The sequence below is a fragment of the Psittacula echo genome (genome assembly GCF_963264785.1).
Source record: "Psittacula echo genome assembly, chromosome: 2".
Taxonomy (NCBI): domain Eukaryota; kingdom Metazoa; phylum Chordata; class Aves; order Psittaciformes; family Psittacidae; genus Psittacula; species Psittacula echo.
Genome location: NC_137737.1, coordinates 6978717 through 7122895, shown reverse-complemented (window position 1 = coordinate 7122895; position 144179 = coordinate 6978717). Strand labels below are relative to the sequence as shown.

Sequence of the window (144179 nt, the reverse complement as noted above, 5' to 3'; positions counted from 1 at the left end):
AGGGTTCTCTGTATGGAAAAGCAGCTGATCAGTCATTCTACAGTTAGCTGTGCCAGCTAACGCTGTACAGTAAAACACATAAGCAAAAACAGTGAGACTTTTTGTAGCACTTCTGATCATTTTTGCTTTCCAGAACCACAGGGGTGTGACCTTGGTTCTGTTCCTGTTCAGAACATAAAACACCTCTGTCATACAGAGAAGATGGCACAGAGACTAGAAGAGAAACTTCTCTGTTAGTGCATAGAATGGTGGGCACTGGTCTCCAAAAGCTGGGGTTCTGTCCAGTTTCAGAGCACTCATTTTTCTAGTTTTCCTGGTGATTCTCACTTAATTTTGCTGTATCTTCCATGAAGAAGTGCAGAACATCCTGTTACTGTGCTTTAATTGAGCAAAGGGGGACATGAAATCCTCCTTTATTACCAAGACACAGTAGAAGAAGGAAACTCTGAAACAGATGCAGCGTTAATCTGGTTTGGAAAATAGGGGTAGTTAATATGGGAAATGGTATTACCTTAAGTGGTACCATCTTAAAGTTAACCAAAAACCAACCAAACAAAAACCCCAAAGGACACCCCCACAAAATACCAAAGCACTGGTTTCCCATCACTTTATACCAAAACAGTTGGATTTTTCTATCTGCTTTTTCCAAGTTCCTCAGGATTTTTCCTACAGCCCTATAGAACACAAACACGCTTGTTTTTCAGAGTTAGCAAAAGGTTCATCTAAATCCTACCAAGAGTTTCAAAGAATCACTAGCAATCATGGTATTAACATGATGGGATCAATCAAAATCACAGTCAAAAGAGCAGGGTCATGAAAAACCTGAGTTCTGTAACTTCAACTCTGTGAACTAATGGAAATCAGAAAGATTTTAGGTAACAATGGGTGCAATGATAAGAAAGGATTACTATTTGTATTTACACCAAGATATTAAGACAGAACAGGTTTCCACCTGAAACATCATGTGGATGACAGTATCAGTTGTCTTACTGGTAACAGAATTGTCCTTCTTGAACATCTGGAAGTTCCCAATTACAGTTTTACTGCTCTCATTATTTTTACTCACATGCAAGCATCTGTAATTAGACAGGAAAACTGAAGTTCTGCTGTGGAAGCCATGCAAAGCCAGTTTGGTACTCAAGTTGCATGTAAAGCCTATTATAAAAACACTGTTCTGAGGGACTATAGCAAAAAGGGACACAGTATTAAAATCTCTTTACTTGCAGCTGGAAAACCCGCACTTTTGAAGACTTAGCAATTTATGGCTTTATAAAATGGTTTGCTTGAAATAAGTCATGCCTCCTGCTGACCTCTTTTCATGGCTTTAATAAGGCATCTCAGCAAGGTAAGAATTATCCCCATTAGCCTGCTTCAGAAGAAATTGTTCAATTTCAGATAATACATCAACCTGAGCACAAAACCCAATGGGAAGCAGCCATGTAGGTACCTGGAATCTGACTGCCACATCCAATATATGTATCTATAATAGTGTAGTACATGTAAGTACTTGTAATTATTACATAGAAGTTATGATTTTGTCCCAAAATTAAGTGGAAGCTGAGACAGTGGATGAATAAATCACCCAGGGGATAAAAGCTGCACCAAGAAACAAAAGGGCACAAAGGCCTTGAGAGGCTACTTTAGAGCCATGGTGCCTGCTGCAATTTGAGACTCCTTCTGAAAAGTACAGTTGAACTTCGAAAAGTAACTAAAAAGGCAGTGGGATTTCATGTTTTTGACTGGAATGGTGACTTTATCCTGCATATGCACAGCTTGTAACTGAAGAACTGTTCTTCCCAGTGCCAAGACTTGTAAATCCAGCCTGAAGTCAAGAGCCAAAGTTGTGTTCATTTATTCTCATGCATCACTAAGTAGAGAGAGTTTTCTTTTGCAGATTGTGTCCCATGAAAGCAAGACTGCATTTCAGTTGCTATCACTGGATTTACACATGTGTAAGTAGCCACAGCAATTGTAGTGAGGAAAACAGTCTAGTGGAGGACAGGAATCATATCATAGACCATAAAAAGCCCCACAGACCATGAGAGACTGCGCCATGAAGTCTACTATAAGCAGTGATACAAACAGCTAGTGTGATCTGCATTTACCACTGGTTGGGGTTTGAACAGATATCAGAACTTCACAGAGGAGCTCTTGCATTGGGCTGTTACTTAGCAGTGGCCACTTTAATGTCCAGTTCAGATTAAGAGGAGATGGAAACCTCATTTGTAAAAAACAAGCAATAGTTTGTGCATTTTTCATAAAGGCACTAGTAAGCTAAACATGTTTCCCCTTTATTTAAAGTGGCACCAGAGTTTTCCAATTCCATAGAGAAGTTTGCAGCTCGGTTACATACATGCCATAGTATGTGTTGTCTGCCATTTACAAAAGGGCCACAGAGAGGTACACAGACATTTACCAAGTTCCTCTTTAAATGTACTGGTTACATCACAACACAGGAGCTGGCTCCCAAGTAGCCTTAATGATTAAACTCAGAGTCCTATTCTGTGCTCTTGTGGGGACTGAGCATATATATTTGATGGACTAGTGAAAGACTGTGGATACATTCTCTAAATTACGGCCAGGCAGCCTGAAGGTGGCATTTGCTGGGCTGACATCAAATGATTCCATTCAGAGCAGTGACAGACAAGCGAGGCAGTCTGAGGCTCCCCATGTAATCAGCATTATTCACGCTCTAGCTGATTACTGATATTAAACAGATTTGCTAACTACAATGTCCGCCTAGAGAAAATGTTAAGAGCTGAACTGGGAGCTTAGTCCCATGGGTGTAGATTGGAGGAATCCTCACACTTGGGAAGTTAGATACTGCATTTCAGAGTGCCAGCATTGGAGCTCAGCAAGTCTAAAGCACAACTGATGTCACAGAAGTTTGCTACCTAGTTTATTTAGTTTAAATCCCAACAGGCACCTAAAAACCTTTATGAATGTGGCCACCTAGAGCAAAGGGTCCTTGTTTTCCTCTGATGTCTTTATACTGAACAGTCTCTTGCTCCCTCAGGAAGCGTAGTAAAACAAATGTGAATACCATAGCATACCATCTAAGAAAGAACAGTTTGCCTCAGTTTGCACTCTGTCCCTGAAAAGAGCTTGCCTGGCGTTATTTACAAGGCACAAATACAGAGATTAGCAGTTGTATGCATCTGTACTGCTTGCATTTTTTATTTCAAACTCTGATTTGGATATCTGCTTAAAAATAAAAGTGGCTTCTCTGACAAAGAAGAGACTGGGCAAAATACATAAAAGAAGTCAGGGAAAACAAAGCTTGCATTTCTAATCAGAGAAAAGCATGGCATAGAATTAAAAAGAACTATTCTTTGTAAATTTGATCCTCCTAAATTCAATATAATGTGCATTTTTATGACTGTGCTTACTATTTCAGATTCCTGTTGCAGCAAAATACAAAATGAAGTGCTGAGGATGAGAAACTTGCTCCGCAAAGGAATGTTAAACATACTAGTGCTGCCAGAGGGTTTAGGGCTCCCTGAGAGAGCTCACACATTCTGGCTTCTTAGAAAAGCAAATGAGGATGTATTAGAGTATGCGGAAAAAATCTAACATCCCTAGAAAACTACAGAAAACTTTCAGTGGGGCTAAATTTAAGACCCTTTCCTGAAGGTATTCAGTGTGGCAAAGCTGCACTACTCCTAAAATTATGTGTATTGCATAACAGACTATAAAGATGTGATTTTTACGTTCGTTATGGAGCTACATGAGTGACACTATTAAACTCTAAACACCTATGAAGACTTTTTAAAGTGCTAAAGAGGAAATGGGAATCCAGATTTCTCTGTATGAATGGCATTTAAAGAAGAGAGAAAATGCACAAAATAAATTGATACTACTTTCAGGGGCACTTCAGAAAGAAAGTCCACTGTCTTTTCTGTTTCCTGGCAGACAGTGAAAGGATCAAGGTTTTTCTTTATTTCCTGCTCTAATTTTAAGTGATTTGGATTTATGATGGGAGAGAAACTTGACCTCCCACTCTCTCCAGCAAGTTTTGAGGTAAGAGACCTTCAGTGCCTGAGTGTTCAGAGCCCACACACACAGGCTGCTGTCTCATGAGTCCATTACTCATCCACATGGTGGAGGGCTGGATATGCAGGTTGTGACTGCATGGGGCTGGACTCCAGCAGGCTACTGGTGGGTGAAAGCCTAATTGGCACATCTCTCAGCCTCCACCCTTTATGCTTTGATGTCATCAAGTACATGAAACAATTAAGTTCATGGTCAGGCATTCTGAATTCAGACTGCAAAAAACAATCATTCAAGATAAGTAGGCTTCCTGCTTTCTCCAAAGGATGCATTCATTGTAGATTTGGATTAGATATTAGGAAAAAAATTCTTCCCTGTGAGGGTGCTGAAGCACTGGCACAGGGTGCCCATGGAAGCTGTGGCTGCCCCGTCCCTGGCAGTGTTCAAGGCCAGGTTGGACTGGGCTTGGAGCAACCTGCTCTAGTGGAAGGTGTCCCTGCACGTGGCAGGAGGCTGGAACTGGATGAGCTTTAAGGTCTCTTCCAACACAAACCAGTCTGGGATTCTATGACTCTGCGTACCCATGAACCAGAAAAAGCTGTATCTCATGGGGTATTTCTGCACACCAGCTGAAACTCTAGCAGAAAAGACAGCCCCAATAAACTATGAATGAAGAACTGCTCTGTAGAAATACTTAACACAAGAGGTGGAACGCCATGAGTTTCTGCTACAGTCTAGAAACATCTGAGGAGGCAAATGTATCTGGAGGCGATACTAGATCACATTAGTCACTATGAACCACAGATATGATACAGAAATGTATTTTTGTGTGTCAAGCAAGATATTTCCATAGGAAAGGCCAGCACTGTGCAAAGCCCCGCTGAGAACGCACCTGTACCACTAGGGATGTTTCTCATTACTCAGGCTCAAGAAAGGTAGATTTCATCTAGGATGAAGGCAATGACTGAGCAGTAGATTAGGGGCATGAAGGGCCTATAGAAGAACAGAACTAGAAGGAGCAAGACAAAAGCTGAGAGGGCTGCCATCACTTTCAAGAAAGATATCATTGGTGAAGGACAAAGAAGGAAAAGAGCTCCTGAAATGCAAGGAAAAATATGGTCAAGAACACACAACAATTCGGTACTTCTTTCCAAGAAGAAGGCTTCACTGTAAGCAGTGTAGTAACAAATGTCACCCTATGTTTCTGCAAAGTTAATGCAGAGGGAACCAAACCCCCTTATTTCACCTTTGGCATCCTCCTAACCAAATGAATGTATATGGAATAAAGGCCCTTATTTACATAGTCTGAATGTACATATGAATTTTAGTACAAACACATAAAAATAATAGTATCTTCCTTATTCTTTCAGTATTTAAAATAGCAAATCCTAAAGGTAAAAGAGACTTACCAGTGTTTTCTATAAGATCTAAACATCTTGTCGCAAAGTGAGCTAGGCAAATAACTTCAGAGAGGTTCAAGTCACGTGAGCTGTAAAAGATTGACTCTAGGGCTGAAGTATCCCCTATAAACACAGCCAATGGGTGTGTTTAACAGAGGAGCTGTGCAGCTTGGTTTCAGTGGGAAAAGGCAATGTGATGGTGGCGTGGTTTAAACCCAGCCAGCAACTAAGTGAGTGGAGGAGAATCAAAAGGATGTAAAACCTGTGAGTTAAGAACAGTTATCAGTTATTATCCTTGCACGGATACCAAGTGCACCACTAAACCATGTCCCTAAGCACCACATCTACATGTCTTTTAAACACCTCCAGGGATGGTGACTCAGTCCCCTCCCTGGCAACTTGTTCCAGTGGTTGACAGCCCTTTCATGACCGCTAAGTTTAGGCCCCACATACAGCTGCATGAAAAGTCTATCCATATAAGCAGTCATTTCTAGCACCAGCAACAACTGTGTACATAGCTAACATGCATAGTCCTACATTAAGTTTAGCTGGTGCAAAAATACCCAAACCAGGAAAGATTCTCTGCAACAAACACACACTATCAGTTTTCTAACACCTTCAAGTATTAATTCTGAGGTCTTTTGCTTGTTTATTTATATAAAAGGCATTTTGCATGTACTGTACTCTATTACTTGTAATGCAGTCATGTCAGAGAGTCTTCTTGGAGACCAGTAATGAGACAGACATGTTAGAGAGTACTTTACACATCTGGCAGAGCTCAGCAGATCTGGCTGTTGCACATGAGTCCAGGACTCCCAGGGTTTAAGCTTGCAGTGAGATGGAAAATTTCATGTGTAGGTGAAAGCACTTTTGAGTTTGAAATGCTGAAAGATGCTAGTCCCAACATCTACTTGGAAATTCCTTCACTGAGGCTATCAAACTGCCTCATTTCCCCATCATCACCAGGGTACGCTGGCTGCCTGCACCCCACAAGGTTGGTTCTTTAGGACTAGCATCCACACAGCTTTTCTCACTTCCTGTTCAACGAGTGATCTGCATGGTATTTAAAGGTGTGTTTTATGTATTTATTGAAAGGAGAGCTTCCAGGCAGGAAATGCTGTGAAGAGCTGAAGTAAGGAGAGGGTACCTAATCTGCACTGTCCATCTTTATTGAAGAGATGGAGACAGAGGGATTTCAAGTGACACCTCTGCCATTTTATAAATCAAGATGTATTAATAGACATAGGAAGCCAAACAAATATAAACCAAGTAACTCCCTCAGGTGTATTGGAAAGAACTAAGGAGTGTGGAAGGACATATACACTTTGCACAGTATTATATAACTCCCTATACTTGTCATATCGATAGCACTGATGATATTTATATTCTTTTCTCATAGAATGGTTTGGGTCAGAAGCAACATTAAACATCATCCAGTTTCTTATATATCAACAACTACTCTTTGGTTCCATTTTTATTCTGCTCCCACTAAGGGAGCTGGAACTCTTGGCTTTCAGCATTGCACCTATCCAAATCTTGTTTCCTTTCTAACAGCTGTTTTTCAAAGCTCCTTAGAGGTGAAAACACTGAAATTGTTGGCCTTGGTGGGGGATCAGTGGGACTGGCACCCACCTTCCATGGCCTTCCTCCAGCTTCATCTTTGCAATAGCACACTCATGCCAGGTCTCAGCCTGCAGGACATGACAGGGAGAGAGCTGAGGAATATTTAGGAGAGCCAGAGCTTTAGCGTATCAGAGGATGTGTCTTTCAAATCCAAACAGGAGGAGGTTTTCAGGCAAAAGTAATTTAGTTAAAGGACTAACATGCCAAAGTCTTAATCTCCCTTTCATCCTATATTCTAGTCTGCATAGGCCCTGAGTTTATTTTAAGATCATGCCATCATTAGTTAATTGCACAGATTATGTTTGTCCCTTCAGGTGAGTGAAGATGACTCAAAATTTAGAATGCAAAAGGAAATAAAGATTATATGACTTGTAGTCATATACAACATATATCATTAAATTCATGCTACACGGCATTTTACTTCACCTAACTTTCTGATACGGATGACATCAGACTGTCTACACATATTTAGTCACATGCTACTGATGGTTTGAAAGTATATATTAAGGATCAAATCTGATCTAGCCCTTTAAAGAGACAGGCTACATAAATGTACACATACTTTAAAGCAGATCTTCCACCATTCGTTAGCCAAAGGGGAAACAAGTCGGTGTGATGAAGCTGCATCTTTCTTAGCAGGCAGCTGTGGCTCCAGGGAGTCAGAGCCCCAGACTGCCTAAAGGACTTGGCGATTAAACCAGACACCGCCACAAAGCTGAGATTTCAGAGCGCCACTGGCTCCACCTTTTGGACAAAGTATGAGTGTGTCGGTCTACCTCTAAATGTAGCATCAATCAGTTAACATACTTATTAGTATACTAATAATTAGTATACCAACTGATAATATTAAGATAATAATCAGCACACGGTAGTACAGTAGTATTTATATAGTATAACTAAATCCAGTGCATAGAAACTAATACAGAAAGAGGTGCTATACTTTTTCTTCCCCTCCTGGAAAGTGGTCAAATTTTGTATTAGATCTTTTCTGTTAAAGTACTGGGATTGGCTACACACAATGGATTGCCAGGCTCTCTGCATGAAAACACTTCAGAATATGCATAGCTGTACTGCTATGATGTTTGATTTCATGATGAAAATTCTTCCCTGTGAGGGTGCTGAGGCGCTGGCACAGGGTGCCCAGAGAAGCTGTGGCTGCCCCATCCCTGGCAGTGTTCAAGGCCAGGCTGGACAAGGTTTGGAGCAACCTGCTCTAGTGGAAGGTGTCCCTGCCCATGGCACAGGGTTGGAACTGGATGAGCTTTAAGGTCCCTTCCCACCCAAACCATTCAGTGGTTCCATGATTCTATGATGGTAAAATTAATGCAGGCTTTGGGCACTAAAATATATTCATTGATTTAAAAGCCTTGATATCAGATTGTGTATTTCTAACACTACTTTTTCCATTGCCTGTTAAAAGTACTGGGCTAAATTTTAATAAAAAAACCAACTGTAAGAAGTTCTCTGGTTCTATAGTTTAACCTTAATTATAGGTGAACAGAACAGCAGGCATTGTTCTTAGCTCTTTCCCACGCCTCCTGTCTCTGAAGGCAAGCCCAACAGCTATTCATTTAGGATGGCATGTGCACTGAGGCTTGCCCTCCCTGCTGCAGAGGAGACATAGTGTTCTGGGTGCTGTTGATGCTGCCAGGCTGGAGCTCAAGCACAACACGAGTTCAGTGGTTTTACTGTTCTGAGCTAGTGCTTTAGCTGTGGACAGGACACCTCTTTATCCTCTTTGCTCCTCTGTGCATCATCCATTAACCTGGGCTGTCAATAAGCACAATCCCAGCACACTGCTCTTACTGGTGGAAGAAGCTATATGCTTCTAAGGAGCACATCCCCTGCTAGGGCTCTTCAAAGGCCCCACAGGCTCTAGTGTGCAGTGCCATGGACCACCAACAGCACTGTCCCTGGACACTTGAAGGAGCAGGATAGCAAATGCTTAAACATCCCAAATTGTCCTACATGTTTACTGGTGTGCACCACAGCCAGGAGCTGCGTGAGGAGCCTGAGAAGGGCACAGGATATAGAAGGAGCCTAATTGCAAGCACACAAACTCCAGCCCTTCAGTATCAAAGTGTTGCTTTGATGGATTTCCAGCCATCTTCTGGAAGCCAGGAGTCTCAGGAACACAAGACAAGACATTTAGGACTGGGCAAAGTCACAGTAAGGCAATAGGTTCAAGGGTAAGCACAGCCTGTTGAGCAAGACTCTGTCTTGCTGAGCAGTGACCTGGTCAGTGCATTGGAAATGAGAGGGATTTGAAGTATCCCATTTCAGACTCCTCTCATACATAAACAAACTGGTCTGTGCTATGCAACTGCTGATGGATTGCAGGGAACTTGGGAGACAGGAGCATTGGCTGGCTAGAGAAAAACCATCAATCTCTTAAGATGAACCTTAGATTTCTGGAAAGGCTGCCCGCAGAGGTCCTCACTAGGGGTGAGGAGATGGCCTCAATGATTCTAGGGCCCCTGTCCACACATCTCTGCCTGGGCTCACTCATAAATAAATGGATAAATAAATGAAGCAGCTGCTAGAAAAGATACAGCTGCCATTTAAATAGATGGAGGATGCTTCTGACAGACTGAAAACTTCCACATAATGCCCCATCATTTAAACAGATTTCTGTAAAGCAAACAGTGGATTATAACCATGATATTTCATCTATAATCATTATATTATGATGAATGATTGTATTTAAACTATCTGCATTCTTGCCAGGAAAGAGTTTGGCAAGTTGAATTTTGCACTAATGTTTTAACTTCCAAAATTATAGAGTTAAAATAAGGAGTTATATGCAACTCTCTCCTGTGGTTCAGTATGAATACTGTAAACATATTTCATCTATGAAAAAGCATGTTGTAAAAATGTTGCTACTGAGCCAGAATTTATTTTGCTTTTAAACACAAAATATCTATCTTAGAACTGTACCTGTACTTGCAGTGATTTAAGAAGATATTTTATTGGTTGCATTCCTGGAGCCAAACACTCAAAGGTTGTTCTGTATCCACGTGTGATAAAAGCTTTCCTTGTTTTCACTGGCAAAGACAAACGGGCCCAGGTTGGCTTGGCCCAGACCTAGCACCCCAGTGCTGCCTGAGAGGATTCATTTGTAAATGAGACATGGTCCTTAACACAGTTTTCTCCTTATAAAGCAAAAAAGAAGAGGAAGCAAGGGAATTACTGTTACACACGGTTCATCTACCTGTATGAATTATGTTCCTGTAAGAGGCAGAGTGTAGTGGAAAGGTACTTTTCTTGCTCTCTCTTAGCAATGTAACAGTTTTATGGCCTGCTGCTGTTCTGTAGCAGATCCATCTACCGCATAGTCCTAATACGACTTTATTTCATTGCTAGCATCTTTCCGTGAGATAAAACCCCTCCTTTAGAATCCCCTGTTCTTTTGCTCTGTGACTACATGTAAAGGCAGCACTTTCAAATAAAGCGGGAAGGGTTGGGATACTCAATAATTAAAAATACCTGCATAAGGAAATGCATGGTTGAAATTAGCTGAGTTCTCCTTCCATTCCCTTCCCTACTTCTCTCATCTTGGTTCCTGTGAACCCTACTTGCTCTATGAAATAATGGTTGCATTTCCCCAGCATCATGCTTCACATAGAGAGAATACTTAATTGAGTGCTCATAAGATAGCCATGGAAAAGAGAAAGATAAGCATGCATTTCCCATCATGACTGGAATGCATGTCTGCAGTGCAGTCTGTCGTAAGGAGAGTCTTGGGAACAGCTTTACATGTCCTGTTTTAGAGACTTGCCCCACAGTCAGCCTGCTACAGACTACTTGTTTGCGCTTTCTAACCCTTGTTCTCCTTCCCTGTTTCCCTGCTAGCCCCATAACTTGGCTATCAGATCACTGGTCTTTTCTCACAGCCACCTGAATATCCAGGAGTTCTCTCTATGGGCAGATCGGACAGAAGCAGAACATGAAGTGATTGTCTTCCTTAATGTGAAGCAAGACCTTTTTGTTCACAAACATAGATTAGAAAGTAAAGAGAGGTTTTTAAGCGGAAGACAGGCATGTTGTCACACAGCACCATTAAGTTTCAAAGCTGTTTCAAGAGTGGTCAGTGTTGTGAGACAGGGCACACTATTGCTGCAGCAGGCACAGACAACTGAGTATCTATTAGCATTGCACACAGCAGCAGCAAGCACATCTTGGGCAGTAAGGTAGTGTTATTTCAAAGGCAGATTTGGCTAGATACATTGCCATGTATGGTTACTCCCCAGCTGCAAATTTTGTAATGTAGATCAGGCTTTGAGATGGTGGGAAGAATACATTAACACAGAGAAATACCCCACAAGTCTCATCACCAGATAATTCCAACATCCAGGTTCAAAAACCTCCCTTTCACTTCAGTCCCCATGATGGAGAAGTAAAGGTCATTTTGACATGTGTCAAAAGGAAGTGTTACATGAAAGGAAATGCAATGTGCAGAGGGCATAACAGACATTTCTGCATTAAATTACCATGACAGTGTGATCTGAAAGTAATCAAACAACCTGAGAAGCCAAGGAAAACTGTGGAGAGAAAACAGGAGACGAAAGTAGAAAAATATTCATCTCTAAAAAGAAATGCATGTATGCAGTATGATTCTTTATCAGTGAGCTATTTAGAAAACAGTCACAGTTACACAGACGTGTTTGTGGTACACCGACACCAGCACTGGTTTGCTCCATGCAACACTCAAAAGCAGTTCAGCTCCGAAACTTGCATTGCCACACCATTTATCTTAATATACTGCTTTCCTGCAGTACATCAGCTGTGGGGCAGTGTTCCACCCAGTTAAACTTCCAAGCCACTTGAAACATTTCTTACCAGTAGAATGGAAAATATCATGGTGTAGTCTAATACCACACCATGGTAACCTATTATTGGTTGTATTAACGTGGCTGTTTGGGACGTCCCCCAGAAAGCGGAGCTCCTTTGTTTGCTGACTCTCAGAGGAGTGCAGTGCAGCTGTGCCCTGCGAGTTCTCTCTTCCCTTTCCCTAGTTCAAGTGCTCTGTCATATTGCAAAATAATATTGATGCAAAAAAACCACTGTGAAATACACATCTGCTTGGTTTTATGCTTGTAAATCTCATTGATGCGATACTGCATCTTCCCAGTGCACTGTATTAGCTGATAGCTGTTTATAATATAGAACAGGGCAACTACAGCATAAAAATAATAAATAATCCTTACAGAGAACAGGTAAAGGGTTAGCAGGCAGAATCATAGTATCATAAAATGGTTTGGGTTGGAAAGGATCTTAAGATCAGTCAGTTCCAATCCCCTGCTGTGGGCAGGGACACCTTACACTAGATCATGTCGCCTAAGGCTCTGTCCATCGTGGCCTTGAACACTGCCAGGGAAGGAGCATTTACCACTTCTCTGGGCAATCTGTGCCAGCGCCTCACCACCCTCACAGGGAAGAACTTCTTCCTTATATCTAACCTGAACTTCCTGGTTTAGTTTAAACCCATCACTCCTTGTCCTATCACTACAGTAAAAAAATCATTACTCTTGGCAGTGCTATAAACCAGACTGGTTTGCAGGAATAGCGCACTCACAGAATGAGATGGAGATTGCTGTGAGCAACTTTTGTTATTTTTTGAACAGGTTGATTCAACTAAAGAGGAAAAAAAAACCAAACCAAACCTTTTTTTTTAGCAGCAAAACAAAGCAGCTGTTGTAGCTGAGTCCAAGACTGGTTTTGCTCCCTTTTTCTTGGGGCAAGCTGAAGTACAGTGTCCTCACCTGGAAGCGAATACCCAGCAGTACATGAAATGTCAGCTTCATTACACCTCAGATACAACCCATAAGGCAGGTCTTTCATAGAACAAGATGTTATTCTCAGCTGCATTATTAGCTGGAGGGAAACTGCAGCAGTTCCACATGTATTTCAGGAGGTCCAAGTGAACTGGATTCTTGCATCATTTTGACAATACAAATAAAAATGTACATGCTAATATACATTCCCATTGCATTTATACTAGTTTTATCTGCATGATAATAGCTGCTTAAATAACTCTTTTCATGTAGCTCATGAAAAGAGGAAAACTAAAGTTTCAGAGTTTGGGCTTCAGAATCTCAACTTCTTTCCCTTTGGGTCATCTGCCTTCCACATCCCTTAAAACTTCTGAAACCACTAAACTAGCCGGACCCTGTGTTGAAGCTGATGTAACCACCAGGCTCCCAGGGCTCCTTCAGTCCATCAAATGTGACAAGCTCAGCAAAGCATAGGGATCTTGAGATTAAAAGTGTCCCTCCTTATTTGCTGTGAAACGCAGCAGAAGCTGGGCCAATTCACTATCATTCTGCACTCAGGTAGTCATTTTGTATGCAAGCCTATTGAATTTCACCATACTTCCAGCAGAGACTAACCTACACAGCTTGTGCAAGTGGCTCATGGCAACACTGAGGGAAGGAGCTGGGCCTGTCAGCAAGCACTTTAGTAATTAACAGACCCCAGGAGTGGAGCTTTTCTTTGCTCCTGCTGCTGATTGCTGTGAGCAGCCCTGACAGCTTCTCGAGTTACGCTGGCTCCAGCCAATTCTCTGCCCTGCAGTGGAGCTGGAGTCGAGGGGGAGACAGATCTTGTCTGCTGTACCCCCAGTCCATCTCCATGGGAAGCAAACATTTCAGGGGGGAAAAAACCCAACATTAAGAAGCAAACACCAGTGAAGACAGCTGAACATTCAGGCACTTTTAAATGCTCAGAACTTGGAGGCTCTAAGAGGCTAATCACAACCTTTGTTATTTTTTGCAGTGCAAATGCAAGAAGACACACATTTAAGGGTATCATTATAATCCTCACCCTCCTTGAGAGAGAGCTGACATTTATAGTATTAAAATTGAGTACTTAGACAATATTCAGATTTCTCAATAACATAAGCTTTCTGGCATGACCCATGATACTGCTTAGATTAATGCTGGAGAGGTGACTAATTTTGCTATTCCATAGGAGTAAGTATGTGACCTGAAATTTAAATTTGAGCCTTTTTTTTCGCAGATTTCTGTCTTTAGTCTTCTCTACAGAAAGATAAATGGAAAATAGAAAATAGTTTCTATCTCTTTTCCCCAGAGTGATCTGCCAAACTACAAAATGTATCAATATGCATATACCTGAGATCATCCAATCCTAAATTCCACATACTGTAAATTACGTGGTTAACTGTCATCCAATGTACTTTAGACAAGGCATCATCTGTTAGTGGAAAGGTTCAAGCAAACTAACAACACCTATTAGCTCAAGGCCCAGCACTTCCAAATATTATGCCTTACAAGTCCTATGCAATAATCAAAGATAAGGAAGGCAAAGGGAGGTGGTTCAATGATTTACCATTTCCAACACTCAGGCATGGATTCCACTGTGGTATTTGTAGGAGATAAATGCACACAGTGATGCTGATAAAAAAAAGAGACTAGTGAATTTACATTCTGAATCTGTCAGTAAAAATCAGTCCCTATGTTACACTTTACGATGCTGTGACATTCCAAAGGAGTAGGTGGAATAAGCTTCACGTGTATACTTCATTGTTTCAAGGCAGTTTAAGAGACCAGCCTTGCTCCAACAACAGCTTGGCATTCCATACTCTTTTTTTCTCATGATTCCTTAGCACACAAACGCAAATCTTAAAAAAAAAGACCTGTTTTAATCACCGCTCTTGTCTCCCTTTTAACTGAGGCTTTGCAATGCTTTTGGAATTAAAGTTCTGCAGGATCAGCATTTCCCTTATTTATATTGGAGTTTCTCAATGGAATTGCTTAAATGTAAATGAAGAAAGGCTTTGACCTTGTGAATGAAATGCAATAGCTGTATCTTGGTGCCATACAAGAAGCTCCAACAAATTCTGCCACAACTGCTATGGCTCTGAGAGGTAAAAACACACACAACGTTTTTGCTGCTAACTGCAGATATGCCATGAGGCTGGCAGTGTAAGAAAACAAGATTACTCTGTAGAGCTGTTTCAAAGCAGAGCGTTCTTTAAACCTGTGGGTCCAGAATCACACCTGGTTTTACTTACTGTCCTGAAGTTAATTCAGCCATGCCAGTAACATTAACTGCAAGGAAGCTGCAACGCAGAAAAGCGCAAGATACAGTACAAGGAAACAAAGCTACTGTATATTACAAAATATTTGATCCTAAAGAGAGGGAAAGTTTCTGGGTAGGAATTAACTTGTTCTTTGCACTTGCCTTTAGAGCCTCCTCAGAGCTCTGGAGAACCCTGCCATCTCACTGCTGCACCAGTCACCAGAGTATCTGCCCTGCTCTGTCTGGCTCTTCTCCTGCCACTGCTGAGCCAGGACAGAGGATGATGACAACATCCAGACCTTTCCCTGGCACTCCCCCACCATGTCACCCCTGTTTTGGAAGTTGAATAGTGATGATGGACTGTGTACTCAGGGTACCTTTTCACAAAGAAAACATCCTGCTTTGTCCCTTCCACTCGACTCTGCAATTTGCAGTGGTTTGGGGTTGGGTTTTTAGAACAAACACTCAGTGAAAAGGGAAGGATGTTATTCCAGGGATAATCCACTGACAACCCAGCAGTGCTTGTATTAACCCCTGAAGCTTTTCAGGGAAAACTGTTCTCTTACATACTCTGTATGCCTATTTCATTTTACCTCCATGGGTATTCCATAAAAACACTTGCTCTGGTTCAGTTTAGCTGCCTCACTCCTTGATGCTGCCCTCCAGGCCTGCCACATCCCATAGCTCTGTCACTGTGCAGTGGTGATGACATTATGTCAAACAAGGCTTTGCAGCACAGTAACAGGAATCCTTGTACCTTAGTGAGCATCCCTGAAGACCCCCTGCTTTGGTTTCCTATCCAAACCACTCTGCTGATGTCAGATCTATCTGCTCCTAGGTAGGAAAGGCAACATGGAAAAGAAAAGAGTGCAAAGAGCTCTGCTGAAGCAAATCTCTTATCAAGGGGGAATGAAAGCAATATTCATACTTAAATTAGCTAGAATTCAAAGGAAAAACAATCATGAACAGCTTCAGCTTTTACACTTTGAAGCATGGAGTGATCACCAGGTAACAGCAAAAGCCTTTTTCCTCCAGCAGCCTGTTGTTCTGAGCAGATGTACAGTGAAAGGAAAGGAAGTGATTTACTGAGCAACTGCAAAATATGTCAGCTCTGAGCAAGGTGGGGAAGATCCTCAGGTCTGCTCTGTCCACTTTATAAGAGCAACTCCATCAGTCTTATAACCAGGTGCAGTGCTTCTTAAAGACTTGAAAACACCTCACCAATAGCTTGAGACTTCTACCTTACTTCCTCCCCCTGGCAATCAAAACATCAAATAGGTATTTATTTTGAAGATTTCTTTTTCTCCCCAATCTCCCTTTCCCATCTCTTCTCCCCATCTCTTTCTTGCTCACACATTCTTTGACCTCAACATTTTTTCCCTCACATGGGAAAACAATAATGATATACTGAATATTATATTTAATTTTGGCATGTGAGAGTCACAGTTACCTTTACTTCACAAATTAATGAGCACTTTGTTTTCCTGACAATCAGAGCAGCAGAAAGAGGCAGCTATTCCAAGGACATTGACCCTAGGAATATTCAGGCTGAGTTGACTAGATGCTTTCTATCTGCCTGGGAAATTATGGCACGGAGTGAAGTTCAACATCTGTGGCAAAGACATTCTTATCACCTGAAGACTGAGATGCCACATGCTTTTGGGAAACGACGTAAGAAACCATCCACGACCAACTGTAGTACTTTAATTTTAAATATAAACATTTATATGAACTGCTTTAATCTAACCTGGAGACCCACAGAGGCCTGATTACTTCTCCTATTTGCCAGCTCCAGTCAATTCCCACCCTGGAAGGAGAGGTTGTGTTTCTATGAAGCACTACTTGTGCTTCCAGGAAAATCCATAGGTTCAAACGCTGCCTACAACTTCAGAGCAACATGAATTGCTGAGGACAGATACTCCTGGGAAAGCCTTAGTGTGCACTGAACTCAGCGATGAATCCAGCAGAGCAGTTTAAGCTCCAACCAGGGTAGGAAAGGAAGCCCAGGATCAAGTGGTTTGGAAGCTGGGGAGTAGTACAGCTTCTCTACTGTTATCTCTGAATAAAGACAAGAATGTAAAATGAAACAGAGTTTCATTATTTCCTGCCAGCATATGGGTCTTGTGCTAGCTTTTCCTTGCTTTCTCTCTCTGGTATCATTTTCCATCATTTCTTGTCCTGAAAAACTATATAATCTGCTTCACCCCAGAGGATAAGGAATACTGAAACCAATGCATCTCTAAAACCAGTATTATCAAATTTCCTTTCATGGTACTTTACCAGCTTTAGTATCTCCTTTCTGCACTCCAGGGAACTTGAAAATGCTCTTATACACAGCCTTTCACCTTTTGATTGTTCGCTCATGTTCTGCCCAAGATTTAAGTTGCAAAATATGCCTATTTTAGTTGTGTCACTTCAGATAACATCATGTACACGGCGCAGACAGAAGCTGTTACCAACTAGAATTGTTGCTGCCAAACAGAATTGCTGCATTACTGTGTGGTGGGTCTTTCTACCTGCTCCAGCATTAGAGAGGTAACAGAGACAGGAAACATTCCACTCGACCTCCCCATCAGCTAGCTGGATCACTGTGTGCAGAAGATATTGGCCCAAATCTTTTCCTGACTAGTCGAGTCTTAGGCTCTGAAGCACAGGTTGCTTTGTGAGTTTTTCTCACCAAGCTCAACTGTTTTTCATCTTTTCCACGCTCATGGAACTGGGAGGGATCAGAAGGTCTCCCAGAAGAGGGCTCATTCCCTTTGCTAGTTCATCTCATCATTGTTGTCTACACACCAGGCCTGAGGGAAAAACTTGCTTTTAGTTCCCTGACAAGAGCTCCAAGCTCCACAGTGCACATGCCACTGTGATCATGGTCCTGCCACGGTACGTACCATTAGGCACTTGCTCAAGAGCAAGCATGCACAGATGCTATTTGGGATGTTACAATAAAGAACGATAAGGCATATAGTTTGGAAATATTATTCAGGAATCATTATTCCTGCAATAAAGAGCCAGTTTTCACTTGCTCTCCTCAATTACACTCTCTTTCCACCAGGGACACTGGGTGAAAAACAATATGTGAGCACAAATGAAACAATAAAGTCTTATAAAAAAAACATCACCCATACTGTTTGCCAAATGTCCCCTCTGCCAGTTTAAAGCCATTCCCCCTTGTCCTATCCCTACATGTTCTTGCAAAAACTCCAACTTTCTAGTAGCCCCTTTAGGCACTGGAAGCTGCTCTAAGGTCTCCCTAGAGCCTTCTCCTGGCTGAGCAACCCCAACTCACTCAGCCTTCACAGAGGAGTTAAAAGAGAAAAAGACAGCAAGTAGATGTAAAAGCAAAGAACCATCTCTGACTCCTACTGATTTCTGAACTCTGGCATCTTCCCCCTCTCCCCCCCCATCCTCAAGTCTCCAACTTTGCATTCTTTTGCTGAAGTGAACAGATTTGGGTCAAAGAAGAATATAAGATCCTGCTATCACAATCAGTGCCTCAAAGTAACACAGTTCTTCAGACCTTGCTGGTTGAGGTAAGGGATTAAAAGGAGAAGCAAAGAGCCACACCTCAGCCCCTCCAGGGCAGCTCAGCAGTCAGTGGAAAGGTAGTTTCCCCACTCTAGACTAGTGGTCAATCAGGACTCAGAATGGTCAACCCTCACTCAAGATTCTTGGCTACTTTGCAAAATGGTGTCATGCATGCTCTGCTTTGTCACAAAACCACTTCTCTGCACACAATACTGTAATGACCAACCCCCGGGCTTCACAAAACAGGCAGCAACTTTCACAGGCTATATGGAAGCCAGATGCCTGTTTATACTCTCCTCCCACAAGGGAAAACCCCAGCCAAAATGGTTACCAAACAAGCACTGAAGAGAAAGTAATACTTAACTTTTACCACTCTCTTGTAAATATCTCATTGTAAGGCATTATCTCTAGAGAAAATGTAGTCCAGCCATGCCTTCAAACTGGACTTGAAATAGTCAAAGCTGTAGTTATTTGATGCTTCCACAGGCAAATACTTCATGAGAAGACTAGGTTTTGGTGCAGTTGTGATTTAAACTGCATAAATACATATGCTTTGTGACACATGCTTTCCATGTAAGCCCTTCGGGCATTCCAAGCAGTGTACCAGCACCCTAGAACATCTGTTATATGCATATAGACCACTAGAAACGCGTAATAGCCAGTGGGACTTACTAGACTGGGAAGCACCTCAGCAACATCTCGGATCCAAGCTCCCGGCAGGCAGCACACAGCACACTTCAGGCCAACAGAGAGGTGCCTCTGTACCTTTCAAAGCAAAGCTTCCTACTGCTATCACCCACCACCTCTTCTTGGAAGCACTGCTCACTATCACCGGTCGCCATTTTCTTTACTGGTGGGGCAATTGGCTGCTCTGTTGTGGCAGGTGTTGCCTCGTTAGCTCCCTGCAGAAGGGGTTCTGGGTGGGGATGTCAGGCTTTGGAGGAAGCCCCTGGCTTTTGTCTTCTCCTCCTTTTGTTGTTTTGGGGGGTTTTATTGAGTGTTGAGAGGGACTAACGCCCTCTCTCCTTTCCGTGTGTTCCAGGGTAACATTTGTGTCCTCTGCACCGTGGCCTGCAGGTCCCCCACAGCCTGGGCTTGGAGCGAGCAACCCTACTCCTTCTCAGCCTCCCTGACGTCCCTCAGGCCTTTGACGGCCTCCCGCACCTCATCCCTCAGCAGCAGATCTTCCCCCAGGGTTCACCACGCACAACCGGTCCTCAGCTGGTCCCTCTCTCCTCACGGCAGACCCCGGAGCACTTCGCACCCGCTGAAGCCGCCCCACAGCCCCCCCCACCTCAGCCTGGGCGGCGGCCTCGCCCTGAGGTAAACCCTCCCCTTCCCGCCCAAACCGCCCCGCTCCCCTGCCGCTGTGCTACCCGCTCAGGGGCGGGGCCGTCCTTCCTGGCACCGCCCACCATAATGGAGCTGCCGCGGGTTCCCGGGCGAGGCAGGCCGGGGTCTAGGGCTTCTTCCATGGTTCTTGCCCTCCTGGGCGTGAAGTTACGGCAGTGCCCAGCTGACAGCGCCCTTTGGATTTGCTCCCCAGATGTGGTGAGCAGACAGCATGGAGGATTGCTGCTGAGAGCTTGAGATCCTGCTGTTAGCCTCAGTGCTGCATGCTGCTGAAAGACCAAAAGAGCAGGAACAGCTGGCACAGGGTGCCCAGAGAAGCTGTGGCTGCCCCATCCCTGGCAGTGTTCAAGGCCAGGTTGGACGGGGCTTGGAGCAACCTGGTCTGGTGTGAGGTGTCCCTGCCCGTGGCAGGGGGTTGGAACTGGATGATCTTAAGGTCCTTTCCAACCCAAACCATTCTATGGTTCTATAATACAACACAAGAATTACAGTTGTATCAGGCCTTTTCCCCTTTTCAAAATACTTCGATGCCTCTCTATATATAATTTATACACATAACGGGGCCCGTGCTACGTTTTCACACCTTGAGTAGCTGCAATCTTGTTTTCCTGCAGCACATGAAAAGAGCGGTGACTACAAAACCCAATCTGCCCCCCCCTTACTGCCCACTCTTGGATTGGCTTCAGTGGGGTCCCAAAGACCAAATGCCACTTGCGACTGAAGCACACGTCATCTTGCGTAGCTTCATCCAGAAGGAATCCACTTGATGTGCTCCAAGGGCACTCCACAATGTGAACTGAAGTAGTGTAAAAGCAGCCTACCAGGAGGTTCACATCAAGAGCAGCTTCCTGATCCAAACAAGCTGACTTGATTTTTCTGTGTAATTAATTACAGATGTTCAGAGCATCACAGCACTCCCTTGGCGTTTTATTAGGTCAGGAGTCATAACTGCAGCAGTAACACTTCTGGAAAGGGCTTTGTTTTAAGATAAAAAATTATTTCCCAGCATTAGTAGCAAGAAATTTAATAAGGCTCCTTCCTAAATATACTGTGTTTTCAGAGGAATTTATTTTATAAACACTATGAGAGTAGTTTTCTGTAACACCAAAATACATATGATGCATAGATTTACTTTTTGTTTGTCTACTTAGTAAAACAAATAATCTATCATCTAATCCCATTTGGTTACGATGGAGCAGTGTATTGCTGACTGATGCTCTACAGCACAAACACTGCATTTTGTGACACTGATTTGTGTGCACATGTGCTAAGATTCAAAGCCTGTATTACTGCAGGCTGTAGGCAAAATGCTGTAGGCTGGGTGCAAAGCCCCTGGTGGGGTGCTGGAAAACACAGAGGCCAAAAAGTCAAGTCTAAACTAGGTAATGGGCTCCCTCATTACCTCTTAAGATCAAAATGCAAGTTTTACTTCAGACTTAGCAGAGGATATCATTACCACCAGCCTCAGTTATTGGTACCATTCAAGATTGGCCAAAGGTCACATATTGAAAGCATCAGAATCAGCTTCTGCAGCACCTTCAATTTTTATTGGAATTCACCCAAGCAGTCCTAGGGAAGGTTTAACGTTGTTGGGATATGAGATCATTATAGCCCAAGCTGGAGTGACAAGAGACCATAACAGTGATGTTTCTGAAAAGGTGGGTTGGGAAGGGGAGATTTATAATCCAAGTAAGACAGTCATAAAGGAGCTTGTTCTTGTTCTTCTTAATAAGAAGCACAGAATTTCCTGTACTAAACCAAATTAGTAAAGAGATTTCCATATGGGAGACGGTGCTGTGCTTTGTCCACATTGTTCTAACAACAGTCAAATCAAGTATTTAAGGTCAGAAACTTGTTTGAAGACTATCCGCAAAGCAAATGACGCTTTCTATGTGCAACAGGACATAGTGTTCCTCAAGGCACAGCGTGTTGCAATAGTACTGCCTTTTGGAGCATTTTAGCTACTGTCATGTATAGACAAGTTGCTATTTTTCTTATGAGACAGAATAAAAACAGGTGATGCTGCCAAAAGAAATTTAAGACACTTCTTCCTAATGTGCCACAAAAACATTTCTGCATATCTGGATAGCATTCCTCCTGTGTACCCTCATAGTTCTAGTTCTCAGCTCTTCTTTGCGTGTAAATAGCTTTGAAAGAGGGCTTCTGACATTCAGATCTATTACTACTCACTTCAGGAATACAGCACAGCAAAACTTACCATCCCTGACAGTAGTAAACATCCTGTGGATTGTCCCTACGGAAAGAGGCATATGCCTTTTACTAGTTAGTCAGTCTGGATGGAGGTTAAGCTACAAGAAAGCTGGGATAGTGTGCCTCTACCATCACTTGTTCTGCAGGAGGAAATACTGGCTGCCTTCTCTCATGATTTCTATCACAAGGACTAAATCAAACACCAAGGAGCAGGCTGTATAAAGGAGTTAAGTGTTGTGGTCTAAGTGACACCACAGCTGTAGGTGGGTGCAGATGGGCACTGGCATACACCTGAAAGGAATCCCTCCTTAACAAGCTTTGTCATACAAAGAGCAAAGCTGTTAGCAATTGCAGTGTCTCTCAAAGTGTGGAGGGTATCATATAGCTCATGTCTTTTGCCCTAATGTTTACTACATCTGTGAGGGGGGTATATTATTACACTGTTGAAATTGGGTATTCCTGAAAGACTCCTTAATAAAAGGGAAAAAAAAAAAGCTGTTTAACCAACTGGCAAAAGTAAACCTGGTGCTTACTCCCTTTCAGACCCTGAAAGCTGGCTGAAAGAGGGATGGGATTTCTGTTTCATAAATGTATTAATAGAATAATTCTCTATTTTTGCATGTCCATGGACTGGATGTGGCCGTCTCTGACTTTGGCCCCAAATTTAACAGAATCCATGCATTTGTGGAGTTTATTACCCAGCACGGAGATTTTGTTCTCTGTCTTCAGGGGTTGTTAGGTTGTTTGACAGTCCCTTTCTGGAAGAGCCAATAATCTTTTAATCACTTTGTGTACTTCAGCCCCAAACATCAACTCCAGCGCACACCCAGCTTTGGAAGATGCAGTCACCATTGGCATGTAGAGGTCTCACTCTGCTGGCAAGAGCTGGTGTGCAGCAACAGCTTTGCCCTTTGTGTCAACAAAGTCTTGGGGTACCTTCGTCAACAGCATTTGTACTTCAGACAAAAAGCAGCTGGTAAAGATCATCATGGTGACAAGTAACATAAGGTGCTCCCCTTATTTCTTTGTTATTTAAAAGAGTTCTGTGGCCTTCCTTAATTCAGGGCACCCATTAATAAAGTGATTTAACACAGTTGGGAAGTTGCAAGTGAAACAACAGACAAATGAGGAATATTTTCTCAGAATCTGTCTGTGAGCACATCTCAGGAAGGGCTGAGGAGCTGATCCATGCGGTAAAGTCAGGGAGACACACACCAATTACAGCAGGCTTTGTATCAGCCCCTTAATGCATATCAATATTGAAACAGTTACTCAAGAATGGATTTAAAGTACACAAATAAGTGCTACACAGAACAATTTTAACAACATTCACACACATATATGGAAGGAAGTAACATGTGCTTTGTGTTACTTCAAGCCTGAGATGCTGCAAGCAAAAGCAGTCTGTCTTCAATACAAAAGAAACCCAAACCCAAAAACCCACCCCAAGCTTTTTCTCTGCACACAGTCTGAGCAAATGGTGTCCGTCAGCTTCTCAGTAACAGAAACCAGATGCAGAATGGCCATCCAATCCTCTGAGTTTGCCCCCAATTTAGGCTGCCGAAATTACATTAGAAGAAATGTGTGGAATTGTTCAGAAATGATGTAATTGCCATCCAAACACAGATTGTAACTCTCTGTTACTGTTCTACCTGCTAATGCAATCATTCTTGGGTGGCTGTGGGGATGCATCAGACACAATAAAACACAGTAGAAATAGCCGTTTGCCTGAAATACTTCAGCAGCTGTTACAAACTTAGTATCTTGAACTAAAGGGTTCGATCATGTAAATAACAGAAACTGACTTTCTAGGCCTTTCTAGGGCTTTATGTCTTTGAAGAGAAGCTGACCCACTCTGGCAACAGCATGTAGCAGAAAGAGGATTTGCTTTTGGTAGGAATGGCAACCAAAAATGGTTACAAATACTTGAAGCCTACCGGACAACATTAAGGTTTTCCCTTAAAATATATATAATAAACTTTTATTAAAAACAAGGTTTAAACTTTTAATCTTGATAGACTGGACTTTTTGGAGACCTGCCCTTTGAAAAAATGTTTGATTGTCTCCACCAACTCCATTAGAATGAAATGCTGCCTCGTGATCAGGAAGGTATAGTCAGTTCTCATTAAACATGTGAGACCTACAACAGCTTAAACAGAGCGTCAGAAGCCAGTGAAGACAGGAAAATACCATTGTCCCAGTGAAAGGCAGAGCAGAGCAGAGCTCTTTTATTAACAGGTTGTGATTCCCCCTGGGCAAGGACCTGTGGCCTTAGGAAGAATCATCATTTGTGTAAGAGACAAATGAAGTCACAGAGGATGCCAAAATCAGCCCCAAAATGGTTTGTTAGTGGTGCGTAGGCAACTGCTGTGTGAAAGACTAAGCAAAAAGGAAAAAACCATTAATCACTACAGTTATACAGCTCACAAGCTACTATCATTTGGAGTCTTTTGAGCCATCCATCCCTTTGATCTCTTGGAAGCAGAGGACATGCATGACACAAAGACCTTTGGCTTGTTTTCTGCACAAGGAAGGTGCTGACTGTGGTTTTAAGGCACTTATACGCTGCTGTATCTGCCTGGGAAGACCTTAGTGTAACTAAGGACCACTAGCTGTTGATTCTGCAACAATACCCTGAAACCTGAGATGAAAGAAGTGCACCTATAAAATCTTTTAATCGGCCAGTCCCATTTTTTCAGGGATAAGTAATGACCCTAATCTCATCTTTCTTTCATTTCCCCTACACAGGGGAACAGGATAGAATGCTTATCAGTTCATGCTTCTAATACATTTGCGTGCAATTAGGTTTTATATATAAACTGAATTTTACTACATCCTAAAATATTCAGTATTAATCATCTTTTTGTTGATGCCAGCAGAGTGGGTTTGTTAAAATGTGGAAACATTGAGGTAACCATATAGTTTTTGAAGCAGGTGGTCATTCTGATGCGGAACACAATGTACATTTTAAGGAAAGGAGAATAAACTTACAAGAACTTGGATTCAGTCTTGGTTGTTTCCATTGGGCTGCACATCACTGCTTCTCTGTGGTAACTGTGTTTATAAAATCCCAGCCAGCTCCCACTAACCTCCCCCCATCCACCTCCACCACTCATTTAGCATTTATACATAGCATGCATTTCTGTAATGAAAATAAATGAATTAAGATAGATTGAATTTCCCTCTAGAAACAGGATCTACTTAAAAAGTAAACAAAAGATTATCATCAATTTAACTTTTGTAGTATAAATGCTCTGATGCAGTTAGCCAGACATTAAAAAGACTCAGTCCTACCATCCATTCTAAAGCTCCTTAATCACTATACCATATAATAAAGTCATTTTCTCAGGTTTGGGATATATTACCTATTTCCCATAGGCTTTAATAGAACCAGACCTACATGGACATGAACTAAATCCTCTCTCCCTTCTGTGGCTTTAGTGAATCTAGATACTTTCTGCTTATTGTATGTTATTCATATTTTATAAACATTGAGGTTTAATGCCTTCTAGCTTTCATTGCTCTAAATGCTTAAGACTGACTCTTTCCCAGAGATCTGCATAGGTTGAACACATAGTGTGGGCTGGCATGAAAATCACTTATGAGTCTCTAGAGCCCGTGTTTAACTGCAGGTCTGACTGGCCAACTGTTAACAGCCTCACAGGGCCTGGAAAAGCTGCAAATGTGGACAAAGTCTACAAAGGAATCTCACCGACTGCTTTGTTTTCTGGCTTTTCTGCAGCAAAAGTTGAACTCCTTTTATCACTGTAGTTCAACTTCGTATTACTTGATTCACGAAGTAAAGGGTCACAGATGCTGCTTTAAGCAATCTGAGCAGGTAATTTCATAGTGTGGCAAGAGAAGGGATATAGATCTGACTTAATGGGAGGTGATGAAGATTAAAATGGGCTTCAAAGGGGGAGCAAATGGAACGACCAGTGATCTCAACTACTGGGCAAAAATGAAAGGCAGGCAGCAGGAAGTTGCAGCGACAGGGACATCCAGCTGCCTTCACCAGCTGCAGAGGATCCTGAAATACATGCACATTTGCAGTTTTGATCCCACATTTCCCCACAGTTGTCTGTTCAATCTCTACTAAGGTACTCAAGGCAACAAAGCACCTTGTGATCTTAACTGCTGAAGACACTTACCTTCAAAAGCTTCTGCCTGAGAGAAAATATGCTTAACTGTCAAATTGCCAACAAGGAGCATTAAAGAAAAGCACTGGAGGCTGAAGGAGCCTTTTTTATACTTTTTCAGGAATATTGTTTTTCCAGTTTGAGATTCTGAATTTCTTTTTCACTCTGGAAAAGAAGAAGTTGCTGTGAATACCTCCCCCCCATAATACCCACTAAATAACCTGACACTGCTTCTCCCATAGAATTTCTGAGTGCTGCCCTTATTCAGTAATGAGGCTGAGCTTGTTTCCCTGCTTCTCAGAAGTACTGCAGAGCACAATGTTTGTCTGTTTATTACACATCTTGGAGAAGCTTACACTTCTGAACTGCTGGTTGCACGAGTAATAATGCTTTATTATTGCTGTGGCAAGAATCCACTGTAAATGTCTACTAACTGAGACATTTATTTAAGGAGGATCAGAGTGCACCCCTCATGCTGGGGGGGAGTTAGAATGTAAGAGGTATTTGGCTATATTAATCTCGTTACAAGGTCTATCAAGTCTTGATTTTGTCTCCTTCATTTTGAAGAACATTCATGACATGGCAGGCAAACATACCAGGTAAATGTAATGTGGCATCCGGTCTTCTGTCAAGGCAGGCAGGAGTGAGGGTTTTAGGCTTTGACATGTTGACCAGACATAAAGAAAATGAGAAACTCTCTTGTTGTCCTGATTAACTGCCCATTCCTCATTTCAATTTATCAATGCAGAGAGAAGACAGAAGCAGAGAGACAGTTCTGCTGCAGCTCTCCTATTCTTCATTCCTCTCAGATGAGGAAATCTTCCATGCTTGGTCCCTCACCTGCAGAAATACAGTAATTGCCATGTACCTCAAAAGACCTTTGCCCTATTCCTCTAGACTTCGATAAGCTTCTTCCCCAGCAATGTTATTGCCTCCCGACCTACAACCTGGAAACTTACACCCCAATACCATCAGGTCACTGAGAACCCCTTTTGTCAATACAGTAATGAAGGCCTCAGTACTGCCTGCTCTGCAGACATCCCTGGTTTGCCATATGCCAGGTTCAGGGGCTGTGAGATGAAGCAGGGTTCTTCAGCATCTCAAGATAAGCTTGGAAGATCTGGCAAGATAAAGAACCAAACAGAGTCAAGGTCTCATCTCAAGTTGTGTTCTCTCCAAGTAGTTTATCCCAAGGGAAAGATGATCTATAGAGCTGTCCTGGCACCATGTCCTGTGCTTAGTCTTCTAGTCATCAGTAGCTCATTTTCATTATGTTTATTTTTTCCATGAAGTCATTGTCTGTATCTAAATAAAGTGGGTTTAGATTATATAAGGAAATTCCAATGTCTTCACTTCTCTCACACAAAGCTCAACATAACAATCCCATGGGTCAATCCCTGTAAACCTTAACAGAAGATACTGAAACATAATACCACACGAGATAATTCCTACTAATAAACCATGTCTCTGTCTATGGGATTACCTCTTAAGGCTCCAGTTTCTAAGTGTAACTGACTGTATTTAAGAACTTTCTGCTGCAGCAGCAGATAGTTAAGGAAATTTCTCTGTTTCGTTACTTTAAAACTTAAAATATCTGTATTTCAGTTTTACACACACAAGTATTTTTGAACTAATTGTTCAGTACAGAGAAGGCTGAAAATCCAGATTTAGGCAGGACAATACAAAAGGTCTGTAATACCAACAAGCACAGGCTCATCATCAACCAAACCAAGATCTGCAGGGTGCAGACAGTGCCACTTTACTTAAGAACACAAACCGAGAAGTGTTCCTTAGCTCTCATTCAGGTCAGCGGACTTCCTAAGGATATGCTTGAAGTGGGATAGAAAAGAGAACACGTTGAAATCCTCTGGAAAGGCAACACCCTACAGACCCAAATGGTCCCCGTATATATTGTACAGATGTTTTGAGTTTGAGTACATAGCAGATCCCTAAGGAGGGGTTACCTCCCTCTAGTTCAAGCCTACAGTGGTGGTGATCACATGGAGCACCCTGTCTGCATGTGATGAGATTTTCAAGCCACCCATGCAAGCAGCCAAATAGAAGCTCATTTGTCAATTAGTCTAGTTGTGACAAAGTGGTTTTGTGTAAAAGAAAAATCCCAAATCATAGTGTCTCTGTAAATACATTCACCCCCTGCAACTCACAGGCTAACACAGAATGAAGGAAATAAGGTTTTGTGGTCCTATCATTAAAATATTGGCAACTGTAGCCACACGTACCAGGTCCTCCTTCCCCTCTACTCTGCCCTGGTGAGACCGCATCTGGAATATTGTGTCCAGTTCTGGGCCCCTCAGTTCAAGAAGGACAGGGACCTGCTGGAGAGAGTCCAGCGCAGGGCAACAAAGATGATTAAGGGAGTGGAGCATCTCCCTTATGAGGAAAGGCTGAGGAAGCTGGGTCTCTATAGTTTGGAGGAGACTGCGGGGGGACCTTATTAGTGTATATAAATATATAAAGGGGGAGTGTCACGAGGATGGAGCCAGGCTCTTCTCAATGGCAAACAATGATAAAACAAGGGGTAATGGGTATAAACTGGAACACAAGAGGTTCCACTTAAACTTGAGAAGAAACTTCTTCTCAGTGAGGGTGACAGAACACTGGAACAGGCTGCCCAGGGAGGTTGTGGAGTCTCCTTCTCTGGAGACATTCAAAACCCGCCTGGACACATTCCTGTGTGACCTTATCTAGGTGTTCCTGCTCTGGCAGGGGGATTGGACTAGATGATCTTTTGAGGTCCCTTCCAATCTCTAACATACTGTGATACTGTGATACTTGAGGGAGTTACTCACTCATTCCCCTTCTAAGGGGCCTAGTCAAATAGCTACCATTAGCATCATACAAGCCAAGCCAAATCAAAACAAACCCTCATGCCAGTGGCATGTCAGTGTTTGTATCTTCACCAGGAATGCCAATGCCTTCTGGAAATACAAATGTCATGACTCGAGTTTGTGATTTATGTTCAGCTTCCAAAAGAAATGTAACAACTGAGATCTATGCAGAGGGTTCCTGTGCCACCTCCCTGCTCCAAATCACTGAAAGCTTCACAAAGCCGTACCTTTCAGCTGGCATCATCTGGTGGAGCTGCTGATTTCAAATACACTAAACTGATTTATGCCAGCTGTGAGGTGGCCACTATAAATTAACAGATACCTATGAGCTGATCAGAAGTCTAATACCTGTGTACAGATAATGTCATACTATTTCACAATATTAGAGGTAATTCCTTGAGCTGCTAGTTTGCTTCTAAGTTCTTCGAGGAGTGATTAATTCACCCAAGTGACCGTGGTAAATAAAGTTTTCTAGCAGATAGCGACATTGACAGTTCCTTTGAGTAAAACAAAGGCTAAAGCTGTTCCCAGTTTTTGCTGCAAATTACACAAGTGCCAGCACGAGTGGACATCACTTAAAAGGCTTGAAGATCTGAGTGTGATTTACCTTTTGCTTGTATTACATAACACATAAATGTCTCTTTTCACTTTTGGAAAAGACTTCCGACATTTGACTGAGTACATTTAGGACCCCACAGTTCCCACCGCTGGAGGTCTGATTCTTGAATACCAGACTACATTACTTTGAGCTCCAGCTTGGCATCTTCCATAGGCAGACGACATGATAGTAACCCATACAAGCTCAGAGAATATGGCCTTCAAATCTGGTAAGTGGAAGAAAAATCAACTAATTTGTCAACACCGTGGTACAAAGAGTGGGAAAGTCCAGCATTTCTTTACTACAAGAAATCGTCCTTCAGATTGTCACCAACAGTACATCACAAAGTGATATTAAGTAACTATGAACTGACTAGGACTTGAACACGTGCCCTCTCACCTAAGGAAAGGATAGCAAAACTTTTATAGCACCAGCCCATACACAGAATAAAGATGTCCCTGAGTAAGTACCTATGAAGTGATTTAGCCTCTATCAGAGAAGCCAAATGCCCAGGAAATCCTTCATGCATTTATTTGCCACATATTGCACCCAACTTTTAGTACAGATTCTTGAATTACAGACGAAGCACAGAGAGGCTTAAGTCCAGATTCCGTAAACTATTTAGTCACCTCATCTCAGTTCAGTTGCATCTCCCAGGGTCTGCCTAAATGATTTCACTGGGTTATTCATGATGCTTGCTCTAGAAACAATATTTCTGTCATAGCTGACAAAATCTAAACAATTCCAGTCTCACATTTAGTCACTGGCCACCTGCCCATCTGGGAAATGGCATTTATGGAAGACTATAACAAAAATCACAACCCTCTCACAAACGTTATCTGAGGGCCACTGCTTGTTCCTAGCTTCGCCTTGCTCCGGAAAGCAGAGGAAAGCATTTCCTACAGCTCTACAGCACCCTCTATCGTTTTCTTTTTCTAATCAAAATTTGCATTGCTGTGGCATTAACAAAAAAGAATATATGCAGTCTTTTTCTAAAGCAGCATAAAAATAAGGATCAGTAAGCAAAAGGTTATAGGTAAGTTTCTATATCAGTTCACTGATCACACAAAAACGCTTCCTTGAAGGAAGAGAGATTTTAGCTACTCACTTCAGCAAAGAGCTGAGTGTAACAACGCAGAGGCTTTGTCTAATAAGACCCAAGCAGCGGCTGCAGAATTTAACCTTATAAATGTAAACTGGACACCATAGCACACAACATTATACTAGGGCAAGTATAAACAATGTGAAATAGGTCTAAAGGTTTAAGTGTTCTTAGATGATGAATTTGTAAGATGTGTTTTGGGTAGTTACAGAAAGTGCCAAATGGATTTAGTTTGTCAGACAGTTATTCAGCCACTGCATGGCTACACATTATTATCACTTGTTGTAGACTTCAACTGGTGGTGGTGAACCAAAAAGCCTAACACACAAAACACACACTCAAAGCAAGATTTAACTTTGAGTTGGACAGAGTCCATTTGCATGTGAAGAAATACAACTGATCTGAAGATCTTCCAGGAATTCTTTGTATCCCTGAAGCTACTTAAGAACAATTTCCATGGCTGCCTCTTGAAATGCTTGTTTCAACTGAACTCACGAACTTGCCATCATTCTCTGAATTAAGTCTTATTGCCTTCTAAGTGATGAATATAACCCAGTACTGAAGTGGCACGTGTAAATTTGCATAGGTCAAATGTAGAAGACACAGAGAGTCAAAAATCAAATCCAAGAGTCATGAAGGGCCTGAGCTCTTTAAAAACCACTGCGGCTCAATATAAAGATATTAAAATTGTTCAGAGCCAGGCAGAGTTCAACGTGGAAGTGAATTTAGAAGCAAGTACATCTGAAAAACCAGGAGCAAGTTAAAAGCCATGTAACACATATCTAACTTCCTCCTGGGTTTTCTCAACAGGGCAGAAGACTTGCTAGGGACTTGCTTGTGTAAGGCTTATGCCAGAACGAGACAGATGGGATTGGATGTGAGGGATGGAGAGCATCTTCTGGGCCCTGGGATAGACGGTGGGTCAGGGCCAACATCTTGTCTAAATCCCCTATCTTATAGTTAGAATTTACCCTTTGACATTTCAAGTTTCTCTTCTCATCACCCAGACCTGACAGAATCTTGAATGTTCCAAATCAGAGGAAATTTGATTAAATAGAAGTACCACTAAATGTCAGACCACAGCAGATACCGCAGCATCAGAACTTAAAAATCAATTATGCCAGGAGTGAGATAACATGTGAAATGTCAGAGCAAATAACCTGCTGTGTTAACTCCGTGGTGCCAGGCTGAAATAACTGGTAAAGAAAGTTATTATTTTTCATTACTAACTTAGCAGCTGGTGGCTGGTTCAGGGAATTCTACGCTCTCACCCCCTTCCAAGCTCCTCTAAGACATACTTTAAAAACAGTATGAAAGGAATATATGATAGCAGAGGCTGGTAGTATGTAAAAATGGGCAGTTAACAATTACATGTAAAGATTCCTTGAAAACCAAAGCCCTGCGGTAGGAAATCAGTACGGTGTCTGATACAAAATGGGTGGGGATATCTTAGGCAATATGTAATGAGTAGTGAAGGATTTTCACTAGCTTTCAAAAGGTCAACAGATAGATCAGTATTTCCAAGCTCCGGTAAAAACCTGGTTTTGTGCTCTGTAAGTAACTTTGTTCGCACTGCAGCCAGAACAACTGTTTTGATGAATGTTTCTGGAAAATACTGTGATATAAATATAGATCAATGGCAATCACACTACCCTGAAATCAATCCAAAGAATTAAAGTCAACCCAGCAAATCTACTGCAAAAAAAGAAGCAAAACTATCATGTTCAGCAATATAAGCTGAATATAACTTCAGCATTTCTTCTATTTGCTTCCTGTTTGGAATGTTAACTGCCTGTGTGATGCTTTACAGTGTCCAAGCGCCTTTTTATTTTACGTACAAACCAGCACTTCCATGGAAAATGGATGGAGAGGACAGGAGAGCTAGAATGCTATAAAAGAACTGAGTGATCAGAAGGACCAGAATTACATGCATGGATGACATTTGAACAGAACAACAGAAAAATGCAGCACTGTTCCCTTAGGAAGCGGAACCAAAATACACCAGTGCAATGTAGGAACTTGTCAGTTTAAAAGCAAAAGCTCTCAGCTGCATAGGTATTCGTCTAACAGGTGCTGGATTAAAGTTAAGGCACAAACTTCCAGTAAACATATAAAAAGTACACACACAACCTTGTGTGCTACGTACTCATGTTCAGGAGCAACTACTCCAAGTACGTATCAGCAAGAGGCCAGAAACATTACCTTCAGCAACAGATTAAATAGTCTTGTACTGTATCCTGCTCAGCAAAATTAAGGTAGCACAGGCACACAAGTGGCTTCAATAAATAACAATCCAAGAACAGGGCTGGTCCCCAGCCCACCTACAACATAGTTTAAAGGAGTAGGGGATACCACAGCCCGAGCTGAAACAGGATCTGTGCGCCCACAGACAGAGGGTGGATAGGGGTCCCTGGTGAGGCTGCTTAGGGCCTCCAAGACCCAATACTGCTCTCAGGGCTCTGACAACTGGATTCACAGATGACAGCAGGTTTAGAACTGAGTATTATTTTCCTTCTGATCAGCATGTACACATCAACAGTACTGCAGGGCTGAGCTGTATCCTTGTGCTTTAGTTAGGTGGGAAGGGTAAGAAAGCCCTGAGGCTGGAGAGATTTCACCTCTGTTGGTGTGCCTAGTGTCCTCCCTTCCAGAACATGAAATGGATCTTTCACTGCCTACTCCTGACCTGTACCAGCATTACTGCCTCTTGTGGTGCTTGGGATTTTTGGGTGGGTTTTTTGGTTTTGGGTTTGTTTTTTTTTAACAAAAGATAAATATTCTCACAATTATAACTTCTGTATTATAAGCAGCTACCAATCTGTCACTCTCCTGCTCCACAGAAATATGACAGTTTAACTTGGAGCTGTATTGTCCAATACTGGATACACCCAGCAGCAGCTCCAGAGGCCAAGTCTACCTTTCTACTTCTGAAAGAAAACACCCCCCTACATTACCTTCCCTGCATCTCAAAGCATCCCAGAAACACATACAACTTTCAGCTTTGCTGCCCATAATGCTCCGATATGCCAGTTCCCCAACACTGTATCTTTCATAGCAAGTAACTCTTCACAAAAACAGCCTTCTGGATGAGGAGATGTTTTGAGTAATTTCATAAATAAGGAAATAACGTCCACCTAATGGCTGTATCTAACAGCATATCACATGAGTACTCCAGCAACTCATGAAAGTCTTCAGACTTGAAGGAAAAGGCCTCAGGTTGGAAAATTACCGAGATTCCAAAGTATTCAGGTAAGTGCTGGAATGAAATACTGAAGCGAAACATCCTCATGAAGCAAGATGAAGTGGACAATTCTTTTACTTACAATATCTGTAAAGAGAAAAAAACCACCACAAATCCAGTTGAAAGCAGGAAAAGTCGTTTATATCTTCTACAGAATGCCATCATCAGAATACAATGCTTCTACCACTTCTGACAGAAGGATGACAAGACATATCATCCTGTAATATTTAAGTCCTCAAGGGTCTACGAAGCATTACTAAAGAGTCTATGAAAGCTGATACCAAAAAGGAAATATGTAATGTATAGGCCTATAATGCTATACCCATGACTTACATCTTCCTCAGGAAGTTCTTAGTATCTGCATTAAACCATAACTCACAGATGTTCTCAGGAAAAGCATGCAAAGTTATCAAAATCAAATACAAAACCCTGCTAGAAACTGGGGGATTTAAGAAATATTAGAAGTCCTCAGGTATAGTAAAACCAGTCAAGTTTCAAACAGACAAAACAGAAGATCTGCTGTTCTGCTGAGACAAATATGGCAAACATCTGTCCTTTACTGCAGTTAGCAAGCAGAGCTGCTGAACTTACTGCACAATGCTTTTGTGGGGTTGACCTGCTGTCCAGCAAGGAGCTGCTGCAGCTTCCTGATGTCTATGCGTGCCTCAGCCATGCTTTCTGGATCTCTGTCTTGAGAACTCTCACATCCATCCTCTAATGCTAAAAGCATAAGAACACAACACTTGGTCAAAACATCAGGAATTGCAAAACATATAGGAACACACCTGATAATCACTGAACAGCTGGTACCCAAAGGGGTTGTTGTCAGAAACAGCAGTACAAGGAAGAGAAAGCCCAGTTTTCCTACAAAGCTGTTAAGGATACTGGAATACCCTCACTAACATGAACTAGCCAATGGCCACTTTTTAAGGTTTCATTTGAAAAAAACTCAATGTATTTGATGCTATTTTGTAAGGACTACCAGAAGGTAAGTACCATTATCAGCATCACACTGAGATAAGACAGCCACAATAGGCAACAAACCCAGAAACTTACCCCAGGAAGGATTTCCCAAGTCTTTAAAATGCGTTGTTACACAAACTAAGTCAGTTTCTATTTTCAAGTTCATTTCTCCACTCAAGTTTGCTTCAATCATCTGCAATACAATCAATCTCAGTTTTAGGCAAGCCTCTTTCACACTGAAGAATTACAGAAGAATAAAGTGCAGCTTTGTTCAAGTACAAGCTGCCAGACACACTTCAGTGCGTTCACAGCTCAACTCTACTTTCTGAAGATGGTTTGAACATTTGAAAGTTCAGCTACAAAAAGCATTTCTCATCATTCCTGTGGCATGTATCCTAGATCAACCTCCCTGAAATTATGAAAATAAATAAATGCCATTGCTCTCCAGTACTTCTAGAACAAGCACTGGCTTTGGGAAGCTGATGTGTTGAGGAAAGGCTTTAGAAATAGGAGACTGAAGCTAGAGAAATGCAAGGTTTCCTGCATTTGCACCAGCACTCCACAAAGCCAGGGTGGACTGGAAAGCCACCATGTCAGAGTCTGAAGTACAGGCTGACAACCAGGAGCTCTCCATAGGATTTCCTTTAAATCCTACCTCAAGTATACCTTAAGTTAATTCCAGACACAAGACTCACTTAATGGGCATTTCTTTAGTGAAATCACCTCAGTCTCCAGGTGGCTTCCTCAACAACCACAATTTCCTACTAGCTATAAAGAGTGCCTTGTAGCAACACAATTCTTTCAAGGATTCAGTATAAAGAGGGAAAGCTTCCAGGAAGCCCAGGACAAGCTCTTCAGTGTTAATCCTAAAATAAATCCCATCATTCTCTTCAACCCTTACACAGTCTTCTGTGTAAGTGCAATGTCTTATCCCAAAATAAGATATAACATGGGGGACCAGTTTGGGCAACAGGGAAACATGCTATGTCCAAGATAAAATAAGGTTTGTAGGACACGCGTCTGAAGTGCTTTAACTTACAACATAATTGCTGAGATTCCTCATTCTCTCCACAACACTCTTCATTGTTTTCAGCACTGGTAGGTAAATACTGACCTAGAAAGACATAAGAACTGCATTGGCATAAGCATTTCATGTGTGACTGGGATGTGATGCATTTATTTCTCCCTTCAATTCTATCTTATTTTGGGTTCTGTCATCTACTGAGTGCAGGAAGCACAATATTTAACTGAAATCAGCAAAGGTCTCAGGAAGAGAGGAACTCTTTCCCATTATACCAACAGGCCATTGCTCTGGCAATCGCTTCAGACATACAATCCCACCTGTGTTCAAAATAAATGACAGACAGGTTTTTGCAGATCAGATTCTCACAAGAACCCACATCTGTGTTACTGAGCAGTGAAGCAGTTACTATAGCCAAAAGGGGAAGAACACAATCCCCATAGTATTGCAATCATTTCTGGAACTGCATCAGTGGAAAGCTGAAATAACAGAACAAAACACATCAAGTTTCTACTAAGTCTTACATCTTCAGAATTTAAATGCTCTCAACTATAGAAGTAACAGACATCCATAATCTCAAATAGGAGCACATCTGCACGAAGTCCTTTCCTTGAAAGTCTGCTAAAAGTCAAAAAGGATATAAAAAGATGTATAAAAATCAGGAGGAAACACATACAGATCTAACTCTGCCAGGCAGGCCATGAATTTCAGAAAGAACAGATTATTTAGGCCACCTGGTACCTGAACAGCCGAAACAGTCAAAATCCGTGTGCTTTGGAAGTGCTCCTACCTAAAGCCATACAAGTCCTCTGCTCCTCCCTTCCTTCACCCTGAGTATCACAGCAATGACTGGTAATGACCTGCTCTGTTTCTACAAGTTTCTGGAGGCTCTTTTGTCAAGATGGAACCCATGTCCCATCACTCTCCAAACCTCTAGCTTCCAGCTTTCCCTCTTTCCTTTCACTTTCTCTCCAAACCTCACTGGTAATACACACCACAGCAACAGCATTCCACTTGCAACCTCCCCTTTCCATACAGAATACAAACCAAGAGGCTTACATCAAAGTCTGGCACACTGGGCTCTTTGAAGTCATTCCATAATCTTCTGGGAATAACCCCCACAGGAATGTCATGTGTCACAATCCTACTGCTGCTCGATAAGGATGGCTTGAGAGAAGAGAGAGGATGCTCTTGCAGTTAAAAACAAGACTGGAATTCTAAATTCAAACTTCTCAGAGCCACTCTGGGAAATACCATAACTGAGTGCACCAGACACTCAGTTCCAGTTTTCCATAGGTTCTTATCAGCCTGCTATTAAGGACAACCAAAAGCAAAACAGCCAAAAACTACACTGAAACCTCCTTCACCTAATGGCTTCAGTGAGAAAGCAATAATCCACACATTTAGAGAATGAAGGAATGGAGAAAAGTGGACATTAGAAAAAGGTGTTTCAAGCACATATCTTTCATTCTTCCACCACCTCTTCCTTGCCTTTTGGACAACACAAAACTGGCTCCGTGTGCTACCACTCATGAGGGCAGGAAAGGCTAATGGAAAATGACATTTTTCTTCCTTTATTTTTCTAGAATTACACCAAAGCTTCTATTTGATCTTAGGAAAAGCACTTAATTTCTAAAAGCTTTTTCTCAGTAATGAAGATAAAAGCATGGTTGCACTTACCAGCTCCACAGCAACTCTGAGACAGGGACAGTGTTTGTTAGTCAACTTCATCTTCACTGCCTTAGCATTGTGGGCAGTTTTTAATGCTCTCGACAGGTTCTCAGGCACCAGCTCTAAATAGATCTCATTGTGCTCTGCAGCCACTCCTTCCATCTGAAATTCATCGAAGAAATTCCCCTACAGGTTTTTAAGTTAGGAAATAAAACACAGCAAATGGAAGTATGACAGAGGGGTAAGTTTTACCTATCAGAACTCAAGCTTAGTATGGCATGTGTACAACAGGAAGCTTTCCTGCGCCTGGCATCACCTGCAAGTCAAGACAGGCTGCACAGGCACAAAGGCCCGTTGCTTCAGGCTAAATGTACTGGTTTCAGATCCTCCCTTAACAACTACCAGCAATCAAAACCAGGGGTGTAAGAGGTGAGTTACTCTTTCCTGTTGCCAGCTTTGGTCTTTGTGGGCCAGCCCACACCAAAGCTTTACATTAAGTGACAACCAAACGGTATGTCCAGCCAGAAACACGAGGTCTGTGTAACCAAAACGCAGTCCTGCAAGACAGAATGCCTTCAGTAAACAAGGCCATACAGGACTGAGGCCTGGCACATCTCAGGTGAAGGCTACACATACAATAAATCACCCTGTACAACAGACCCAACTGCCCGCCTTGGTCTTCAGTGCCGTGTGGCTACTGAGTGTCCCGAGCTCACCTGGTTCAGCTCACACCACATACCCACACCTCCATTCGCTACTTTATCAGAGAGGATGAAATACAGCTTGCTGACAGTCAGGCGCAGGGTGCAGGTCTTGGCTAACTTGGCGATTGTGTTAATTACACCTGGCGGAGGAAGGGGAATGTTACAGAGGGAACCGCGCCACACACTCATCCCAGGGAGCGTTCGGTCTCCGCAAACGCAGCTCGAGCTGCCGCGGAAGCTCCCAAAACACTTCAAGGCGAAGAGAAGCTGTGGCTGCCCCATCCCTGGCAGTGTTCAAGGCCAGGTTGGAGCAACCTGCTCTAATGTGAAGTGTCCCTGCCTATGGCAGGGGTTGGAACTGGATGAGCTTTAATGTCCCTTCCAACCCAAACCAGCCTGGGACTCCATGAAAAGCGCCTCACGCTGCCCCCGCCTCCAAACCCGGTAAAGGTCTCTGGGCCTCAGGGCGCGGGCCGGGCTACCCCGCTTACCGCCCTTCCCCTTCCTTGGTATAGAAGGTCCCAGCCGCCCGCCCTCCCGTCCCCCTGCCCGGCCACACTCACGGCTGAAGTGGTTGAGGCAGGCGAGGTCCACGATCTTAGCACGGAAGCGCATGGCGGCCCCCAGCCCTCCGCCGCAGCACCGCCCGTCGCCGGCGCACGGCCGAGGGCGGAGTCTGTCAGGAAAAGGGCGGGCAAGGCCAGGCCCAACTCTGCAGCTGCGCGGGGTAATGGGTGCAGTATGAAGCGCTGGATGAGCAGCAATCGTGTGAGACGGGAGGGAGAAGAGAGCTCTGGAACAGGCATTTGCTCTTTCCCATCCCCAGCCGAGCCACCCAGAGATATCCAAACACCTGAAGTGCGTTGAGAAAGGACCTGTCCTGCAGGCAGGCTGTCTTTGCCCTGCACTGTTTCAGTGCCTGGTGTGCAGGGCTCTATGCAGAGAGAAGGGATCACCTACAAACCAAAGGAAAACCTTGCTTTACCTGTCCTGTCCCTGCGCTGGGTAACTTTCCTACAAGAGACTTGGTCCTTTGCCTCTGTGGTGCTCTTAAAGACGGCAAGGAACTAAAAACCTTTGTCCTCTTGGGTTCCTCAGCGCTGCCTGGTGTGCTTTTGTCACACTGCAAGCTCCCCAGCTAAACTGCCTTTCCTTTGACGTTTAAACCACTCTAGGGATGCTGCTCCCAGTGCCCTGATGCTGCGTTTTGACACAGTCATTACGAAGGAAATTAAAGGACAAAAGAAACAACCGTGTGTCTACATACCACCACACAGAGGGATGCGCTGGAGAGGTTATTCTCTAGCTGTGCTGCTCCCAGGCCCTTGGCACATTCCAGACATCAGCTGAAGACTGGCACAGAGAAACCACTCCGGTGTCATGGGTGTCATTCCAGTGAAATGAGCTCACAGGTAACTTCCTCCTGCCCCTAAAACAGTATTTATATAATCCAGAAACAGGAGTTCGTTGTGTGTAATTTAAAAAGGCCAACAAGAACACAGCGGTGTTTGCTTCTTTTATTACGAAAGGTACAAAACCACAGGGTGTAGTGAAGCTATCATTAGAAACGTGAACTTTTGTTGAGCCAACTTTCTATTTACATACACAAAATTCCCCAAGTGGAACAATATCAAATGTGAGACACATTATCAGAATACCATATATACAGGTTCAGAGATTTAGTATCTCTGTTACTCTATACATGATTGTTACACAAAAAGTCAATTCCTATCTTTCTTACACAGGTATCTTAAATTAAGCTTATGAGGCTACTCAAGCAAAACAAAGCAGAATCTGGGCAAAGTTCTGCTATCTGAACAGTTACTTTATAAATATAGTACAAAATTACAGAGCCAGGTTTTCAGCCAGGCTCAATCTTCTGTTGAGTCAAATATCCCGTGCTCCAAACTGATGGCAGTAAAATAACAAGCTATTAGTAATCTTTATTGACATCAAACCAGATATATCTCAAGAGCTAGAGACACCCTGGTTTTCAGATTACTGATCAGTTATTAGGAAAAGCAAGTGTTTTTACCTATTTTTTTTTTTTACACATCTTCCTACAAACACAAAACCCGAATAAAATACTTGAGTTTGCTTTGTGTGATCAGACATTCTGTTAAAACAATCAAAATAAAAAAGGACCGCAGCACATACTGTTTTTAACTGGGACTAACTACTTAGTAAAATAAGGCACTTCTTCCTTTAGCTCAGTCCGTGTCCCTAGATTTTAGTTTAGCTCCATTTTACACAGAGACGTGATTTCAGCTATGCCGCTTGTGACACCAAAAGGGATGTTGTTAAGAACTGTTGCTTTCCAAGCGTGGATGGCCTCAACAATACCTTCTGGGTTGCTTGAAGCCAAGTCACACAGTGAATATATGGCTGCCAACTGCACACCCCAGGGAACACCTGCAACAAGTTAACACAAATCAAGTTTATAGAAACTTTGATATGCAATTAATGTTCCTGGGAAACATGAATCTATAGATGGGTTCAAGAACTGGAATTAAAACACATCAACAATTGGGATGCCTAAATCCAGAAAGTAGCAAGATGACAACCTGCACACAAATTCCTTAACATCTCATTTCATACTAGCAATTTCCGGTTTTCTGAACTCAGCAGGCTTTCAGTATTCAAAGGGCATAAAAGATGCTCACATCTAGTGATTTTACTCTAGTTAAGGGTGATCAACTTTTATGAAAAGTCAGATTTACACAGTGTGAAACAGACATTTACCACTTGGAAGAACTTGAGATTGCAAGGAAGAAAGGCTGTAAAAGTGGTTCAAAACAACTCCCTAACATCAACCAGTGCTTCACTGCAAAATGTACTTAACTTCTGGAATAATTTAGCAATATAGATCTTTGCTGCCCTAATTGCCTTGCTTTGTCTCAGGAATTCTGACTCTCTTGTAATCCTCTCTCCATACAACAATCTTGCTAATAGCAAGCTTCTGCATGAGCGGCTCAGGTAGCAAATTTGGTATCACTGCTCAAGTTAAGATTACTCTTCAAGTTCTCTGAGGCAGTTTATATGCTGTTACATGAAGCAGTGTAATTCCAAGGTGGCTGAAACTATGTCAAATTTGTTCATGGTCTTAAACAGAAGGTAACGTGTTTCATTATGAGCATACATGTTTCATTAACTTCAAAAGAGAAAGGGACCCAAACTGAGAGCTGTTCGCACTAACATACAACTGCACAAGCAAGCTGCTTTGGCATACACGTCTCAATCTGTGCATGTCCTTGTTTACACTGGCAAAGCTTCACACTGCAGATGTTACACTGAGGTTCTGCTAAATAAACATTACCTTCCTCTTTTGCCTGCTGTACAAACAGTCCAATTACAGAACTAATATTCTTCACTGCAGCAAGATATCCTTCCTTCAAACCTATCTGGCCCAATCGACCTGAAAGAAAATGAAAGGTTACTATGCACCTGACATTCAGTCAACCTCCTAATTTTTAGATTGATGGATTGTTGAAATATCAACAGAAAATGCAAATTTCAATGACAAAAATTATTCACTCATTACCATGCTGTCTTGGGAACAACAGCTGTCCTATTCCTTACTAAAGACCCCAAGGCATTTTCCATCAGATTGAACTCCTACAGGTTTACAATTTGTAAGTGTAAAACTCAATGAATGCAGTTTCTCTTTGACAAACAATATTATATAGCCTACATATGGAAAACATCTATTGCAACCCAAAGTTTACCTGAATGCCATCTAGATCCCAGATAAATGAATCTAACTTAAAATTGCAAGAAGACATATTATGTTGCAAACAAAACCTTATTTTATACACTTTGCTATAACACATATGTAGTTACAGATGATTTCATTTTAAATATATAGAACATATTGGTATTTGTTATTTCGTAATGAAAGTAACCTCAGAGAAACTTCAGAACTTGCTTTCCCCAGGCTGACAAACAGAAAATATCTGCATAGGATTGTAAACTGTTTTTAAAGTGAAAATTGTTGAAAAATGTGAAAAGAAAATTAAAATCAAGATTTAAAAAAAAAAAAAAAAAAAAAGTCCAAATACTTCAAATTCACTTTTGAGGCAGGCTGACACTTGCAAAAGACATACTTACACAAAGCAGATGTTCAACCAAGAATTTAGATTACTTACCAATTAGCCTGAGGATCAGTGCTGTAACACTGTCAGAAATGGATTGAGCAGTTTCAGGCCCCTTTCTCTTCTTTATCCATTTATCCATAGAAGGCCAAAGCACTTTGCTGTGAAAGGTAAGTGAATTCGGTAATCTGACACTGCATGAAGGGTCAGCACAATATTCATACAATAACGAAGGCAAATGGTTCTTCTGTTTACCATCTATTTCCAAAGTTCCAGTTGCATTTTTAATTCACATTCTTGGGGAATTCAGAATATTTTAAGTATCCACAAATATGACTAATTTAAAGGTTTTAAACCCAAAGATCAAAGCTAACTTTCTGAAGGAATCATTCCTGTTCTGAATTGCATTCCTGTTCACCTTGTATTCAATTCCCTGCAACACCTGCATCACTACCTCAAGTCAAGAACTTACTCTATTGACTTCATATATGTGTATGAAATTGTGTTACTTTCAAATGTCATGCTAAGATGTTATGCAAGCTTTTTGTATGACTGAAAATTCACAGTTCGCATGTTACAGGTAGGATCTGATGCTTGCTTTTAAACCTGAAAGGACCTGAGAGAAGGCTCTTCTGATCTTCAAAATGATGCTAATAGACCTAGTTACCTATTACCAGCCCAGCTCCACACGATCAACTCTGTATGGCTTTAGTTAAACTGCAATACTTTTCACTGAAGCTGATTTGTATTCATTTTAAAAGTCTCTCACTAAAAATAACTTCTTTACTATTTGAAAGCATGGAACATGTATAAAAAACTTGATGATTGTGAGCTATTTACATTTACTTTATACTCAGTGATTATATTATGCCATAATTAGACAAATGCCATATCTCTGGAGGTTCTGCTAGGTTGTGGAACCTTTACATGGAAAACAAGGGGCTGTCAGATCAGTGTAGGTATCAAATATCAGTGTAGGCATCAAATATCAGTGTAGGCATAAAAATGAAGTCTTTCAAACCAAGTTAAGTATGGTGGCAGTCCATGCACTGCATTACAGGGTTCAAAGAACATTCAAGACACTGAATCTAAGTATTATAATGATTTTAGATTTAAAATGAGACTGAAATCAGGATAGTATGCTAATGGCTATGGTTACATTTCACTTGCAGCACTGAAGGAGTGCTACACATGCAAAGTTCCACCCTCATTTTCTTAGTGATGGAGGGAGGAGGAAGAGAATTCAACCATTAAGTTCAGAGGAAGACAGTAACTCATTTTATTTCATTGACAAAAAATCCATCTCAGAATCTTTCCCAATTGCCCACATGTAGCTATTTCAGAAACAATTCTTTATTAGAATGGTTCAAACAGGGTTAACTTCTTGTACCAATACCATAAAATCCTGTAATTTCCTCATTGATCACTTGTTCTATCTTAAAACAGGGAACGCAAACACAGTAGTCTAGGTTTCATCACATTAAACCACCCTCATTTTCAAGTACCTATGCAATATTATGTGAAAAGCTAAGTCAATGTCTCAAACTTGGGGGGAAAAAGGGCCCACCACCAAACCAACCACAAAAAACCTACACAGGAAAACATCTGAAAGAACTGCTTGCCACAATACCTTATAACATTGTCATGTGTCCAATCCCACTTCAGGTGAGAGCAAAGTAGATCAACAGCAAATATGTACTGCCAAGCATCTTCACTCAGATCTTCTCCATACTGCTCACTTGGTTGAAATTCTACTTTTGGACATGACTGCATTTCTAAAAGCAGGTTTGAGACCATAATCCCAGCATCTAAAGAGGAACTCTGGAATTTTAGAAGGTGATTATCTTAATGCATGAAAAGTCACCAACCCAGAACCAAACCCTTTATACAGATTTGATTCTAACTGTCCACAGCATCTTTATACCATAAATTCAACTTTGGGTTTGACTTAACACAAACAAAACCAGTGCATAAACCAAAATCTTCAAGTCGTTGGTATTTTTCTTGATGCTCTTTCTAAAAGGAGAGTTTGAGGTGGGAAAAAAACCCCAAACCCTACACACCCACTCTCTTCACTCCTCCTTCAATTTTGGGATTTTTTATTTCTCTCCGTGAAGTTTTAAGGTCAGAAGAGCATTTTCCAATGGAAGAAGACGAGAGTAATCCTGCTCACTTTGTATGTTTTGGGGTTTTAAAATGACTTGCTGATGCTGGGATTTGTTACTGTTTATTTTTCATTAAGAGCTAATTTCCAAGCACCAACATTCAGTAGGTAAGGTAGCAATAACTCCCAAAACGTGCCATGTGAATCAATTCTGCTAATTCAGTAGGTAACACAAGCAAGGAAATTTAAAAACAAGCCTCTTCTGAGTATCTGAATTAGTAAGGAAGAAGTCTAAGTTTAATCACATAAACATGCTCAGTACAAAAGCTCATAGCATTGGCAAGTTCTGCAGTGCTGCAAGTCACTAAAATGGCATACTTAGACCAAGAAATAAATACGGATTCTAATTGAGCTTTACTTTCCTAAATAGAATAACCTTTTTGTGAAATTATATGTATAACAGATTGCTGATCACAATCCACTTGAAATTTGTCCCTGTATTTCCACCTAAGTAAAAAAATACTACAGATAGCATGATGTCATCTGCTATCATCAATATAGGGATTCCTGAGGTATTTCTCCCCAGATATAGCTGCTTTCATATTTCATAGAGATCCATAAAGGTAGGGAGTGTAAATGCACTGAACTAGGTTCTTCAGGAACATCTACTGAGACATACTTGTGTGTATCTTTATTAGCATGAGATCGAAAGCTGTAACCTAACAGAATGGAGAATGCACATCCTTTGCTAAACAGGGACTGCAGTATAGCGTAACTCTGAATAGCAGAGCTTAATGCTACACCACAGCTGTAACTTAATCAAAAAGGAAACATACAAATTCATGCCCCACTGTAAACCTGCACAAATCAGGAAGTTTATAGGGGCTGTAATTCCACTGGTACCAGATTAAATCCAGGGCTGGTTTTAGATCTAAAAACCCTCCCAAAATCATCATGCTTTTTCCAGTGGGTACAACACCTAAAGGCTGTGCTGACAGCAGTAAGCCTAGCTGCCGTCCCCAGGGCAGTTGTGGAGCAGCATGTTAGGATAGGGAATAGATGAGCTATCAGTCAAGATTATTTTGTTCACTTGATACTTACAGAACTACAGCACTTCCACAAAGCAAGCCTGGCATTAATAGGGGGTTTTCAAAACTACTGGGGCCCTGGCCTTCAAGCAAACAAGCCTGTTACACAAACTCTTCCTCCAGAAGCAAAGCACCTCTGGCTGGAGCACCTCTGCATAATAGAAATTTGCCTCTACTGTTATCAAATGTGTTATGATTTTTCCTCTTTGCAACCCCCCTTCCAGGATGGTAATATGTGCCTGCTGAAAACTGACAAATTACAGTATTTGGCAAAAGGCTCAAAGACTTGAAGCCAAATCTCAGGAGTCCTTTGGTCCTTGACATTGCTCATCCTTCTTTCACCATCACTGCAGTTTTGTACTGATCATGCCAACTGCTTATGAAATTCATTGGTTGATTTTGTCTGGTGATAAATGGGTATTTAGTCTTTTCTCTACAGAAGGATCATAAGTAAAAAGAGACAGACTCATTGTGAAATTAACTGTGATAAATTATTACCTATTACACAGAGAACAAGGAAAGACAGACAAGCCAAATACATAGAAAAAAACCCTCCAACAAAACAAAGAAAACCACCTCAAGGAATATCAAAGCCACAGTTCAAAGGGACAGAATTCCATAGACCAAGAACACTCTGGTCAAAGTTTAAAAACAATCTTTTAATGTTTGATAGAGAAATTAGTATTTAATATGGAAAACAAGTATTGTGTTCTAGTAGGGTGTAGACAACCACAGGAAAAAGGCCTGAAGCAACATTAGCTGTACAGTTGTACAGACTCCATGGCAGATTCACAGGGCATCCTTATACCTTTCATCAGAAGTAAGCTGCTTCAATTGATTAAAGTACAACCAATGCAAACAGATACTGACAATGAAAGCAGATGTTACCTGTTCCCAGCTGAGATAAGCACTCAAGCAGGCCAGCACCTCCTCGCTTGCCCTCTGCCTGACAACTAATTGCATAGCTTTGCTAATTGCACTTTGGAAGATGAATATGTCAGACCATACATTTATGATAAATAAAATCAATTTTTCTGAGTCTGGAAAGTCTAAGGGGAAATAAAAAGAGAGAACAAAGTAAGTTGTTAACATTTAAAAACAAAAACCTATTATACTCAGGCATTAAAAGGTATTGCATCCTTTAGCAAGTTAACTAGGAAAAGAGGCACAGAAGTCATGTAACAATTGCAGCCAGGGAAGGGGAGTCATACGGGTACACCTCAGTCTGAGATTAAATAAGGAAAGAATACCCAAGAAAAAAAAAAAACCCTTAAGCCACCCTCCCCTTGTAATTTCACTCTTCTTTAAGGGAAAAAAACCTGAAAGGAGAACAAATCAAAAACGGATGGACAAGGAGCCAAGAGAAGAGGTGATGCAAGTCTTAATGAGGTAGTACTGACTGTTTATAGTCAACTTGGCAACTGTGTAGCTGGCACATAGCTGACACTTGTGTTGCTGTAGTTCTGATGGGAATTAATATGTGAAACTACATGAAAGAGAAAACCCAAAAATGAATGCATTGTAATCAAACCAAACAAAACAACCCTTGAGATGTGTTCACAGCTGTTCACACAAAATACAGATGAAACTGGATGAGCTTTAAGGCCCCTTCCAACCCAACCCATTCTATGATAACAACAATAAAACCATAGCACCACAACTACAGGAATTTATTCAATTCAAAGTATACAACAGAAAATCATTCAACAGAAATCTGCATGTAGCTACTGAAGTTTGGACGTTACCCAGAAAAACAAAAGACCATACAAAGACACACAGCATATGGAAGATACAAGAGCACTGAGCCATGTTATACCTTCTTTAAGCAGGCTATAGCAGAAAAGGCGAGCTCTTTCTAGGTCTCCCAGCTGTCGACAAATTCCTGTATAGACTCGACACAGAGCCTGATTGAAAGTGTAATTTGTGGCATTCTTCTGAGCCTTGAGTTTATTGAGAATAACATGCAGCAAGGACTCTGCTAACTGCTGTAAGGCACAAAAAAGATTGTTTGACTATTATATACTTGAGAATATTTGATACCATTACAGTGGTATGACAAGTAAAAAGAATTACTACCTTACTTGCAAGAATATTGTTTGCTTACATATAGAATGCAGACAAGTACATCAGATGCAACCAGTAGAAGAAAAAAGAGTGAAGAGCAACTTCCCAGAATAAACATGCCTTAAACAGATGCAGAATGGGACTACTACTCTTTAAATTGTTTAGTTATGTGACTAAAAGCCATCTTCCTTAAACAAAAACTGAGGAGAAGAATAATGACAGGTAGAGGAACCCCAACAACCTAATGAAGCACCGTGACTTGGCTATTCCCAGAGAACAAACAGCCCATTGTCCAGATGTGAGACTTGGTATTTAATCAACAGCAGAGTCTCTCCCCAGATCCCTTACACACTGCAGAAGGTGAAGAGGGGGTGTTACTGTCGTGGAGCTCAGTGCGAGATGTAAGCAAGGAGACTACTGAGATTGTGCAAACCTTACTATAGGACTTTTAGTGGGGCAGCTAGAACTGGGGAGTAGAATGAGAGGCTCAGGGGCCAGGTGCTGGAGAGGCCACAGGTTTGCAATGGGTACCTGCAGACACCAGGCAGTCTGAGTGTTGGCTTCCTGAAGAACCAGAAGGTCCAAGCCAGCTACCTCAAAAACCAGGGGTCTGAGGGTCAGATGCAGGCAAGATCGTATGTCTGGACCAGCTACTGAAGGGATGAGTGTGTACTTCTGGGTGTGTAAGTCTGTCAGAGCATGAGATAAGAGGGGAGAACAGAAGTCACCTACCGGGTATACTGAGTGTCTAAGTGTTAGCTGCTGGAGGGATCCATACTGTCTGTCTGTGTATATATATGTATGTATGTATGTATGTATTTTCCACTAACAGGTTTTCAACACTGATCAACCAGAGAAGGGAACAAGATTAGGCACATATTGTGTCCATGTGTGCCCATTAGGAATATGTACTCGGCCTTGCTACAGGCTGGACCTGGAAACATTAAGCTGCTGCAGGCTTGCTTCTATGAAGTTACCAGATTTGCCAACTCGTAACAAAGATGACCTGAGAACTCGGTAACAGCTTCTGTGGAGAACTTAATTACGTTCAAGAATTGGAACAAGTCAGAATGCTGCCAAACATCATTTGGTGAATTCCTCTGGCACAGACTACAAATTATCTATGAGAAAGATGGCATTTAAAGTGAACTCAAAATGTGTTCTCAAGATAAAAAGGACATGGAACTGTTGGAACAAGTTCAGAGGAGGCCACGAGGATGATCAGGGGACTGGAGCACCTCCCGTATGAAGATAGGCTGAGAAAGTTGGGGCTGTTCAGCCTGGAGAAGAGAAGGCTGCGTGGAGACCTCATAGCAGCCTTCCAGTGTCTGAAGGGGGCTACAAGGATGCTGGGGATGGACTACTCATCAGGAACCGTAGTGACAGGACAAGGGGTAACGGGTTCAAACTTCAACAGGAGAAGTTTAGATTGGATATAAGGAAGAAATTCTTTACTGTTAGGGTGGTGAGGCACTGGAATGGGTTGCCCAGGGAGGTTGTGAGTGCTCCATCCTTGGCGGTGTTCAAGGCCAGGTTGGATGAGGCCTTGGGTGGCATGATTTAGTGTGAGGTGTCCCTGCCCATGGCAGGGGGGTTGGAACTGGATGATCTTAAGGTCCCTTCCAACCCTAACTGTTCTATGATTCTGTGATTTTAATTTTTTCTAACACTGATGCTAAGCAAGTTCTGAGACACAAACCAATGAAAGGTTTCTCCACTGAAATTCATTTGAGCAACGTGATGTAGAATAATAAAGATGGAATGAAAGCATGTCACTATTGTATATACAATGCAGTATATAGGTAATTGAAGCTCACACTTCTACAGGAACTCCTTCTACTTAATGCTATCCACTACAAAAAATGCTGCAAAAAAAAAAAAAGTGGTTCATGCATGCATCAGAAGAGCAAATGTATTTACAAATGCAGTTTTGCACCTTGGACATCTCTGAACAGTAATTTCTTGTGAAGTTTTATATGTTTGTAGGTTTTACAAGTTTAGATGTCTGGTAACCTTTCAAGACTACGCTTTGGCCCTGCAGATTGCCTGAAAATTGAGAATTCAAGTACTACATGCTTATAACCTTTTCATCTGCACAGAAGTCATTATTAAAACACACGAACCATGCTACTTACCTTGTTTTTTACACCAAATTCATAGACTATTTCTTTCTCTTCATCTCTCATTACTGGAATCTTTGAGATATTGCCAACATGCACGTGACCTTTAATGACTGGTAACAAATCAAAACAGGACTCGGCAATTCTCTTTAATGCCAAAGAAACCTTCTGACAGTCAGTATCAACAGCTTTTTTTAGTGGAAGTGATGCTTCTGACCTGGAACCGTGCACTGGGTCACTGGTTTCAGAGCTTTTCACATGGAAAGCCTCCTGTGTTTCAGAGGTTGTATCTTTAGTGTTTCCCATAGCAGCAATATCATCGGGCTCCAGCTTTGGTGGTTCACTGTCCAGCCTCAGTCTCTTTGCACTTCTTGGCATAGATACCGGCAATAAGGTCCGTTTTCCAAGATGATTTGATGAGCTTGAGAACAGTTGCTGATTTTGCCCATCTTTCTCTTGGTCTTTGCTACTATCAAACTTCAAACTGCCCCCAGTTTTAACAAAAGCAGTTGATGTAGATGCAATTGCTTTGAACCCACCAATTTGAGCCACAGGTCCCGGCAAACTTTGGCTGTCTGAAAAAGCACATCGGTTAAGGTGTATATTGCCTTTGAGGATGTTTAGTGTTCTTGCCCTTGCAGACAGCTCTGGGTACATGGTGTCCAGTATTTTCACTGAGTTCTCCTGAGGGGGAGCTGGAGCAGCACCATCAGCTGCCAACAGAGGAAACCTTCCCGGGACGGGAAGCGCGTGCTTTGGAATGGAAGTACAGAATTTCAGGGGTGAGGAGCGAATCCTTCGGCCTAATGCCATTTCTGAGGGTGAGGGAGGAGAAAACAAAAGAGCAGATTTTACTGGTGGCGTATCTGTTAATGGAGACATGAGAGGAGGAATGGGAGTTTCACGTAATGGCGATATCAGGTCATCAAGGGGGGAAAGCAAAGAAGATCGACCAGTAGAAGACATTGCTGGGGACACGGTACATGTGGCTTTTGGAGGAGTATCCATCAAAGGCAGGAGCAAGGGGGGCAGAGGAGGACCTATCTCTTGCCTAATTTTATTTATAGTCTCAGGTGAGCATTTTTTTGGCACAGAAGTATCAGCGTTTGCAAGAACTGCCTGAGTGACTTCGAGAGTCTTTGTTTTCCTTTTACCTTGAGACAGCCTCTTTGACACCTTGGCACACGTGGCTTGGGCAGCTGCCTTGGTTGAAGCAGTCAAGACTTCAGATGGTTCTTGCTCTTTACACTTCAACTTGTTGCTCTTTTTGAGAGCATCACCCACACAAGATTCTGACTTTAGCACACACGGCTTCTCAAATACTGGGTTTTGTGGCTCAGAAGGCTGCCTAACTTTGTGACAATTGCACTCTACATCACACAGGGCTGGATCTGGAAGAGACCTGACAAACGTATTCCTTCTACTGCTACCATCTAGGGTAACATCAGTGTTGTTTTCTCCTCTGCTGCAAGAACTGGAAGTCTGACTATGATTATATTCTTTAGACACCGAGACCCCCATATCAACACTGTGTGATAGATTTTGCTCCACCTCCACCTTCGACTGACATTTTTCAGCATCATTTCCTTCTAAGAAATTGCCAAGTGCTAACATTCTTGTATTTAATTCACTGGTTTTTACCATCTCTGAGAATCTGCTTAATGTCTGGGATACCGGTAATTCATTTTGTGAAGCATTTGACACCACAGGGCTTTCTTTTGATGTCTTAGTTTTTAACAGACCTCCCTCACTGTCACTGATGCATTCAGCTCTGTTAGAATCTACCACACATTCATTGGCACCCTCAGCACTGTCAGAGGTTACCAATACAGACTCTTTTGTCCAGAAGGCTAAGTCTTTAGGATTACCCTTCCCAGCCACAATCGACAACTCATTTGAGGTATCTGGAGAACTGTTTGTTTCACAGTGTGTATCCATATCCACCACAGTGTCTGCTTTTAGCTCACGAACTGTCACAGGGCTTCCCCGGTGCATTGCTGAATGACGTTCAGATACTTGGCAATCAGTGTCAACAGTCTCATCACTGGTTTCCAGAGCACCCCCTGCAATCATTCTGGAAGCTCTGGGTTCCTCTCTGAACATGGGAACACATTCAGAACATTTCACATCTCTGCGTTTCTGTACAGAACAGTCTTTCTCTTCAGATTCATTGCTTTGTTCTGGCCCATCAAAATTGGGTTTAGACATTTTTATGGCATTTTCCCCAGATGCCTCAAAACTATTCAGTTCTTCGCTTTCCCCTCCCACTGTTACTGAACCAGCTCTAGAAGGATCTGTTGTAACCTCCTGTGTAGAAGTCCTGCATCCTGATTCTTGACAATCAAACTTCTGAGGAGGAAAAGTATTCTTATTAGAAGAGTCTGCATGCAGGAGCTGTGATTTAACAGGGGCAGGAGGTTCTTTATCTACTGTCTGTTCTTTCTCATCTGGTATTTTCATTTCGTTTTGCTGTACATATACCCTCTCAAGGCAGTCCAGTTCTTTGCAAGTGATGTCTTTTTCAGCAGATAGGATCTCTGCACCCTCTTCCAAGCTTTCCGAAGAACACTTACATGCACTGTCCGTAACGCAATTTTTCTCTCCTCTGTTTTCCCATGTAAGGGAAGAAGCAGCAGCCTTTTCGGTGACATTAGTTTCAACAAAACTCTCAACTTGCTGAAGATTGAAATTGAGATCAGGAGGCATTGTGGATCCCAAGTCAGTTCCCACTTGCTCAGGAGAATCTGTTTCTTCAGCATTGATACAGCCCATCTCCAAGCCCCCTTCAGTAGACAAAGCCAAGCCATTATTAAAATCCATTTCTGAAGCAGGCTGGCAGATGATCTCTGAAACATCATTTGTCTTCACAACATTCCCTTCCCAGTTAAATGAACTCAAAGACACCAACTCCTTGCTTTGTTTGTTTAATTCCCCTTTGATGTCATCACATTTAACATTTTCAGTTCCCAAGAACCGATTCAGAGGTTTTGCAAACTGTGCTTCAGAAGGAAGATTACTTTCTGCCAAGACAGATTCGGCGGTGTCCACTCTTTCTAATGGCTCACTCCTTCCCTCTCTGAAATCTTCTGGACTAACTTTGACTTCAGTCTCTCGAGATTCAAACACTCCAGAGTTCTGAGTTTTGGACAACCCATGTTCTAATGCACTACACAGGTTTTCCGGTTGGTTTATTTCACTTTGTATTTCTGTAAAATCTAACACAGAGGATCCACACTTGGCTACACTGCTTTCAGCACCAGTGACACATGCTGTGCTTGACAGTGCAAGTGTACTTCCCAACTCTGACCTCCCTTCTGATAAATTCCTACCATCATCTTCCTGGTGTGGTTTGCCTTTTAAATATCCCCCCTCCTTCATATCCACTGATTTCCCATTTTCTGCTCTATGGAGTAGCTCTGACGATTCAGCTGTTTCTGGAACACTTTCTCTGTCAGATTCCACGGCTAGTGCAGTAGTCTCGGGCCTGGTTCTATTCCCGTCTTCAGTTTTGAGCTGCTCATCATCTTTTGGAAAGGCTGACAAAACAGTCCCCTCCATACCTATATGTTTGTCCGTGTCATCCACAGACAATACATTTCCAATTCCTTCAACAGCAGATACAGGTAAGTAACATCCTGAGACTTTAAGAGTCTCTGGATCACATTCTCTGTCTGCTTCACCTTTTACTGTTTGCACACACTGTTTCTCCAGCATCTCTTCACTGTTGTGTTTTATTTCAGAGCACTGAGAGTGTACAGAGATCTCATCAGCTCCAGTGTCTGCCTCAGTCTCTATAATTATTCCCTCCCCATCACGCTGTATCATCAGGTCTTTAGGACACTCTGCTGCACAGAAGGATTTTGAACTACTGGAATCAGACAACACATTTTCAGAGAGCTCTGTCTCACTATTTGCCTCTGCACAGGGTCCTTTCATCTGTATCGCAGCTGTTACTTCTACTCCATTTTTCACTTCTGTATTTTCCCCTACATCACTTGCCATATTAGTTACTTTGATTACATTTTTTGATTCATTTTCAACCACTTCATTGTGTATCAACACATCAGATTTCTCCTCAGAATCTTCTCTTTGAAGCACAATGCACTGCTCAGATGGCACATGAGGAATGTTTCGGGGAACACATACTGCCCTGGGAGCTCCTTTCTCTCCTGATAATCCATCTCTTTCTGCTTTCATTAATTCACCATGCTCTTCATGTGCACCCTCGTCATCAACAGCTCTGATTAAGGTTACATTCTCCTCTGTTTGCTCTACCCCACTATGTTTTTCCATCTCGTTCTGAGGCTTGAAACTCTGTAACATAAAACCAGCTGAAGAACCTTGCTCTTCACTGTGCATGTCCTCACTATCTCCTTTCTGTTCTTTGATGGCTTCCAGTTCACGTGCTGTCACTTCAGTTAGTTCTCTCTTTTCAGTTTCCATGTTCTCAGATTTCTCTTCCAAACAATCATCGTTAGTTTTCATGTTTGTAATTAAAGTAGCAGCTTCAGCTTGCTTTGTTTCAGCATCCCCCTCCTCCCTGCTTGACATCTTTGGACTGGTATGAACATTGCTTTCATTCCAACTCAGGTTTTGTGGGACTTCAGCATCAGGATCATGCTCACATAATTTGCTCTGACTGTTACGCTCCTCATTGAAGCTGAACGCATTACAACTGTGAGGATGAACTCCATCTTCTTGTAGAATATCCTCCACTGCAGAAGCACTGCAATCAACTTCGTCATCACTGGAACCTGTGTCTTCTCCAAACAATGCATCCTTTAATGAAAAAAACAAAGTTAATATTCCAAAAGCCTGGTACTAGCTGTAAGATCTACTTCTCTAAACAAATACACTGGTGGCCCTGCCATGCAGTGGTTTTGAGAGATTAAAGCTGATCAAAAGAACTACATCCTTCTCCATCACTGTTCTTCATGTCAAATGGAAAGTACCATTCCAAAAAGTCAGAGACTTCCTTATCTACCTACTTGCATTCTAAGATTACTGGAAAACAACATTTGAGCAGGTTCCCCTTGACTTTCCAGCTATGGAATTTTGCCATGGAAACCACACTTATACCCAACAGGAGTTGGGACTGTAAGTCTGCAAGATTGGAAATGACAGCAGTTGAGACAAGTGTGACTTTGGTTTACATGTACTTCTGAAAAGTATGGTTTACCCCCTTCCATATGCAGTATGCTAGAAGGTAAGAACTATCCATATGGATCTAAACACACAGAGGCTCTTTCAGTGCATGAGTAACTAATACTGATACTCAAAAAATAAAAAAGCCCAGGAATATCAAATCATTTTTGCAATAATTACACAACCAAGTTAGTTCCAAGTAAGACACATCCTGAAACTCACCTCTGTTGGTGGTGGTGAAAGCTGTACTGGAGAAAGCAGAGCAGGGAGAGGCCTGACCCAATCCAATATATCCATCAAATTTCCACCTGGGCCCTTTTGCTCCTGATCAGAGAAGTCTGAACTGCTGTGTGCCCCATCTGTCTGTATCATCATATCTTCAGTTTTAATCTCACCACTGTGCAAACATTCTTCAGTAGTCCTGTTCTCAATGCAGTCACCTCCAAAAGGCTCAGTACTCGCTTGAAGGTGCGTGGCTGTTACAGGAGTTTGCTTTCCAGGACTTTCCAGTGAAGAACACCAAGACAGCATTTTCCCATCACATTTCCTGATCTTTTGGTGGATTTGCACAGTTTCTAAGACACAAGAAGATTGTTAAGAATTTCCTTTTCCCTCCCGTTTTTCTCTATAGAGATAATACATGATAGTAATGAGTGCATTAGCATCTTTTCAAGTGATGTTCCCATAGATCAGTAATAAGAAGCACCTAATGTCACTTTCAGAAATACTTTCCCTACAGAGTTCAGATGCTGTTATCCACAACCAGTTCTTTCTTCATGAGAAAGCTGTATGTTATGTGCAAAGAGCTCCCTCCTAAAGCAGCTTCTGACTTGGATCATTAAGACAATTCTTCCCAATTTTTCTTATCAGGAAGAACCATACTGGGCAGGACTGAAGGGCCATACCGCTCAATGGTTTATTTCAGTTTTAGCCCAGTAACTGATGTTCAGGAAAAGCAGGACAAGCATTCAGTGACATTCCCTCCTTAGGCTGCTTAAAGTAACCTGCTTAAAGTAACTTACTTAAAGCTTAAAGTAACCTGCAGCTTCTAGCCAGCTTGCAGGCCAGTTACAATTATACCCTGCCACAAACACAGTTAGGGAGTTCTTAGCTACATTCCTAGTTTTATGATGCAATATGCATAGGCTTTTGAAGTGTTTGTTCTTTAAATTTCAATACTGAGTCTAATCATATAAGATTTTGTCTTTAATGATGGGACTTAAAGCTGTACTCTTAAAAACCCCACAACACACCTATGCACAAAGGAGTTTGAATCACTAAGACAAAGCAAGATAATGTCAACTATACCAGTTTAACAGCTATTCTAGCAGCAAGATTCCACTGGAGCACAGTCTGAAACTAGATTCACCGGGATCTATACTAGTAGACTTAAAAGGGTGGTGAGACAGGATAACAGTTCACCCTCAAAGCTCTTACTAAGGCAGGATACTTATCCCAGACAGTATCTCTACGGCCTGAATTACAGAAAACCAAAGTAGTAGAGAAAATAAAAGAAAAATGAAAGCATCATAAGCATATAAGAAGGAAAATTACACCATTATGTGAAGTTAAAGCAGTTCACATTTGCTGTGAATGTGCATATGGATAACTACTCACCTTATTGTTTTATTATTACACTGTTACAAAATGAAAGCTATCACCAAAGGATACATTATGTTTCTCTGTATCACAAATATGAAAATGAATGTGTTGTCTTATAGTATTATTCAGGCAGGTATGAATTAAGAAAATGGCTGTAACAGCTTCTTACATTTTCCAATCCAACTATGTTACCGCGTGTTTCAGACTGGAAAGAGTACTTGCAGCCCATAATTCACCTTATATACTGCAGACTTGATAGTGATAGATTAATTAAGGAATAAACATGAAAGGTGAGTTTTATCTGCTTAGAAACAGTCAAAGCAGGTGACAGCAAAAGAATTTGATTTCTCAATTGCAACAGCAAATCACAACAGAACATTCCACTTTACTTGGCTGTTCAAAGTCATATTTGCAATTATTTCCCAATATTCTAATCACACTTGATCAGGCAAACACCAAGTATTTAAGCCTTTCAAAAAGCGTTACGCAGACAGCACCCAACCTGATGATATCCCAGGAAGACTACATTAAGGCACTTGCATATTAATAAATTCACATTTACTGGAACCCACCTTCTGTACCAGTCAGCCTCCTTTTTTCAGGCCATACCTTATCTTGAATAGAAGCTGAAAAGAATGCATCAATTTTTGGTCAGAAAATGAGACAACTTCAAGAAAGTCTCAAGACTTTGCATGTCATCTCACCCAAGACAGGGCCGTTTTCCTGCGTCTTTCTTTTTCCTGTTGCACTGTCAATGCACCTCCAGAGTTCTTCTAAAAGGAGCTTTATTTTTTCTGTTGAAATACATATGTTTATAAATTGAGGACACCGAGCTCAGAATTTGTGCTTATTTTCACACAGACATGCCTACAACAAAATGCCCACAACAAAAATGAAGACGAAGGACATAGGGGCATTTTGGCTTCAGAGAAAGAGAAATGCTAGATGCCACTGACGGAATGGGTCCTGTACTGGCCATAGCCACACAGCAGACTGAAGGAACAGTTGCAGAATGCTTTAGCTTTTCCTTCCTATAGTGAGGGTGGCAAAAAAGTTGTAGCAGTCCCCAGAGTAAAATGTAAAAGCAGATTTGAATATAGCATTAGTGAAATTAAACAGCTTTCTAAAACAACCCAGGTGACATGAACATAAATGTGGAAGGAGATCTTTCAGGAAGAAAGTATTTATATCACATTCTTTATGCCCGCTCAGTAACTCATCTTAGTCTTACCATGGAGTAACAACACATTAAATGTATCTGAATTAATTGTTAGGCCACAACATCATCTGGAGACCTAACATTACTGGGTGATGCCAAACCACCTTGTACCAGAACCAGAAGGGCAGGTGGAGAAGGAGAAACAGATCAAAAACTCAACAAAATACTCAAGCACCTCACCTACTTATGTCAAAACTATCATCAGATCCAGCAATCAGGAACTAAGACTATCAGGTTTGTGCCAATTCCGTAAGTCAAAAGCCATAGCAAACTTCCACTACTTCATAAAGAGATGTATTAAAATAACCTCAGCACATCAGAGGTTGCCAAATTCTGCATGACAGCTATGAACACTAACAATTCCTCATTACTCATACAGCCTTGCTGCTATTTCAAGCTCATATTAGAGCTCAGACCTTAATTTTAGCATTTTGTCATCATTAAAAATTAAAGGACGAGATTGGGTACCAGCTCAGTACAATCCAAAAGGCAGTAAGAATATGCCAAGACACGCAAGAACTGACAAGATGTACCTTTTTCAGAGAAGTCTAATTTTGGCAACAATTTTATATGCAAATACTGCAACGCAAGAAATAGAATAGGGAAGTTCTTTTACCTAAAAATTGCCTTCAGCATCTTTAAACAATTATTTTAAATACTAAAATACTAAAACCAAGTATTTTAGAAGACTGCAAAAAAAATGCAACAAACATATTTGTTTGAAGTTTGCCCTCTGTACTTTAGAGTGAGTTTAGAAGGAGCTTGCTCCATTACAGTTAGATCCAGATAATCTGTAGCAAACATTTTAGATCAATAGGACAAGAAACAATTATACATCCTGGATTGCCATTTGATTTACAGAGCCTCACACAGAAATTTTAGTGTCTTTTGCTTTGCATATTTCCTTTATGATTTCAATAACCTCCAAAGACAATGGAATTGCTTGTATTTTTCCTCAGTGTTTGCATTCTGGTTTATAATTACACATCAATTGACTTCACAGATACATGAAGTAGACTAGCCATTTTAATGAATCAAGTATTTTCCTTACTGCAGAACTGCAAATAGTCACCTATTACATCAATCCTCCATCAGTGTAAAATGCTTGTATCAACCACATCTGCTCTCTACATCTATGCTCACTCTCAACAACTGCCTGACAGGAGGATGGAGTGAGGTGGGGTCGGTCTCTGCTCCCAAGGAACAAGGGACAGGACAAGAGGAAACGGCCTCAAGCTGCACCAGGGCAGGTTTAGATGGAGCTGAGGAACAATTCCTTCCCCAGAGGGTGCTCAGGCATTGGAACAGGCTGCCCAGGGCAGGGCTGCAGTCACCGTCCCTGCAAGTGTTCACACACCGTGGAGACGAGGCCTCAGTGCCATGGGTTAGTGGTGGCCTTGGCAGTGCTGGGGAACGGTTGGACTGGATGAGCTTACAGGGCTTTTCCAAACTGGTTGATTCTGTGATTCTACAGCCTGTCAGTATCCTCTGTTCCCAAAAACGCAACTCCAGAAGAGCTGCAATAAATTCATGAGAGTTGGTTCACAACAGAGAACAGTCTTGCAAAACATCTTACCTTTGTCTATATCTTTTGTAAGACCTTCACTTGAACTCTGGGTTTCTGCATGCTTCACTGGTAAAAAGAGGAGAGGGAGGAAAAAGGAAATGTTCAAATGGAACAATACAACACACAGATCTGAAGGCAGTCAAAGGTTAACACTTACCTTTTCTGCACTTCTCTTTAAGTACACCATCAAGTTTTCCCTGTTGAAATTAAAAAAATCACTTTTCAGGCCACACATAGTTTTTAGAGCATTGACTCTTAATTAGCATGAAAGCTAAATCAACATTTTAAAACTTCAGCTGGAAAATGCCGATCTCTTCAGGTGAACTGCTATGGTGAGTTACTCAATATCCCTAACAAATGTACTATTTCAATATCTCTGTTACTAGTTGCTTCCTTCTTTCCCCCAGCAACACTAAAAGAAGCTTCATCCAAAAGACCAGCAGAGTCTTACTTGTGCCTTCTTTAGCTCGTTTTCAAGCCTTTTCTTCTCAGTTTTCAGTTGTCTGAAGTCCTGTGTATGCTTTGTTGCAGCCTCTTCAGGAAAGAGGAACAAAATTTAAGTTAGAAACTACAATAAAAGAGAGAACAATTTAAGTAGTATTGGTCACCAGTTTGCAAATCAGATTATCAGGGAAAAAAACAGTGTGAAACACACAGCTATTGAAGTTATATTTTGGCTCATTAAGACAAGAACTGATGCATACAACTACGTCATCTTCCACTGCACAATTAGTGCTCCGAACCATTGAAATACATTCATTACTTTTCTCACTGACTTGCAAGAATGAAGAGTGGGTCATACTGTAATGATACTGTACAATAATATAAACCAAGTGAAAAAAGGGAGTAAAATTAAGAATGAGGCACAATGGGGTTTTTGTGGTTTATTCCCTTATTTAAAAGAGGGCTCTGGTTCAAAGATGAAAACACCATAGCCAACTGCATTAGAAAGATGTAGATAGCACTCAAGATCAATAAACAGAGAGGAGTACCTTATCGCAATGTCTAATGACAAGCACCTGGTAAGACTGCAGATGAGCGGGAATAAAGAGGACAGGGCAGGTGAGGACTGAATGTGAGGTTCCTAGGGAAATCCTCAAGTAAGAAAGATACTTGAGATTGCTCCTGAGAGATCAGAATCACAGAATCAGCCAGGTTGGAGAAGACCTTTAAGATCATCAAGTCCAACCTTTAAACTCAGTCATCAGCTTGGTGATTTATACATGGACAGCAGAGAAAAGAGATAGAAGCTGCCTGCTGATCAGATCAGGTCACAGAACAGAGCATATCAAAAGAAAGAGCGTTAAAAAGGCAGCTCAGGTGGTAGGCTGACAAAAACCAATCATGGGAAAATTTCAGACTGACTGACAAAAGATCCCAGGTTAAAATAGAGGGTCTAGGATATTTAACAAACATGGGAAAGAACAGAACAGATAAGCTAGTCACTCAAATTGGACCTAATGCAATCTATCTCACAGTGTTTTGTTCTAGCTCTGCCAGAATTTGAGGTTTTAGAGGCAAAAGGGTATAAAAACCTTGCTGTCACATAACGGAATTCCAAAAGGCTCATCAAAACAAACACCCAATACCTGTACTTTACAGTGGAACTTGGGGGCTTTCTAATACTAAGATACAAGTCACTCAGCTCCTTGTACTTTAAATTGTGGTAAGCACAGCTGTAAACATGCCACGAATGAACATATTTGCCTTGCCAGCTAACAGTACAGCAAGTTAAGTAGCAGAATGCTTTATGCATATCTACTCTCTGCTAACAAAACAAGAAAACACCAGTGCCACGAGGCAAGTGCTTTATCTCTACTTAAAACCAAACCAATCAACCAAGAGCTAATTTCTAGACTATTTAAAAATCAGAAAACACATATTAGGATCACCACATACTTAAATATGATTATAAACATGACTAGAAGAACCTTGCCAAGGTTATTACAATGCTGGAGCACATGCCCTACGAAAACAGGTTTGTTGAACTCTGTGTAGTTAGCTTGAGAGGAAAAAAAAAATCAAACACCTTCAAAGGGATCTCAGAACAGTTTTCCACCTACAGGGAGGCATCAAGAAGATTGAATGAGACTGTTCAGTGGTGAATGGTAGGAGGATGAGAGGCATCAGTAATAAGTTGAAACAAGAGTTTCCAACTGGCTGTAAGGAAAAGCTTTTTTGCCATGAAGACAGTCATGAAGTGAATCAGGTTGCCTGGACAGGCTGGGCAGACTCCATCCTTTGAGGTTTTCATGATCAGAAGTTTCCGTCCAACTTCATTTACACCATGTACCATACTCAACAGAAAACATTTTGCAGGAGGGCTGATATCATTCAGAGACTAAGCACCACACACAGTACTAAACTGCCTTGCTGCTTGGGGCCTCAGTTAGAAAGTTGCAATTATGTCTTTGGGAAAAAAGGAATCAAGAAATGGAGTAGGACAACACCACAATAACAGTGTAGAGAGTTACCTTCAAGTTTCTTCACTTTTGTTTCCAGTTTCTTTCTCCTGTAAAAAAGAAAGCATTAATACATCATTTCCGTATAGACTTACACTGCATGAAAACCCATGAAAACAAATGATTCTACCTATTTCAGAGAAAACACGCTTCCTACACCCAGGACCTGTGAGACCAATGTGTCCCTGCAGTTGAAATCTTAAATCAGTGGCATGTTGCTGACTTTCTCACACAGCTGTGTCTGTTACAGAGGTAAAGTTTGGTCTTAAGAGTGTCAGTCCACTAATCCAGGTACATAAATACACCTTCAGCTACAACTGGGACTTACAAACACCACTCAAGCAAACTGGCTTCTATGATGTAATGCTTAGTTTTAGAGCTTAGTTTTACTCCTTAAAACGATTAAGCCTTGCTTACAATCAGTAAGACCTAAGCAATGAGGTATCATGGATAACCTTCCTGATTACTTGCATCCCACAGCTTCTTGTTCCGAATATCCAGCTGTTTACTAAAGCCAAACCAAACCAAAAATATGATGCATCCTGAACAGTTTTGAGTTCAGCATTTCCAACCCTACCTTATACATAAAACATACACACAACTGGGAAATAACTGAAAGAAAAAAGTAAACACTTCTATTATTTCCTTCCGCTAAATCCCAATATTCCAGAAACACAAAGTGCCAGAAACTTTTGCGGTAAGTACAGAACTCTGTCCTGATAAACACAAAGCTATCAGTGCTCACTGACCACTCATGAAGAATGTTCTCTCCATAAGCATAGAAATTTTAGCAGAATGTAAAGTATTACTAGGTAAGGTACAAGACCAAGCTCTGCAAGAGGTAAGAGGGGGAACGAAAGGTTGTGAAAATAAGCAGCATCACTTACACAGCATCACTGTTCACTATTTCTTCTTTAATTTTAACATATTCCAGTTGACTCTCACGATAAATCTTGAGAGAACTCTATGGAGAAAGAAAATGCAGTTAAAATATGCCATTACTGGGTTCAGAAAAATAGATGGCAGAACTTTACCTATTCTAATGAAAATAGTGCACAGCCAAAAAGGTATATTCATAGAGAAAACAAGCAAAAAGCGAAGTCAGGTTATTCTTCTTTAAAAGCATTATTTATAACAAATAAATCTGCATCTATCTTTTGAATATGTACTTGCAAGACCTATCTGGATAGGAGCTCACAGCTGAAGTCAAGAGCACAACTATTATACACAATACACATAACCCTGCTTTTTCTGAAAAAGAGCCATAAGGACATCAGCCACTAATGCTTTTTGAGGGAACAGCATTCAAAAACCAGTTCTAACACTGAAGAAAAACTAGGCACAGTGATAAAACAGAGGTTAATATCCTACCTTGTACCAGCATGAAAAAACAAGAAAGAAGGTGGGGTATTTTTTGCAGAAATAATAATTAATGTCTAGAAAATACATATATTGAGGTGATTTGAACAGTCAAAATCTTTTGTTCTGCAGACTATGTCTTAGATAAGAGATGAGAAAGAAATTAGGAATACACTCAAGTAACTAATAATGTAAAAGTCGTATGTTCAAAATTGTAACAGAAGCAAAATCCTATTCTGCAAACCCTCTTTGCACCTTTTTAGCAGTGCAAGTTATAGAGCTCAGTAATCTAAGATCAGAACACCATATGAATGTGAATGTATCTCCTTCCTTCCTAAATAAGGAAATAAAATGCAAATCATCTGATGAAAAATCATAGGAACTACAGAGCTTCTTGCTTATCTGAAACCTGATGCCATGTCATTCCTTTCACCTAAAGCCAGAGCTGCTTGACATAATGAGCTGGAAATGACAACTGGGCTCATCAAAGCCTGTTTCAGTAAGATAAGCATTAAACATATACATTTCTTTCAACACAGAAAGCGCAAGTCACCTTTTTCTCTTCTAACTCAGCTTTCAAGGAACCCAGCTCTTCCTGGCACTTCTCCAGAGGCAGAATTTTCTGTAGCATCTGCTCCACTTGGCAACGAAGAGCAGAGATCTCTCTGAAATGGAAAATGGAATTAAAACTAAAGTTACCAAAACCCATGGGTGCCTTCAAACTCAATGTTCTGACTCTTCAGGCAAGTGTGAGTATTTTGCCTTCCCCAAAGGCTTTTAAGAGTCCGAGTGTTTTCATTTTTCTATTGAATACTTTACATTTAAAGGAAATCCAAGATCCTATTTAAAAACATTAAACTAAGCCTAAATCTTGATGCAAGCAGATGGCATGTGCCACACTGGAGTACTGCCCAGCTACCTACACTGAAGGGCCAGAACAAGAGCCCCTATATAGGTAGCACTGTGAAATCAGAGCAGAGTCCAACTGTTGGATTTGGAGGCAAGACACAGTCCTTAAAGATTACAGGCTGCCTCTCCCTCTATAACCAAGTAAAGAGCACACAGCCACAACTCTAAGACAAAATGCTTCATACAAATATGGCCACCACAAATACACTTACATTTAACTACCACCAAAGATGAGCTCTGCATCTCCCCTTTGTGACTTTAGACTCTAACGTAACATAGGGCCAAGAAAGAATTTCACACAGGTACTGTAGGAGGACAGATTTCTCTCCCCATCAAGAGTATCTTTGCTAACTACAGCCTAAGAAGCATGGTAAAAGAAAGAACTGAATTAAAAGCTCAGCCTACACCTTGCTGTTACACGGTATCAGACTCCTAAAACTGTCTAAGATACAGAGAACATACCATCTTTAGTAAACAGTTTAAATAAAACTTACCGTTCAGCAAACTGGAGCTGTAAGCTCTTGTTAAGGCAGACAATAAAAACAGTTTATCAAACGTCCCTAAATATATTTCAATCCAATTGCCTCTTGCAAGGAAGCATCCAATAAAGACTTCCACCAAAAAAACACAGGACATGCAGAACACAGCAACACAGATTTACAATAGTTAATATTAAGTCTTATATTAGACAGAGGCAGATCTTAATTGGATAGATTTAATCCCAAAGCCCCACTTTCTTTACAAAGCCTATTCAGTCTGTTCTCTACTAAAAGCATCATCCCTTAAATTAAATCTTAAATAAAACGCCTCAAGCCCTCTTATAAGAAAAGTTGATATACTAATTCTGTAAGAACACAAGAAGTAAAGGATATCAGTGCATTTCTGTTGATACTCTGTCAGCAAATGACTGCAAGGAAAAAGAAGCAGATATTAGTAATTTTCTCACTTGATTTTGACAATCATATCTTAGAATACCTTACACCTTCTGTATTTATCTATAAAGCAAAAGGAAAGATTCACTTGCATTTTTTATAGTAGTCAATATAACTTTTCTGTTTCATTAAGCTATTCAAACCTCAAATCAGGCTGCTTTAAAATAGAAAGCAAAACCAGAAACCAACCAACTGGCAATTACATGAATTTGTAGCCATTAACTACCTGCAGCTTTAAAAAAAGCCCAAGAACCAAAAAAGCATTATCTAGGTAAAAAACATAAAATACATACAATCAAAAAATATACATAGACTCACAAGGTAATATCCTAGTTCTCAAACTTATAGGATGTTTTCCTAGGAAATAACACATAAATGTAAGAAAAATCGTTCAAAATACCCTAAAAAGCTTTAGTCTTTACACTGCTCTCTTAGCAGCCATAAGAGGGTAGCGCTTGCTCTAATACAAGGCGTACAGTGGACCACAGGGCCGCACCAAGGAGAGTTATTCTCTCCTTCCCTCAAATGCTATGGGTTTAGAGAGAAGAAAGAGAAATACTGTGGCAGCTACCCGAGTACAGAGAGGGCTGCATGACTTTCTCTTGCAGCAGTTGAGAGTAATCAAGTCAGGCAAAAAAGAAAGGGGCCGAGCTGCAAGTAGTTAAAGGAGAGGTAATTCCCACAGGAAATGTATATGTACAACAGCAGAGAGAAGAGGGACACAAAGCTTGGAGGCAGCAAAATGAATCTATGGACACAGAACGAAGGTGCTTTGAAGAAAAGGGTCCCAGCTGAGACAGTGAGGGCTCTCTTAAATACTTTTTGGAAACCAGAATGCAGGACTGGGATTTAGATGCGCTAAAGCCAGCCTGACACCTGTCTGGGGAAGAGAACATGAAGAATAAAATGTTACAATTAGGAGCTATAACAAGGATATTAGACCATAGTATGGAGGTATACGTAACAGATCTCAGTGTATTATTCCATACAGTCATGGTTATTCGGAAGAAGTGGAAGGAACCACAAAAGAGAAAGCAAACTATGAGAAGCATTTTAGAACCTTACTGTTCTGACTGATGCTTAGCTTCACTTTTCATATTCTCATATTTAATCCCAACAGCATTTCACACTTTAATGCTCAGACTAAATTCCATTGAAACGTGTTCGACTTTTAGTTCTTATACTATATCCCTCACAACAGATGAAACGAAATACAACTCTTGAAAGAGATGTTTCTGCCATTATACATAATTATTATACATAATATTGTTATATTATACATAATATTGTTATATTATACATAATATTATACATAATCATATATAGGCTGTTATAGCTTATAAATAGCCCTGTTATACCACCATTACTCACATTTTAGGGCACAAATTAAAAAATACTTACAGTCTAGATTTAGGACCTATTTGCAAAGAAGTTACTTTCATTTTGAGAAGGGCTTAGTTTTGTGCATTAACAAATATCTACATTCCACAAGACATATTTATTGCATTGCTTTAAGAAGTTAAGAGCAATAAAAAGAAAAACTTGTGCAATTGTACTTACTCTCCATCAATCATTTTTTGCTTCAGTGCAATTAATGCGGCTACATATTCATTTATATTCTGCAAGGAAGAGTTTCAAGTTGGTAAAGAAGTTTCACCCCAAACCCCAGAACTATTTACATTGTAAATAATCTCCAAAGTCATTGCTAACGTCCTACACAACACAATTATGCGCCTTTTCTTCAGTTCTCTTAGTGAAGAAGTTAACTCACAATAAATACATTCAAATAGATACAGAGAAGGCAGGCTCTGCAAGAAAGCATGCAGACTTAGATGAGGCTTTGCTATAAACACACTTCAGACTTTGTGATAATTACATACTAAGTCCCCATGACTTTTTCTCACAAAATCAAATTAAGCTTTGCCAGAACATTACCAATAAACAGCACCCAGCTCAGCTGAATCTGCACATGTCCCAGATTCTCAGTCTATACTCATTCTGTGTCTGAAGACCTCCTTCACCCTCTGAACTCTGCTCAAAGGGCTATACTATAAAATTGCATGCTTGCTTGAGAGCACTGAAGAAAGGAAGTGAATGATCATAGATTACAGAATGGTTTGTGTTGGAAAGGACCTTAAAGCTCATTCAGTTCCAAATCCCTGCCATAGGCAGGGACACCTCACACTAGAGCAGGTTGCTCCAAGCTCCTGTGTCCAACCTGGCCTTGAACACTGCCAGGGATGGGGCAGCCACAGCTTCTCTGGGCACCCTGTGCCAGCGCCTCAGCACCCTCACAGGGAAGAGCTTCTGCCCAAGAGCTCATCTCAGTCTCCCCTCTGGCAGGTTAAAGCCATTCCCCTTGCCCTGTCCCTACAGGCCCTTGTCCAAAGCCCCTCTCCAGGTTTCCTGTATCCCCTTTAGGCACTGGAGCTGCTCTAAGGTCTCCCCTTCAGGAGCCTTCTCTTCTCCAGGCTGACCCAGCCCAGCTCTCTCAGCCTGGCTCCAGAGCAGAGCTGCTCCAGCCCTCACAGCATCTCCATGGCCTCCTCTGGACTCACTCCAGCAGCTCCACATCCCTCTTGTGCTGTTGCCCCAGAGCTGGATCAGGGCTGCAGGGGGGGTCTCCCCAGAGCACAGCAGAGGGGGAGAATCCCCTCCCTCGACCATTGCTGCTCACGCTCCTTTAGACGATAACACCCTCCCCAAGCACCGAAGCGAAATAAAGAGAATACGCCGCGAGCCTCACCCGCAGACCCCTCTAAGGCACGCCGCAGACACCAACCCCTTCCCTGCATCTCGCCCAGCCAAAGCTCGCCCCTGCTGCTCCTCTCACAGAGCCCAGTCACTGCGGCAGCCGGCGCTCCCCACCCGCCCGCGGCCCTCAGCAGCACCCCCACCCCCCAGGGCCGGCGGCCCGCCGGTACCTGCTGCAGCAGGCCGCAGTTAGCGCAGGCCACAGCCGCTGCCGTCCCACCCGCCGCCGGCGGGGTCTCTCCAGGCATCATCGTGACCGGCCCCGCCGACAGCGGCCCGGGGCGCGGCCGAGCAGCGTCACACGTCGCGCCACCGCCTCAGCAAGGACCCAGCTCGCCTGCGCCTTCCGGGGGGGGGTGCCGTCATCGCTGCCTGAGTAGCGGCGTCCGAAGGACAGAGGGAAGTGCCGGGCGTTGGAAACGCCCCGTCTTGGCTCACTGAAAAGAGAAAGGAACGGCTGCTCCCGCATCCATAGCGCCGCTCTACGGGTGCTTTGTTACCGGTTTATTTGTTTTATGCACAGGCAGTTCTGCAGGCGCTGCTGCGACCCTGGCGCCGACAAGGGCAGCCCTGCTCGCTTGCCGTGATTGACTGGGCGGGGCCGCTGCTGGGGCGGGGCGGCTGGGGGCGGGGCCTGAGCGCTCTGCTGCAGCGCTCCTACCCTTGATGGCCCGATCGGGGCGGAGCTGAGCCGAGGTAACAGAACCTGCTCTTAAACTGGGAGCGCTGCAGCCCCGCTGGGCCAGGCGGCAGCTTGTGCGAGCGCGGTGTTCGTAGAGACATAGGGTTTGGTTGGGAGGAACCTCAAAGCTCATCCAGTTCCAACCCCGCCATGGGCAGGGACATCTTCCACTAGAGCAGGTTGCACCAAGCCTTGTCCAGCCTGGCCTTGAACACTGCCAGGGATGGGGCAGCCACAGCTTCTCTGGGCACCCTGTGCCAGCGCCTCAGCACCCTCACAGGGAAGAACTTCTGCCGAAGAGCTCATCTCAGTCTCCCCTCTGGCAGGTTAAAGCCATTCCCTTGCCCTGTCCCTACAGGCCCTTGTCCAAAGCCCCTCTCCAGGTTTCCTGTATCCCCTTTAGGCACTGGAGCTGCTCTAAGGTCTCCCCTTCAGGAGCCTTCTCTTCTCCAGGCAGACCCAGCCCAGCTCTCTCAGCCTGGCTCCAGAGCAGAGCTGCTCCGGCCCTCGCAGCAGCTCCATGGCCTCCTCTGGACTCACTCCAGCAGCTCCACATCCCTCTTGTGCTGTTGCCCCAGAGCTGGATCAGGGCTGCAGGGGGGGTCCCAGAGCGCAGAAGAGGGGGAGAATGAATCTCTCTCTTTGGAGTGAGTAATTTCCCATGTGAAGTACACTCCCTAGCAAATGGAGCTCAGTGCAACTCGGTTTAGATTTGAGAGGTTGGGCTGGTGGTTAGGTCAGCTAACAAGGCACTTTATGGTGAGATAGTTAATGACAAGGTTCTGCAGAAAGAAACCATGTTCTATCAGTCATAAATGAATAGATGTTTTCATAAGAGTTCAGTGTTTCATGCTTAAGTGAGAATGTTATCCTCAGAATTCTTTTAACATCGAAGATGCCCAAACTTTCTAGTTGTCCATGCTCCCTTGTATAAAAGCTCGCAAGTATTTCAATGCTTCAGACTCTGAATACATGCAGAACTTGGCAAGTAAACTTATGAAAGGTCTGTATTGCCATTTTAATATTTTATGTCACGTTCCCATTCCTTGACAAGAAGAAAATATTTCTAAATTCTTTCAGCACACCCTAAAAAAGTAGATACTAAATGCATTTCCTTTAAAAAAAAAAAAAAGAGATCTTAATAATTAAGAGTATGAAATCATAATGTAAAATATATGGGGCTTTTTAATTGCACTTAACTCAATTAGGCCAACAAGAAGAGAGATGGTAGGGCTTAGAGTTCCAAAGTTCTGCTTCATTATGTCTCAAGTGGTGAGCACATCAGAGTTCAGAGAGGATGCATGACAATGGGAGGGCACCGGGATCTAAAAGAGGAAGGTTATAAATCTGGAAGTTCAAAAGCCCTGTGAGTTCCACAGTAGACGTATACAGGGCGAAGATGTATGTGCCAGGAGGTCTGAGTCACAGAGACTTTGGTCTTTGGCCTTTCTTGATAGCTGTGAATGCCCTCTTTGCTGAACGGGGACATTTAACAAGAATTCAATGATGCCTGCAGGGTTATTGTGTTTATTGAGCAGAACTGAAATAGCCAGCAGCACATAATCATGGTTTCTTTACTGTTGCTCATAGACACAGCATAAACTGCCCTTCCTGTTTCTCATGAATGAGGAACAGAAAGAATCAAACGCTGATGTTCCCAAAGAAGTTCTGTGCAAACAACACTCAAGTGGTCATTCATAGCACAAAATTGTCACCTTCTCATCACTGGTAACTGAAGGCCATATTAAGGAGAGGTGCAAATAGAGAGGCTCTGCAGAGGAAATGAAGATGCCAAACCATCTTCACAGCTTGTCAATGTGATAGCCCTATAGTCTCTGGCAGTCTCAGCTTTATAACAGTAAAGTTTATTGACTATAGTAAGTGTGAAAGAAACTCATATTAATCCAAGACCACAGTTGGTCTCTTCCAACCCAAACCATTCTATGATTCTAAAAAAATGCTTAAATGCTGCAAAAAAAAACCAGTGGACAAGTACTAACATTTGCATAATAAAACCAAGATGTGAACTAGCAGGAGGAAACAGTCAGAAATACCTCCTGCTAGCCGGGAATAGGAGTCAGAGGTTAGAACATCACACTATGAACAAATTGCAAACAAAAATGCATGTTGGATTTCAAGCAGCTCTGACTCAAAGCTGCTTGACTGATAGAAGGCAGTTGCTTACAGAGGGAGGCACTCCTGAAGGACAAAGGAGTCCAGGAAGGTTGGTCATTCTTCAAGAAGAAAATCTTAAAGGCACAGGAGAAAGCCATCTCTATGTGCTGAAAGATGAACTGGGAGGGGGAAAGAGTGGCCTGGCTGAACAGAGAGCTTTTGGTGGTACTCAGGGATTAATAAGAGAGTCTATGACCTTTGGAAGAAGGGGCAAACAACTCAAGAGGACTACAAAGACGTCGTGATGGTATGCAGGGAGAAAAGTAGAAGGGCCAAAGCCAAACTAGAACTTAATCTGGCTACTGTGGTAAAAGACAATCAAAAAAGTATAAATACATTAACAACAAACGGAGAGCTAAGGAGAATCTCCATCCTTTATTGGACGTGCGGCAGGAAACATAGTGACAAAGGATGAGGGAAAGGCTGAGGTACTCAATGCCTTCTTTGCCTCAGTCTTTAGTAGTAAGACCAGTTGTTTTCCAGGTACCCACATCCCTGAGCTAGAAGACAGGGATGGGGAGCAGAATGAAGCCCCCATAATCCAAGAGGAAATGGTCAGCAACCTACTACACCACTTAGACACATATGTCTATGGGGCCACATGGGATCACCCCAAGGGTACTGAGGGAGCTGGTGGAAGTGTTCACCAAGCCACTTTCAATCATTTATCAAGTACTGGCTAACCAGGAAGGTCTCAGTTGACCTGAGGTTATCAAATGTGATGCCCATCTACAAGAAGGGCTCAAAGGAGCCAATGAAGGGTATGGAACAGATCATCTTGAGTGCCATCACATGGCATATACAGGGTATCTAAAGAGATCAGGTCCAGTCAGCATGGGTTTATGAAAGGCAGGTCCTGCTTGACTAACCTGATCTCCTATGACCAGATGATCTGCTTATTGGATAGGGGAAAGGCTGTGGACGTTGTTTACCTGGAGTTCGGTAAAACCTTTGACACCATTTCCCACAGCATACTCCTGGAGGAACTGGCTGCTCACAACTGTTTTCCAGGTCATTGGTGAAGATGTTGAACAGTGTCAGCCTCAGTGTTGAATCTGAGGAAGAGCTACTTAATTATGCTGCCAGCTAATCATAGTTATAGGAGTCCTTTGCCTTTTGGCTATCTGGTATATCCAAATGTCTTCCTATTTTTCTCCTCTGTCTTTCTCTCCCTCACTTCCTATCCAGATCCATATGCACACACACACATTCTGCAGAATTAGGAGTTTCTGCTACAAAAATTGACAGTAAAGGAATCTGAGGCAGAATACACAATTTTTGGCTCTTCTGAATAGCTCCATTTTCACTCATTTTTTCAGGTTTTTCCTCTAGTGTAAGACAGATCCAGACACAGCAGCATTGCAGACTCATCTGCTGGGTTATCACTGCATAGGACTCAGAGGCCTGAGAAGAGATATATAGGAGGTTTTTCAGCTGAGTGTACTACAGGACACAAAAAGCTTCTGTTCCCTAGAGTCTCATGGACATTGTGTAGGCATCTGAGTGAGCCAACTCCAAGTTCAGGGTGAAAATGATGTGCCGTATACTTATCTCCCTCCTCTGGCTTTCTCCTTCTTCACCCTGTTTTCTGAGTGCTCTGTGCATATTTCTTCAGTACTGTAATACTTCTATTTTAGATTTTTTTTGCCCCCCTGATTTCTCAGATGTTGGAAAACAGCTTTGTTGCCATAGGCTGCTCATCAATTCAGAGGTACAGTTTCTTCTGATTATCAAAATAACTCTGAGAGGGGCTCTGGTTCTTTGTTCTGTTACCATGGCATCAAAGATTTTTTCTGTATCATGCCTAAAGTATCATTCTTAGTGCCTCTTCTCAGGATTGGGAGGTGGTTAAATTATTTGGCATGGTCCTCCTGTACTTTAACTGCATGCACTGAATTCTTTTACTTGTTTGCATCTGATATTTGAGTGAGAAATGGTAGAGGAAGGAGAACATTCTGTTTTCAAGGATCTATTTGAAATGCATCATGTTTAAAGTTTAAGATCTTTCTTAAAAAAAAACTCTAAAACTTATTGTGGTAAACTGGATGACACAACATTGGCAGACTCCTCTTGTATTGTGTTCCTTGAAGTTACATAAAATAGGAAAGGCTGACCAGAAATCATAGGGATGTGACTACACGGTGCAGTAGTAGTCACATCCCTGTGTGACTACTGCATGTCACTGCAGATCCACTGCACGTTAGCTGTACACATGACAGATGCACCTGGAGCAAGTGCCTTGTGTTCTGGTTGGAAGTGTAGTTAACTGAGAAGGATATGCATGGTAAGTCCAATACGTTGGATTTTGCATGAATGGCATTGGAGATGCTTTGTGTTTATACTAGGCATCTCAGCAGCACATAATACTACTTACTCATTGAGATTTTCCAGGTAGAACTATGGATGCTCAAAAATTCTGCAAGATACAATTCATTAGATTGGGTATTAGGAACAATTCCTCCCCCAAAGGGTGAAGTCATGCAGGCATTGGAACAGGCTGCCCAGGGCAGGGCTGCAGTCACCGTCCCTGCAAGTGTTCACACACCGTGGAGACGAGGCCTCAGTGCCATGGGTTAGTGGTGGCCTTGGCAGTGCTGGGGAACGGTTGGACTTGATGAGCTTGAAGGTCTTTTCCAGCCTGGCTGATTCTGTGATTCTATGTTTATACAGCTAGTTTCTTCTCCCAAACTAGGGTGTCAGCTCCATGCAAATCAGAAGCTAGTTGCCAGGAGTCCTGTAGCATAAAGGCCTTTGGTCCTAATCAGCAGCATGTCTTTCTAGTATGCCACGCACATCTCACTCTTCTCTTGTCTCTATGGATGCCATTCTAAAATGACACTGTACCTGCAGACTGGTGATCAGTGCTTAGTTCCTGGTGACACAACATGCTGTCTGTGGGTGATTCACAGCAGTTTCTGTTCATGCCAGACAGCTTTCACCACCTTCTGAGGCCTGTGAGAAAACCTGCCCCTTTCTTCACCTAGGACAGCAGAGCTGGAGGCTTCAAACCAAGATGCAAGCCCTGTGGAGCCCTGTGGGGCTCATCCAATATCTTAGCAGTGTGTGAAAGGGAGCAGTTGCTGTAGGCCACCTTTTTGTCTGGGTAAAAGCGCTACGTCAGGAGTTCAGAACTTGTCCTCCATAAGCTGTTCATCAGGAAAAGTAGTGTTGGGACCTGCTTCCAAAAGAAGGGTTGGTTCTGGTGTCCCAGGTCTGTGCTGCACGCCTCAGAAATTACAGGTAGGTACAGAAACATAACATATGAAAAGTGATCTCTGAGTCTACCTTGTGGGGTCTGTCTTATGTAAGCACATCCCTCTGGAAAGAAAAGAAGTCACTGGAGCCTTCCTATGGCTGACTCTTACAAGTCTATGGGAAGACTATTAGGTGTTGGCTCACAATAGACATGAACCATGTCTGGTCTGTGGTGGCCATGTAGCTAGGGCTGCAAAGGCCTTCTGGCATATTTAGTCAATAAATACATAAATAAGCAGCTCTGATTTCTCTCTTTCCATCTGCATCCGTATGCTGGCAAGTTCTCCAAGTTTCCCCTGGCTCCCTTCCCTAGCTGCATTCTCCACAGACACATTCAGCCTCTTCATTTCTGCCTCTCCAATGCATGTGCAGGCAACCACAGTTTATATCCACAGCAGCAGTCTCACAGGATGCGTCCACTCACGCTTTCTGCCAAGGCTGCTGATATCTTTCCTCTGCCAAGTCATGCAGAGCACATCTGGCTTTGATGCTGAGTGGCTGGGTGCTCCCGAGAGTCGGGCTTTCACTAGCTGGGGCTGCAGGAGGCAGTGCTGCTCTGCACTGTTTGAACAAGAAGGGGAACAGAGATCTTCAAAGGGAGCTGTTTGTGTGTGGCTTGAGCTGTTCCATCTGCTGGAAGAGTTGGCTGCTGAGAACTGAGAAATCCTGCTACCGCAGAGCTGACAGCACACAGTGCCACGGCACATCTGCATTATGTCCCAGCTGCTCCTGAGGTAATGCCTGCTCTTCATTTCGCCCCTTCCCTTCTAAAGAGCCTTTCCAGGAAATGGGTGAAGAGCCACTCAATATCCTAAGACTCTTCTGCTTGCAGCTGTCAGCCTGACATTGCTGGTGTTGCTCTAAATAACACTGTTCCAGAGCAGACTGACACTGCCATTTCCAGATCAGGTTCCAGAACACATCCTTGTGGGACTCTACTTGTGACCTGCTTTTACTGTGAAAATGGACTATTGACTCCTACTTTCATATTTCCCATATTTCAACCAGCTATTTACCTCTCCATTATTTATTTCTTGGCAGTGTGGCTTTTAAGAGCTTTTGATGAGTGACCTCTCTAAATACCTTCCAGAAATCCATGGTCAGGATTCCAGGATCTATCTCCCTTAGCCACAAGCCTGTTGACTCATAAACGTTTCGCTAGGAGTGTGAGGCAGTTCTTCCCTTTACAAAAGCCATTTTGACTCATCTGTATGACAGCACCTTCATGCATATACTCAGTAATTCTAACATATCTTCAGTTTCTATTGAGTTGCCTGCTATAGACATCAGGCTTATACTATTCTAGATTTCTTACGGCATCCTTATAAACAAATGACATTACAGCTGACACATCCCTGTCTCCTGCTACCATTGCAGTTTTATAACAGAGGATAGTTTGTAGTTCTCCCTTAAGTCTTTTAGAGTTGCTGTTATACACCATCTGCTCCTTGTGATTTGTTAGTATTAATTCTGCCTGTAAATTCCATAACCTCTGTGTTCCATAGTGACTCTTCTAAGACACAATCCCTGGTGAGTCCCCCCATAAAGAAGAACTGGCTTGGGAATCTCATCCAGTTCTGCTGTAATGAACACAGATGTAAAGAAATCATTTAGATTTTCTGTCCTTCTCTCTGTATTTCTTTTAATCTCCCTGGTGCTGCAGACTGCCTGGCAGGCTTCCAGAGCCTGAAGTGTTCAAAAAGGGATTTATTATTAGATTTTATGCCTTATACAAGTTGTTCTTCAAACCCTTTTGGCCTGTCTCATGGTGTGGTTGACTTTTCATCTGTCACAAGTTTGGATTCTATTTTTGATATTAGGACCAAATTTAGGTTTTGGAAGGAGGCTTCTGAAAAGTTGTCCCCAGCAACAGGCTCTCTTGTCCCTCCTGCTGAACCATGACAGGTTCATTTTTCCCTGTATATGCATTTGCCCTGAGCCTCCAGTATGGTATCCTTAAAGTCTCCATGTAACCCACAAAGACATAATTATTGTAGCTGCCCCTCCATTTTTAATAAGTTTCTTCATTTTTAGGTGGTTTCCTTGGGTTTTTTCTTTCTTAAATCAAAGCACAAATTGGTGGTTTGTTGGGTTTTTTTGCTTGTCTATAAGGGCTATATGTAGAGAAGGAAAGGACAAAAGAGACAGAACATCACTGTGTGATGCAATGGAAAATGCACACAGCATCTTAGAACTCATCCTTTGCCTTCTGAAGGGGTAGATGGCACTGTATTAAACTGCTGCTTCTGGCTGCAGGGATCGTAACCCCAGTGACATTTGGAAACACCCAGGAGCAGCTTCTTTAAATATCAGGAACTCCAAGAAATCCTGTGCACAAAAGGGTATTTATTGTGTGAGACTCATGCTGAACATCTGGACTTGCAGTTGATTGGCTGTAGTCCATTTTGTCTTCCTCACCAGGACCTCATCATGGCAACCTTGCTCTCTTCATGTCAAGGCATCTTCCGAGCAGTCACTGACCTTACTATGACCATTTAAAAATGACTTAAGAATGACTACACCATGATGCCAGCTCAGGAGAGTATGTTTCTATTAGCAGATTTATCTTCTTTGGCATGCTGGCACTGACAAGTTACGGCTACGGATTCCCTTCCTTCTGCTTCCCTACTTCCCTCTGCTTTCCTACCTTCCCATCTCCCTTGAAGGCAAGGCTGTGCACCAGCATCCCTACTGCATATAGGGTAGATCTGTGACTGTAAGGGCCCTGAGTACATCTTCCCCATGTCCCTTCCCATCACCATGAGGGTTTATCTGGATGGCCTCAGTGCCAATTTTTATAAGTAGCTGTCAGGCTTTGAGAAGCCTCAGTGGGTGCCTGTCCCTCATTCCTTCCCACACTGCTTTGAAATTCATGCTTTTGTCCTTAGTGTCTGCCTGAACTACATTACAGGTATGTTTGTGTCTACTTCCCTCTGGTCCTTACCCACTGTCTTGACTTCTGGCTTGAGCTGCCCTGTCACTACAGGCCTGTTGCTTGAAGTGTTGATGAACTTGCTCTGCTCTTCTTGCTCAGGTATTGTGGTATTTGCTGGCTCCCAGCTCTATTTTCCATATGGGGCAATCTCTCCCTGCTGCTTCCTAATAGTCGTAGTGGTCAGATGGAAAAAAACCCAGCCAGTGAGAAAAGAAATGAGTGATAAATGGCAAAAGTATGTGGAGATAAATATTCTAGCATTACAAAGTACAAAGAAAACATATAGTTTAATGGAGGGCGTAAGATACAGTGGGGAGGTTATTGCCCCTATCCCTGGACTGAAAAGGAAAAATGACAATGAAAAGATAAAAGAACTATTTTGGCCAAACTTAAGTGTAGACATTGAAGTAGTAGTGCTGATAATCATACAAAGCAGTGTTAAAAATCTGTGGTGGTTCTATGTGAATGTTGTGATCGCATCTCTACAGTCGTGACAGAGAATTATCTGGGAACCTTGACAGTAGCAGGAAAGGCATGCATCACCTCCAAAAGGATGCCCCTGCCACATACCTTTCTTTGCAACCTCAGATGGCCACAATGTTTACATACAGCAAAGTACTTCAAACACACTCAAAATCCATGGCAAAACATGGATGTTGCCATACTGGTTTGCAAGCTTCCTTTGCAGCAGGGGCAGGAATCTGGCTGTGTTTCAACAGGTAGTGTTTCTTCAATAAGCCCACTGGTGCTTCAAGGGCTTTGGAGCCATGAACTTTGCCCATGAGGAAGGGAAGAACTATGCAGCAGGTGGAACTTTGATGCAAGGATTTCATCAGGGAAGTGTGGAGGGCAGAATGCAGACACTGTGTGCAGCACTGCCTCTGAGGTGTCCTTCTGCAGAGCTGTGGAATCACAGAATGGTTTGGGTTGGAAGGGACCTTAAAGCTCATTCAGTTCCAACCCCCTGCCACGGACAGGGGCACCTTCCCCTAGACCCCTAGGTTGCTCCAAGCCCCGTCCAACATGGCCTTGAACACTGCCAGGGATGGAGCATATTGTTACTAGTGCCTCAGTTTCCTATTTTTCAGTGGACAGTCTCTATGTGACAATCACAATAATGCATATTGTCTATGTCTCTCAATGTTATGGATTATTGGAGGTTTTTTTTGTGGAAAAGCTCTCCATTTCAAACTTCTGGACATTTCTGTGGATTTCTAGAACTGTATTTCTAGTCTGTTTTAATAGGTGACAGTACAATCCCTCTATATGTAGATGAAGGCTTTCGTTATCTGAACAGCAACTCTTTTGCCTGGCACTTTCATCTGTCAAGTGAAGAGTGATTCTTGAGGTTGATAATGGCGTAAGAACAGATGTTGTTTCACAAATAGCAGGAGGCCTTTTTCAATGAAAGCCAGATCTTGGAAGACTGACTTCTGAATGTGAACTTAATTTGCAGCGTCTGGAAAGATGAGCAGCTCTGTGAGGACGGTGGAGCCACGCTGCAGCACAGAACTGCTCTGGTACGGTAACCATGGCACTGCAAACCTCTGCAGGGAGGTGTGATCACACCATGGCTCAGCACCGGGGCTCCAGCCTGCAGTACCACACAGCGTGCGTTCTGTGGGGCATGGGAATCCTGGTGTGGGCTTTCCAACTGACACTTAAGCTCCAGTACTCATCTGGGATGACAAGAGTGTGGCTCTGCTGCCTCTAGAGCAGTGCAGGATGCCATATATCCCTGATGATACATCTCTCCTTTCTACCCTATGCATCTCTCTTACGCAATGCCCTGAGCCAGGCTCTGGAATGCTGCCAGCGCTCAAAGCCCATGTCAGGGAAAGGCTGCAGTCATCAAGCTGTGTCACAGCAGCCCTGCAGAGGACTACTTAGGGGTGTTGGTCGATGAGAAACTGAACATGAGCGGCTTCAGTGTGCGCTTCAGCCCAGAAACCCCCCGTGTGCGGGGCTGCAACAAAAGCAGCGTGAGCAGCAGGTCGAGGGAGGTGATCCTGCTCTGCTCTCGTCAGACCCCACTTGCAGCACTGTGTGCAGCTCTGGTATCCTCAACATCAGAAGGACATGGAGCTGTTGGAGCAAGTCCAGAGGGGGCCATGAGGATGATCAGGGGCTGGAGCACCTCCTGTATGGAGACAGGCTGAGAACATTGGGGCTGTTCAGCCTGGAGAAGAGAAGTTGCGTGGAGACCTCAGAGCAGCTTCCAGTGTCTGAAGGGGGTACACTACAAGAGAGACATTGAGGTGCTGGAGTGGGGCCAGAGAAGGGCAACGGAGCTGGTGCAGGGCCTGGAGCACAGTGTGATGGGGAAGGGCTGAGGGACCTGGGGGGTTCAGTCTGGAGAAGAGAAGGCTCAGGGGGGACCTGATCGCTCCCTACAACTGCCTGACAGGAGGATGGAGTGAGGTGGGGTCGGTCTCTGCTCCCAAGGAACAAGGGACAGGACAAGAGGAAACGGCCTCAAGCTGCACCAGGGCAGGTTTAGATGGAGCTGAGGAACAATTCCTTCCCCAGAGGGTGCTCAGGCATTGGAACAGGCTGCCCAGGGCAGGGCTGCAGTCACCGTCCCTGCAAGTGTTCACACACCGTGGAGACGAGGCCTCAGTGCCATGGGTTAGTGGTGGCTTTGGCAGTGCTGGGGAACGGTTGGACTGGATGAGCTGAAAGGGCTTTTCCAACCTGGTTGGTCAATGATTCTATACAAGGATGCTGGAGATGGACTATTCCTCCAGGACCGTACTGATAGGACAAGGGGTGATGGGTCCAAAATGAAACAGGAGAGATTTAGAAGTTCTTCCCTGTGAGGGTGCTGAGGCGCTGGCACAGGGTGCCCAGAGAATCTGTGGCTGCCCCATCCCTGGCAGTGTTCAAGCCCAGGCTGGCCAAAGGGGCTTGGCACAACCTGCTCTAGTGGATGGTGTCCCTGCCCGTGGCAGGGGTTGGAACTGGATGAGCTTTAAGTCCTTTCCAACGCACACCATGCCATGTCTTTATGACTGACAGACCACCGCAGCACACCGACATCACTCCCGTGCCAACGCTGCCTTTCCCGCTCTCTGCAGCCCCACAGCACGCTCCCGTCTTCCCACTCGCCCCGGCTGCAAGCTCGCCCCGCCCGCTCGGAGCCCTTCTGCGGCTGCGCGCTCGTAGCAACGCTCCCTCAGGGGGGCGGGGGGTGTTAGAGGGAGAGGGGGGGAGTGAGCTGGCTGGGCGCATGCGCGGCAGGCAGGAAGCCGGACCCGTGGGGAGGGGGTTTCGCTGGCATGGCGGAGGCGCGGCCCGGCTCAGGTGAGTGCCGTCGCTGTGCTCGGAGGAGCGGGCAGGATGGTTGCGGAGGGGAGAAGCAGCTCATCGCCCAGCAGCTTGTCGGGCAGACGGCCGCGCCGTGCCGGTCGAGCGAGCGCTGCCGTGTCGTGGGGCTGCGGGGCTGCGGCACCACCACCTGTTGCCGCCCCCTCCCCTTGGCCCGTCGCAGCTTGTGGGAACCTTTGGTGACCAAAATGGCTGGACGGGCCTTTGTGGGGAGCGGGAAACTTTGCCTGAGGAGGGACGTGCGAGCTTCGGTGTGTGACTAACAAACACAGCGAGGCGGTTGGCTTCTGGAAAAGTTCACCGCGCTGTGCCCACCCGCATCCGCGGAGCCCACACGCAGCCTGACGTGTCCTAGCCCAGGGCTGTGCGGGGATCGCGGCGGGGCCAGGGGTCTGGGCAGGCAGGAGGTGTCTGCTGAGGCAGGTGTCATCTCACCTGGCCGCAGTGGGCACGTTAAGCTTTAAACTGATAGAGGGAGGTTCAGGTTAGATATAAGGAAGAAGTTTTTCCCTGTGAGGGTGCTGAGGCGCTGGCACAGGGTGCCCAGAGAAGCAGTGGCTGCCCCATCCCTGGCAGTGTTCAAGGCCAGGTTGGACACAGGGGCTTGGAGCAACCTGGTCTAGTGGAAGGTGTCCCTGCCTGTGGCAGGGGATTGGAACTGGATGAGCTTTAAGGTCTTTTCCAACCCAGACTAGTCTGGGATTCTATTATCGAAGCTTAGATGGTCTTTAAGGTCTCTTCCAATCCAAACCAGTCTGTGATGTAGGCAGGGGCTCACAGGTAGAGAGCAGTTTAGAAACCCAACCTGGATTGGGGTTGAACATCAGAAGTGCCAGAAGGATTTTTATTTTTTTCAGTTGTTCTTTTACGTGCTGGCTTTTATGATGCAGGTCGAGGTTAATTTTTGTTTTACCAAGTGTGGCTGTTGAGGAGGAGAGGGAATAGCTTTTCAAGATCCTTATTCTAGCCTTGCATTTAATGGTTTATCATGTATTATGGGTATTTAATGATAGAAGAACTATTATGTAACTGTGACTTGAGCATGTAGCTAGAAATAACATAGTTGCCCAGAGTCATTTATGGTATTTTGTATTTTTAGCACATCTCTTAATTTTCTTGTAGTCTGGGTAGACTTTCAGGTAACCAGTGTCACTTTGGGATCACCTGATGAGCTAACTCATTTCATGTTTCTAGAGTCATTAGGTTTCTGCCTGGAAGAATCTTTGTCTTTTGTGGCTGGAATGAAGAAAATACGAATCTCTACTTTTGCAGCACCCTGATGTTAATTCAGATAATGTTATGATTAGCCTATATCTTAAATAGCATCCTCTGCCTCTTCTCTCTGCTTGACAGCTGCCTTGTGGGAAGTGGAATGGCCTGGGACATGGTTCAGAGAGTAGAGAGTGATAGTTTCAGTTAAGAGAAGCTGCTGCAGGAAGCTGCTGCAGGCAAATGTCTGCTTGTCTGTCTTCTGTGCTGTGAGGCTGCAAGTCAACTCTGGTCCTGAAATGTTTTGTACAGCATATATGTATTGGAATAAAGGGCCTTACATAGGTGTACTGCACTAAAAATAGCTTTGCTAGCAATGATCAGCCTGGATGATGCACCATTTCTACATTTGCTTTACAGTACTTAAGCTAACACAGATATTGTCATATTGTCCTGGAGCTCATTACTTGTTGTTGTAACCCATACTATGTTATGAAGAGCCATCTTATAGGTAAGTTTCAAGTTGTGCTTGTACAATATTAAGATGGGAACTGACTTCTCCCCTGCAGCTTCATGGGCAGACTGAGCGTATGACTGTGAGCTTAAATATGAAAGATATTTCTGTTCTCAGGGTAGATCGGGGAAGCAGCTGGGGTTGAGGAGTGACAGTTTTGGGTCATGGCAGATGTGCAGCCCATCTGGGATATTTTGCCAGTGGTCATTGATTGTTGAGACTTGGGTAATGAGTATGAGAGACAAAGGGGAAGAATATAAGAAACAAGGTAATGCTAAACTGATTATTCACATTGCTACACCTTTCTAATTTCTAGCCGTATGCACCTAGAAGGGACAGGTGGCATTTATATTTAATCATAGAATCCCAGACTGGTTTGGGTTGGAAAGGACCTTAAGATCATCTCCGTGGGCAGGGATGCCTCACACTAGACCATGTCGCCCAAGGCTCTGTCCAGCCTGGCCTTGAACACTGCCAGGGATGAAGCATTCACAGCTTCCCTGGGCAACCTGTGCCAGCGCCTCACCACCCTCACAGTAAAGAACTTCTTCCTTTTATCTAACCTGAACTTCCCCTCTTTCAATCTGAACCTATCCCCCCTTGTCCTATTGCTATAGTCCCCTATGAAGAGTCCTTCTCCGGCATCCTTGTAGGCCCCCCTCGAGTAATAGACATTATTGACAATGAGTATTTTCTTTTGTCCCATCAGTTTCCGTAAGTGCTGCTGAATGTAGTTTTGGGGTTTGCCTGCATGATGACAGCTGGGTCATTAGACATGGTATAATGTGCCTAAACTGAAGATATCAGAGAGTTGCTATGAAGCATTGAGTACCCCACTGTAAGGGTGAACAGGAAAGTGAAAACTTGTAATACATTTGTTCTTATGCAAAATCCATTCTGTAGTAGGTGCTTCTCTTAGGATGATGAAACTACTTATAGCAAAGTTGTAGTTTTTTCCTTACTTGTATATTTCTCTTGTATCATCTTGAAATGGTTAGGTAAAACTTCATGTTCTCTTCAAAATCTGGGTGCTCTGAGTTTGAACAGTAGCGTAAAAACCCAAAAGCATAGCACTGTGCACCAGTGTACCCAGGGGGCTAACTAGCTGGGAAGCAGCTCTGCAGATAGGGAACTTAGGGTCCTTGGTAGCCTATGATCAGACCTCCCTGTTCACTCTCCCTCATAAGGAAGCTGTAGACAGCAGCGAGGTCAGACTCCTCCATGCTGAGCAAAGCTAGTATTCTTAGCTGTTCCTCCTAAGTCATGTCTTCTAGTCCTTTCACCGTCTTTTTAAACCCTTTTGGGACACATTGTAATGTTTTTATATCCTTTCCTTGTGGAGCCCAAAACTGCACACAAGTCTCAATTATGTTTGGTTGATTTTATGGCTGTCTCGCTAAGAAATGGTCAATTAAGAAATCAGTGCTTGCCCAATAATCGGTGTTGTTTATTTAGTTCTAATTTTTCTTTCTGTCTAGGAGATAGAGCTGAATTCATTTAAGAATACAGAAGTACTACCTTTGACACCTAAGGGGCTACCAAGTGGATTGTTGTACCCATTATCATAGGTTAGGGTTGGAAAGGACCTTAAGATTGTCCAGTTCCAACCTCCTGCCATGGGCAGGGACACCTTCCACTAGACCAGGCTGCCCCAGGCCCTGTCCAGCCTGGCCTTGAACACTGCCAGGAATGGAGCATTTGCCACTTCTCTGGACAATCTGTGACAGTGCCTCAGCACCCTCACAGGGAACAACTTCTTCCTTCTGTCTAACCTGAACTTCCCCTGTTTCAGTTTGAACCCATCACCCCTTGTCCTGTCGCTACAGTCCCTGATGAAGAGTCCCTCTCCAGCATCCTTGTAGCCCCCTTCAGACACTGGAAGCTGCTCTGAGGTCTCCACATAGCTTCTCTTTTCCAGGCAGAACAGCCCCAGTGTTCTTAGCCTGTCTCCATATAGGAGGTACTCCAGCCCTTGAGCATCCTCATGGCCTCTTCTGGACTTACTCCAACAGCTCCATGTCCTTCTTAAATTGAGGGTACCAGCACTGCACCCAGTGTTGCAAGTGGGGTCTCATGAGAGCAGAGTAGAGGGGCAGGATCACCTCCTTTGGCCTCTCTGGACTTCTTCAATATAATTTTTTTTTTGTCTTTCTTAATTACTAACTTTGTACAGTCTCAGCCTAATTAAAGTATGTTGTTTAACGGCTCTTTAAAATCTAATTGAATGTAGCTTGCTGAAACTGCTAAGAAATGTCACTTAAACATGATGTCTGTACCTTCAAATGTCATTATTCATGTCTTCATAAAAAAAAAAGTACCTAAGTTAAGTTTGGCTTTACTAGTCCATAAAATAAGCTGGTTTTGAAGCAGAGCTTGTATGGATTAAAATGAGATGTGTACTTACTAATTTGCTTTGTATTTTTAAAAAGTGGCCTTATCAAGTGATTTTTCTGAAGGACTGTTCACACAGACTACCTAACCTTGCCAAGGCATTTTGTCTCTCTCCATAGTTAATGCTGAGGTGTTGTAATATGCCATGTTGTGGCAGAACAGACTTGAAACCATGTAAGTTTCATATGTTTGGTTTTAATTCACATTTGAGCTCTTAAGGATATTAAAATCTGCAATGCAGAGGTTGTTTCTAAAGGTACTGAGATTTTCTTTGTTTATTTTATAGACAAGCTGGAATCTTGCTTTGGAGGTTCCCTTTTTCTTGCGATTTTTGTGTATGTGCATGTAAACATGTCAGAGGAAATTTGAGCCAGTGTTAGCTACTGATTATTACACTTGTATGTGTATTTTGCAGTTACTTGTCTTGGCAGACAGAAGTAAGTCTTAGTAGAATTTACCACTTTGGAATTTTTTTCATAATGTAAAAGCTGACAGTAAGAACAGGAATCCTATTCATGGGTGATATAAAAAGTCCTAATGAATTATTCATATTTTGGAGGTGCTTTTAAATAGCTGAATCCCGATTTCCCATCTGTTTCTTCAAACTTTAGAGATTACTTGGAAAGCGCTTTCAAAAATACCCTTCCACAGCTATATTTCAAGTCCTGGTTATGCTTCTTGGAGGCCACGTGCAGAAGTTAGCGTGTATTTTAGAAACCCAGCGTTTTAAAGCCATGTCCAGCATGTTTTTATGTCAGTATCGGACAGTGTTACTGATCTACAAGACGAACTTCCTCAAGCTTATTTACTGCATTCATTTGAAAGCCCTTTGCAGCAATTTGTTTGTAATTCATGCATACATTTTTACATACCACATTTCATAACCAAAGAAACGATGGTCTTTAATAACAGAATGTACTTCTAGGAGGCAAGCTGCTTGATGTTTGCAAAACATGTTTTTATGAAACGTTAAGAAGTCAATTGTTTTCCCTTGTATCTATCTTTAGATTTTAAATTAAAAATTAAATTTTAAACTTTAAATTTTAGGGTATCCGAAAGAATTCTTAAACCAGCCAATGAAATGGATTGCTTCTGATTTAGTTGGTATGTAATTATAGGATGGCAACCTGTCTTCAAATCAAAATATGTGAAACTGTGTTAAGTAATCTATACTGAATGACTGTTGCCTACATTATAATGTTCTTCATTAGTGATAGGAAAGAAACTAGCGAAACATTGGAAAAACTGAAAGTGTAGTCATAGAAAGTAAAAAGGACAACTTTATATTTTGAGTTCTTTACACAGAATACATGTGCTAAGATGAGAAAAATAGATTGCTTCCAGGGAAGCTGCTTGCAGTCCAGGTTTTCAGATGTGTAAGCCTAGTATTCTGTATGTACTAGGATCTACACTCCTAACGATAGAATAGTTGAGCTGGAAAGGATCTGCAGTGATCAAGGCCAACCGCCTGACAAAACGTTAAAGCATATTATTAAGGGCATTGTCCAGATGCTTCTTAGACACTGACGGGCTTGGGGCATTGACCACCCTCCTGGTAAAGGAATGTTTCCTTCTATCAAGTCTGAACCTCTCCTGATGGATCCAGCTTTGAGCCATCCCCATGCACCCTGGCACTGGACACCAGGAAGAAGAGCTCAGCACCTCCCTCTCCATTTCCCTTCTCTTTGAGTTCAGGTTGATTCTTAACTCAATCCCAGGCAGTTCTGAAAGGCCTCTGTCTGGTGTTCTCATTCTCTTGTCTGAAAATCAGGTTAGTGTTACAGCTTAAAAAAACCCAAACACACACTTTGCGTTTGCTCTTTATATCTAGTGTGATAATATAGAATAGCATATAGCATAAAATGTACTATTACGCTGTTACATTAATGACACATACCATATTATAATACTATTATCTATTAATATATTAAATAAAAATAGGTATATATATTGTCTTTGCAAAGACAAAACCCCAGAATGATTTCAACTGAGTCTCTCTTTAAAAAGTATGAATTAGGTTATGTGGTTAAGAACATGCTGAAATGTAATTTTAAGTTCCTAACTTTTAGGAAACTTAAAGCTTCACTTCCACAAAGTTGTATGTTATGTTTTTTTCGTTGGCCACCAAATCCCTCATAGTAGTTATGACTGTTCCTAGAGGTTTAAAAAAACTCTTTGATTGAAAGTAAGTGAAATTCACTGAAAAAATGCATTAATGTTTTGAAATGTCCTGGTTTGTTCTTTCCTTCAAAATGTTAATTTCCACATTATTGAAAAGTTAAAATAATAGGTAGAGAGTGTCTGTTGTTTTAATGCTGTTTCAAATGTTTTGCCTTACCATATGTTTTTATACTCTTATATTAACTCTGTGTCATTCTGTAAAGATGGCAAGAGAAGGTGATGTCCAGAAAGCACTGTACGATTTGACTCTAGTTTCTGGAAACTTGTTTACATTTGTTCTGTGAAGTGTGGGATTGATTTATCTTCTGGGCCTTTGCATGTATGGTGGTTTTGCTGCAAAGAAATTGTAGAATCATAGACTGGTTTGGCTTGGAAGGGACCTTAAAGCTCATCCAGTTCCATCCCTTTGCCACAGGCAGGGACACCTCACACTAGAGCAGGTTGCTTCAAGCCTCATCCAACCTGGCCTTGAGCACTTCCAGGGATGACGCAGCCACAGCTTCCCTGGGCACCCTGTGCCAGCGCCTCAGCACCCTCACAGGGAAGAACTTCCTAATGCCTAATCTCAGTCTCCCCTCTGTCAGCTTAAAGCCATTCCCCCTTGTCCTGTCACTACAGGCCCTTGTAGTATTTCACATTTAATAGTCTTACACACGTCTTTATTTTTTCACTTTTTAGGTGCTTTGAATTTCAATCCTGATGCTGCTAATTCCATTCCAGGAGAAAGGCAACCTACAGATATAAACTGGGCCAACAAAGATAGGAAAGACTCCAACAGTAATCTGAATAGAAGTAATTTACCATTTCCTAGTCTGTCTTCTGAAAGAGGTACAGAGTATGAAAGCTCTTCCGCAAAGCATCATGGCATTTGTAATCCAGAAAGTCAGTATGGGAATCCTGAAGACTTCCACCGATATTTTGGTAACAGTAAAAGTTTGAAGAACCGCAACTTGCAAAGCCAGAGATGGCACAGATCAAGAAATGACAGCACGTGTACTAGAAGTAAGATAAAGCCAAGTACTGCTGATGCTGCTGCAGGTCTGGGAGTTTCAGATGCTGCAGTAGTACCTGGGAGGAGAGCACCTGCTAGAGGGTACAATGATTTTGTCTCCTCAGAGAGTGACAGGGAAGTACCAAGTGCTGATAGCAGGGGAGCAAAGCCAAAGAAAACACACCTGATGCATGTATCTGGAAGAGGTTTCAGGGAGAAGGGTAAGCAAGTACCTGAGCGGGAAAAGAGAGTGAGCTCTAAACAGAAAGTAGAGCTGTTTGAAAATGTTCCATCTTTGGATTTGACTCAGTCTGACTCTTCAGAATCATCTGTTGGAAAGGCATTCTGTGATGTCCCTGTTGGTGGTGTGGATGAGCAGAAAGGCTACAATTACGCAAACAAAAGATATCCTCGGAAGCCTGTGTGGAATAAACCCCCTGCAGAAAAAGAGTGTCAGAAAAGACACGATTCTCACCGTAGTAAAAATACAAAAGTAAGTAAGAAGTCTTCTCTTGCATATACTCCAAAAGATAAAAATGAAAGGAAGAAAGAACTCTCTGTTCACAGAAATGATGAAACCTTGACAAGTGATATCAGGCATCAGTTGTCTGATTCTGTCAGATGTAATGGAAGAAAGTTCCTTCTAAAGGGAGATCAAGCACCTGCACTTCATTTCAGCTGGACCCAGTACTGGAAAAAGCAAAGTGATGTACCAAAAAACAAAGAAACTCATACAGGTAAGCTTTCTAGACTGTCCTGTACTTCTGTATTAAAGATGTGGTCATGAATAATTTGAACTTCCTTCACATTTGACTAGCTAAAGAGGCTTATTTCACATTAGGTCAGTATCTGAGGGTAGAATTACATGTAAATGTGTGATTTCTGAGTGGTGAGATGTTCTGTTATGTTTACTAGGGAAGAACAGATTTTGTTTAAAGGTGGTTTGGTTTGGTTTTTGTTTTGTTTCACTGCCAAACTGCAAGTGGTGGCCTGGTCAGGCACTATATTAAAACCTGTATGTTGGGGGAGCTGGGGAGTCAAATTCTGAGCATACTGAACAATGGACTTGAGAGGGACAATCCTAAAACTGATCTTTGCAGAACAGTTTTCTCATGTTTTGTGTAGAAGTAGGAAAATGACAGATAGAAGAAATGTATTCTCCTCCTAACTGGATTTTTCTTTGTTCCTTTTTTTGCAACATATCAAAAGATAGCAAGAGAAAGTGTCTGGAAACTGGCCTATTTCTTTCTTTTCCTTTTTTTGGTCCTTTTCCAGTTGAACCACTCAAAAATCTCAACCTTATCTCTGCTGCCCAGAATGGTAGAGACAGGTAGAGTAGTTCCTATCTTAACTGTGGTATTGAATCTTCTGAAGATTGTGCTTCTCAGTGTCTCTTCACTTTCAGAGCTGAGAAAGTAGTAGCATAATCAGGAAGCGTAGTGTTGCTTCAGGTAGTAACTTTGTTCCCTTAGGAGAAAGAAGCTCAAGGATCAAGATTCTCCTTGAGTTTTCTAATATAAATACATTAACTTTCATGCTCCTGGGTTCTACTTGAATCATAAAGATACCTCAGTCTTTCTCCTATCATTATTACTATGACATGGAAAAGGTCATGTGCAATAAGTAGGAAGAGAAGTAGCAATCTTTTGCAGGGAACTGAAGGAACTTCCTGCTCTAAAATGGCAGTCTGTCTCTGTATGCTTTAGTTGGGAGCTATTTTGGAAACGTATCTGCCACTGTTTTCAGGGGCCGGAGTCTGAGTCTTTGTGGGACAGCTGTTCTTTCTGAGTACAGACAAGATAGCTTTAGTCTTCTGGAGAGAAGAAGTCTGGTTTAGATAGGGATGCTTTCTTTGCTGCTCTGGTGGGCTTGCTTTCAGTCATGTGTGTTATGAACATGTTTTGAATTGATAGTCATTTTTCTTTTGTTATTTCCATTTTTTTTTTTGTCCTTCATTATGAGTTCTAACTTCCTTTGTATTGGCACTGTGTGAAAGTGGTACATTTTTACATTTCACACTTAAAATCTTTAGAATTCTGCAGGTATAGATCAAATAGCATTTAAAAGGTGTATTTGGTTGCCTTACTTTGATTGGAGAGTCAACTTCAATTCTGCTAGACTGTGTGGTGCCTTTGTTACGGTTGCACATCTAACTCTGTTGTCAGACTGTTTTGTCTTTCATGTGGAGTGCTTGCTTTATTTTCAGAGTACTTTGTCATGTTCTTTCATATGGCTCAAAGGCCCTGTACTTTGACTGTTCTTTCCTGGTAATTCCACTTCTAAAGCAGTCGGTTTATGAGGGGCTTATTTTTGTAATCCAAGTACTTCACTGTTAATATTTGTTGTGTGATCTCTCAGGAATACTCAAGGATGGGAATTTAATTTTGGCCGAACCTTCTGTAGTTAAGAGCTTTAAGCTTTTGAGTTTAAACCTTAGGCGAAGATAAATTTCCCATAAAAAATGATGAGTAAAATCCCAAACTTCTGCCAAGCTTAAAACCATTAACAAATTTGGAAGATCGGAATGATTGTTATTCCTCAGCAGGGATTACTCTTACCACTTTTGTGGGAATCTCATACTTGCTTTTCCTGCTCTAAACTAGGAAAATGCTTATCGGGTTTCAGACCAAAATCTTCGAGGAGTAAACTAATATCTTGTTATAGCCCTACAGGAAAAAGAAGTTCTGTTATAGTTTAAATGAAATCTTGGATTTTGCTTGTATTTTGTTTCTCAGCTAGCTGATGTTTCATGCACAAGTGTGTGTTTTATTTGCAGGGTCATTGATTGAACAGCTGACCACAGAGAAGTACGAGTGCATGGTATGCTGTGAGGTGGTCCGAATAGTAGCCCCAGTGTGGAGCTGTCAGAATTGCTACCATGTATTCCACCTGAACTGCATTAAGAAGTGGGCACGATCACCAGCTTCACAAGCTGAAGGTTGGTACTCTCTTGCACGCACTTCCTCTCTCAAATATATATAATAGCAACATTTGTGTTTCTTATGTTGGAAAACTACTTGTAAATACTGTCTGAGGTAACCAGTAAGCTGTAAGCAAAGCAAATTTTAATTACTTGGTTCTTCTTCCATGGTTCTTTAGATGCTCTATATTATCTTCCTAACTGTTTTGGTTCTTTCTAGTGTTATAGCTAAAACTAATTTTCAGGTTTCGAAGTGTAAGTAAAAGATCACTCAATGAGATCAGTGCATCAAGATGCGAAGCTTTGTGGCTGTGTTTTTACACGCCAAGAAGTGTCTCATCTTTGCTCATCTGTGCTTGGCTGAGCAGTCAAACAGAAGCAGTACTCCAGGCATCAGTTGTCTGCTTTTACTCTTAGTTATGTTCTCAAATAAAGCACTTCTGAAATCCATCACTGATGCCATGCAGTGAAATGAAATTCAGAGAAGACAGAAAGCTTCTGCCTTTGTCATTAGCTTAAACTGGTTCAGATTCTTTGTATTAGACCACTTTTTGAATATCTGATACCACTACATTCTGCCCTGTGAATGCTTTGGTGTAAGTTAAAGGTGAATTGCAGCCTCCCTGCTGTGTTCAGCTGTGTGATGTGGACACACTGAAGATTGTAATGTTCATCTTGAAGTAGAGTTAATTTTTTTCTGGACCCTGCTTGTTTAGCATTTACCAATCTTCATATGTCTGTCTGGGCATACTTGAGTAGGAAGAAGCACAGAATTATCCTACCATAACAAAGACTTCTCGGACCCTGCATTATCTCTCAGGGTATCTTTCAGATGTGTTTTACTGAAGATGTCTTCCCTCGGAGACTTACTTGCCTTCTATTGTCTTCCTGGTCATTTGAAAAATTAGTTTGGGCAAGCGAGTCAAAGAATCTCTTGGTTATCTGTGGGGAGTCATAGGGTATTTCTCTGTTCTTGGCTCTGCTTATATTAGGCTTTCGATTGACATCCAGCCTTTGGTATTTCCATGGTGTAGACTATCAGCAGCACTAAGAAGTAAAGAGTGGATTTTCATTGTGTATTAGAGATGTCCAGGTCAGGAGAAGGAAGGGGTCTGCTAGGCATGACCTTGCCATCATGTGGATAAATCCTTTCCTATAAGGAAGAACATCACTTTCTCCTTAGCAAGCATTTTTTACTAACATTTTGAATTATGTCTTGAAAGAATGTGACCTTTAAATATTGCACAGGTACGGTCAGTCTGACAGAAACACTTGCACTGCACACATCTTTGTTGTGTTTATAAAAGGAAAACTGTTGTCTGTTGCCACCTTTCTTGTACTTTTAAGATCTGATGCTTCAGTGGTGTTTGACTTGTGTACTAACATTGATGGGGCAAAAGTTTAAGCCATTTACTCCCTTCTTTGCGGATGGTTTTGCTGGTATTTTCATTTTGGCTGGAGGGATTGGAGATATTTGAGTTACAACAACCTTTTCTATTCTGCTTCTTCTGCTCCCCTTGCTCTCCGCTTCCAGATTAGACAGTGGTCTGTACCAGTATTGGTCTCTAAGATGGATTCTGAGTTTCAGTGGTCAGAATATGAATCTACTTGCCTCTTTGTTTTGGTTTTTTTTTCCCCTTTTTTTCCTTAAGCCATGCTACTTAAGGGCTGAAGCCATTCTGTGTGCCTTGGATATTACACAAATATCACTTTTTTGTCACTGGGACAAGAGCTTTTGATTGTGTCGAGCTGAGAAGACAAAGCAGTAATTTATCCTCATGCAGATTATGTCTTTGGAAAACTGTGTAAAACCATCTTAGAAATGGTAGCATGAAACTACCAGTGTTGATTCTAGTATAGTCTACACAGTTGAAGTGATTGAAATCTTGTTTGGAGTTCTTATGCACCTAGCATTGTATACATGTGGAAAATTCCTGCCATACTGCTGCCTTTGGAAATGCAGCCTTCTAGCGTTCACTTTATTCTAGCAGATGTGTCTGGATCCTTTCTTATGTAATTACCTGTGACTCATCTAGGCAAGCATGTAAAGAGGAAAGTTGCTTGCTTGAAACTGCACATAAAGATCTCTAGTCTATATATATAATTCCCAGCTCTTCCTACTCAAGGTTCTTTTGAGCCTTTTAATCCTTTAGGATGCTGGAAACTGAGGAGGTTGTTCACTGTACCTTTATGACAACAGGAATGCAGGACGGGGCAGGGTTCTGGGCATGGTACCACAGGTAAATATAACTGTCCTTTTGATGTCTTTGGTTGGAAGTCTGTTTACTTTGATCCTATTAATGAGAAGATTCATGGGAGTGGAATGATCATTCTGCAGGGTCATCCTCATTCCCACTTGCTTCAGTAATCAGGATTTGGAAGGAGTAGTTACAGGACTGTAATGTAGATGTCAGGAGTCACCCCACTGTCATTCTACCCTACTGTGATTGCATCTGAATCCATGAAGAAAACTTAATTCTTATTTCTAGAGGAAAGCAACTGTACATGTTCCTTGTGGGTAGATCCACTTGCCCTTCTTAGAGAAACAAAGGATAATCAGTGATTAAGAAGAACAAAATGTATCTTGAAAGTCTGTTTTGCTTGGTAAAAGGTTCCTATTTTACAAGGACCTTCACTAAACTCTAGAGAAATTGTTGTTGGTAAAGGACTCCTGCTCTGGGTATGCTGCTCTGGGGAAGATGTTGATAGGAGAGGCCTTCTTCTGGCCTCCTGAAGCTTTATGATAGACTTACCTTGAAAAGCATAACATAGAATAACAGTGAAAGAAATAATGTTGTTAATGCAATAGTGAAATATATTGTACAAAGTAATCCCATAGGGAATCCCTTAGGTTTACTATGCTAGCTTTGAGAGGGACCATGTAAGATGCTGAAAGCTTTGTCAGCAGATACCCCTTTCAGTTTCCTGCTGCTAGGAACCTGTAGCTTTTAACACTTCTCTCTGAGATGCTTCAATTTCTAGCAGTCAAATAAATAAAGAAATCTTGGTCAGGAAACACAGATTGGTCTTGAGCATGAAGATGGGAGCATACTCCTTGTGCCATTGTGATACAGCTGCTCAGCCCATAATTGTATGGGCTAGGTCCATATGTGCCACTCTTGGTGGCACAGTGATAGAGACCAGGATGACGAGGGGTATGAATAGGCACTGACTGAAAAGAACAGACGTGCTTTAGATTTGCATTTTAAGAGGGGCAAAGCAAATGATCACCAACTGGATCATTTCCAGTTTGTGAAAATCATTACCGGTGTGTGTTATGATGGTTAATGCAGGACGCCTCCACTCCTGGTGATAGCAGGTGTAGGTGTGCCTGTCATTGCAGTGCAGTGGTTGTGTCACATAGGGTTTACTGTTTGAAATTCCTCCTGCATTCAAAATGTGAGAACATCATAAATCTCAATCAAATTTCTTAATAGCAACGAACAGTTCCAAAATCACAGCTTTATTAATTTACCAGCACTGATTGAGAGAGACAGTAAGAGCTAATCAGTTTATAGATATTTTTATAGCTATCCGTACAGATACAAAAATCTCTCCCCCTTTGTGTTCAGTAGTGATCTTGTACTGATATTCTTCATAGCCAGATATGTACTGAATTTAGGAAACATCTTAATGAACATTGTATTCCTTACACTGAAGTTCTTGCTTTACTCTAACCGACCCCCTCCTGAAATGCAGAAGCAAGAAAACTACCATTTAATAAATTACCAACTTGAAGAATAATGTCCTAGTCAATACCTAGGTATTGTCACCTTGAAATTAATTTAAAGTAGATCATTCTGATTTATATAGCACCTGTTTGTTCTGGACGTGAAGCAATACTGAATTGGTCTTCGACAAGACATGTAAGCTTTTAACATTGGAGGATAATGAAAAGGAATATGCAGGTGGTGCTTAAGGCTGTAGGTAATTATATTTTTCTCACCAATTTCCCACACTTCAACACATTCTCACATCTTTAGATATGGGTAAAGACTTTCTGTGTTCTAGTAGAATGTCTTATGGTAATAGAAAAAGTGGAATTGTAATACTGCCTCTATATAAAGCTGGAGCCTGGTCAGATGAAGTAGCACTATATCTTAATACAGATATATTTTATTAACCTGCTTTCTAACCGCTTCTGGTTTGGTTGCAGCTATGGTAAGAAACAAGGCAAGAGCGCTTACTCCAAGCTTGCAAATTAGCTCCTTTATTTACTTCAAGTCATATTTGTCCTTATTTCTTTTATCTGCAGATGGCAATAGCGGTTGGAGATGTCCAGCTTGTCAGAATGCTTCCACGCAAGTTCCTAAAACTTACACTTGTTTCTGTGGTGAGTTTCTTGCTTTTGCAAAGATCAACAATTTTGTTGTTTTGATTCTTTAATTGGAATTCTGCTGTTGCTGCTTGTTTGCCTACATCCCTGAAATTAACCTTGTTTAAAAGTGTATTGGTACTGAAAGGTGGCTGTGTAGAGAATGATACATATGTTGCTTAAAACATTTAAAAATGAAATACTAAATCAGAAGTGATAAACATGTTCATATCACCGTAAAAATAGTTTTTATGGAACAATGATAGAATTTGGCCACTATCCTATAAGCTTTCCTTCTGTAGAAAGCCTGAAATAACATTCATTGTTGTCATTCTTTGTGGCAAGATACACCAAAATGCTACACAATTCCAGTATGTAACTATCTTAACCTTTAAGTTGCTTTAGCATTTTTATCATTTATGTTGGTCAGGGACACATACGAGTTAAATAGGAAATAATATTTACAATTTTCAGATCTTTATGTGAATGCATCTTTAATAAAAGAGGTAGATGAGGCAAGTACCACATTCATTCAGCCTTAAGTATATGACGGAGAAATGCATTAGGTTACTTAGTTGCATACGTGCAAACACATTTTATTTGAGATTTACACTGCCGAAATTTGTGGTGATTCTGTGTAGCTTTTCCTTCCTTAAGTGAGAGTCATGGGAAAGTTACACCTGACTTTCTACAAAACAATGTTCTGGAATTGAGACAGAATCTGAGAGTCAATGAACTTGTCCTACAGAAACTAGACTTCTGCTGTAATAGGTAACAATTTGTCTAAAGTTCTCTTATCTAAACGTCTGAGTCAGGTAAGATAGTGCAATGCAGGTGAGACTGGAGGTTTCAGATGAAAATATGTGAAATCTGAGGAGTACAGGGATAAAAATTCAGATAGAATGAATGTTTTGATTTGAAATGAAAATTACACTTTTAGGAGAGGTTGCCATTGTGTTAAATAAGAAAGAATTTTTTGCCCTGGGTTAAAGATTATTTCATAGTTGGGGGAGATCTACAGTAGGAACCTCAAGTTGTCCATGGGATTAGTATTACCATGTTTGAGCATAAGATTTTAATCTTTTATAGATAATTTTACATTAAAAATATGGCACTTGGATATCACCAGTTGCTTATGCAGTGCCGTCTTCTATTTGATAGAAAATACTGTGTGTTCAGTGTGGTTAAGTATGGGGTTTTTCATCATCCCATGAGGAAATTCCGAGCACCTTTTTCTTCTGAATCTTCTAATTTTCAGGATTTTCCCTTGTATTCAACTAGTTTAACTGATAGTCAGGTGAAAAAGTACCATCTGTGGTGTTTATTTGTATTTTCTTAACTTGCAACTTGCAGAATATACAAAGGCATACTAAAAGAATTAAAATTACATAGCTTATATAATTATGTTTTTCAAAGTTGACTACTGCCAGTATTGAAAAGACAGCTTTTTGGTGTGATATTTTCACCAATTCAATATCGTATTCAAGGCAATAACTATGTTTTTGGTTTTGACATGGTTTAGGTAAGGTGCACAATCCTGAATGGAACAGAAACGAAATCCCACATAGCTGTGGGGAGCTTTGTGGAAAAAAGAGACAGAGTTTGGACTGTCCACATCTTTGTAACATGTAAGTAAATGTTGATCATATGAATATTGAAATGATCTAGAGATTATTTCTGAAGGCTATAGTTGGATATTTTTTGTCTATCAAATATGCTTAGAGGTATATTTAGTTTATAGCTCAGATGAAGCCTGAAAAAAATGAAGGCTATTTGTGTTTGTATGCCCAAGGCGAGTTCATATGAAAATGAACAGGTCAACAATAGTTGTAGCAACATTTCCATCGTTTTAGGAACTAATCCAGCTGCCTGACTTGGTTTCAAAAACCTTAATTGAAGTAGTGAAGTAATACTGAATAGAGGTAACTTTAAGCATGTATCCAGTGGTCCAGGCTTTTTAGGTGCTGCTTTTCCTGTGTGTTTGTCTATATCTTAATCCAAGAGTATTGGTACTTGGTTAAACTGAAGGACCGCTTATTTCTGTCCTTAGTTTCTTTTTCTTTCCTTCGGCTTGTAAACTGGTGAGGATAAGAAGGTATTTTATGTATTTATTTACTTGTTGAGACCACCAGATGGTTGAACCAGAATTCCTTACGGAGACCTTAATCAGTATATATAACTCAGATTGGTTTTGCTGACATTTATTAGCATAATTCAATGAAGAGAGGCAAGAAAGTGCAAATCCTGTAGATGTTTTTTTTAGTAATGTGGTACTAGTATATTGATAAGGTTAACAGCATTAGTCAGGCTATTTCTGTGTATGAATAGGCTTGCTAGTCAGAAAAATAAATTGCATGTTGCTTCTAGTCTGTCCAGCTTAATTTTCCGTGTATGGAAGCTGGTCCATAATGCCTATTCATTATTCTGTTTTGAGGCTTTTTAATAGTCAGAAGCAAATATTTCTGCTCTTGGTACACAATCAAAAACTTCAGTCATTCCAACTAACAGACTGTCATCTTAAACTCCTTCCAAGGTTTACTAAAGCTCAGAACTTCAGTAGAACTTTACTCTGAACTTTTTACTTAGTGTGTTCTGTTTCAAATCTATTTCAACATCTTGTTGTATGAAAGAATGTTTCTGTACTTGTAATACTTCTTTCCCACGCATGAAAATATGTTAGATTCTTCCGCTCTGCTCCACTGAAGTACTGTGTGCCTGGAGTACTCTGTTCAGCTCTGGGGCAACAACATAAAAGGGATGTGGAGCTGTTGGAGTGAGTCCAGAGGAAGCCACAGTGATGCTGCGAGGTCTGGAGCAGCTCTCCTCTGGAGCCAGGCTGAGACAGCTGGGATGGTTCAGCCTGGAGAAGGCTCCTTAAGAGGAGACCTTGTAGCCCCTTATAGGCACTGGAGCTGCTCTAAGAAACCTGGAGAGGGGGTTTTGAATCTATTATATTGTATATGAGTCTAGTGACTAATGGAAGTAATTAGTACTGGCATAACAATTGTACTTAGGGAATTTAGTTTGCCAGGTAATTGTGTAGTTTTATTGGGAGGGCAGGTTGCATGTTTTGGGATTTTGTTAATTTTGTTTTTATTTTGACTGGTACATCTAAGCTGGTCAGTCCTGGCCAATAATAATTGCTCCACACGAGAGCTGCTGTATTTGCAAAGGAATGGAACTAGGAGGTAGGTAAGGAAGAGTGCAGACAAGTTAGTTAAGTTCACAAACTGGGGCTTGTCTGTACCCAGCAGAGGTCTTGTATGCAGATAGGGACCAGTGTTTCTTGAAGCAGGAGGTAAGATCTAATAATGAAGTAAAGAACTGGTGCTGATGACACTCTGGTGATGTGCTTGATGGTGAGAAAGAAAACTGAGGCAGACTTGGTACATGTGTTACCTTACAGAATGCAGAACAAAAGCTCTTGCTGGTGATGCTAGAAATGCTAGTTCAAAGATAAAGCCATTACCTAAAAAGAAGAAATTCACAGAGAAGTCTTTGTTTCTAATCGATTTAAGATCACTGAAGAAAGAAATGTATTAATGGCTTGGACACATGATGCTTGTTTTGAGCGTTACTAGTGATGAACACAGTTGAGTTGGTGCATGCCTGCTGATGAAATGCATACTATGAAAGGTGTTAGCGCTGTTACTGGTGAGTTGACAGCAGCAGGAATACTGAAGTTTTCCTTCAACATAAGTGACGTGAGACTACTGCAACCATAATAATGTAGTGTTGTTTCTTTTCCTGTGTTAATAATGCTTTCATGCCCTGCAGGAGTGTATATTCTGACACTGCACTGTGCATTGGGTCATAGTGGATTGTTTCTCTGGGACTGTAGTAAACCTGGTGTTAACTTTGCAATTTTATTTGCCCTTTCTTTTTTTTTTTTTTTTTGACTTATTTTGAAGCCTGTGCCATCCAGGACCTTGCCCTTCATGCCCAGCTTTTGTGACAAAAACATGTGAATGTGGACAAACAAGGTGAGAATGCTTCTGTTATAAACCCAGTTTATATAAGAATAGTTTCATAAAAGTGTATGTAATAAGATTTTTCCTTCTTATAGTTTATTACAAGTTTACAGAACAAAGTTTTTTCTAAGCTGTGACTTTTATTTGTGCACTAAAATCATTTGGAGAGTTTTATATGTAAAAACTGAAATAAATTTTAGTATTTTAAGGAAAAATAATTGAAAGTTATCCATGTTAACATCAGTTTATGGTACTTGTAGCTGAATTGCCCAAGCAGTCTCAGGGTTGATTTGGTTTTAAAATCCCATTCTAGTGTTTATTCTATTTTGTAGAAGACACAGAAGTGAGAAAAGATTCCCACCTTTTCTGTCTGAATGGAGTGTAATGTTGAGCTATTCCTTTCGAGAAATAATAATTACAGATCTAACATGTACGTTTCTGGGAAGCTGTACCACTGACAAGATGTCCGTAATATATTACAGAACTCATTGTGTATCACTGCCAACAGCAAGACTGTACTGCCCGTACTACCTGTGATCTCTCACATTCAGCTCAGAGTCTTCTGGGTACCTATTCTAGTTACCTAGGACTGATGGTGTGTAATAAAATGCTTGCTCGTTTCCACATCCAGATCTAACCAAACCTGATTTCGGTGTTAGCATTCTTGCTTTAGAAAGAAAGGCTTTCAGACTTTTACACTTACTTCTGAAAACTTGAGTGGAATGTTAAGGGATCTTAATTCTTCAAAAGGAGATACAGCTATGTCAGTGGCAGTACGTGTACTTGGGAGCACTGTATCTTCAGTAGAAAAATGGTTTGATTGTAGAGGCTGAGAGAGTTGGGGTTGTTTGTCCTAGAGAAGAGAAGACTCCAGGGAGACCTTATTGTGGCCTTTTGGTACTTAAAAAGGGCTTTTAAGAAAGATGCAGAGGACTTTATAGCAGGGCCTGTTGCGACAAGACAAGGGGTGATGGTTTTAAATTAAAAGAGGGAGATTCAGGCTGGACATGAGGAAGAAATTCTGTACAATGAGGGTGGTAAAACACTGGCACAGGCTGCCCAGAGAGGTGGTGGATGAACCAACCCTGGAGACATTCAGGCCAGGCTGGATGTGGTTCTGGGCAACCTGATCTGGTTGAAGATGTCCCTGATCATTGCAGGGGGTTGGACTGGATGAGCTTTGAAAGGTCCCTTCCAGCCCAGACCATTCAATGATTACTTACTTTATGCAGTAAGGTCACCATTTTATTCTAGCTAATCCTTGGATTTAGGAATTTAATAGATGCAACCAGCTTTCATTTACTGTTTTTTTCCCAGGTGCCAGCTGCTTTCACCAGATTGCTGATTTTTTTGTAATACTGCATTTAAACTTACTTCCAAATAGCATTTTATCTGTACCTTATTAGCATCCAAGATGTACGATACAGCATCTCTGAATTTAAGATGCTTTAAATATACGTTCGAAATAGTGACTTTTGCAGCCATTGTATGAGGCCCGCCAGAATGCAAAATCAAAAGATATTTTCCTTTTTAATAAATGTTCTGTAGCTATTAAGGTAACTGACAGATTATGGTGTCATTTCTCTACAGTCATTCAGTTCGCTGTGGCCAGTCAACAAAAATCCATTGTTCTAATGTATGTGGAAATACTTTAAACTGTGGTAAGCACAGCTGTACTCAAGTGTGCCATGCCGGAAAATGTTCACCTTGCCAATTAACAGTACAGCAAGGTAAGTATTGGAATGCCTTGTGTATACCCACTTTATATTATGAAAACAAGAGTGTGGAAAAAGAACCCCAAACAAATGAGTACCAAGAAGCAGGTGCTTTATTCTTACCTAACAAACCCAAAATCTACTGCTAGAATATTTAGAAAATGCATAATGTGTCAGCATCAGTATGTATTTAAAGAAGGATATAAACATGACTAGAAAGAATCCAGCGAAGATGATGAGGCTGTTGGAGCATGTACCCTATTGGGACAGGCTGCTGGTATTGGACTTTGTTAGCTTGCAAAGGCTGAAATTGCTTTTCAGTGGGTGATAGGAGCTAATCAAGAAGACAGAAACAGGCTCTATATGGAGGGAGGATGGGAGACAAGGAGCCTAAGTTGAAACATTATAATGAGCTATAAGGAAAAACTCTTTTCTTGGAAACTGGGAGGTTTTCAAGACCCAGCTGAATAAAACACTGAGTAATATGCTCTGATCTTCTTGCTGACTCTGCTTTCAGCAAGGGCTTGGACTAGCTGGTCCCCTGAGAGCCCTTCTGACCTGAAATGTCCTATGAGCCTGCTTAATCTTTTACTAAAATTCTGAAGACTTGATTAAACAGTACATGGAAGAAGAATACTGCTTTAATAAGTAAGCTTTTTCGTTCAGGTAGTACTTCCCCTTTAGTTTTTATCTCCTTATCAAAACAAATAAGACATGAATTCCTGCTTCTGTAGGACTGAGAAGCCTCTATTGCTGAGATAAATCTAAAGAATACCAGCTTAATTATCTTTCTAAAAACTGACTAATAATTTTTCACGGTGACCTTTTTATATTCACTGTACTGCTGGAGGTGTTCTGTCTCTGATATTCTCTTTTTCATTTTCTTTGAAATAACATCTTTTTTCAGTGTGTTACTGTGGAAACAACTTTAAGGATGTATTGTGTGGGACGAAGGAAGAGTTCTCTGATGGATTTGGGAATTTCTCGTGTCAGAATATATGTGGCAAGTAAGGTCACTATAATTTAGGCTTTTGGAAAGAAAAGGTTATTTTATTCACACTGTGTGATCATGATACCCTCAGATAACCTACCTTTTTCTCTTCTTTCTTTTCCCCAGAAAACTAAATTGTGGGAGGCACAATTGCACACAAGTGTGCCATCCTCAGCCTTGCCAGCTCTGTCCACGGCTTCCACAAGTAGTGTATCGCTGTCCCTGCGGTCAGACTCCTCTCAGCAAGTTACTGGAACTAGGATGTGTTGAACGTAAAATCTGCACGGACCCTATCCCCTCATGTGGAAAAACATGTGGCAGACCTCTTCCTTGTGGTAGCTATGGTAATGAGAACTTTCTGCTTCAGAATATTGAAATTACCTCATCATTTAAAAAAGAAAGGAAGAAAAACAAGTGGTCCTTAACTGTTTCATTTGGTACTGGACTTTGATATTTGATCAGGGATTTTGGGTTTTAACCAAGCTGAGGGGAAAAGCCACTGCAGAGCCTGCAGTCTGGCTGTTCATAATGATCAGGAAATACATTTGTCTAGAAAGCACTAACACTAGCTAGCCTTTTAAATTTTGTTTACATGTACCTGTCCTATATTGGTAGAAGAATAAAGCTGTAGGAATTTTCCAGAGAGGAGTATGTGCTGATTCTTTTAAAAGCTCACCTAGATCTTTTGGCAGACATGTGGAGACTGGTAGAGATAAATGACTTTGTTCAAATGCCTCCAGTAAATGCTCATTTCCTGCTGCTGTAGGAGCATTAAGAACTAAAAAGTGGCGTTGGAAAGCTGGAGGAAGTTATGTGGGGAAGCAATGTGACACTTCAATGGGTGCATGGGGTAACTCAAGTGTATTTAACTTTGTGTGAAGCTTCAGTTTCACAGGCTATTTAATTGTGATTGATTAGGCTTCAGAAAGGAGTGAGGCCAGTGCTGTCAAGATGAGAGCTTCTTTTTTAAAGGCTGATCTATTCTCTCAGTCCAAGGACTGAGGGAGTGAGCAATTTAGCTTTCAGTTGAATTTGTTAATCTAGTAAGTGTGCATAGTAAGTCATTCTTTTAAGATGAAAAGGAAGAAAAAAATGACTTAAAACTCCTGGATATAATCTTGGATTCTGTGATTGTCCTGGTTTAAAAGGTGAAAATAACGACAAAATTTTATGCACATTTAACTCAAAGTAGTTAATTGTTTGGAAACCCAGCTGCACATAAGCTCGGTGTCTTTGACCAGTGGTACTTACGGCAAATGTGAAGTTCCAGGTCATTGATTTTCTTTTGTTATTAACTATTAATCTTTGTATTTTGATTTTGCTAGAGTTCATTCACACGTGTGAAAGCCTTTGCCATGAAGGAGAGTGTAGACCTTGTTCTCGCACATCAAATATTTATTGTAGGTGTGGCTTCAAAAAGAAGGTGAGTGTATAAAGCTGGACCATGGCAACACATAATCTTTGTTGGCTTTTAAAGCTGGGGAGAAAAAGGAGATGAGGTTGAAGAGAAGAAAGCTAAGAAGTGCTGTGCTTCTTAGTTACAAGGTCCTCCATTGTATACTAACTGATAGATGCTAACTAGATCACACTGTGAAGTGCTAACGTAGGTCACTTACTGTGAAGGCAATTTTTGGAAGCATTTTTGCAGTATGTAAACAGAATTCTGTTTAGGCTGGCTATAAAATCCTGTATTGCATCCTGTAGTATTTATGTAGCACAAAGAATGGTAGTTTTACCAATGGTGATGTAAACTGAGAGAAGAAAGAGAGCCTAACATAAAAAACTAACTAAAACTCTCTAGTAATAGGTTTGTTGTGGAATTTTTTGGAGGGAGTATGGGGTTTTTACTCGTCCCCATTCTTCATCATTTCTATAGGGACCCAGCAAATTCTCAGCAATTGTTATATAATAATTATTATATTTTTATATACTAGTTTCTGTAATCACAACTTTGAAATCTTTGGCTGCTATCACAGGAGCCTTGATGACTTTTCTAACCTGTTACATACCTGTAGGTAGAGATGGCTTCTGCATATGAAAGTCTATAAGTACATATACTGAGACTTTGCTAGAGGTTGTAACAGTTTTCTCCTGCAAGTTTGCTGAAGGTAGTTATGGGGTAGAAGGCTTCAGATTATCTTTCATTTTGAGGCCTGAAACTAGGTAGTGGGGTTTAGGTTTTAATTCAAGCAGCTTCTCAGACACCAGAAAGCTGCTTTTGTAAACATATGAGTGAACTACAGTGATAACTTAAACTGGTCATGAAAAATGTGGTGCCTAGAAAAGACAGCTCAGAATGTAAAGTTGTGATGACTGAAGATTCAAATGTAGTCAATCAACAATGTTCTTTTCATCTTTTATTTTCATGTTGAAGTCTTTATATAAAATTTCTTTGATGGTGAAATTTGACTTCACTCTCTTTGGTTTTTAAATCAAGTCAGACTTGCATTTTTGGAACAGTTGGTCAAATTGTGCACTTGCTATTCTCTAGGAGGGCTCTTGTGGTTTCTTAGGACAAACCTGGTTTTGTGACTTCACAGCTTTATCTGCTGAATGAGCTGGGCAGTACAGAACTATATTTTTGGGTTATTTTTTTAATTTGCATTGAATCTCTAAGGGAAAAGTTTTGTCTTAAAAGGTTTGAGGGTTTTTTTTCCAGCTTTTATTTCACTTTTGCATACAAAAGTGTTATACACCTGAAAACTGAGAGTGCTGCTTCTTCATGTGACTGTTTGCTAAATAACTTTGTTGTTTCATCTGTTTTAACCTAATGGCTCCCTGTTTATTTCCTAGGAAGTCCCATGTGCTCTCCTGAGAAATAAAGGTACAGTGTTACATTACATATGCAATGTGAAATTGTTTTTAAAATGATAGACAGTTCATGGTAATTCTGGGTTTAATTGATGACTTTGCCTAACAGCTGATCAATACTCCTTCTTTTATCCGTACTTCTGTGACAAGTTGGTCATTTCTTGAGATGCTGCTATTTTTGGGGATGAGGTTTTGAATTGAACCTCTTTCATTTCTATCCATCTTTTACACAAGGGAAGACTTATTCAGCATTTGAGCTCAAAAATTCCAGACAAGCTGTTTATTTTAATTTGAACAGTTTCTTATGCTACCTGCCATACTCACTAGGTTGCCATCTCCATCCTGCATATCTTGTGGCTCATGCAAATGCAACTCATGCAAAGTAATGCTTTTGCTTTGCTCTTGCCCAGTTTCCAGGGGAAATACAAGCTTTGCTGTTTGGATATAAGGAAGAAATTATTTACTGTTAGGGTGGTGAGGCACTGGAATGGGTTGCCCAGGGAGGTTGTGAATGCTCCATCCTTGGTGGTGTTCAAGGCCAGGCTGGATGAGGCCTTGGGTGACATGGTTTAGTGTGGGGTGTCCCTGCCCATGGCAGGGGGGTTGGAACTAGATGATCTTAAGGTCCTTTCCAACCCTAACTATTCTATGATTCTATGATCTGGCTTTGCAGTGAGTTGCCATTTGACACTTCTTGGTATTCTGGATGTAGCAACTCAAAATTCACCTCAGTGAAATGTTTACTTGATGGCCCCCTGTCATACTGAGTTTCTCATTTACAAGGTACATAAGGAAGCAATAAATGTACTACTTAATTTGAGCTTTTGTCTGTGAAGCATTTGCTCTTCAGAATCCAGAAGTGATTGCATTTGTTACCTGTGGATAAGGATGTTCTTTGTTAGCACTAGTTTTATGAGCATATCAAGAGTAATTGTGTTTAGCTGACTCTTAATGCCTTACCAATTTGAGCTGTTTTAAAATGGATGTTTGTTGAACTCTGATGTATCAGGTTATCCTATTTTGTGTTCTATTTAGCAGAGTTTATGGTGTAAAGTCTAATGTGAAATCAACTAGTTTCATGTATTCTGCTCTCCAAAATCCTTTTGAACAGAACAAGTGTTTGTCTAAATAAAGCCAAGTGTTCACATGGGGAATTAATGTGAGCGAGCAAATAATTTACAAGTTTGCTTGCTCTGTTAGTCTCTTCTAGATCATGCTCTGCAACAGCCTCAGCATAATCATAGAATGGTTTGGGTTGGAAGGGACTTTAAAGCTCATCCAGTTCCAACCCCCTGCCACGAGCGGGGACACCTCACAGTAGACCAAGTTGCTCCAAGCCCCATCCAACCTGGCCTTGAACACTGCCAGGGATGGGGCAGCCACAGCTTCTCTGGGCACCCTGTGCCAGCGCCTCAGCACCCTTATTAATCAAACATTCATATTTCTCAATTTATATTGGTTCATATTTTTTATTATGATTTAATGAATATAGTGTAATTAATTATGTAATGTGATTGCAGCTGCTATTCTCAGCATAATCAGAGATGTAAAAGTTGATTTTCTTTTTAATAGCTGCTATTACATTCATGTGTGACAAGCGATGCAACAAGAAAAGGTCATGTGGACGACACAAGTGTAATGAAGTTTGCTGTGTGGTAAGTTTACGTGTGGCTTCATTAAGTTGTTCATTGTGATGTGCGTTTGGTTTTGGTTGTGATGTTAGATTTTTTTTTTGCTTTTGTATTTTTCCATTTTTGTGCATCTTCAGTCTCTATTTGCAGTATTGGTCATCCTCAAAAAGCTTGTGTGCGTGCGTTTATTTTGCAGCATTTGTTTTGTGGGCATCATTATAAATGTAAAACCATGTTCCAGCCTAAAGGCAATTAAATCAATGCAAAGGTGCTTTTATCAATGCAGTGATTTCAGGGAGGATGGGAAGGGAAAGATATTACTTAGTGCAAGAAGTATAAGCTATAATGTAGGTATGTCTGCAGCAGAGGTCTTACCAGAATCCACTTTTTGAATCATGTATCCTTAGAGTGTTGGAAAAACTCTGTAGATTAGGCCGTAGCTGTTTTTTGCACTACAGGTTTGTCAATTAGCAGGTTATGACCTTACAGAGAAAAATAAACTAATGGGATTTATAGTTTAATTCTGCTTTTTCTTTTTTGCCTTCCCCTAGGACACAGAACATAAATGTTCTCTGGTTTGTGGTCGTAAACTCAACTGTGGTCTTCATAGATGTGAAGAACCCTGTCATCGGGGCAGTTGTCAAACATGCTGGCAAACGAGTGAGTTACATGCAAGAGTATGGTAGTTCTTGTATATTACAGAAATCTTTTCACTGAACTGGTCAGAGTGGGACATGAATGTGATCCAAATTGACCAGAACCTGAAGAGTATGCAGCTAACTTTGATTTTATGTTTTTTCATGAAAGAGAAAGTTATTTCATTTTGGATGAGTTAATGAAGTGATTTTAATACTTAAAGTTGAATTACAATGAAATATATTGGTATGTATGTTGATCCAGCAATCATTTAAATTTGAGGAATCGTTCAAGGAAAAAAAGCAGTTTAGAATTTTAAAGTTAAGGGAACTCTTGTTTAACAATGTGATATCTATTAAAGGTATTGAAGTATGGAGTAGAATTTATTTAGCTGCTTAGAATTCAGTAGTGTACCCACTTGGTACACTAGTGATTTTTCTCTGGACAGGACCATCTGAAGAAATAAGAGATGTCAGTCATGTGTGGCTTAGGCTTTCTGATCACGTTCTGGATGGTAAAAATTAGTACTAACTCGCTAGAAATAAATTGACAGGGAGCAGATACTAATTTTTCTGCTAATTTATTTAAAGATTTAAGTTGGTGCAATAGCTTTAGACAGGTATGTACTCTATTAAAAGCTAGGGGATCATATGTTGATTATTTTGCATCACTGTAATAGGTAGATAATAATAGATTCTCTGATTTGGGCCTGAAGCCAACAAAAGAATGCTTCCTTCTGGTAGCAGAACCTTCAGTTGATTTGGAACATCTTCATATATGATAGCAGTTTAATTCTTTTATTCTTCAGTCTCCTAATGTAGCTTATCACAGAAATTATAAGCTATTTATTAAACATAATCTTTGAAAGTTGGGTAGGAAAAGCCCTTAATGGATGTATACTGCCTGAGACAACTTCCAAAGCATACAAAATTAGCCTTTGAAGTATTAGAATAGGCTCGTAAGGTGCTTATGAGGACCCATGTCATACTAAATGACCAAGTATACAGAAGAAACTGTAGGAAGAAGTCTACAAACTATTGTGCCTTTGGTTATTTTCTCTGGAATCTTCCCAGCACCATCTGCAGGGCTTGGCAAAGGATCAGATCTAACCACTGCTCTGAAAAAGTGATGGCAGGGGGAAGTTCAGAGTACAAGGTTTGGATGATGTGCTCGTTGGAAGGGAATTCAAGAGATACATTCCCGTTTTTAAGTAAAGGATAGAACAGCAACAGCTTTCAACTTGACATGAGCATTTGTCTTGCTCCAGTTCAAAATGTTGCTGTCAAACCACTCTCTATAGGCAAGCATAATTCCTAATGAAGTGATGTTAATGAAGTTGTCTTGAGGAGCCACAAAAGCCAATAAATCCACTAGAGTGGTGCTTAATATAGAAAACTCTGAAGCTGGAGTAAACATTTGCATGTTATTTAAAGGCTTCTTGTATAATGAAGTACAAATACATGGAGCGACTGGGATATGTTTTACTTGGGTTTTTTTCAGGTTTTGATGAGTTAACTTGTTACTGTGGTGAATCTGTGATTTACCCCCCTGTCCCCTGTGGCACTCAGCCACCAGAGTGTAAAAAAACATGCACCAGGCCACACGACTGTGATCACCCAGGTAAGTGAGGCTATCCAGTTTTGCTTGGGTTACTTCGTTTTGTTGCTGGGTTTTGTTCGTTTTGGGTTTGTTTTGTTTGAAATCCAAATGTACAAAAGTGTACATAGGTCTATTTAAAAATCTATTTGCTTTTTTCTTTGATGCTTTTTCTGTAGTTGTGAGTGTTTCCAAAAGTCTATGTTTAAAAGCCAACCATCTAAATACTTGCCATGAATACTAGCAGTGGTACTTATGACTGGTAAAAGCATTGGGTTTTTTTCTGACCACTATTAAGAGTTACAGCACACTAAATGCTATATTCCAAAGATTAAGTGCTATTGCAACAGTGGATAATCTAGTGAATGGTTAGTTTCTGTATTCCTTGGAATTACCTTGGCTGATTGCAAACAATACAGCACAAGTCAAGCAAATCTGTGTTTTGACAAATTCTGTCTTGATAGTATAACCCTGCTTAGAAGTTACAAAATTCTCTGCTATTTAATTTAGAATGTGGAATAATATTCACCTAAAAAACCTGCCATCATAATTTTTAGAGAGTAGTTTAAAGACCAGATTACCCTTGCATGAAGCATCGTACTTCCCATAAATTGTGTTGTTCTGAAATGCAAACTCCTGTTTAATAGTCTTTACTGTCTCCTTTAATGCCTTTGACTAAAATATGCTAATAAAACTGTGCTGGCCTTTATATTTCTGTGACTGTAGTGTACCATTCATGTCATAGTGAGGAGAAATGTCCACCCTGTACCTATCTCACTCAGAAGTGGTGTATGGGCAAGCATGAAGTAAGTCTGGACTCTTAATGTTTTTGAATACTAGGTAATGTTCTGGGACTGTAGGGTTAGATTTTTTTGTGGCCTCCATGGAATGGGATATGTTACTGGAGCTTGAGTTTAATGTGATTGAATTAGAAAAGTATATCTTTTATGTGATATGCATTTAGACCAACTGCTATATTGGACTATGATGTAAAGAAAAACTCGGTCTTTGTCCTGAGATGTTTTAGTAGTTCTTGCATGGACAGTGCCAAATGAAGGTGTGAACAGCAAAAGTCCTTTGAGATCTGCATTTATAGTTTTGTGGTTTTAGTTGTCATCTGTTTTCTCTCCTCTTCCAGCTGCGCAGTAATATTCCCTGTCATCTCACTGACATTTCGTGTGGCCTTCGCTGCAATCAGATGTTAAAATGTGGAATGCACAAATGTAAAAGAATCTGTCATAAAGGAGAATGTCTTATAGATGAAGAGTGTAGACAGCCATGTATTATTCCAAGACTGTATTGTAATCATCCCTGTATGGCTCCATGTCATCCGTCTTCACCCTGCCCAACAACATCCTGCTCTGCAAAGGTTAGATACCAAAAGAAAATTCAGAGGAAGCTAACTCACAGGAAAACTGTAGGATTTCATTATCAGCCAGTAACAGTTGTGACAAATGTTTGTATATTGGTAGAATGACGTTTTTTCTATGAAGTTACTGGTTTTTAAAAAAAACCCAAACCTATACATCACTTTAAATTAGCCATTATTCCACTAAAATGGGACTTTTTAAAGGAATAAACTTGACCTCCCTTACACCCCACCATGGCTGTAAAAAGACAAAAGTTTAGAAAAGCTGCTCTCTTTTGTGATGCACAGGTTGATCTTCAGTGTGAATGTGGAAGAAGAAAGGAGAGTATGATTTGCTCAGAAGCATCTAATACATATCAAAGGTTTGTACTGCAGTAATTCTTTTAATTCCTTTCTGGATTTACTTCTTTGCAGTTTGATTAAATGTTAGGCTTGACTTAAATGTATTTGATTCACAGGCATTTTCACACTTTTTTGTACTTGGATGTATGATTTTTCTTTTGTATTCCCCTGAGCTTTTATACCAGCTACGCTGTACTAGGACACATTCCTCATTTCACTGTTGTTAGTCTAACTGTGCCAGTGTATCAAAGCTCGAATCTCCCATCTGTGAAACTCTGCTCTACCCACATGGAGCAATTAGATACAGACTAATTGAGCAGGTCCAGATTCAGGCCTCTGAGTGCAGGTGATTACATATAGCAGTCCATGTGTGAGTTCTCTTAATGTGCGATGGAATCTAGTCAGTACAGGTGATGAAAGCTAAGAGTGATTTAAAGTCAATCTGAAATTCAGGCATCAGCACTTTGGTCCTAATATGCAGACTAAGTTCTACCTAATTCCATTCATGTCTCCAGATTGTATTGCTAAACTTCTTTCTTTGTCTCTCTTGCAAGAGAGGGCAAGGAAGGGACAAGAAAAGGAAGTAGGGCTTTGGAAAATGAAAATGGAAAAACAGTATTCATAATATTTTTTTAAAAACAACCTTACTCTGAGGCTGTGATTGAGAGCAAGTCAAAAAGTTAATCTAGAGTTGAAGAAGTTCATCCCTGTTAGGGTGGTGAGGCGCTGGCAGAGATTGCCCAGAGAAGTGGTAAATGCTCCATCCCTGGCAATGTTCAAGGCCAGACTGGACAGAGCCTTGGACAACATGGTCTAGTGTGAGGTGTCCCTGCTCATGGGAGGGGGTTGGAACTCGATGATTTTAAGGTCCTTTCCAACCCAAACCATTCCGTGATGCTATGATATTGTCACGAGTTAACCCCAGCCAGCAGGTAAGTACTCTGCAGCTGTTCATTCACTCTCCTCCCCAACATTCCAGTGGGATGGGGAGGAGAATCAGGAGAAGGTAAAACCTGTGGGTTGAAATAAGAACAGTTTAATAATTGAAATAAAGTAAAATAATAATTGTAGTGAAAGGGAGACAACAAAAAGAGAGGAATAAACCCAAAGAAATACAAGTGATGCATAACACAGTTACTTACCACCCACTTATCAATACCCAGCCCGACCCTGAGCAGCGTTCAGCCCCTTCCAGCCAACTCCCTGCAATTTCTGTACTGGGCATGACGTGCTGTGGTATGGAATACCCCTTTGGCTAGTTTGGGTTATGGGTCCTATCTGTGCTCCCTCCTGGCTTCTTGTGCCCCTCCTCACTGGCAGAGCATGAGACTAAAAAGTCCTTGATCAGGGTAGCTGGTGCTACCAAACAACAGCTAAACCATCAGTGTGTTACCAGCATTGTTCCCAGACTGCAGCCCAAACGCAGCAATGCATCAGGTACTAGGGAGAAAGTTAACTCTATCACAGCTGAACCAGGACACACCTTCAACCAGAGTTCTGCTCTGCATCCCAGTTGATAGGAGAGCACAGTCACAGATTCTGTCCTTTAAAGAGAGCTTCTTAATGTTTGATCTATTTGGAACTGCTATTTGAGGGCCCGATGCTAGCCCAGCTTAGGATGTGCTGCTTTGTTCCTACTGAATGTTGCCCAGATTCAAATTCTGTCAGAAGATGGCTTAGCATTGACGTAATAGGTGCTTAATATTACATAATGAAAGCGAGGAATGTGCTAACCAGAAACAGTTAATAACAATTATAGTCAAAGTTGAATGCAAGACAGACGTAACGGGAGTGGTGATCAGTGTTTCTTCTTTAGAAGAAAGGGATCTATTGCACTATGAATACAAATCAGAAGACTGACTCAACTTTGAAATAACAGTTTAAACTGACATTTGCTCATCATTAATGATAAGCTGGGAAGGTAACATACTCATAAGTCCAAATTCTTGAAGGCTGTTACTTCTCCGCTATTTGTATAGCTCTGCTGTAGAAACAGGCACTGCGAAAGTATTCACGTAAGAAAAATAGTTCTTTGAAGTCGGTGAGAGTCCTTGCATGCTTAAGCTGAACACATATATACGTATCTAATCGGAGCCCAAGTCAAGAGGAAGGGAAAGAAACAATCAGTTTAAAGCAAGTGTTTGCTGGTTCAAATGGGTTCATGCTTGTCTACAGCCTACTCTTGGCCCATGTGATAGCAACAAAAGGAGCATATAATGCCAGCTAAGTTTGTGTGGTAACTGCAACTGTTAATGTGGCTGAAAGATTAAAATATTCTGGTTTCATGGAGTTAGGTTTGGCTTTTTTCCCACCATCTACACATGTGGGGAGAGAATCTGGTAAATCTGAAGCCGATATCCCTCTCAGTGCTTTTTGGGTTTATGCAATGTGATTATCCTCCTTCCTGATAGATGATGAGTTCTCAAAGTGTGAAGTAAAACGTAGAGACAAACATATCCTTTAATCTGAATTCAACAGAAAAGATCATTAAGAGGACTGAATGTTTCATTTTAGGGATTTTGCTTGAGAATGATGTGGGATATTTCACTAAAAACTTAATGTATATTTTAGTTACAGAAAGTTTAGCAAGCAAATCAGACTGGGAAGGCTTGTTATTGAAGGAAATGATGGATCTTTATAAAGAAAATATTAACAGTCTCAGTAGGCATTTTGCTCTTTCCTTATGGCTTGAATAATCCGTATTTTCTAAGCAAATTGCAAAGTACTTTATAAATTTACTTTACAGCTTTTAGTTATGCACAATTAAGGAAGAATCACATAAAGGTTAAAAAAGCAATTAAAGCTGTACAGTCAGCTGCAGTTTGCATGTTAAGCAGGTGAGAAGGAAAAGTATTCACACTGCCTGGCTTAGACTTGCTTAGAATTGATGCTCTGACAAAATCCCTGAAGTGTGTCTTGCTCCTGGTTGCTTAAGGGAGATGAGACAGAGTAGCCTCTTAAATTATGTAGCTAAAACTAGGTGATGTGGAACTGGAGTCCCATTCTGTAATGTGATGAGTAAACAGCCTGTGGTCCTCCACCTGGAGGTTTAAATCTGCAGCTTTATAAACCTTTTGAAAGGTTTATGTGTTGCCTCAACTGAAATTAATGCTCTTCTTTTTCAGAATAGCTGCTATATCTATAGCCACTAAGTTAACAGATCTACAGCTTGGAGATTCAGTGGAAATCAGTAGGCTTATCACGAAAAAAGAAATGAAGCAGGCCAGGTAAGGAGATCAATGTAGAAACATGTTTCAAATCCTTGTATATTCCTCTATCACAGGCAATGTGGAAAATACATAATATTGTGAGCAAAATCCAGCTAAAATAGAAAGACTTTAAATAGCCTGGCTCTACTGTGACAATACTACTAAAAGAGTATTATGCAGCTCCTTAGTGGTTCAGATTTTTGGTTTTATGTAGAATGAGATCTCTGTTATTGGCAGGTTTGTTGGTGTAATTGTATATGGAACAATAGAATTGGGGCTTCAGTTTCTTTCTACCCAGCAAACTCTAAAGTTCCTGTGGACTTCAGGTTTCTAGACATTAACTTTTTGCTATTGTCTTAGATTTTAGCATCCAGTATTCCATCCTGGATGATTAGTAGCCCATGTTTTGCCCTGGTCATCATCTTACTATTTATAATATTTTTCTATTACTCTTATTACGTTTCTTGCATTTGAATCTCACTTTGATTGGCATTTCTGTGTTTTAGTACTAGCTTGCAAGTTCAAATCTGCTTTTAAGTCACAAAAACACCTGTGACTTAAGTTTGGTGATTTTCTGTTCCTCCTGATATTCCTCAGGGTTGGAATCACTTATCTTTTTACTTCTAGTATCATTTCTTTATGGAATTGTCAAGTTTCTTCAACGCCCTTCTGTCAGAAACTTGACTTCTTGAAGTCTTCTGCCTCAAAGTTCCCTATATTTCTGGGTTTAATATATTTCTGGTACCATCTCTGCTTTCTTAGTAGTGAATTTGATTATTTTAATGTGTTTAAAATCTCATGTTTCTTTATATTGTGTAAAGTCAAAATAGTGAAATTTTCCTGTACAGTTGCTTCATTGCTTCCTGTATCAAAAGCTGATACCAGCGTATTTTGGCTAGTCATTCTGTTCTCTTTATTTGTTTAATGTCTGTGAAATTGGAGCACATTTATTACCAAGTCCTTTTGGGTAATTTTCTACACTGAAATAATTTTAACTCTGAATGTAAGGGCAAGGTAAACTAATATCAGAAAGGACAGAAATGTCATAGCAGCTGTATATTTGCCAGGATTATGAATAAGACAACAGTGTCTCTGTTGGTGTCCCAGCCTTTGCAATATGTAATGTAAATGGTGTTGCAGCCACTGCCACACATGTTTCTGTGAGGGCACACTTGTATTGCCCTTTCTTTGAATAGCTGAAATCACCAGAGATTATTTTTCTTGGTGCAAATCTTTTCTGGCTTATTGTCAGACTCCCTTATTTTCAAAGTAACTTACAATTCTGCTTTATTCATTTACAATAGCAGAATATTTTATGCAAACTGTGCAGAGATTTCATTTATGTCTCTCGTTCTGGAGGATACCATATTTGTTTAGACCTAGAGTAGCTTCTCGAAGTTGGCTGCATTCCTCTTCTCGAGGAGGAGAATATGATTCTTCAAGCAAATGACTTTAAACAGTGCCAGGTTGATCTTAGAGCGCTAGTATGTTAGCTTTTTTCTGCCTCCGCCAGAAGTTGTGGATCCCATAGCTGTTTAGGTCTCCAAAAATAATACATACCACTGAATGAACCAGTTTCCCCTGTAGAAATTAATTGTTTGAAATCAAGGAACTGTTATCAACAGAATTATTTTAATTTCTGACATTTTAATCCCTTAAAATTATAAAATACTTGACAGAGATGAAGTTCAGGAAAGTTAAATTTGTAACTCTGCTGACACTAGAGAAGTTATGGGCTTCATTGAAATACTGATTTTTACGGTGCATCATAATCCTCCATAAGCATAGCTAACTTTCCTGGTTTTCCTGGCTGATGCATAGAACTGACTGTCACAGCTTACTCTGTTGATATCCCATCCTTCCTAGCATCCCCTCGATGCTGATACCAACTGCATTTGTTTTCTCAAATGATCTAATTTACCAATATAATCCAATTCAGAAGCTGTTTTTCTTAGCTTGGGTATGGAGTTCGTAACAGCTGCATCTGTTCAAGACCTGGAGAAGGGCTTGTGTGCGCAAAGATCTTTGTAGTTTGTTTCTTTTTAGCTGTATTATCTGATCTAATACAATAAACTATTCTCACACACTGTTCCTACTTCTTTAGGCTGTCATAACGATATGATACCAACAAAGCTACAGTTTGAAAAGTGTGAGTAGCAGCAGTGATTCTAGTTGTATTTTTCTTTCTTAATTCAGGTTGCAATGTGATGAAGAATGCTTAGCTCTGCAGAGAAACAGGTGGGCACTGAACTTGCTTTTTTTCCTGTTCAAAAGTTCATGTTCAGAAAGTTAATGCTATGGACAAAAACCCCTTTCCTGCATGACCTAGAGAACTGATAAACGTGGAGATGATCCCTGATCTATATTGAGTGATCTGAGGTCTTTCAAGAGTATTCTAGTGAAAAGTACTAAATGTGTAGTTTCAAATGTACAGACTGCATCTTCTGTGAGTTGCTCCATCTGTATTAGTAACTCTTTTCTTTACCCTTCAGTGACAACCTGTTGAGAGGCTGGGAGGATTTGTGGGTTTATTTTGTTTGCTTGTGGTTTTGTTACATTTTGGTTTTTCCCTCCTGCCCTTAAACTTAGGCGTCTTGCTGAGGCTCTTGAAATAGATGATAATTCTGATCCTTTTAATATCCGTACTCCTGGACCAAAGTACAGTGAACTTCTAAAAGAAGATGCAAGGTATGTGTTCTAATGCTGGCAGGTGATATAGGTATCGGTGTTGAGAGCAAGATGGGAAATGCAGAACAGTTCCATTTACTCTTGTAAAAATGCCCATATTTTACTCTCCAGCCCTGGCAGTAGGTGACAATTGAGGCAAAAGGGTTGATGTGTACATCTCAAGACCTCCAAAATGAGAACATGAGAAGTAACAAGTGCCTGACAGGTTGCTTTGTTCTGTAATAGGACCAGATTTAGAATGAGAACATCATTTTTCATCGTTTTTCTCACTACAAGTCAGTACCTGTATGTCTCACGCCTCTACTGCTTTCATATACAACCAACCCTATATGGGTGCTCCTTGTTACCTTTTCAAGACAAAGACTAGAGTGATAGCTAAGTAATGAAACATGCTCCTATAGCCTGAAATTGTCGAAATTATTTCCCTCCATCAATTTCTTTTCTTTTTTTTTCCTTACTGTCTTTATTTTAAAATAAAGAAATGGAATTAATAAAACACTTGATTGACACAGAGCTAACCCTGTGCCAGTGCTGACAGCAAAGAGGGCTGCTAGGCTGAAACACCTGAAAATGAGGCAATAAAAAGTCAAGGTAATATCAAAAGCATTGCACTAATAAATACTCTGCAATTTGGAATGACAATTAATTTGCTGGTGTGTTGAGACAAGTGAAAATTTTACATAAGCAGCCACACAGAATGTAAGAGTAAATCAAGCAACCTAAACCTCCTAGTACAGAACCAGAGACAAGTACAGGTGAGAAATAAGCAGGTCTGACTGTACCATGTATCTGATCAGGATCATACAGTGAAGACCACTGAACTGCAGGATTTCTCTTCTCTTTGGTTTATCTTCTTGTGAAATGATCTACAGTAGGATTCATTTTCTTCTGCCACCACAACCCCCAGCCACATCCCCTGTATACTATGCTTTCTGTTTTGTCTTCCTATTTGAGTACTTCAGTCTTGACTATGATTTCTGGAAGCTAAGACACATTCCGAGTATTTCTGACAGAAATTCTGCTTGATTTCATTGGTGGCTTTGAACTAATAACTCTGGTTTTGTATTTTTGAACACTTCCAGGAAAGTGATGGAATCACCATCCCTGGAATCACCTTAATGGTGGCCTTTGCAGAGCTGGAGCGAAGGTTGGACTTGATGATCTTAAAGGTCTCTTCCAACCTGGTTGAGTCTATAATTCTGTAGGCCCCTGAAGGGATGGTTGGTTTTAAACATATCCCTCAGTCTGTGAGCTGGTTCCCCAGTAGGTTTTTAAATATAACACATCAGGTGCTTGTGGACCCTTTGGCTGGTGGGTCCATTTTTTTGTTTCCTTACCTCCTGTGGTCGCTTCACCTTGAAATTTGTGTGCTCCTGGCTGGTATTCCACATAGCATTTGCTTTCTGACTCTGTGGAGTTAAGCTCATCCAAAAGGGATCAGTGGGTTTGGTGGTGGTGGTTGTTTGGTTTTGGGGTTATTGCTGCAATATTCTTTCCAAAGCCTCATGGGCTCTTTCTGTATTTCACAGCTGAGATGTCCAGAGGCCTCTTTCTTAACTCTACAAGTCCAGGTCCTTTTGCATTTCTCCCTATGTACTATTTTTCTCCACTGAAGGTCTAGGAGTTCTGATAATGGATGGAGATCCACTATGGTCCATCCATTGTTACAATACCTTGAAGGTTTTCCAGTGATGGGCTGAGTCCCACCAAACCAGTGATCAGATGATGCTGGTAGCCAAACTACTCGATGTTGCCATTTTACATGTTTCCTTGAGACCACTTGGGTCAGCATCCAGAGCTTTAGTAGGGCATTGGCCAAAGACGATAGTGCCTGCTTTGGTAGGCACTTCTTGACTGATGAAATTCTGACACCATTCACAAAGTGGTGTTGTGTTGGTATGGAATGGTGCCTGGTTTTGAAGGAATAAGGTTATTTACTACTAACCAGCTTTGAGTTGTGAAATATTCAGGTAGCCTTTTTTCCCCATGGGGATGGTGCCCTAACAAATAACAACCTTACTTTTGGAGTTAGCTTACCTGCTTATTTAAGAACAGAATGCAGAGCTTACCTTTATGTGAAAACTTGACTTACTGTGATTAAGCAAGGTAGAAAAAAATCCTTTATATCTCATATCAAGAACATTTCCTTTGCTTGCAAGTAGCCTTATGCTGCTGCTTCTTACTAGTTTGTTATGCTAAACAAGTAGGCCACTGTCATGGTTTAAGCCCAGGCCGTAAGTCAGCCACACAGCCCTCTCACTCACTCCCCCTCTTTCTTCCCCCCACCGCGCTCCCGGAGGGACAGAGAGGAGAATGGAAAGAATGTAACTCCCATGGGTTGAGATAAGAGCAGTCCAGTAACTAAGGTATAACACAAACCACTATTGCTACCACCAATAATAATAATGGTAAGGGAAATAACAAGGGAAGAGAATACAATACCACCCATCGATATGCAGCCCAACAGAGCAGTGAACCAGCCCTTCTGGGTAACTCCCAGTTTACATCCTAGGCATGACGTGCTGTGGCATGGAATACCTCTTTGGCTAGTTTGGGTCAGGTGTCCTGTCTCTGCTTCCTTCTGGCTTCCCCTCCTCCCTGGCAGAGCATGAGACTCACAAAGTCCTTGGTCAGACAAAACATTTGAGCAGTAACTAAAAACATCAGTGTTATCAGCGCTGTTCCCAGGCCGAAAGTCAAAACCACAGCGCTGCACCAGCTACGGAGAAGGAGGAAAAAATGACTGCTACTGCTGAACCCAGGACAGCCACCTAAGTCAGTGCACTTTTCCTCTGTCTTGGAAAAGAACTCTACTCTGTTTATCCAATCCCCATTTTTGTGTTTAATCATGTATTCTAATTAAGTGACTTGCCTGAGTGACGAGTAATTTAAAAACCACTGAAATAGCAACTTTAAAATCTGTATTATCCATTTAAAAATGCAGACTTGTGTCGTCAGTAGAATTGTATCATAGACTTTTATGCTGTGTTCTAAGGGTTGAAGGAAAAATAATTGTTATTTTTTTTAATAGTAATGACATGCTAACCTTTTTGAAATATAAATAGTGTAATAAATCAAAATGCTTCTGCTTCAGTTGAGACCTTAAATGTTCTTGTTGAAAATGATGTTACAAAAGATGAAGATACTGTATCTTTGTACACTCTTACCTCATTTACCTAGAATACTGTTTTTGCAGGAAGGATTTGAAGTTTGTCAGTGATGTTGAGAAGGAAATGAGAATGCTTGTGGAAGCTGTGAATAAGGTCAGTATGCAGATACTCTGTATGACCTATTGTAAGAAACAGGTTTGCTTAATTTGGAGGGGAGTTTAATGTTACTAAACTTTATTAATACTAATAGTTATGAGTTGACACTAAATCTCTTTAAGCTCCAATAGAGTACACAATTATAAATAGAACAAAATTTTTGGGAGACATAGTAATTCAGGATAACTTCGGTGACAGCCAAGCTTTGTTTGAAGTTTCAATCAGTGCTAGGCTTTAATGTATCAGTGATTCTCATTAATTTTTGGATCTCTGTTAATCAAGTATTAATCATTGAAGATGGTGTTTAAAGGATCAAACTTTGAGGAGGAAAGCCTAGATGGCTCTGATTCCTGTAATGGAGCTGGCTCACAAATTTGTGTATACCTTCCTGCTTTTGCCGGTGTGTGAGGTAGTCCTTCTTTAAGGAGATTCAGATTCAGCCACAGTTGTTTGGCAGAGTTCAGTATGCCAAAACAGAATCATTGTTTTTCTAGTGAATGCAGAATTCCACCTTCAGGCCTGTCAGGTGAGCATAGTCCTCACTTGCTGCTGCACTGCACCTGACCCAGTATATGTGGTTCAAAGGACAGTATAAACCATGCTACTCTCAGTTGCCGTTAGCTCAAGAAAGAGTACACTTCATGTAGAAAGCATTAATTTCCTTCCCTCTACTGCCTGAGGACAGTTACGTAACTTTATTCCTTCTTTTTTATGTATGATGTTTACTTAAACAATCTTTGTGCTTGTTCACCTGTTTCATGTTCTTGCCTGTTGTTTTCACACTGGAATTGAAGTCTTAAAGGGGATCATCTGTGTATAATTATGTTCAGGCCCCTTCAACCTCAGGCACTTAGTAATAGATGCATAGAACTGTTGTTATTACCTAAAGATAATTTGCCCAATGTTGTATTGCCTGTGGTTATCCTGTTTTACATATACCTTTATTATACATGCATGTACACAAGTATGTACATACATAGATATTTCTATATATATAACTGTGTATACCAATGCATATGCCTGTACTAATATCAAACCAATATTAAAGGGCAGCCACACGTCTAGAATTTGCAATATACAGTAAATTGGTGACATCAAATATGACAGAACAAGAGAACTAGAAGGCTCAAGAGCATCTTCAATGCTTTATTTCTCAGCAGTATCCAGCTATTTGTTAAATAATGATCCTATAAAGCAGACAAATGTTGTCTGTAACAAGCTTGTACATTACAGAAGAGAATGAAAGAATGAAACCAAACCACATGTGACAATCTTCACCCTGTCTGACCTCTAAAGGGAAAATTACCCAGTGTAACTTAAGCTTTAATCATAGTCAGGATGAGCCAGTTAGGCCCACATGACAATTCAGTATATCAAAGATCAGTTCTGCCCCTCAGGCTATTTGGGTATTGCTATTATATTGTATAAGGTACAAGAAGCCCCCAGAAGTAAAATTATATTTGATACATGTGTGCATGTACTTTGAAGTGATGGAAATAATAGAGAACATGTAATTCTGAGGGAATAAGTGATCATCCTTAGATTATTTTCCTGTCAATACTGAGGTGACCAGCAGGTCGAAGGAGGTGATCCTGCCCCTCTACTCTACTCCTGTGAGACCTCGCTTGGAGTATTGTGTACAGTTCTGGTGTCCTCAACATAAAAAGGACATGGAACTGTGGGAGCAAGTCCAGAGGAGGCCACAAGGATGATCAGGGGCTGGAGCACTTCCCGTAAAAAGACAGGCTGAGAACATTGGGGCTGTTCAGCCTGGAGAAGAGAAGCTGCGTGGAGACCTCAGAGCAACTTCCAGTGTCTGAAGGGGGCTATAAGGATGCTGGAGAGGGGCTCTTAATCAGGGACTGTAGCAATAGGACAAGGGGTGATGGGTTCAAACTGAAAAGGGGAAGTTCAGGTTGGACAGAAGGAAGAAGTTCTTTACTGTGAGGGTGCTGAGGCACTGGCACAGGGTGCCCGAGAATATTGTGAGTGCTCCATCCCTGGCGGAGTTCAAGGCCAGGTTGTGTGGAATCTTAAGTGACACCATTTAGTGTGAGGTGTCCATGCCCATGGCAGGGAGGTTGGAACTAGATGATCTTAAGGTCCTTTCTAATCCTAGCTATTCTATAATTAGAACTTTGTGATAATAATGTTGTTGTAGCAGCAAAATTTTAGAGGTAGAAGCACTTTCTTTTTAATTCTTTTCTTCTCCCTGACCCTGCAAAGGAAAACTTTACCTTTTGTTTTTGTTCTTAACCTTTTCTCTTTAACTCAGGGCAAGCATACAAAGAAGAGCCATTGTTACCCACCAATGAACAGAGATCACCGCAGAATCATCCATGAATTAGCTCAGGTTTATGGCATTGAAAGTGTGAGCTATGACAACGAACCAAAGCGCAATGTTGTTATCACTGCAGTGAAGTACGTAATTCATGGTTGTTTTCAAACCTAGTAATGATTGTTTAAATAATTGGATATTTTTATCACTTACTTTAGTTTGAGTTCATTTCCAGTGCTAGCATCAATATGCAGTAATTTCCAGTAGAAATTTAAAATAGTTTTAAAATTAATAATTTCATAGGCTTTTATTTCCACTATCAAGTAAATCTTCAGAAAAGAAAACCCAATTAGCCATTAAAAAGCTAATAAAACATTTTGCAAGGCTGTTTTCCATTCATCTTCATAGTAACTATTTGTCTTTTTGCCATCAGCTAAATTTGATAGAGGTATCAAAGATGACAAAAGTCATCAAATTTTAAGAAAATTTAATTGCTGGATTGAGAAGTCATACCTAGGTTCTCACCTTCTTTGAAAAAATCTGGTATTAGAACTTACTTATTCTTCATCTGCCTGAACCTGCCACAGAGTATATTACTGGACAAAGGGAGACCTGGAATTGCTGCAAATTGGAGAGATTTCCCAGCAAAACTGGAAATATTTAGATGATACCCACAGAAGGCAATTCATATTAGAGAAGGAAATGAAGGGGATATAGCTGGGGAAGGTTGATCTGAATTACAGTTCTGGTGTCACCTGACGTGTAAGACCCCAAGTAGATCCTTACAAATGCCCTTCTCCATGCTTCCGTCTTGGTCATCTTTGCAGTCACCGTCTTCTGAGGAGTTGCAATACTGGATTCCTTCTGAACCAGGTTCAAAGGTTACTTTTTGAAAGGACAGTATCTGGACCTTTGTCCAGACTGATATGGTGGAAAGGGGAAGGCTTTCCACTCCAAGTTGACACATGGGCTTTACTGTACCTGTCAGTGGTTTCTTAAACTGTTTTACTTGTATGAATTTCCTTCTCCTATGAATAATGCTGGATGCAAGAGCCTGTTAAGGAGCATTGCTGCTTGTTATTTAGTGACCAGTGTTTAAGCTGCCTGTATGGACTTGAGCATCCTGGAAGTGTTTTTTAAGAACAGTCATCCCTGTAAGGCCCATCCTTTTCCTCTTCCTTCCAAAAACAATAGGGTCGGTCTCTCCTCACGAACAGGGGGACTTTTCAGGAAGGTGACAGGGTCCCTGCACATTGTTCTCACTGGGAAAACCACATCCTGCCACAGTCTCATTGAAGTGTTCTCTATTATTTATTCTTCTTCACCCAGGATTTTGTTTGCCTTCAATGAGGTATGTCTGCAGACAGTTCAGGAGTGGTCACCTAGCTGCAGGCTATGCAAGACCAACAGGAGCAAAGACCTAAATAAAATAAACCCCTTGTAACTACATGTAACACCCTTATCAGGTCATGGCAGTTGCATCCGAGAAGGCAAAAACTGTACATCGCAGTGGCAGGGTTGGAAGGAAATACTATGTTTAGAGGAAACAGATTTATTGTTTGGCTTCTTTAAGTTTTTGAAGTACTGAAACATGTCCAGAACATCTCCAGGTACAAGTTCATTCTATTTAGTAAGTTAACTATCTACAGCTTTTCTGGTATCTGGAATTAGTTTGCATCCAATTTGACAGAAGTTCTGATGGCTTCCTGAAGGTACTGTCACTTTAAGGACTTCTACCCTTCACTCTAGGAATTTTCTCCTCTGCTATGAGGAAAAGTCTTTCTGTCTACCCTTTGCAATCACAGAGGTCTTTTCCAATGACTGCATCTCAACACCTGTAGTCTCTAAGGCTTTCTGAGCAGCGTAAGTACAAATAGTGCTACAGGTCACCAGCCAGGGTGGTTTAAACAGCAGTCCTGCTCCAGAAAAGAGCTGCATCTCCTTCTTACTGTTTTTCTTTTAATCTTGACATTGTTTGCCCTGAGAATAGTATGTGTTACCTCTTGACAGCTTATGAAATGGTATATGTTAAGTCTAGGCAGTCTAATCAGGAGACGCTTCCTTATTCCACCCAAATGGTATCAGCTTTGGGAGATACTTCTCACAAGAACCTGCTCTGTCTGAAACCGAATGGATCATTATTGCGAGGCTATATGGAGTCAGTTCTGGACAGATGGGTGGGCAAAGAACTTTGTAGTATTTCATATCAAATAGATCAGTCCTGGAGTTATAAAAATTGAACTTCCAGTCTTCAAGGGGAAGATAAGTTTGAGTCCTGGTTTTCACAGTTCAGTTTTGGACCACAGGCCATCCTGCCAGCACTACCAGTGCCTTAGAGTCAGCAGATATTTATGTTCTCATTGTTTTTCCTTGGAGTCCTGCTAAAAACCTCTCCTCCCATCTTTGTTGCTTGGGGCAGGCAGTTGACTTTTTCCCTTATTTTGAGAATAAGTTAATAGAACATAGAATAGCAACTTCAATATCAAGATGTCCAAAGTACTTGCAGAGCCTTTCGGTTCCATCTCCACAGTTTTGTTACAACTGATGATAGAGAGCCATGATTTATGTTAGCAGGAAGGGAGAGTCTGCTTTTCTTCTCCTTTGTGGCAAATAATTTGTCAAGGGGTTTTTTGTTTTGTGTGTTTTCTATTGTTCACCTATTTAGTTGAATTCAGTTGTTTGGTTTTCTTCCAGATGAATTGAATATAATGGGCTGTTTAATTTCTTTATTTCCTTGTATTTCTTTGGATTTAAAAAACCCCAACCAAACAAAACAAGCCACAAACTGAAACAACAGAGAGATTCACAGAATTTGAGGAGATTGGAGTCAATCTAGCATTGTCCTGTGTGTCATGAAGGTATACAAGAAGTGGTGTACCTTTTCCTTGAGTGGGAGTTGATAGGTTTTTGTCTCTAAAGCCTCTGTGGTTTCATGACTGGACAGTCTGCTGTATATATCTTCTGCTTTTTTTGGGGGGGACACACACAATAAATCTTGTCAAAGCTAAAACGGAGCTAGGCTTTGATGTGACCAAAGCACATTTTGTTCCGGGATCTCCTCGAACAGTACACAGACTGATCTCTCCTCATTTTGAAAGGTTTGATGTGTTAATCTACATCCTGGGAACATTTAGCTTCAGTGGAGAGCTGCTGTATTTATTTTCTTGGGGAGAATGTTCTCTTTTTCTAGTAAGACTTTAGCTAATTGCAGAAGTAAGCGCATGTGTCCTCTTCCAAGTGTTCTGTTTTCCTGCGTTCTAGAGCTCTCATTTACTTGTTTTACTACAGAAGCAAGATTTAGCCTGACACGTTAAAGACATGAGATCTTACTCTACTTAATGAGGCCTGTTCTAGCCTTTCCTACTTTCACCTCTTTACCTCCAGTCAGTTGGGTTTCCATATTTTTGCAAACCACAGGTGATAAAAATGAAAGAAGACAACAAAATATTCTCCTATTTACCTTAGGCTGCTTTTAGTCTTTTCAGGTGGAGCTCTACAATTGAGGTAACTGAAATGATAGTGGGAGCATTTGGCTTTATATGCCAGGCTTGGAGCTAAAGGAGAGGAGGAGTTTTTACTCAGTTTATTAAAGAGGGGAAAATCAGCTGTTCTCAACTGATACTTGCTGTCAGAATGTGCGTATTAAGCGTAATATAATCTTGGAAAAATCTATGGTCAGTGGCAAGTAACTTTTCCTTTCGAATAAGGAGCACTTTCAGTGTTGGGGAAATGAGAAGACTCTTTGAACTGATGATCTGTGTTTTCAGAACTTTGCAGTTCAGTTGAACAGACTGTCATACTTGGTTTAAAACAATACTGAAATGGGGTCAGGGATCACCACTTCATGTTTAGTGGACTTCTGACTTTCCTTGAGGATGTTGTGGAGGTTTTCATCTGTGTTGCCACAATATCACAGGAATTTGCCCCTGTATTTTCAGAACTGATGGAAACAAGATGTGATGGAAATAAGATAAAACTTACTATTTTTTAAGCTCTGAAGTAGAACTGGTGTTCATCTGTGTGCATATTGATGTGAGATTTAAACTGCTTAGGGCTCTGGCAGAGGCGGGGAAAAACATGAATTGCCAAGTATGTGACCAAGCATGGAACTCAACACATTTCTGGAATTACAGCAATACACAGTCTATTGTTTTGCAGCATTTTTTGCTATTCGGAATGTAGTTTTGAAAAGAACAAGATGAACTTGAAAGTAGGAATTTAACGTGATTAGTCAACACAGGAAATCTCACGGTCTGGAGGGTTCTGCTCTGGGAGGAGCTTGTTTAAAAACTCATGAGTAAAGTAAGCAAGGAGGAAACATTATTTAATGATTGACACAGAATCACAATATCATTTTGGTTGGCAAAAGACCCATAAGATCATTGAGTCCAACCTTTAACCTGACCCTGTTAAATCCACCACGAAACCATGCCCTAAGCAACACGTCTATACATCTTTTAAATACTTCTAGGGACAGTGACTCCACCACTTCCCAGGGCAGCCTGTCCCAGTGGTTGACAGGTCTTCCAATAGAAACCATTCAGATAGAGATAGGAAAGTAATCCAGTTTAGTGTACCAGACGTAGTTTGTTCTTAAAATGTCGGTAGCATGTGTTTGGAGGAAAGTACAAGAAAGGTAAGAAAATGGTCTTGCCAAGGTTTAAGAGTTTTAATTTGTTCATCTTTTGTGGGGACAAATAAGCAGAATAAGAAATTGTGAATGGAAAAGATGGTGATAGTAAAGGGGTTTCAGTCTTGTAGTTAAGTCGTAACAGTGGCTGCAAGTTGAAATAAAGTAAGCTCAGTCTTGAAAGTGGCTCATGAATTTATAGGATAATCTGTAGGAAGACATCTTCACAGCCTGTTAGAGATACAGTGTGGTAATTATTTGGATTTTTTTAATAATTTTTTTGTAATTCGATGCCTTTTGGGACCAATCTAGGGCTGGCTTTATTTTGCTTTGTTTTTCTGGGTAGTTTTGGTTTGGGTTTTCTTATTATCCTTCCTCTTTCTCCAGCCAGTTCAGCCTTTGAGCATGGACTGCCATACTGAAGTTGAGTGTGATTCACAGCCAGTATATGCCTAAAGCATACAAATGTACATGCTGAAGTACACTGTCTTCCTGTACTGGGGAAAATACTGCTTTGCACCACAGCCGCAGGGTAGCCCTTGCATTGCAGATGATACAAGCACAAGTGGGGTGATTCATTGTGTGGTCACAAGCACATAATAGACTTACTAGTGTGGAGGGCAGGAACAGCTGATTATTCCTCACCCCAATGCATAGTGTAATTTCTGTGATCTTGTTCACCTGGGCTAGCTGAAAAGGAAGAGGCAGTGTTGTTGCATTGTTCTTGGGATAGTGCTGCTTAGCAGGGCTGCTTTGAGTGCAGAGTGATAAACAAGTTTAATGTGACTTCACTGCCAGAGTTCAAAAACATGTTTCCAAAACATTAGGTAACATGTTGTGAAGATGCAGTGAACTGTGTTCACAGGGTACCAAGTTAAGTAAGTAAGTTGTTGCTTCTGATCTTTTGTCTGTTCTGTGAAAGAAGAGATACACGTTGACCTAGAAAGCAAGTACTGCATCTTTGGTACTTTAATAGTTGATCATGTTGTGCACTTCACATGCAGAAAGGAAGAAGTCTGGGCACCAGCACTCAAATCTAGTAAACTGCTTCTGCATCTTTTATAGACAGCTATCAAGAGACATTTAGAATACTTGCATATCTTGTTCTTGGTAAGAAAAATGGACTTGGCACATTATTGGTGTCCATCATTGGAAAATTAAGTATTTGAGTGGGTGATTTAAGTATACAAGTATGAACTCTGACTCCAGAACAGCTACTTACAAAAATGTAACTCTTTTGCCCTAACTTCTTGATGAATATAATTTCCTATTGAATTAAATAACCTTTCTTTTATTTTCCTAGAGGGAAATCCTTTTGTCCAAGCAATACCTTAACTTCAGTGCTAGATAAAGAAATGCAGAGCAGGCCTCTGGCTCCACCTCCTATTCCTCATTACAAACAAACAGATAAGTAAGGAATTTGTTTTTAAAACGGTGTTCTTCAGTTTTGTGCTGAGTTACTTGAATGTTTCTGAGTTTCATAAAGATTAGATAGTTGGGAAGAGAGGGCTGCTTGGGGGATGTTTTTCACCTTTAACTGTTCTGTGTGAAAGAGTAAGGTCTTACTTGCATAAGATGATTTATTTGGACAGGTAATAAATGTATTTTTCTTGTGTAGATATGACTACACAGTTGGCTAAAGGTGAACTACCGCTTTCCTCAGGTAGTGAAAACTACTCAAGATGGGATATACAAGGTTTCTTGGTCAACAGTCTAATAGAACAGGCTTTACTTTGTATGACCTGCCAGCTTCAGGTACCTGTAGTCATCTCATAGTCATGAATTCTCTTAATGGATGGCTAATTCTTTACCTTTCAGATACATTTTTTTTCTCCCCAAGTTATTTCAGATTAGCATTTGAAATCATGTTCTGTGCAGTACTGCTTGCAGAAGGGAAAAGTTTGATTTTGCAGTAACTATTGCAATAGCTATTGGGTGTTTAAGGTGCTGCTGGAATACAAAGTAGGCTATTCTGAAGAGAAAATGCAAATTGTTTCAGAAGTAAGCATCTAGAGCAAAACACATGCCTAAAATGCCTGCTTACAGTGTAAGTGTGAATGTTGAAAAGGTTGCTATGCCTCATTTCCACTTACTCCTCTGGGATTCCTTTCTTCAGTGACTATAATGAAACAGGTTTATGTGGCAAAATTAATTAAAAAAAGGGATTTAGCCATTCATTTTTAACTACTTGAAGTGAAATTGCTTTAGAAGTGATTAATTCTACAAAATCTTCTGTCTTATGGGGAAAAAAAGTCTTTACAGTGTTTGGATTTGGTATTGCCATGTATTTTTGCTACTCTTGCTTTTAAAAGCAAGCAGATTTGATCGTCAGCTCGCTTCAACTGTGTTTCTTTTCTCTTTCTCTTAAAAGGCCTATCGAACATTTAGTCTTCAGTACAGTATCATTTTTGTAATAAGTATTACCAGTTTTGGGGGTCTTTCCTGTTAAGTAACACCTAATATTCTTATAATTTTAGGACTACTGGAGACAGTGGTTTATCCAAACCATTAAAAGAAGAGCCAATAATTGACTACTTTGATGTCCAGGACTGAACTGGTTGATGTAGAATTATGCTGTAGAAGCGTAGAGGTGAAGACACTAAGTTATTGTGTGAGGCGCTTTTTGGTTTATCTGTCAAATGATCAGTTGTTCAGAATATTCATGATTATACATCTAAAGTTAGGTTGATTGTGATACTTTACAAAGTTCTGCATTTTTACTGTTTATGTAACTGCATAATACCTAACAGTAGTACAGCTTTTTAAATCTGGGTTTGGTGCAATTTTCTATCTAATGTGCTGTCAGAGTGGTGCAGATTTCCATTGATGCCTTTAAAGTGAGAGAACTGGTAATCAAATACATTTTTGGGAGCGGAAAGAACAACGGTAAATCTCAAAAGGTTTATTTTGACTTATGTCGCACAGCTTAAAATGGACCAGAAATAATCTGTGTTAAAAACACTGATGGGAATACTCTTAACATGTTTTCATATTTTATCAATTCACTTTTGTGTTAATGTGGTAAATTTGGGAATTTGAGTTACTCTCCTATATGGAAGGAAATACAAAGCTTAGTCTAAGTGTGAATATATTACGCTGAATGCTCATTAAGTGCTCAGACTTCTTTGGTATCTAAAGATCCAGGACTTGGGAAGGGTGAGGAATTAAGTCCACATTATTATTAACCCACAGCAAACCAACCCAACATCATTCCCCCTCATCCCCCAAAAAAACCCAACACAAGAAAACTGTTAATACTTTGTTATTCAAGATCTTGAACAGAATCATATTTTATATATTCTTTTGATGTTCTATTTGGTTTGATTTGTACTAAGGTATGTTAGCTTGATGGTCTTTGGGGTTTTTTTGCATGGTTTTACTGGGGTTTATATTTTTTTCTGTACTGTGCAAGCTTAAGGTGAATGTGTGAAGTTTGCTTTAAGTATGTTATGAATTTGGAATGGTATTTGTAAAAATTTACAAGACCACCTGTCTTCAACTGTTTGGCAACAGAAGATTTTTGTTTTATGGGAAATGCCATAAACAAAAGTGGATGATGGTTTGAACAGTGAAAGACACCAGAGTGGTCTCCTAGATGGTCGGTTGTTTACAAACGATAAGTTAAAGTAGCTCTCTGGGAGAGGAGATCGTAGGTCTGATCAGAAGAGGTGACTCAGCTCTCAATTTGAGTCCTATCTGTTCACTTAAGGGGTTTTGAATTGACACTGATGCAGTCTGTTTCCTGTTCCTTGTGGCTGGCTACATGTAGCACTAGAGGCGAGTCCGCTGTGCAGCATCAGAGGGTGCTGCTAAAAGGGGCTTAGCATAATGAAGAAGCAGATTTAACAGAAGACTTGTCATCTGTTGTTTATTTTTCAGCTAGCTTACTACGGTGTGTGGGATCTGTTGCCAAGAAAATGGGAAGGCAGTTATCCATGCTTAGATTCCTTTATAGTTATCACATGACCCTGAGCCTTAACTGTGAAGCATTCTGTGGCTACGTTTCATCTTGAACAGCTTGTGAAACATGAAAGAATGAGCAGCAAACTCACAGACTGTATCTGTCCCCAGAATGTTTTGGAAATTAAAATGCATGCTGTTACTGCCCTTTTTTGTTGGAGCTTTTTATTTCACACACAGAAAACAGGCAGTCTTAAATGTTTCTAAATATTTGAAATGCATATACTTCAGGTAAAGAACTTAACCAGAAGGATTCTCAATCCTCAAGAGTTTCATTTGCATGTAGTGGTTTGAATTGGTTTGACCTTTTTTTTTTTTTTTTGTCTCATTTTGTGAACAGGAATGAAAAATAAACTAACATTTTAGTTTTTTATATTGCAACAATTATATTGCCCTTAAATTCTTGAGCAAATTGATGTTTGATTCTGCAAGGTGCACTGCTTTGCTAAGTTCAGCTGCTGAAATAAGTTGCTCAGCATCTTTCCAGGAATGTATTTCCTCAGTCCCTTCCTTGTGAGGACTGTTTTTCCAGTGTGTGCAGACAAGAGCCAGCTCAGGGTGGCTATGTTAACATAGCACTGTTTTCAAGCTAGTATGATATGTTAGGAAGAATGTAGATAGTTGCACTGCAAAGGTAGTTCTAGACAGGAGCTGATGCAGTTGGTATACCACAAGTAGGCGTAACATTACAGAAAATCAAAGTGATTTAGTTGGTAGTAAACAGAATAAAGCTGAACCCTATTAACTTTTCACACAGCTTCACATAGCTAAAACATCACATTTGAACCTGTGATGTGAAATTTAAAACTTAAAATGTTTTAATAGCATTATATTTAGCTCTGTTCTTTGGGATTTTGTCATATGATAGCTGTAACATAAATATGTGAACCTCGGTGAGATGCATTTAAGCAGTCACATATTCTGCCACTGCTTTTGATCAGAAAACCCAGGTAATCTTCAGCTTCTCAAGATGAGACTAACAATTATTACCGAATCTGTTCATACTGAGAAATCATAATTCTTACCACTAAGCCTCTAAACTACATGAATGTTACAATATTTTTATAGACCTCTGTTAAACATCTCTAAATCATGTCTGTTGGAGCATATTTGTAGATATGAAGCAAGTCACATGTTATAGAAACATTTATTTTGAAGTAGATTTTAATAACTTGATTTAAAACATGATACCAGCCATTTACCTAGGAAAGTAATGCCAAAAAAAAAAGTACTGATGTCTTTCCTCCCAGTACACAGTTACATAGCCTTAAGAAGGAACTCAGCGAAGTTTAACAGTGATGCTGTCCTCTCTGTTCTGGTTTGCTTTTGCTGCAGTGTATCTGTAAGTACTAAAGGCTGTAGTTTTGATATCTCTGATAACTCATCTTCGTATTGCACGTGTGCCTCATGGAAGTATTTTTCAAATAGCTATTTTGTAAATCTGAGCTGGCCTTTACACCTTTTATCTAACAGAAAAATGAGTGGATAAAAGATACCTTTGCATCAGTAAAGTCAGTGGCAAAGATCCTGTTGACATCACCAGAAACAAGCCTTCAGCTTCGATATGCCGTGTCACTTTTCCACAGCCCTAAGAATCATATTGTTTCTTGTACATTTATCTGAAAGAAGTACTCTGCAATAAGCATCTTTGGAAACAAATTACGTGATGTCAGTTGGAATTCATGCAACTTCATGAAGTGCTTTTAAAATGGTGTATAAAATAGGCAGATCCTTTGGCATTTGGGCTGTGCTGTTGCCTATCTATATTGTTTAACATGTTTAAAGTGCTCTGAATATTCAGTGCTTGGGTTTAACCTAACATTGTGTAAGATGCTTAAGTAGTCTTCAATACCACTGTTTCTGTGGCAGTTTTGTACAGTACCTGCCGCATAATGAAATGAGCAAAGTAAAATTGTTCTAAACCACTTATTCTTATTTGTTGGAAGTTTTATATTTGACTTGATTTTTTTTCTTTCAAATGACTGGTATAAAATTTCTTTATAAACGTGAAATAATTCCAGGTTGAAAGTGCAGTGCTTTGGGAATTGTTTGGAAACTTTGTCTTGGTGTTCCAAAGTTGGAAGACTGAGATGCGACAAGAGAAAGAAGTAAAGATGTAAATGGAAGTCTAGGAAGTCTTTTTACTCAAATGAAGTGTGATTTCCTGGATTTGAAGTGATTTTTAAATGAATGCTGTAAGAAGAATGGAGCATTTCTCCCTGGGAAATGGAGAATAAGGATTATCTGCTACCTGCTTGGGATTCAGAAGTACAGGAGAGGTGATTATCTGAATAGAAGTGTACATTTTGGTTATCTGAAAAACCCTTTGCTATGTCAGCCTAAATGCTACTTGGCAATAAAATGTATGATTTTAACTTATTGTCCCTTCACTGTTGTTTGCCCACCGTTCAATTGTAATGGTGACTAAAGAAGAGTGCTGTGGTGAGGGTGGTGGTGTAAGGACTAATGTCACTTACAGGTCCCTGTGGGCATTAGGTTTAGTAAATCAGATGACAGACGTTACGAAGTGGTGATGAAAACTTTGCCAACACAGTTCAGTAGATGTCAGGGAGACTCAAACACTTAAAATCAGAAGTTTGAAATTACTCGAACTGCTTCCTCCTGAAACTTCTATAATACCAAGTAATGCATCTCCAACAGCAAAAGCCACTGAAATGAAGAACAGCAGCAAAAATTAGAGTGGCCTGACCTGGTGTGTCAGATGGAGTGCAAGATGGCTCAAAGAAATTCAGGAAATTATGTGAGACTAAAGAGTCCATGAAAGACAACTGGAAACTTTGTGTTTTACTACCTCACCTGCCAGTAAGTTTGGACTTTCTTTTGGGGATATTTTGGAGGATGAAGGTGGCTTGTTGCAGGTATATGAGCACTGCAAACCAGATCTTCATTAGAAATCTGCCTGAAAAAAATACTTGCACTTCAATTCAGGACTGTCATTGACCAGGTGACCAAACATGTCGTTGTTATCTGTATGTGCAAATGGCAGCAGAAGAGACAAATCAGTTCGGCTGTCTGTTCACCTATCTTGTCTGTGTTTGGAAATAGTCATTCAAGTCACAATGTAGTCAACAGTCCCCTACTAGGTTTTCAGGTATTTTAGACTTTGTAGATGTTGAATTCTGTGCAGAGGCCTTGCTACATAACAAATGCTGTTCTCAGCCTGTACTAAAACGTTGAGTTCATAAGATGGTTGATGTGCAAATTTTTGTCTACACACTTGTTATCTAACCATGAACCAGAGTATCAGAGACATTAAATAGGGTATCTTTAGGAGAGCTGTATTTTGGATGCTCTGAGCTCTAGACCAAGTTTCTTAGTCTTTGTCATTTCAGGATATTTGGAGCAAATAGTGCAGCTTCTTGAGCAAAGAGATGTTGTTGCTATCCTGAGAGAAGCCAGGTTCCAGAAGGATCCTGGGAACCTTCGGTGTTAACAGGACATTGTTGCAGGTAGCAACGTGGATCCTTTCAGCTTCCAGCCAAAGGGTAGGTGAGTGTGCCTTTATGTTCAGTGGGTAAAATCTGCTGTACTTCCTTCTGGGGTAGGGTTGTGGTATGGGTGAGGTGCCCTTCTCCAGTCTAGACTTGTCTTGTTCAGCCACCCCATGAGCTGATGTTTCCAGCACTGTATTTTTTTTGAACTCAGGTGTCCAGGTTTACTCATCTGTGGAAAATAGAGGTCTCAGAAAATGGTGTTGCCACTGAAAGGATCTTTTTCGGAGCACAAACCAAGGCCTAGCACCTTTCTCATGTTTCAGGCAATCCTCTGTGAGCTGGTTCAGGCTCCATCATTGTATGATGTTGCCTACTGTTGCCTGCTCTGGAGCTGTCTTTTCAGAAATGGAGGGGAGGGCAAAACATGTTATGTGAAGGGCAACCAAAGATCTCCACAACTTTACTTTTGGTGAAATCATGGTCAGAAACTGACACAGAGTAAATGATTTGGCTTTCTACTGGATCTAGTGGGTGCTTACTTCAGTGTCCACCCTTCTTGCTACATCCGTGTTTATTCCCTTCACATGTAGGAAATTTATTCTAATCAGAGGACGAGAGGGCTTCATTTGTAAAGAGCTATAAGGAAGTAAACTAAACATCACAATCACTGTAAACAAAAACTCATTTTAATAGAACACTTTTTCTATAGTAGGTAGGAACCAAAGGGCTGTCTCTTTTAAAAGAAGGGCTAAGCTTACATGTTTTACTAGGGAGCGTTTTGTATAAATCTCAGCTCTAGGAAATAAAAGGCTGTGGTGAAAACTGAGTAGTGGGATGTCTTGGATAGTTGCCTGTAAAACAATACAGTTGGAAAAGTACATTCTGCTCATTCAAGGCACCTAGAGAGCTTTTTTATTTTAACAAGCAGGTCGAGTTAGATACATCTTAACAGACATTAATAAACACTGTTTCAGGAAGCATTAATTAAAGTCTTCAGTCAGTGCAGTAACTCCTGGGGTAAGTACTCATTTAGATTTCTATTTAAACTCAGTATGTTGGCATCAAATAAATAGGTGCCAAAGTTTCTAATGAAGTATGTGTCTGTGTGACTGCTTAGGAAGGACAGTTCAGCAGCTTCAATCAACGGGTTATACAATTCTAATTAGATGGTATTGAAGTAGGCAGTGATTAAACAGGTATTGGATTGATGCCACCAAAATATCAATGAAATAACTCATTAATGAGTTTTTATTTAAGGTGTATTTCTGGCAACTTGTATCACTCCTTAAATGCCTAAATAATCTTACTTGTTAGCTGACATCTAAGTACCTACTAGGCAATGTATGTAATCACTAAGAAGTAGCTGATAAAATGTCACATGAAATCAATTTTCAGCCTAAATGCGCACAAAGCCATGGACCTAGAATGGAAGAGATGCAACTGTAGAGGCTCGAGCCTACTGTCTAGACAGCAGCTTTATGTAAAAGGATGTGGGGGCAAGCAGGTCAAGGGAAGTGATGACTCCCTCTCTGTGCAGTACTTGTGAATGACTCCTGTAGTCCTGGGACCAGCTGTGGGCTTCCCAGTGCAAGAATGACCTGACTGGACTGAGTCAAACAGGACCACTAAGTTGAGGAGGAGGTAGGAGTTCATGACATACATAGGGGTTAAAGGCACTGGATTTGTTCAGCCTCAAGCTCTGAGCTCTCCTGACAGATTAGCCCAGGAGGTAGTGCACAATGTGTTTGTTGGGTTAAGTACCAGAAGGCTTTCTGGTTTTAAGGTGGACAGGGTGCCAGGTAATAGAATGGAGTTCCAACCTATCAAGGGATAGGAAAAAAAACTAAAGCACTCTGTTCTGTGACAATTTGCCACTTAGAGGGGAAGTTTTGTTCATTCTTAAGACCAGTAAGTATTAAGGAGACCAGTGAATCCTGGTTGATCACTACTTGTCCTCTCATTGTAGGTAGAGGTTTCATTCTGTTCTATTCTTGCAGAGCAGGCAGAGATGGCAGAATATATTCTCTGTTATGCTTTTTAAGATACTGTTTCTTTGGCTCAGCATCACCAGTGATACCTGTAGAACATGGCTTACAAAATACAGGAATGTTTTGACTACTACTGGTAGATCTATTAAGATTGAAGTTCTAAGGCCAGGCACAGTGGTTGCTCAACAGCTTATGCAGTCTTCAAAGCAGGTGAGCCCAATGCTAGAATGTACAAATTTGAACGACTGCTTGTGTCACACATTGTCCCAATGACTTTCTATGTGCTGTGCAGCACAGTAGGATTGTGGCTTGACTGGTGACACTTACAGGCAGTCAATCTCTGCTAGCAGAAGAGACAGCTGTATTGTTTGGATAGACAGGGAGCCCCAGGACAAGTTTCTCACTTGTAGCACTGGAATGAGAGATGAGAGACAGTTGCACTCAACTATCAATCCTGCAAAATGCTTTAGTTTTGCTGCCAAGAGTACTAATATGAGGTAAAGTACATGCTACTACAGTGGTCTGGGCCACCTCTGGGCTGAAAAAGCCAGACCATGGCAGAAGCAGAACTGTATGTTGTACAGAAGTCCTCAGGACATGGTAGTGGGCAATCTAAACTTGAAGGGTTCTTTTAAGAGTTCAAATGAGTCAGGACCGTGAACTAAATTTCAAGGTAAGTTTTAGCGAATGTGGGTTGTGGGGAAGCATCCTTCACCCACAGCTGTGAGAGCTTACAGCAACTTGTAAGACTAGTGATAGTTGGGCTGGAAGCCTATATTCCTGTATCTGGGAACACAACATCTGGCTGATGCTGTAAAAAAAAAAAAGGCAGAAGATTAAGAATGAAATAAAGACTGTACTGGCAGATGATAATTACTGTGGAAGCAGCAAGACCCAGGCTTTGGATGCAGCCTACAGACTAATGGTTTTGGAGACCACTGCTAGGGCTGAAAGACCATGGGTACAAAAAAAACCCAGCTGGGAGGCTTGCAGAGCTGAAGACCATGGTTATTATTGGGTACAGAGTAGACAGTGGAGGGCATAAAAGTGCTGCTGTTGCAGATAATTCTTGGCCCAGCAAACTGGAAAATACTGTTACAACAAAGACTGCTCGTTAGTAAAGCTAAATGCAAAAGTGGTTATTATGAACATCGCTAGAGAGTGTTTATGGCACCCACAAGTACAAACTGCTTTTCTGAGTCTGCTGAGCAGCGGACATGAGCAGGACGTCTCCTGTCCTGCTAGGGCAGACGAGGATCCCCTGGAAGGAACATCCTTGGTACTGCACTCACCCTATAGAACAAGCGGCTGTGCCTGTTGTGAATGTTTACAATAAGCATGTCTGCCAGCACACCCAGGTTCTGAGGGTTCATTTGAAAGTGCAGTGGCTACACCCAAATGCAGCAGAGGAGGTGGAGCAGGAGGCACCTGTGAAGGACATACAGCAATGGTTACAGTGCATCCAGGCGTTTGGAGCTAGGCAGTATGAAGGAGAATAAGATTTGTTAATTCAGGCCAGGTGTCACTACAAGAATTAAATGTTTTAACCACTTGCGTCAGCTGTTTGAACCTGGTGATTACCTTGAGCTCCATCTTGAAGCTGTCAGCATGCACAACCCTTTACAGTCTCCCACTATCAATTTAAGCAGTATGAAAGTAGAGAGAATTTTAGACTGCATCTGTTAAATGACACCGTGGAGAGCTGAAAAAGTGCTTTTAGCATTGCAAATGTGGTGGAATCTCTATGTTTCAGGAATACCAGAGGGAAGGCATAGGTATAACACTGCCTTAAACTCCAGATAATCACAGCTGCAACTCTTCTCCCTCTCTTCCCTGCCCTAACTCAGATCAAGGCTGCACCCATTCCCTAGGTTTTCCAGGTTTACCATTCTCTCAGCTAGACAGCAAGTCACCCTTTTCTGTCCGTTCAAGCCCAAACACATTGTACACAGTTAGGATAATTGGTTTCTCCCACTCCCTTCCTGTGTAATCTTTCTTGTGGGCAGTTTATTCCACCTACGTTCCATTTTTGTCTTATCCAGTTCTGAGGACAGGTCTTCACATTGTCTATGTTTAAAGGAGGATCTCACAGCAGTTTCTGAGCTAATCAAGTTCGTTTCTGACTCCTTCCTCTGGTGTCACTTTGACACCTATTCCCCTGGCTTTGAACAGGATGAACAAGCAACTGTGGCTAAGGAGGTATTTGGTCTCCTTGTTCTAATCCTATAGGAATTATAACTAAATTCATGTATCAGGGTGCATGTATATACATACGCACACTTTATAGAGCATGCACACACTTTATATACATGTATATATCAGGTAATAAATCCTACAGTAACAGTCATTTTATATATTAAAAGGAAAAATGTGAATCTCTCGAGTAGGAGTGACTTCAGACCTGGTAGCACACTCTTAGGAATAGTGGAGAAGGCGGAGAGCACTCTAACCCCGGTGTAAAAGGAGATTACCAGGTAGAATAAGAGTGGCTTTCTACTAGCTGCCAAGCTAGGGGAAGCAATGCCATTCCGTTTATGCTGCAAAGGTTCAAAACTTAAAAAGTGTGAAAAACTTGAAAGTTCAAAGTGAAGCATCATTCCTTGGCTGAGGTCATCCTCTTGGCTGCAAACCAGATGGTATTTCATGCAGAGTTACATGGCTTTGCTCAGCCCACAGCTCTTTCATACAGTTTCCTTAACTTCCATCTAGAAGACATTTCAAGGTGTAATGTCCTAAATGATGGTGCAACTCAAATCAAACTTTGGATTACAGCATAGGCAAAACTGGCTAATGTGAGATCTTATCTCTAAAGAAAAGCTGTGAGAACAGGTTGTTGTAGTGATGTAGACAGCTTTTCTAAAAAACAACTAGCATCTCTTAGTCAGTTAGCTTGCAGCACACAGTCTCTAGATAAGTGTGATCAAAGTCCATATAGCAGGACCTATACAAGCCTGTTTTCCTAGCATCCACCATGGTTATGTTGGTCACTGAATTATAGTTACGTGTCTAAAACCTGTCTTGTTTCCATGCTCTTTAGTCACCAAAACATGTCATTTCAGCAGCAGTTTCCTCCCTGCTTCAAACTTGGGTGAGAAATCCCTCTTGGTTCTCGGTTGGCAAGGTGTTGTTTAATCATGTTTTACTTCCTCAAGTTATTCTGATTGCCACTATCCAACTGTACTCCACTAAATGAGAGTATACAACATGGGGACACTGAGTCATGGTTAAAAACCACTGATCCACAGAGACTACATATTCATTGTGAAAATCATGGTTTTTAAAAAAGACAGTAAATCTAACACAGATAAGAACTTTTACATTTCCTGTGTCACTCCTAACCACACCTGTAAGCTCTCTATATAGGTGAAATGTCCAGCACTATCAACTGAGAACAAGTTACAAGATAATGTTCAGCTAAGAGGGAGAATGCAAACTGCCACCACCTAATCCAGTCAAATACTCCAGTCTTTTAAGGAGTCAATTATAAACAATAATGAACTACATTAAGGTCATGTTCCTTGGCATTTAATAGAACACTTGGGAGGAATTCAGGTGCCTGTGTCCAAGATGGCAATGGAGAAGACATACTTCCCTGCTAACACAGTGTCTTGCTTAATTCAGTCAGTATCTGATTTTCAATTTGTAACATATCCTTAATGCAGGTATTTGGGCACCTTCACATGTGAAGAATCAGCTTGTTTATGTAGATTCACTGCAATTCAGACAAAGCAGAGAAACACCTGATTTTGCCCATGTCCTCTGAGGGGCCTCATCCAGCAGATGTATTGAAGAGTATGGCATATAACAGTCAAAAGTGAGTTAATTTAAAACATAAGTGCCTACTTCTAGCATAATAACCTGTTATTCAGCAATTGACTCCTTCAGGTGGATTCTAAACACTTTTTGCCTGAGGGGATTCAACTGTGCTGTTCCCATATCCGAAAATAATATCCCTAATGCAAGAAGCTACTCCATACCCTTCTTCCTAACACCATAGTACTATACAGTAGCCAACTCACTCTTCCAAGGGAGTGCATATGAGGGAAGCAGACTGCTGCTCGGTGATGAGGGGTTCTCACTGGGTAGAAGGGATTCCCAGCACTGGGTTGAGCATAGTTTCCCCTCAGAAGAAAAGCAATGCAATTGGGTTATGCAGGGGTTTATTCTGCCAAGTACTCTATGTCAGCAAAATAACAAAACACAGTTAAAGCAAAGTAGTATTAAGGCTAAGGTAATGCTAACTTCTATTGTATTATCTTAATGTTTTTAACTGTCCTTCATTTCATATTGCTCTTTAAAGAGCTCCTTACATTTATCTAATATGCTTCTATGTTCTCCTCGCTTCTTGGGCGTTACAAAACTGGTTTCACAATTCATTTCAACCCTGGCAATGATTAACCTGCAATGCTCATGTTGCAAGTCAGTATCACTGTGTCTGCTAGCAGATGCCATTGAGGGGGTGGAAAGGCAGAGGATGAGTTCATGAGGTATGGTTGCTTTAAATACTTCCAGGATGAGTGAGGTTTTCCTCCCCCAGTGCAGTGGTTTATCAGTGACAAAGAGAAGCAGGTCCATGTGATATATGTGCTAAGAAAACATATCTCTGTTCTTACCTTCATCTTGCAGAGAGGTTTGCAGTGCAGTTTTTTATAGTCAGTAAGAGTAGTTTATGTCACCACTTCTGTAACTAATGAAACCAGCTCCAGCTGGCACATGTGCAGTCAGGAAACCCTACTATACATATTATAAGGGTCCATCTCTGCAGTTTTGGGACCTTTTCCACACCACAATCTCTCAGCTGAAGTTATTACATGAAACACTACATCAGTTTGGAACTAGATGATCATAAGGTCCTTTCCAACCCTAACTATTCTATGATTCTGTAAGTGGACAAGGAACAAAATCATCCTGGTGCTAATAATAAGTTGAACTTGCTGTCTTTTGAAAGAACAAGCCCTATGTGGATGGATCAATATTTAATGCTGAAGCCAAAGAAAACCAACTTCCTATTATTGTCTCAAAAACCACTCTATCTATGGCTGCTTGCAGACATGTTGAATTGGCATGCTAAAGAAGCTGAAGGACACCATACCTTTGTGCCTTTCACTTCTGAAATTAAACAAAACCAAACAAACCCAACAAATCATACCTTTGCATATTAATGGTTGTAGGAGCTTAACTGCCCAAGGAGGCACCAATGTCCAACCCACTGAGCCATGCAAGCTGAGCATGAGTCAACAATTGTTAACAGCTTCACAGAGCTCTAGCAGAGGTTAAAGACTTAAAGATGCACTGCAGGCATCGGCTTCCCTTAAGAAGAAAAGCTACCTAGAGAATGAATAGAAATACAAACAATAGTTTTTAAAGTTCAGTGAGACAGACTGAGGGGCATTGTGTTTGTTCTGTGATATGCTGTTAGAGAAAGCACAGAAAGGGAAAGGATGGGAAAGTTAATTCTGCAAATGATGCTGAACATGGATGGACAGAGTTAAGAGCTCTACAAACTCAGACAGCAGAGCTGTCATATGCACCATAACACAGGCTTGGCCTTTGTCCATAGGGGGAGATGGCTCTCATTCTATCACCAGAAAAGATGGGACCTGTTGCAATTAATATTCCTTTAGTGTTTTTTATATGGCATGGCAAATCACAGGAGCTAGGCCTCCTGATGTCCCCACACCACACAATACTGACAAGGAGAGGAAAAAGAAGGGAGAGAGCGATGTTGAGGCTGAATGCAACAGACAACATACTAAGCTTTCTAGTTCCCTTCTATTCTTCTGTTTTGTTAAAAAGCAAATCCTGTTGTGCCTAGTTACTGTGGGCTAGTGGTTGCATGTGTACGGGATCTTGCAAAGGATCTCTGGAGGTTATTTAATGCAGCCTCCTACACTAAGGACAAACAGGGTAAACTAAGTTACTCATGATAAACTATCACCATGTAAACTAATGACAGGATAAATTGGCCTAACTCAGTCTGAGGATTTCTGCAAAGCTCAGTCATGAAAAGCTTTATCAAACCAATAACACTTGTGAGTTTTGCTCTTACTACAGAAGTCACAGGAGTTTACTGAAAGACAGAATTCTACATGCAAAGCCTGCCTATGAACCAACAGCACTGCTCTGCTAACAACTCCAGTATGTGAATTTAATGTGAAGAGCCTCAGTAAAGGCTAAGACAGTTGGGGTTGTTCAGCCTGGAGAAGAGAAGCTGTGTGGATGCTGGAGAGGGACTCTTCGTCAGGGACTGTAGCGATTGGACAAGGTGTGATGGGTTCAAACTGAAACAGGGGAAGCTCAAGTTAAATATAAGGCAGAAGTTCTTCCCTGTGAGGGTGCTGAGGCGCTGGCACAGGGTGCCCAGAGAAGCTGTGGCTGCCCCATCCCTGGCAGTGTTCAAGGCCAGGTTGGACAGGGCTTGGAGCAACCTGCTCTAGTGGAAGTTGTCCCTGCTTATGGCAAGGGTTTGGAACTGGATGAGCTTTAAGTCCTTTCCAACCCAAAATAGGATGTGATTTCTATAATTATTTTGGGGGATGATATCTTAAGATGCTTCATACTAGCATGGATTCAGCTTCCTAAATCACACCAGGAAAGGATTCCTGGAATCCCCAGATCCTCCAGAATGTTTTGTATCAATAATTTTGTTATTTAGAAAGAATGAGGAATCAAATGTGCTCCCATAACCCATATTTCAGTATCAGTCCACCTTCATACCAGTACGTGCTCTTCTATCAGCATGCTCTGATCCTGGAAGACTCCAGCCAACTTCTTTCATTATAGGCGAGATCATACAGGTTTTCTGGAGCTGCTGCTGGATATTCCATATCCACAAAACAGCGATTACACCACTATAGTCTTGTTCAGCATGACTTGCATGGACAATGCAACTTGCAATGACAAATTTCATTAGGTTTTCATAGGCTTCTATTTCCACGTGCTCTGAATGCAAGACAGACACACAGTCTGACACTTTGCTTCAGGCATGTCCTAATGATTGCAGTAGATATGAAGAGCTACTGCAGCATCTCTGCAGAAATGCCCTAGGCATTTGGGCAACAGAAACTCTCTGGCTCTCAGAATCAATTGTGATGTGCTCACCTGAGAACTGTGTTCTAGATGACAGTGATAACAGACTGTAAGGAATCAGGTGATGGCAGGTTTGTGATGCCCCTCTCCTCTTGTTGAGGAGAGACATGTAGTGAACAAACTTAGTCTCAGTTTGTTAGTAGCAACTTGGTATGACTTGGCCTGGTGTGTGGGACTCTGGGGAAACTCCTTTGTACCCAGGAAATAAATAGCACAGTGTAGCTGGCTTGTGTTTTGGCGTCAGTATGAGACAGAACTATTGTAAGAGTCAGGAAGGGATGGCAAAGGTCAGACAGGGAAGGTGTCAAAATCAACTTGAGTTACACTGAACCTTTTGTGGAGTCATTGCTTCCCAAGATCAATGTTCATTTCCTACAGTCCTGATCCTCAGATGTATTTATGGCTGCATTATAATGCCTTTATGTTTGATCCAGTTTACAAACATTTCCTCCCAATACTTACTCTCACAACCACTGTTACCCACAGCCTTTGTTAGAAAATGGCTGAGGGAAAAAGTGTCAGAGCTAATCCTCACGGTTACAACAGTAGTTACACCATGGTTTGAATGGGGAAGCCCATACCAAGATACCAAAATGTTACCATGCCTCTATCCCTCTCCTTTTCTGGCTGTCCTACCACCTCCACATCTGCCACTTCACTGCCACCTTTGATGGCCAGAATCACCTTCCCCACCACCTTCTTTGAAATGACAGACTGTAGTATTAGGCAGACATCTTTCATTCCAATGAGATATGGGACCCACCTGCCCATCAGAGTCCCTTTCCAAAAAGCATAGGTACAGACTGACATGAATAGAGCCTTTCTGTTCTATCACTTCACTGGGAAGGTAGAATAGCAGGAGACAAGAAAAAGGCCCTTGGCTTCCAAGTCTGTTTTCTCTACTTTTGGAATAGAGATGCGACAATCTCTTGTGGGAAGGAAGGTACCCAACAGTTATAGCTCATCACTAGTGCTACATCATTAATATTCTATTTGATACACTACCCCTCCATTGATTCATTGAATCTGCTTTACTTCAGTCAGAGATGATTCCAGCCTCAGTCACAGGGCCTTCAGCTGTCCTCTGTAACTCATGGCTGCCATACAGGACAGCAGATTTCGGGGAACCATCCTCATCTCCTAAAACACTGTGGACTTTCTCCTCCACTAGTGGAAAAGGTGATCCACAAAGCTCCTGACTGGACCTTCTAAAAGGGCCCTGGAGGTGCTGATTGACAGAGCTGAACATGAGCAGTTTGTGCCCAGGCATCCAAGAAGCCCCCAGCATCCTGGCCTGTATCAGCACCAGTGTGGCAGCAGGGCCAGGGCAGGGATTGTGCCCCTGTGATGGGCACTGGTGAGGCTGCACCTCAAATCCTGTGTTCAGTTCTGGCCCCTCACTACAGGAGAGACATTGAGGTGTTGGAGAGGGGACAGAGAAGGGCACCAGAGCTGGTGCAGGGCCTGGAGCACAGTGTGATGGGGAACAGCTGAGGGACCTGGGGGGTTCAGTCTGGAGAAGAGAAGGCTCAGGGGGGACCTGATCGCTCCCTACAACTGCCTGACAGGAGGATGGAGTGAGGTGGGGTTGGTCTCTGCTCCCAAGGAACAAGGGACAGGACAAGAGGAACGGCCTCAAGCTGCACCAGGGCAGGTTTAGATGGAGCTGAGGAACAATTCCTTCCCCAGAGGGTGCTCAGGCATTGGAACAGGCTGCCCAGGGCAGGGCTGCAGTCACCGTCCCTGCAAGTGTTCACACACCGTGGAGACGAGGCCTCAGTGCCATGGGTTAGTGGTGGCCTTGGCAGTG

At 41.3% G+C, this 144179-nt stretch overlaps 2 protein-coding genes across 14 annotated transcripts; one reads left to right on the top strand and one right to left on the bottom strand.

The window, feature by feature from the left end:
- Positions 1-23666: 23666 nt before the first annotated feature.
- Positions 23667-68351, bottom strand: HUS1 (HUS1 checkpoint clamp component). Of its 13 annotated transcripts, none has more exons than XM_080611895.1 (22): positions 68020-68351; positions 66656-66714; positions 65036-65070; positions 64658-64676; positions 63808-63919; positions 62783-62859; positions 61908-61945; positions 59885-59967; positions 59591-59630; positions 59443-59499; positions 57352-57441; positions 57220-57273; positions 55268-55620; positions 49916-54679; positions 47533-47701; positions 46605-46765; positions 44155-44345; positions 42579-42685; positions 41750-41848; positions 40777-40845; positions 39701-39862; positions 38476-38573 (listed from the first exon to the last, which is right to left on the bottom strand). In XM_080611895.1, exons 1-21 carry the CDS (start codon positions 68098-68100, stop codon positions 39840-39842), a joined length of 6681 nt encoding a protein of 2226 aa, XP_080468021.1. In that variant the 5' UTR covers positions 68101-68351; the 3' UTR covers positions 38476-38573; positions 39701-39839. The 13 variants fall into 13 exon arrangements, with proteins under 13 accessions (XP_080468015.1, XP_080468025.1, XP_080468016.1 ...); XM_080611894.1 differs by lacking the exon at positions 38476-38573 and adding an exon at positions 39049-39389; XM_080611896.1 differs by lacking the exon at positions 38476-38573 and adding an exon at positions 39133-39182.
- An 11814-nt stretch (positions 68352-80165) lies between these two features.
- On the top strand, positions 80166-128430 carry NFX1 (nuclear transcription factor, X-box binding 1; the record flags this gene model as incomplete). Its single annotated transcript, XM_080610733.1, has 24 exons — positions 80166-80199; positions 87197-88246; positions 90286-90447; positions 94685-94762; positions 96267-96372; positions 98656-98727; positions 100306-100445; positions 101338-101437; positions 101548-101765; positions 102747-102844; positions 104215-104245; positions 105805-105887; positions 106415-106523; positions 108000-108119; positions 108822-108901; positions 109234-109464; positions 109753-109826; positions 112932-113033; positions 115212-115253; positions 115605-115703; positions 118900-118966; positions 121245-121390; positions 127181-127288; positions 128355-128430. Exons 1-24 carry the CDS (start codon positions 80175-80177, stop codon positions 128428-128430), a joined length of 3417 nt encoding a protein of 1138 aa, XP_080466859.1. The 5' UTR covers positions 80166-80174.
- Positions 128431-144179: the final 15749 nt, after the last annotated feature.

Bases quoted from the DNA above. Each gene is read 5' to 3' on its own strand.
- HUS1 (XM_080611887.1), bottom strand. From the start codon at position 68,100: ATGATGCCTGGAGAGACCCCGCCGGCGGCGGGTGGGACGGCAGCGGCT. The intron at 42,686-44,154 runs GTATTGTGGCAA...TACCTTTCACAG, and splicing joins ACACATGACAATGTTATAAG to CAAAGTGCTTTGGCCTTCTA. The intron at 41,849-42,578 runs GTAAGTAATCTA...ATTTTCTTTCAG, and splicing joins ACTGATCCTCAGGCTAATTG to GTCGATTGGGCCAGATAGGT.